The sequence below is a fragment of the Copadichromis virginalis genome, linkage group LG17, assembly GCF_057382275.1.
Source record: "Copadichromis virginalis isolate Kocher_CV1m ecotype Utaka linkage group LG17, C_Virginalis_male_GT1.1, whole genome shotgun sequence".
Taxonomy (NCBI): domain Eukaryota; kingdom Metazoa; phylum Chordata; class Actinopteri; order Cichliformes; family Cichlidae; genus Copadichromis; species Copadichromis virginalis.
In genome coordinates this window covers 40,570,458-40,696,442 of record NC_140634.1, presented here as the reverse complement: position 1 = coordinate 40,696,442, position 125,985 = coordinate 40,570,458, and the positions used below count along the sequence as shown (strand labels likewise).

Below are 125,985 nucleotides of genomic sequence, written 5' to 3'. Positions count from 1 at the left end.
AAAGCTGGACGGTCATGGCCAAGTAGGCTGTTTGTACTCGCTGGCCTTTTGATTAAGAACACCTTGCTAGAACCGGACTAGACCTTCCAGAAGTGCCTTAATTCTTCATGGAATTGCTTCAACATTACTGGAAACACTGGTCAGAGATTGTGGCCCATATTAACGTGGTAACATCACACAGATGCTGTAGATTTGTTAGCCGTACATCACTGATGCAAATGTGTTGGAACCCATTTATAAGGTGTTCTTTTGGGTCAAGACTTTGGAACCCATTTGAGTCCACTGAAATGGGATATTGCACAGTGGCAGGAATGAGCAGCAGCACAGACTGAACAGCACAAAGGTTTTATTGGCAGTTAGTACAGTATTGCACTTTAAAATAAATACCAATAAAGTGAAGTGAGCAGTGCAGATTATACAGAGTACTTGTGAAGCTGCAGGTAGCTTCTGAGTGCGTCCTGTGTGTGTGTGTAAGTGTTGTGGTTGAGGTGTCGTATGGCTCGATGGTAGAAACTGTTTTTAAGTCTTGTAGTCGGAGCAGACAGACTCCTGTAACGTCTGCCAGAGGAGAACAGCTGATGTGCTGGGTGGCTGTGGTCCTTGATGATGCTCTGTGCTTTACGGAGGCATCGCTGAAGATAAATGTGCTGAATGGCAGGAATTCAACCCTCCTCATCTTTTCCAAGTGTTTTCACACTATTTTTGCATTTGGCTGGGTCAGTGTCACTACTGGTAGCCTGACAGGGTGTGTAGATCACAGAGAGATTCCACAGGTAGTCCAGCTCTTTCAGGATGGCACATCAATACATGCCACTGCCAGACGTGTTGAAGCCAACAGAACCACACTGAGGCCGCCTAAGTGAAGGAATTAATTTTATTTTCCATTGAAATCTGATGTATTTTCAAAGTGTTCCTTTAACTTTTTCAAACAGTCTATTTAAAAATAAAATCAACCTCATTCTGAATCTTTACCTTTGAATTAGTGTTAAACTAGTTACATTCATTGCATTTAACTGACGCTGGGGTGGCTGCAGCAGGTCATCTAATTGAAAGGTCGGTGGTTTGGGGAACATACTGAACCTCACAGCTGATTCACTATATGGTACATCACATATAGTATGGGACATATATACACCTCCCACAGACTAGACACCGAGGTTGCCATTCTCACATCCTGAGGCAAAGCAAGACCTTTGGTGCTGTAGACGGATGAACTTCTGTAATCCAGCAGGAGAGTGAGTCTCTGTTTAGACAGAGCTGGCAGGTCACACATTGCACATTCTGAGTGTGGTCAATGTAGGTATATGTAGCACACGCAACGGACACACAATGGAAACTCCTCTGCTCCTCAGATGCAGAAGGAGAGAAGCAAAAGCTCAGAAGCTCAAATTCCATAAAGCTATAAGCTGCAGGAATAACCCTGGGTAAATATGCAGTGTTCAGGCGCAACAGAAAGTGAGAAGCAATGCAGTCTTATATGTAGGGATGGGTACTGATAAGATTTTCACGATTCCATTTTCGATTCTGTTTAACGATTCGATTCTTTATCGATTCTCTTTAAAAAAGGAGAACACTAAGGTCGATTAGCTTAGAACTTTGTTTTATATCTTCTCTTTGAACAAGATAGAAATTTAGGAGTAACATGGCCTTACAAACCCAACAGATCTTAAGAGATCCAGCCCACGGCTCTTTAATGGGGTGTCACAGGGTCCCCAGGAAAAAAAATTGTAAATGTAAAATAATAAAATAAATATTCTTCTGTAGCAATCAGAGATGGGCGTTACTGTAATCAGATTACTTTTTTCAAGTAACGAGTAAAGTAAGGGATTACTATTGCAAAAACGGTAATTAGATTACCGTTACTTACCGTTAATTACCGTTACTTTCAATAACAAATTTTTTAGGCACGCTGCGTTACTGCGTTACTAAAACCGTGATTTTTTTTTTTGCGAGAATGTCTCATGACAGTGACGTAAGCGAGTGCGACGTTCGTGACAACAGCTGTGTGCAGATCAACAATGGATCATATATCGAGTGTGGGAGAGAGTATGAGCGTGCAGCGTTTAAAGCGTGGAAGTACTGACCTTACTTTGAGTTTGATTCCATAAAAAGTGACAAAAACATTAGTGTCCGCTGTGCGTGGGAAGAAAACTTCTTTTTACAGCAAAAAACCCCTAAACTTCCAAGCAAGCACCGAGTAGCTACGACGTAATGGGAAACTCAGAGAGAAACTCGCGGATTCTTCCACTGACCGCGGCACACCTGCACCAGGGTAAACCTCCGCCTGCCCCACTCCTGCTTTACAGGTGAAAATAGAGCAACAGGACCGCTGAGTCTTTGACTTTATTTATTTTCTGCTGTGTTTTACTTGCATCTATTTGAAAGACTGAGTGTAAACACACAAAATATTTTATTTTATGTGCTGGAATGTGCAGAAAATAGGTTTAAATGTTAAACTAATTTATTCAAGTCAGAGAATGATGCAGATAATTACATTTTTGCTTGATGCATAAAGTTAAAAGATTAAAACTAATAAAACAAGTTTTAAAAAGAGACTTTTCCATTTGATTACATTTTGTATGATGGATTATGCAGAAAAAGTAGAATTGGGCTGAAAGATCTATCGCTTCATCACCTATTCAGGTTGTAAATCGTGTTTTTAAAAAGTAACTAAGTAATTAATTACTTTTGAAAATAAGTAATCAGTAAAGTAACGGGATTACTTTTTTGGGGAAGTAATCAGTAATTAGTTACTGATTACTTTTTTCAAGTAACTTGACCAACACTGGTAGCAATAACAAAGTATGACATAAATTATTCTGTAGCAATTACACAAGAATATCCAGTAATGTCCCTGCCTACAATTAAACACATTCACTTACTGAAAATCATCTGCTGTGGCAAACGGGTGCAAACCTTTGACCACAAACTGAGTCACTGCTCGGTGACATTCGTCTATCCTGCCTGAAAGGAGACGCTGCCGGCAGACTGCAGCGAGAGCTGCCAGCATCTGAGCCAGACTCTGTCTGTCTGTCTCATCATGGTCACTAAATGCACAGTAATGGCAGGTTTGTAATAAGGCAGATCGCGCTAACATAATATGCACTGTTAGTTGATTATTTACCTGCCGCATTAACGGGAGAGGACGTGCAAACGTTACCGCTGCTGCTGGTTGAGATTCACGAGTCCGGAGTGGAATTAAAAACATGACATTCATTTAAGGTCATCGCGTGTTTGTGAGCAAATGCTTTTGCATGTTCGTAGTGTTTCCTCCCTTAAATGAAATATCTACTTTTCAAGTATTGCAAGTTGCCCTGTTGTCATCCGTTCTCGTAAAGTATAACCAAACTTTTGAGCGTTTGAGCCGCTTAGGCGCCGTGTTTCCTGCCAGGTAAATGACGCTCCGCAATGTGGTGACGTCATTCGGGGAAACTGGAATCGATAAGGGAATCGTTTGTAAAAATGGCAAACGATTCCAAGGAATTGAGACAGTGGGAACCGGTTCTCAACAAGAACCGGGTTTCGATACCCATCCCTACTTATATGAAAGAAATGTCATATCCACAGAATCCATGAGTTCAAAGAGCGAGGGCCACAAAGGGCATCCAGCACAGAAGTCAAGGCCCATGAAGGGACGCTAGCCCCTTTCAAAAAATCTATGGCAAGGACATGTGCAGCTGGTGTCACCTCATCAAAGCCAATATGAGGAGGAGATGTAGCTGCTAAGAGAAGGTCTGGCCTCAGGGTCAGATGGCCTGGAACATGAGCAGCTCTTACAGGCAGAAAACAAACACTGCACCATAACAACAGAGAGTGAGACAGCTTTAAAACAGAGGAAAGGACCGCGTCCCTCCCTACCTGTTTATGTAAAAGACTGCTGTTGAAGACAACACCATGCAAAACAACACCCTCTCAGTCTAAGACCCTGGTGCAGGAGCCTGGACTCCCTCCAGGGAAGATCTAGTTACCCTCAGCCTCCCCCTGAGGTGACACGATGCACACAGGCTGTGAGAGAGTGTCCACCACCATCTTTAACAGTCTGAGTGGCACTAAGCAATCGTTGATGCCATTGTGCCCAGTAACCATAACATTGTTTGGAAATGCCATCTGTGTCCCAGCTGAAACTGAGCGAGGCAGTGATAAAACACGGCCCCTCTGTGGTCCGACTAATGTATCCAGTCGCAAATCGAAGAAAGAGATCTGCTGACTTGGAGTTCGTGAGCTCTTTTTAAAGTTCACTAAGAAACCCAGTGCCCGAATGTGGAACAGAACCAGCGAATGCAGGAATGCAAACCTGAGAAACTGCCTGTGGCTCAGGTGTCTAGCCATGTTAGATTGTCCTGTGGACCAAACGGGATTCAAAAGCTGTCTGACTGTTAGAACTGGAACGTTTGTAGATATTTGTTCAAGACTTGCAGGGCCCATATAACCTTCAGGATTGACTGTTTGTGGGCCAAAATCACACCTGCATGCCTCTAGAGTTTCCATACAAGAGGCAACTTGAAACTGTCATCACCAGCAAAAGCTTTTCTACGAAGTATTAAATCAATTTCAGTATATTTCTCATTATTACCCTTAATGTAGTTTGATTTCTTTGCATCCGTGGATTGGATGGGTTGTTACCAACCAACTCTGGTGAGAATTTAATATTAATAGCACCTTTAGAAATGTATTTACTTATAAAACTGGTGATGCATTCAAAACTTATTGGGGAACAACAATGAAATATAATGGGAACACTTGACATGGTCACCTGAACATTTAACACAGCCCAATTCCACCCATTCTCACAGCTAGGAGGACTGAGGCTTCTTCGTCCTGGGCGTTGGATCCTGCCAGGGGCCTGAAGGTGGGCCTTTGCTCTAAGCCGACTGGCATAGAACTCGACCAGGAGGCTGCGCTCTCACTGGTGGCGCACCCACAGCGGTGGCAGTGGGCGCCACTCTCTTATAAAATTAATTTGATACATAGAAAAAAAACTGAACAAGTGAAGCATTGTGAATACCTGAATGCACCGTACTATATAAATATTCAGACCCTAGGAATCATATTTCCAGCTGAATTCAGAATTTGCTTTGGGGGTTTTGAATTAATTTAGTGGTTTGATTGCAGTACATCAGTTTCATGTCTTGCACTTGAACTATGTTAAACTGCACTGTCCCTTTTAAATAAAATAAATTCAAGTTGATTTGAATATATGTGACAAAATTAGGATTTATTTTGTGTATCCATTCTGAAATTGAAACGTCATTAAAAGCCTGCGCTACACTGACATCTGGTGGAGGGTCAGGCAAACAGGAAAGGTAAATGAAAACTAGTTCATGCCAGTGCTGCTTTTATTTTGAAAGTGTGACTTTTATTTGTGTAGACGTGCAGGTGAATCCTCATGTCGGATGCAAAGAGAAAGATTAATAGCACATGCCGCTGCGCTCTGAAATATCTTCCGTTTCTTTTGTCACACACAAACTTCTACCCTCGTTAGCGTTTGACTTTCCTACGAAGAACACATCCGGGCATTTTGAGCGCACTTCATACGTATTTTGGCTGCGACTGATGACGAAGTTCACAAACGACAGCGTTCTCTGTGGCGAAACATGTCACCCAGAAATCCGGGTACGACGCTCGGTAAGTAAACGCATGTACGGGCAGAACGTCCGCAGTAATCGTGCTCCCACGTTACCGTGACCCAATAACACGATGATTTTGTTACCAAGGAATATTCACGTCGTCATTTTGCTTTGCGCAGGATTTCACGCTGAAACTTTGAGTGTACGATGCTAAGTTAGGACAGGTGAAGTCAGTGAAGCAGTTAGAGGTGACTGACCCTGAGAGCACGGATGTTACTGCACACTAACAAATAGAACCGGAACAAGCAAAGGAAGCGTTTTAATCCTGCTTTCCGACGTGTAGCTAGTTTTTACTGAGCAATCATGTGACAGCTGGCTCTACTGTGTGATTGAATACTCATGAGGTCTGATTAAGACCTAACACAGCACTGCGGTCTGCTGACAGTTTGTTTCGGACTAGAAAGAAGAGCACGTGGGTTTACCTCGTGACACTACAAAAGTTTAAAGAATGACAAAGTTGATTTATATTCTATATTTCCACAAATGTCCTGCTGTTATTATTCTTCCCACTCACTCCTTCTGTGATTTGACGATGGCCACCTCAACATCTACACAGTACACTTTAAGTAACCTGCGCTCAGAGTGGATGTTTGTCAGTCCAACCAGAGTCACCTGTGAGGCACCTGCACCTGTACTCTAGTGTATTTGTAAGGGATGAGCACAGAGGTCGTATCTGATGTATGAACATGAGATCAGGTCAGAATGAATCCAGACGTGTCACAGGTTAACCTGGCGGTCACATTAACAGTTTGTGTTTTCTGACATTTGTTGAGCTGATGGAAAAGTTGCATCTGAAATTATGTGACATAAAAAAACACGTTACTCTTTATGCTCGCTGCTCTTCTGCAGTGCTACATGCTAAAGTAACATGAGCACAGCTTATAGACACCTGACTATGGTGCTATACATTATGCATACATTTCATTGTCTTGTGTCTTTCATCTCTTTGTATTTGATAGGCCCTTGTGACTGACAGACCATTTACTCAAGTAAAGTACAGATACCTGAAAATTCTACTTAAGTATAGTAACTAAGTACTTCCCACCTCTACAAATATGTTTAAAACAACGACTGATGAAAAACTCAGCATTTTCATTCTTTCAGACTGTTGGTGTGCCACAGAAAACAATCCGACACTACCATAAGGGAAAACACTTAAGCCCTTTTCCCATTAGTACCTACTCAGATTGACTGGTTTCCATTACCTAATGTGTGTGGTTGTTGTTATAGCAACGTGACCATTGTCCCATGACGTAATTGGTACACAAACACTACAAGAAAGGAGGTCGTCGACGTGAGGATACACCTGCTGCTCGGTGTGTCTTTTTGTCACACTCGGGGACCGTGGCGTTGTTTTTGTAGCCTTTCCTTCGTTGCCTGGGTTCAACAATGGTGCTTTTGATTTTCATGAACAAGACGCTCTCATGACTCACCGAGTGATGCCACTGACTAGCCAATCAGTGGCATGCAGTCTGATGACATCACATTTTAGTACCTGCTTGCATCACTTTGTAACCCCAGGTGAGCAGGTAATATATTAGTACCTCATACCAGGTACTATGACCAACTGCAAAACCCTGAAAATCGCAGCGAATCATGGCGAGTCGATCTTAGTAGGTACTAATTAGGCCGCCACAAACGATTATTTTGATAGTCGACTAGTCACCGATTATTTTTGCGATTAGTCGACTAATCAGATCATCATCCATTGGACGTAAAACTACAGCTTATTGCACCAGCAGCATCTGCTCTTATATAACTATCATTAGCTTACAGCTTTAAGTGTGTAAGGTCTGTGCTAACTAAAAATAAAGACAAGATGATAGTTTATTCAATTTTAATGAAATTTGCAGATTGTTTCGGTGAAGTTTAATAAACTCCTTGCTATCTAAAATATAACAGGACACCAGAGTAAATTCTGGAGCATCTCACACTTCTGATAATCAGCTGTCTGCTTGAGGTTTATTCAGCTGTGTAAAAACTATAACTTTAATCTCAGCCAAACCGATTTACTCAGGAACAAATAAAACACTGAAAAAAGCCAAACAATAACATTTTAAGTTATCTAAGTGACTCATATATCATGTTTAACCTGAGTAGACAAAGACAGGCTTTCTAACACGTGTGGGGTCCGGTGTTATCCCCGGCTCTAGTGAGCCTAGCCCCCGGCTAGCTATCAAGCTGGTGGGTAACAGACGTCTCCGAAAACGTCGGAGCGCTTTTGAAAATATGCGGTGTCTTGATAAACTGAGCAGATATTTGAGGTTTACACAGCTACATTCTCGCCTGAAAATATCTTAAGTCCTGCCATCTTCTGTTTCAGTGCGTTATTACACTCTTAAATCCTACTACTTATTTCTTACAAAGCTTCAAACGACGCGTCGACTATTAAATTAGTCGTCGACGAATTTGATAGTCGACTAATCGTGGCAGCCCTAGTTCTAATGGAAGGGTACAGGCAGGGTGTTGGTGTTGATTGCCCGGATCTTGTTCTTTCCAAGAGCGAGCATTCCCAAGATCTTGGGTATTTGGTGGTTTCGGCTCCTCTTCATGGTTCCCATTCACCTGCAAGATTCTAAGGTACTTGTAGCCGTCCTCAGTCTGCAGTGTCACCTACTGGTAGTACAATCCCCTCATTTCTGACCATTTTTTTGTCTCTTTGTTGCTCCAACTGCACGTCTCCAATATGAAAGAAATTCTCATGTCGTTTCTGTAGAGCCTCATTCACTCCCAGCATACAGCTTGAAGCCATCCATGTTAGGGCTGCAGCTATTGATTATTTGAGTAAATAAGTTTGATTATTCCATCGATTATTTTGATAACAAATACTTTGGTCTTATTAATGAGCAATAATAAATATTCAAACGATGAAAAACGGAGGTCTTTCAGAATAAACTATTCATTGTATGGTTTACCTCAACTTACTCTAAGACTTACCGTATTTTTTGGACCATAAGGCACTTTAAGCAAAACAAAACAGTCAGATAAGTCAAATTTTACTCAGCTCATTCTTCTTGCTTCCTCCACTTCTGTACCATTGATTCATTAATGTTGAATTCTCTGCAGCTGCTCTATTCCCATGTTGTTGCAGTACATTAATGACTGACCTCATATTATGGATGGATTATCTCAGTTGTTCTCCTGACTGAAGTTTGGTCCGTTTACAGCATCCTGCCATGCGATTGCATTTGTCTCTAACTAGGGCTGCTCAATTATGGCAAAAATGATAATCACGATTATTTTCACTGACATTGAGATCTCGATTATTTGACGATATTTATTTAACAATAACAATGTGTTGAATAATGACTTTAAAGATTGTAAAAAAATAATATAAAATAGTGTGCAAATACTGATAACAGTGCAAATGTTTGCAATATAAAAAATAATTGAAAAATGTAAACATTAATGTTTAGTGAACTTTGCAGTGTTGCTCTGTGGTGCAGCTACATTGTAGCAAAGTTTACACACTGTGTCTAATTGATCCACGTCTGACTGAGCCCATAATGTTTCCACACCACTGGAGCTTTTTTTTTTACCTCTTTTCAACCAACTGCAGTCACTCTCCTCTCCAAATAACTTCTGCTTAGCTTTCCGAGCTTCCCTCTGGTCCTCTTAATCAGCGGTCCCCAACCCTCGGACCGGTACCGGTCCGTGAGTCGTTTGGTACCGGGCCGCGAGAGTTGAGGCTCAGGTGTGAAATGTTTGGTTTTCAGGGTTTTTATCGGTTTTCAGCGTTATTTTGTTATCGTCTTTATCGTTGACTCGGTTTTCCTCGGTCTTTTCACGTGTGTTATGAATAAATTTCATTTTTTTTGGTACCGGTACTAGTTTTATTTTGTTGTATTTATCCGCGACACCTTAAAGGCCGGTCCATGAAAATATTGTCGGGCATAAACCGGTCCGTGGCACAAAAAAGGTTGGAGACCGCTGCTCTTAATTGTTGTGACGCGTGTTCGAAATGCAGAGAGGTGCGTTCGATTTGCCACACGGAGCAGTGTGAGAGTAAAGCACGAGGGAGGGGCTAATAATCGGCTCAGTCACTTTTAATGATCGTTGAAAGCCCAGATTGTAATCGAGATTAAAATTCGATTAATTGAGCAGCCCTATCTCTAACCATCGGGAACCCTCACGTTAACTTTTATCGAGTGGAAAAAAAGTTAGCATTCAACCTCCAGCTTCACTGTGTTTATGCTATGCTAACATAGCTGTGTTGCTAGCCACACGTAGCACATCATTATATAGCAGCTAGCCAACTTCAGTAACCCTACAAACATCTCTGCTGTTTAGTTTTCTGTCTTCATTTATGTTGGAAGTGATAGCAGAGCTGTACGTTTGAATGCTTCAGAAATCTCTCAGTCAGAACATGCTATATCATGTTTAGGTGGAAGCTAGCGAGCTAACTTCCTGCTAACTTCTAACTCTGTTAAATGTCATAAATCCTGTTTTCATGGATGCCTGGATGTTAAACTTAATTGTTACACCTGGTAAAGCAGCAAAGCTGATCGTTTTATTAAAGATGAAAGACTTTAGACAGTTTTAACTCTCAGTGATGCTGCAGTGTTTGTTTGACTAATGGCGTCAGACTTAAACACCAGATTGTTCCAGTATTACTGAGTCTCCAGCCTTTGGCGGCTGTTCTCATGTTGTTCCCCTGATGCTGAGTTTCTACCTTGTATGGCTCAAAGCTGACTTACTCTCCTGGTTTCTCTCTGGTGTTCCTCTTTGGGGCAGATAGCTGTGAGTCTTTGTAAGATTCAAGCTTCTTTGTCACGTGCATAGTTATACAGATATAACACGCAGTGAAACGCTCCTCAACTGTGCAAAAAAGAGAGACAGAACTTTATATACAGTGAATGAGTATTTACAAAGAGGACATTATGTGCAGCAAGTGGGTGGCATTATATAAATAAAGATAAGAGGCCTCACATACAACAGTTTGTTGTGCTTAGACACCTCATGCTCACGTCCCTCTGTGCTGCTTTGATCTCTGCCTCTGGTATCGAGAGGACATCTGATTGAAATACTGTTGAAATCTCCCAATTCTTTGAATCTTTGGGCTGAAGGAAGGACAATACTCGGTGTATTTATGCTCAATCAACAATCATTTATTTCCATACAATTCAATACTTAAGAGCATAAGGACCATCATGATGGGGAGACATGCCTGAAGAGGGTCACCGCAAGTCTCAAAATGGTGACGGGTTGCTCAGCTTTTTATAGTCTCTAGTGGCCCCCATCTAGTCGTAAAAGCCAAAACATCACATTCTTTCTCTCTTACAGCGCCTAAGTTACGACCTCGGCAGTTGTTTCTCTGCTTTCTGTAAGGTGGGGGTGTGGAATGTGGTCTGTCTATCTCCCCTGTCTTAGACACAGAGTCTCCTTCTCTTCATGATTCAACAATAGAACATGTCAAGAAAACAGTGTAACACATTCCCAGCAGATCAAGGATACAGAGTGATGCACATTTATCTAATGAACTAATATGTAAATATGTTCTGTTAACTCAAAAGTATAATGAGAACTAAACTACATACAGCTCACACACTCTATATTAAAGGGTATAATATGATCTACAGCAGTATTCTAATTCAACTACTTTGATTACATATATAAGGTAACATATGATAACAGAATAATATCACAATACTCTCTGTGTGTTTCAGCCACTTTAATAAAGTGAGTTTGTTTCTGTTCTTCTGTGTTCATAACAGACCTGGAAAGGATATCCAAAGTGAGAGTGAACACACAGGCTGTGTTGAAGAGGGCTCAGTTTATCCAAAGACAGAAGATCCCCAAGAAACAGTGGCAGGTGAGCTGTGCTGTAAGCTGTGGTGCACGATGACAACAAGCCCACGCTGTCTTAACTTGTAACACCAAAATGCATTTATGTGTACGTACATGTAAGCACACCTCTGTGGTCATAGACAGTATTAACTATAAGGCGGGTTTCAGGGCTACATTTTTAACATGTCTCACGGTGTATCCTTCTCTGAGCGCTGTTTCCTTGTGTGTCCTTGCAGGCTGCGTGGCTGCTGAAGGCCGCGACCCTGATCGACCTGACCACTCTGGCCGGAGACGATACGGCCTCCAACGTGCACAGGCTCTGTTTGAAAGCTATCCACCCAGTTCGATATGACCTGCTCAAGAAGCTTGATATGCACGACAAAGGTCCGCCCTCACGTCTGTCAGGAAAACTGATAAAATGAAAACAAGCGTTAGTGTCATAAAATAATTATTAGTAAATAATGAGCTAGCGTATCCTGTCACGATAGCTTCAGTGGTGCTTAGTATTAATTCTCAACGTCTCTCTGCTGTTTTGAATATTGTTGTGTTGAGCATCATTAGTGTAAAAGGAATCACAACAAATTTGTATTCATTTGCAGTTTTCCCAAATCATGCCAGCAAAATCCCGTCGGCATCACGTGAGAAACAAGTAACGGCTGTTTCCATGTTACGATTTCACCTGTCAGGACATAATGTGTAAATCACAGGTCGCAACATCGGACAAATATAATCCTGCATCAACAAAAAGCCGTGAAATGTATTTATTTAACACAAACAAAAAGTCGTGTGTGGCAAAACTAACCTTACTTTAAAAGCAGATTTTCCTGTTTGCTGAGAAACAAAATAACCATTAACCGTTGTTGCTGCGTCCCAGTCAAAGTCCAGATCAGGGACGTGACGGGTCATTAATTCTAAAAGAACCTCTGAGAGCCTCTAACACCGGGCTCACTGGATGAAATAAAAAGATATTACACGTGCATTTTAAGTTTAATCACGTTCATCGTTAATCCCATAATGTTTGAAACGTGCGTTACTCTGCACACACAGTGTTGGTCTTTATTAGTGTCCACGTCTCTGTGCAGAACAGGGTTACACATCACTGTGGTTACGCGCTCATGTTCCAGTTTGCTCTGACAAAGACGCACAGCTGCTTTTTCCCTTTAAAGCCAGTGTGAACAGAGCGTTGGTGGTGAGGACGGCTGTCGCTCATTTATTCACAGACAAAGTCAAACACAGGAGGCTTTGAACCATTAACATCTCACAACCGCATGAATTCAAATGTTTTATTTACCTTTTTCTGCTACCATGATCTCATTGATCAGTTTTATCATCCTATTTGTCATCGTTACCTGATGAGTAAGCATGCCAGACTGCTCAGACACTAGTCCGCCTGCAGAGGGAGCCACAGGCCAGTTTATCACCACGTTTCTTCTTCTTTGCTCTGATCCCTGATGTCAGGCGTGACAACAGCAGCGGTGTGTGTGTATCCATCTCGTGTGACTGATGCTGTCGGAGCACTTAAAGCAGCCGACTCCAGCCTTCCTGTCGCCTCAGGTAAGTCGTAGCTATGGCAACCCTGTGTGTGTAATATAGAAAATGAAAGGCTTGTGCTGCCTGGGCTCCACTGTGTTATCTGTTTCTCCCAGTGGCCACTGGCTTCCCAGCTGGCCAGACTCCACTGGAGACCCGCCTGCAGGAAGTGCGCATAGCAGTGAGTGACGGCGCGACGGAGATCGACATCGTCATCAACAGGATGCTGGCCATTACAGGACAGTGGGAAGGTATGCTGCAGCCTCACTGTCGTTACTGTGGTTGTATGGAAGGATCTGTGTGTTTAATACTGATGTCTGAGCCTGTAGTAAGAGTTTCATACGTGATGAAATGCCAGTTACAAAACAAACCATCGGCTAATCCAGTAATCCGCCCGTTTCCTGTCACTTCTGTCTGCGTCATGAGGGCAGCAGAGAAGGTGAGGCCTCCCTCCCTCAGTGTCCCCCCCCCCCCCCCCCACACACACACACACACACATGGGCGTGCACTGAACACGTCAAGTGATTTCAGTTTCGTGTCTCCCTCTGCAGCCATGTACGACGAGATCCGTCAGTTTCGGGAGGCTTGTGGCCCCGCCCACATGAAGACCATCCTGGCTGTCGGAGAGCTCGGCTCGTTCACCAACGTCTACAGAGCCAGCATGGTCGCCATGATGGCTGGTCAGTCTCACAGCTGTGTGTGTGTGTGTGTGTGTGTGTGTGTGTGTGTGTGTGTGTGTGTGTGTTCATCTGATAGTTTAATTACACTTTCTAGTGAAGCTGATCATAAAATAAAAACTGCATGGTTCCAGCTTTATATTTGTTTTCTGTTAGTAATTTCAGTTTAAAGACGAGCAGGTTGGGCTGTGGATGTAATAACAAAGCACTGTGTTAATGAAACGCTGCATGTATGAAGCTTCTTTACTCCATGGAGGCCTTTTACAGATGCAACTCAGTCTGTGAAGCTCAATTTAAGGTTTTACGACATGTTTAGCGGCGTCTACAGAGTGTGAGGTCACTGGGCTGTAGTTTATATTTGCTAACTGCTGAGAGAACCAGTAACCCACTGTGTGTGGGGTCATTTACTGCCTCTGGCTGCAACAGCATCCCATCCACTTTCACTTCCTGTTGCTCGAGCTGTTCGTCGTTCTTTGTCTCGCTGCACTAAAATGTGAAAGTCTGTCTGTAGCTGTGATGTTCAGGTTTGTATAAATGAGTGAGGGGGGGGGAGTCTAACAGAGATTTCTGAGAGTTTGCTGATGTTGGGATTCCCAGTCGTGCTTTGGTAAGAAATGTTGTGTTTGTAGTGTGATGCACATGTAGCAGCTGCTTATGATGTTTGGGGGGAAAGACAGTTTTATTCCATTAAATGATTGCATGTTGCAGACGTCTGCTCTCTGCTCTGCCAACAGAGAGATGGAGGGAACTATTAGCAGCTACGAGCCGACCCGGTGATGTCGTGTCCTGCACAAGACTAAACTTTAAACACGTATCACACAGTTACGTCTATGACCGTTGTTGAGAACAGGGCTCCATGATGTAAATGAGCCTTTATACATGCAGGCTTCATGTCCACGTAACGCTGGGTTCATGGTTTTGATCAAAGGTGTGAAATCATAAAGATTTTTCGGCAGAGTCACAGATGCCCTTTGGGCTCGCAGCAGGAAAGGCCTCCAGTGTAAACTCGCTCTCCAGGCTCTTCACTCTGACAGCTGTTAAATGACTGAGACTAGCTTACAGAATAAGTTGATACACAGGATCTCAGACCCGTGTTTTCATTGGTCATCTATTCTGTCGTGTCAAATGAAGCACGTGGTTACACAGGCTGTATGACAGTAGCATGTTGATCTGCTCCTAACTCTGCTTTAATAACAGCTGATCTGCACTCACTGCCTGCATACCTGCAGCGTATGTAGAAACATTTACGCCATGTAACAAAAATTGCTGACACGCACGCACACGGGCGCATGTGCACGCACGCACGCACGCATCCACACAGGCACACGTGCACGCACGCGAGCGTGCTTAACCAGCCGTCACACAGGCGCACACACACACACACAGGCACATGTACACACACACACACACACACACACGTGCACACACACACACAGGCACACGTACACACACACACACACACACACACACACACACACGTGCACACACACACGCGAGCGTGCTTAACTAGCCGTCACACAGGCACACGTGCACGCACACAGGCACACACGTGCACACACACAGGCACACACGTGCACACACACAGTAAGCCGATTACGGACCTAAATTGTCAGGCGCTCTGATAGAGATCGTCATTAAAATACATTGCTTTTGTCACCACACTTGCTCCTTAATCTCCTCTTGTTCCTATGAATTGCATATGAGATTCCTGAAATTGAATGATAATTTTACCTATTAATCTCTGATATAGCCTTTTTTACCCCGCCGTTCCCCGCCAGTATCTCCCTGCCCACGCAAATGAATAGAGCTTCATTACCGCCACCCACATTTAATAACCGTTATCCATTATCTGGTAATTAAGACTCCGTATAACGAATCTTAAGGATTACGCCAGTTTGAGAAAGAGGGGAGAGAAACTGAAAAAATACATATAACATGTCTTTAATGAACTGTAAAATTTCCATCTTGTTCTGTTCGGTAATGAACGGTCATTATAACTCAGGGAGGCAGGAGGGCGGCGCCTCTTTTTTCTGCCCCTGCAGTTTGTGGGTAATCTGTTAAACTGCGTCATTTCATCTTCTATTTTTATCAGTCTAGCTGATAAAATATAATTGGCTGTGAAGGAAGGCGAGGAAAGAAATAATGATTTTTATTGATGAGCATTAAGCTGTCGTTTGTTGCAGCAGCTTACGCTTTTCTCCGGCCGCGCTGTCGGTGCAGTCGACCTGCATGGGAACGCCGGCCTCGAGCCGTTTGTCGTCCCATCGGACAAATTTGAAGTCGAAACCCGACAGCTGAGCGATGCAACATAACCTCAGTACGTGCTTTTGTTGAAGACATCTCATCTGTTCCAACACGGCAGGTTCAGACTTCATCAAGACGTCTACAGGGAAGGAGGCTGTCAATGCTACTTACCCTGTTGCCATAGTGATGGTGAGAGCCATCCGTGACTACTTCATGAGTACGGGCCACAAGGTACAGTGGGCGTGAACACTCACTGACTGTAGAACAGTTACTACATTTATTATGTTCATGAAACCAGCATCACGTTCACTGTGACTGATGGACGGAAAGTCTTTGACATGGAAAGAAGTACTTGCATGAATGTGGAGTCATGTGTTGTATGAGCAGCTCGAGTACTCGAGTAGATGAGAAGCATTTTATCAAACAGCAGGAACTTAATTCTGCTCAGTTTCATTAAGATGCAGCAAAAATCTTAATGTAAACATTTACATGGCAGCGCTGCAAGACAGGTTGAGTCACCATGACGTGCGTCTACATCAATAACCGATCGTAGGCCAGTCGAGGCTCGCCACAGTGTGCTCTCTGTATTTAGTGTCAAAACGGACGGTTTTGATTTTAGTGCTGTGGAACCAGGTTCAAGCAAAGTTCCTCAGATTAAAACACTCTTTATTAGTTACACCGTGTTAGTTCTGACCTGCTTTTGCCTTCAGAACTTTATTGTCAGTGTTGCGACAAACAACTACTACTGAAAAAGTACCAGGTACTGTGACCTAATGGAAAACCCCGCAAACCGTGGCGATCTGAGCTGAGTAGGTACTGATGGACCAGTAGAGCCCCTGGTCCATCAGTAACCCTGTCCCCCTGCCATGTGAAAGCCGGCAGGGGGACAGGGTTGTACTGATGGACCAGGGGCTCTACTGTGTGAAAGCTGGCAGGGTTGAAGTCCCCAAAGATGGAACCTCGGGTGCTGAGTCTGTAGCCGGGCTCTGGCAGAGTGGATAATGTCGCAGCAGAGGGAGGAACGTAAACAGCCACAGAGGTCACATGGGTCCAACTGCTGGTTGACGCATGTGCACGTAACATTTTTTAGGCGTGTGTATTTCCAAGTACCACCTTTGTAGATGTGTCATCGTGCTCCAAGTGTGTTGTGTGTTTTATTGACACACGTGTGCATGCCTTCTTTTAGGTGGGCTTTAAGCCAGCAGGGGGCATCCGAACAGCTGAAGAGTCTTTGGTTTGGCTGACTCTTATCAAAGAAGAGCTGGGTGATGATTGGCTCTGTCCCGGCCTGTTTCGCCTGGGAGCCAGCAGCCTATTGGCTGACATTGAGAGGCAGGTGGGTACGCAGTAAACACGCAGTAGATGTGACATGTCTTGTTTTACACAAGGTTTTTACAGATGTTTTTGCTTGGACAGATTTATCATCAGGTGACTGGACAGTATGCAGCGTATCATGAGCTTCCCATGGCTTGAATTCACCTGCTTCACGTTTTAAAGAGAAGCTCAGAAGATCCACACGAGCCTCATTCGTAAATCTGCTGCTCCTTCAAGGTGCTTTCAGTGTCCTGATGAATAACCCAGCTGGTAATTTAAAGCTTGAAGCGAAGAATGTGATGAAGATCAAAGTTTTTTACTTGTTATAATTTAACAATCGCACTTCATAAAATAAACACGGAGTGGAAAAACAGTTTGTTTCCTGTTTATTCTTATAAATGGGGGCGATCGTGGCTCAAGAGTTGGGTGTTCGTCTTGTAACCGGAAGGATGCTGGTTGGAGCCCCGGCTCGGACAGTCTCGGTCGTTGTGTCCTTGGGCAAGACACTTCACCTACCACCTACTGGTGTTGGCCAGAGGGGCCGATGGTGCGATATGGCAGCCTCGCTTCTGTCAGTCTGCCCCAGGGCAGCTGTGGCTACACCTGTAGCTGCCTCCACCAGTGTGTGAATGTGAGAGTGAATGAATAGTGGCATTGTAAAGCGCTTTGGGTGCCTAGAAAAGCGCTATATAAATCCACTCCGTTATTATTATTGTTATTATTATTATTATTATTATTATTATTATTATTATTATTATTATTATTATAATAAAAGTTGGTAAACTGTAAAAGATGCAGCAGAGTGTAAAGTTGAGTTTAGTTTAAAGTTATGTTGGCTGTAGGTGTGTCAGCTGTCACATCACAGCCTCATTAAACATTTATACTGAAGCTCCACAGTGTAAAATGCAGCACATTAGTGTTGGTGGAGAAAGACAGGAAGCAAAACGGTCTCAGTCCGTGTTTTTTAAAGTTTCTCCTGAAAGCATGAAGAATGTTTAAGGAAAAAAACATTACTGATCATTTTGGGAATAAAGTCAAAATTTCAATATTAAAGTCGAGATTTTGAACTCTAAACTCTGGTAAAGACGAGATGTGCTGAGCAAAAACACACAAAGGCCCAGCTGGACTTTTGCTGTCAGGTGACCGTGCAGCACCATGCTGTGTGCAAGAGATGCACCATCAGCTGAAACCAGAGTGTGGCTTTTGCAGCAGTTTTACGTCACTCGTGGCAGAACCACCAGTCGTGTCGGCAGTGATGGCAAATATAAATGAGCCATCAGAGCAACAGATCTGCGATAGGAAGCGTGCGGCTTATGCTGCCAACCATAAGTGATCCTGACCTGTCCACTGATCTGTGCTGAACGTCTTCCTGAGGATTAGACGCAGGGCTTGAACAGCATACAAATACATTTGAGGTTCATCTCAAGGCAGAAAACTTTTTCTTTTATACTTGAAGACGTTACAGACGCTGACCTTGGACGAATGAGTCGGTGCCTTGTGGAGTGATGGGCACGAGCTTTTTCATTCACCTTCCTCCGAGGGGTTGCCTCAGCTGATCCTCTGCTGTCACACGATCCCTGCACACTCACTGCATCGATGAATGTTCTCTGTTGTCTTCCTGTTTTCCTTCTGCCTGTCAGCTCCATCTTCAACATCACCTGCCCACTATAGCCACTATCCCTACCAAGTAAGTGGGCTAATCTAAAGACAAGGTTGGTGAGTAACTAAAATAATAAAAGAAAAACAAGTTGTTTTTTCTAGTTTGAGAAATGGCATCATGTCTTTGAGCCACAGGGAGTTTGGGGGGTTAGGTGACTTCCAGAGGAGTAAGGATACACCGTGTTGTCACCAGGATGTAAAAGCAAGAAACTTTGTTTTGCAGGGAAGATGCATTTTTTGATTCAGAGTGTTTGCCAGTTCAGTGACCCCATGCTGCCTGGCTGGAGGGCAGGAGTGTGGTTTGGAGTCGGACCCACGGCCCTTTACTGCTCGTCTTCCCCCACGTCTCTTTCTCCCTCCCTGCTTTCTCGTCTCTCTTTGCAGCTTGGATTTTGGGTTCTGTTCTGGTGAACTGAAAAAGAAATTATCTGCAGACATAGATAAGCTTTGAGAGATTCCCATAAACTGAATTGTTATTATTAATAGATAAAAATTCACCAGTTGCTGATGCAATGAAGTCATTAAATGTATCATCTGAAAGCAGAAGTGAATAGAAACCCCGTGGGAAGGAGAAATGGGATTGGTCTAGAGTCCACAGTAAGGGGGGCACAGCTGGATGACAGTCAGAGGGAATCACTTTAAACTGTCAGTGAAAAAAATCAATACAGGAATAAGATTAAAAAAATGAATATGTCCTTGTTTGTGGATTAAGAAGTCTCCAAGAGTCAACACAGCCATCATGTAGTTAAAATAAGATGTAGATCTAAGTGTGGGGGATTAGGCGCAGGTGTGACCACGAGCGGTCCGTTTGAATGAGTGGCAGATTTCCCAAGGACATTTCAGGGTAAAGTGGTCTCTATCTTGTAAATGTGTGTCTGTAGAAAAGTTCAGCTTTGAGGTGAGAGAATCACTTAGATCACTTAACAGGATGTTTCACATCTTTAAAATTCAGTTTAGTAATCTGAATAATCGACTACATCAAGATTCTGGAGGATATCAAACATACTGAGAGTCATTTAAATAAAAAGGAAAAAAACACTGAGTCACAGCGTCATAACTAAGAAACAACCCTTTCTTGGAAGCAACAGTTCCTCCCAGTGTTGGAACATTTGCTGTCAATGTGGATTTCAAAGTTTCCATCCTATGCTTGGTTAGAATGGGGGGGGCATCTATTTTGGAGTGTCCTGTATGTGTTAGACAGTAATTTTGGGGCTTTTGAGATCAGGTGTTTGTATTGGAGATTACGCGTCGGAATTTCAGGAGCGGGACCACGCCTCCAAACACGCTCCCTCCGGTTCCCTCAGTTCTGCAAGCTGATCATTCTCGTCTACGTGCCCCTCCCTCCTTGTTCTCAATTCTTTAACTTCTTCACTTCTATTTAGTGCATGAGGATCTGCCAGGGAGGCGTCACCAGTCGCCTTCGAGGTCTTCCCCAAACTGCAGCTCAACTGTGGGCCAGCGAGTGAAATTGGACTTGATTAGTGTGAGATAGCGATAAGACGACAGCATCAGCAGACTGCTCAAGTTTCTTCTTGGTGTATTTTATTTTCTGTCATCTTAAAAAACCCCGGTTGTCCAAACCTCACTGGTTTCATACAGATTTGTACACACCTGAACCTCATCAGTCTCTCATTAACAAACAGGTTAGCCAAAAAACAAAACACTTCATCTATCTTACAAACTCATTTACTCTCAAATGGTTTCAAAAGTAAAACACTTTATGCAGTACAACTCAAAAAGCTTAGTTTGTACCCAGTGATGCAGTCAGTGACATCATGAGCCTTCATAAACAGGAAGTGCTGGGCCGGCCCCGCCCACACACCTGCTCTGGATGTGAGATCTGAACAAAGGGACAAACAACGGTAAGTGTAACCAAAGCAACGTCAACAAGCATAATTCAACAAAAATGTTCCTTTAACAGAAAAAGGACCTGATGGTTCAATAGTGTTAACTTTAAAAACATATACATGGACGTAAACTAACATAATGCAACCACAAACTAACCCGGGATAGTAAGTAGAGCAAAGCTAGAACAGCACACTAAAGCATTGTGGGTTTAGTTTAGACGTAGACTGCTTTATCTTTGCTCCTTTGCAGTGTTTCGAAGCTGACACGCGGGGGTTTAGAAATACACAATCCAGAGATCTGAACCAGTCTGGAGCTCGGGATCATTGAAAATAAATGATTGATTCTTGCTAAGAGCATCATTTTTATTGAACGGACCCTTCACATGAGCGATGTGGGTAGAGATTTCCATCTAGACACATCGTCTTCTACGTTCTTTCTTTAAACAGTTATGGACATATAACACTGTGGAGTATGTCAAAGCTTGCAGCACCTCCATCCTCTTAAAATTTATGAATTATTATAAATTTTTATTGTTACCAATTATTGAAACATTTTTCTCTGTGTTATTTAATTGTTGAAGCAATGAGAAAATGTGTTTTAATACAGTCAGATATTTGAATTCTGACAGCTGTTTACAAATATCTGTCATTTCTACTCTTTACCAAACAGGCTTGTTACTTGAAAGTGAAATGCATTTGAGGTATTTTTTACATCATTGCATGGCTTCATGAATCAAAACCATTTCAGCCTAAACAGGAACAGATCCAGTCCAGTAGCTCCCACCCACCCCATGAGGTGCCGTCACGGGAGGCTGTTCAGCTGAAAGGACTCCTGCCTGCGGCTCTCTCTGTACAGCTTTTATAAGCACTCATACGTGCGACAATAGTATCTGCACCTCAATTTCAGCTTCATTTATATTTCAATTTTGTGTCATATATCAGAATATTTATATATTAGAGCTATTCTGTAATATACTCTAGTATTTTATATTGGTCCTTTAACGTGTTCTGCTGCTCTTTTACTGTCTCGGAGCAGCTGTGACTTCCTCTGGGAATAATAACGGATTCTGATTCTGATGGGCGTAATCTTCTGAGCTGCAGAGTCACCAAGAAAAATAGCGTCCTGTGATTTGCCCGAGAGAGCGGTAACGCAGAAAGCCACATTGATTCCTTGCCAGGTAATTAGGATGCTGGTTGTGATATGCAGCCATTGATTTCTTATGGTAGCCAGTTTATACTCTCGGTTTAAGACAACGGTGACTAAATTCCAGCGTAGCCAATAATCTTAATGCCACGAGCCAGGCACAGATATTGATTTAATTACAGAATGCCTCCCAGGTTCTGGACACGTACAGTTTTTTATTGATCAGCAGCAGCCTCCACATCAGCACCATCACACGACAATCAGTGACAACAGGATGGAGTTGCATAATAGGGTGAATAAACTGACACGTTTAATCAGAGTTTGGAGGGTGACCTCAGCTGATCAGTGAAAGCATTTTTACTGCAAACTGTGGCAGAATATTCAGATATAGTGTGGTGAACGTATCCAACCGGATTTCTTCTCTCTGGTTAGCGTACAACAAGAACACAGTGAATCACAGCCAGGTGGGACAAACTGTTCAGTAAGACTGGGGATGATTAGCAATAATTTATTTAGCCAAAATGAAACGTATGGACAGATAGTAAAAATACTGTTTAAGCAGTGAGACTGGTAATCAGTTCATGTTTATTACAGTGAACCTGAAACGTTTAAAACAGGAGCTAAAGGTCATACAGCAGGAATGGAAGTAAAACACAAATAGATTATTATAGGAAAAAATCCAAACACAAGATTCATAAGGGAAATTCACAATTTCATAACAAAGAACAACTAAAGCTGTTTGTGGCTGTGTCAGAGTGAGGACTTGGCTCCTCCCCCCACTGCGCTGTTATAGGAGCTGCCATGTTGCTACTCTGTGCAGCTCCAGCTCGCACACCTGCTGGACACGATCATGCTGTCCTGCACTTTCTAAGACGCCCGGCTGCTCCAGCTTTAACTGCTAATGGTTTTACTGCAACTGACAGATTTAGAATTAAGTTAAATATATTTATATTTATTTAAAAAGACACACATCTTAACATCTTATAATACTTACATTATTCTTCTCTACTTGTCAGCCTGTTAGCGGCTTGTTGTTGGCTCATTAGCCGTGCTACACCCATGTGTTGGTCTCACAGTCAATGTTTGAATGATTCGTCCACAGATCCAGCCTCTTCTCATTATAAATGAAGAAAGGGTGGAGTCTGGTTGCACTTCCTTTGTGCCTTGGGGAGGGCCAACCTGGCCCAGAAGCTGCTGCTGGTCTTCTAGTGCTCCTCAGTGGAGAACGTGTTCTCTTACCGCCTGTGAGTTTAGTACGCTGGCACCACCACTGAGAACAAAAGGCCACGCAGAAGGTAATTACAGTTTTCCTTGATTGCCTAAAGAAACTGGGATCCCCTCAGTTTTCATCGTCTCTGAGCAGAGCAGGAGACGCCTCTTCCAAATGTGTCAACCCTTTCCTAACACAGCTGTCATTCAAACAGCCCAAACCTCACTGTTTTAGCTAATGCAACCAAACAGCTCCTAAATATTAGAAACCATCTAGATCCGTATGAAATCACCAAAGCACCTGTTTGACACGCCTTCACTCAAATCTTCAATTAGCACTCAGTCTGCAGGCCTTCAGAGGGGGTCTGTGCTGTTTCTCATCAGCGTGGATGGAGGAGTTCTAAGAGGAAGAGGAGTCTGTGTGGGGTAGAGGTGTAGCTGGAAGGTCTCAGATGAAACCCGGGGAACTGTTATTGATCACGTTATCAATCACGGCCTGAACAACCTGTTCTCAATGTCTCAGTCTTCCAAGTCCCGTGTTTTCTATGAAGAGTTATAGTTTCTGAATTTTGCAACTGATCTGTTTCCAGTTTTACTTGGTGGATGAGTTCATGCATTCAAAGCTTTGTTTCAGTGACATCAAGTGGCAAAACAGGAGACAGCAAAACAAAAGGTGTGTCCTAAGTCTGCATCCTTCCCAGGACCAGGGCTTCACAGTCAGGCTGGGCCTTCAGAAGATCGTGAAGGTCAGAAGTGTCGTTTGATTGTCGGGTTTTTTCTGTGTCCAACAGTAATTTTAAGATTAGCTAGCAACACTTAGCTAATGTTGTTCATGAGTAGAGTCAGCTCACTTTGGTAATGTAAATATAATATGGCCAAAATGTAATTTATTGTATTAATAAATAAAATGATTGAATAAAAAATGTACAGCTGTAAAATTGAACCGTTTCAAACACTGAGATCATCTTCTCAAAGACGAGTATTTTTTGCAGTGTGTGCTGCAGTGTGTATAAAAGAGAAATATTGTTCTTTTAATATTGCATGCTATGATGAACTGTGTGTTTTTGATAAAATGAGGAACAGACTGATTAAATGTTAAAGAAATATTTTACAGTTATGGCATAAATCATGCAGGATAGAGATCAGAGCTGAAACAGGCTGAAACTGGGCAGAGATGATACAAACACATCCTTTAAATTATGATGTAACACTGTAGATGCAACAAAGTGAAAGAAATATTTATAAAATATTTGTTTCAAATATTATAAAAATGATTAATTATAAAATATTCATTTTCAGGCACATTCTGCTGTCTCGGTGTTCTCCGCTCCCCAAACAGTTTGCTGAAATCTCATTATTGAGTGAAATCTGTTGTTTCACAAACAGAGGGGTAATCTTTTGTTTGGGGTTTCCATGACAACCGGTGAGTTTTCAATTTCCGGTATCTGAGTTGGTCGTCCCAGAAACTGTGAGAATAACCGTCATCCTGCCATCGCCTCACTCACGACCCCCTCCCATCCTGTACACACACTATTCCCACAGAGCAAAGCTGCTATGGCCCACACCAGACACAGTGGTGGTCCTGTGTAGACCACTCAAAGTGCTCTATAAAACACAATCACCCACTCAGAGACTTTTTCTAACTACCAGGGATCGAACCACTAACCTTCTGATCAGCAGACAACCTGCGCTACCTCCTGAGCTACAGCCACCCAGTGGTAAACACGAGTAAACCCTCACTAGGTTTGAGATAAAGTGTACACTCACAAACCTGCAAACCTGCATTTGAAACGTTGGCTACCATAGCAGTATAGTATTGCAACATGGCATTTGGGTCTTCTAACTAAAATAGGAACATAAATGGTGCCTCATTGCCAGACCTGACCCACATCTGGATGACATACACCCTGCCAGTCAGTCAGAAGTGCCAGCTTGATGCCCCATCCAGGCCAGACCTGTTTTCTATGTGGGTTAAATCATGTACTAACAGAGACGTACAAGAGAGACGTAATATTTAATAATCCACATTTCCCTGTTTCCCTGGAGCGGATAGACTAGGAAACCTCTCATCCGAGGACCAATCATGTTAACATTCAGTTTTTACCAGATGCAATAAAAGTTTTTACTGCTCTGGTGCAGCAGCCAGAGAGATGGAGGTCCATGCAAAACTCATTTGAGATCAACCGTTCACTCACCTTTTGATAATAAATTTATAATCTGAGCATAAACCCAACAGTATGCTGGAGGGATGACTCAGAGGCTATACCTAGAGGGTAGTAACGGTCATCAATGATAATGTCCCATGGTTCATTAGTGCAAAGTGTTTTCTTTTTAACTCCGCCCCCTAGTTTGTGCCCCCTGTGCTGCTTTTATTTTGAAAGTGTGACTTTTATTTGTGTAGGGATGCACGTGCAGCTGAATCCTCATGTCAGACACGTCAGCTCATGTAATAAAAAAGAGATTAATACCAACTGCTGTGTTTCTAACAAGGTCTGGACTGTAAAATGTTTATTTACAGAAGTCAAAGAAAAAGCTGTGAGCTTATTCTGCAGTTCACAGGTCGCTGTGTTCAAGGACTACAAGCTAAATCACTCTGTGACCAAACATGCAGAAAAATACAAGAACTCGTCTGAAGGGTCAAAGAGTCGATGCTTTGTTAGCTACAAAACTACACATCCAGGCATGCAGTGATGTCATATCCCCCAAAATCATTCAAAGATGCAACAAGCTGCTTTCTGATGGTGGACTCTGCAGGGCTGTGTCCATATAAATCAGTGCACATGTCGAAGCCCAAAACAGACTTTTCAATTCAATTATTTATTTTTAACAAGACAGGACAAGAAAATCCCAAACAAGGCAAAGAAGAACAAATCCCGGTCGGCCTGTTTGTCCTGCAGAAAACATTCAGTTCACAGGACGACGTCATTGTCAGAGTGGGCTTCAAACAACAAAACCAAACTTCAGGGTGAAGTCAAATGAGACCCAATTCCACCTTAAAAGTAGAGCAGTCTCAGTAATAATCAATACTGTTTAACAGTAGAAATCAGGCTAATGCTAACGCTGGTATTTCATAACCAAGTTTCTCTCACAAAAACAAACAGTTGTGTTTCAGTGCAGAGCAGAAAGCCCACACCAAGTCCTCCAACGAGCCTCGCACAGTAGAAAGGCTGATTTTAACAAAGCACTTACTCTGCTGCACAGACCACGTCCTGACGTTCCTGCTTCTCCTCTAAGCTCCCACAAAGGGATATAAATCTCCCCTGGGCAGGATAATTACCGAGATAATTTTATCCATAATGATACTTGTCAGTCAGGAGTGCTGATGAAATTAAAGAACTTCTTCTTTGTGAAATTTCTCCTCCAGATTTATCCCGAGATTTATGTGTCAGAGGAAGAAGAAGAGAGGAAAAGAAAGTCGGAGAAACTTTTCCGTCTATAGTAGGCTCCATAAATCCCTGCCGTGTGAGCGGTGCGTACGTTTGTTACGTGGCCTCAAGCTAAAAATCAAAGTCACATCAAGCTAGAATAAAGGTTACAGGCACGCAGATCCCTGTTGTTATATTTTATGTAAATATTTCAGAGTGGCAGAACATAATGTTCTCCATGTATTTATTCTTCATCACTCAGCTCGACTCTTCATTGACTGTATCTCTATCTGAGGACGGATTTGTCCTGATTGATTTGACCTGCAGCAAAACTGTCAACTCTTTAATCCTCAATCTGAACTCTGAACTCTTCGGACTGGACCTGCATCCTGTCATTAAGGCTCGGTGACAAAGGTAAAGGCCTCCTGTGGATGAGAGCAGACAAAAAAGGAGGAAGAAAAGCGTCACTGCCTGAACGCAGCGAGAGACGCGGAAGCAGCACCAAACATTCCTACGAGGATCACCACGTCAGGGTTTTGTTTTTAAATTAACGTGGAAGAATTGGGGCCGCGTTGTATCGTTGAACAAAGGCAACTGAACGAGTGCTTATGTTAAAGTGTGACAATGACAGAATTAGAGCAGGTTTCCTCAGCTTCGTGCTCCCCACAGGGAGCTTTGCACACAAAAGAAGTACACTTTCATTGTCACTGGAAATTTCCTTCATTAGCATTTTCTAGAAAATGGGGCCACATGAAAAATAAAAATGCCACCAAGAGACGCCCGACGAGATCCAAACCCTGGAGACTTTCAATAGAATCGGCTGTTTGGTGATTATGCAGAGTTTCAAATATCTGAGAAACATCCTAAGGTGGATTGTAAAATTCAGTTTGCTTTCTTTAATGACACGAGGAAGACGTGTCAGTGTCGTTTCACCTGCAGCGTCTGTCTAAGCATTAAAATCGGGACAGGATCCCTCAGAGTCTCGATGCTGGTGGTGTTGAAGATGAGGCTCGGGTGGAGCTCTGTCTGAGGTGGAGACGGGGAGGAGGTGGGTCTGAGTCTGAAAGGGAGAATGATGAAGAGCACAGATTTAAACTGTGCAGAGAGGAGGCTGATTGTCTCAAACAAGGCAGACAAGAAGATGATTGGACAGAGAAATGATGTCAGTGTAGAGACTGACAGTGAGGGAAAGTAGGAGAGATGTAGAGACCAGACGAGCAGCAGGAACACCAAACGAAACTTCATCTCCATTATCACTGTGCTATCTGATATGTTAGCCTTCTTATAAATAGCAGGTTCCACCTCGCACTCCTTAAATCCTTGTTAATCGACAGTAAATTAGGTACCCTCTCCTAGATGATCTAATTGGAACCCATTTATTCTGTTTGCTTGACGAGCAGCAGCTGCACTGCCGAAATGAAGAAACTGAAACATGAAGCAGAGTCTCGGCTTTTGTTGCAGCATTTTCCTGCCTAAGCTCCTGCACTGATACACTTTGGTAATCACATTGTATGATATGTCATCAGGTGTCACTCAAACAGGTTTTTGACATATTGCAGGGATTTGGACTGCAGATAGGTAACAAATAAACACGTTATTGAAGGATTATAGATGATATACAGTTCTGAAACCCTATGTTCTATAATACAATAGTATGGAGCTAAACAGTGTGAATCAGAGAGTTTTACTTTGGTCATATTTAGTAAAATGATGCAAAAAATCAGCAAAGATTTTTACTTTGTTGATGACTTTAAGTCATTGACTGTGTGTGTGTGTGCACACACATACTTAATCCAAAAAAAGAAACTCACAATCGGAGTGAAAGTTCGACACCCTCCGTGTGAGTCGACCATCCTGGAGACACACTTGGATGTTCTCAGCACAGCCACTCTGTGCCTGATGAGAGGACGCATGCCTGAGGGTCCGAGCTGCCACCTGAACCATCAGTAAAGTGAATAAAAGGTGACCCTCAACCAATCAGAAAACGTGACGTAGGCTGTTGATGATCAAAGTCCTAAAGAAAACCCAGAAAGCTGGCAGTCACCTCTGAAACATGGGGGCAGTTCAAAGCTCTTGATGGGCTGCAGCACAGTGAAACACTGAGATGTTGGAATGTTTACGGGAAGGCAGACAACAGAGACCTAATGTTTGATAATCCACATTCCCTGTTTGACTCTTCGTGGCTGGACTGAGCATTTGCTCGGTGGGCCGATGGGTCAGTTGAAGGGCTTCTGCCTGTCGGCCCTACAAGCACTGACCCACTCATTCGTTATCATTACCAACACTGTATTGCTCCGGAGCAGCGGGCCCTCCCCTACCTTGGCTGTGTGCTCGCACACTTTGGAGAACTCAGTTTGGTGTGGAAGAAGTGGAAAAAGGTGGAGCTGTAAAAAGACAGTAAAAACAGAAAGTGTCAGTTTGCCTGACATGTAACAAGCAGTACCAAGTCCTCGCAGTCACAGGAGGCTGCTGCTAGCATTAGCTGTGCAGAAATGCAGGGGGAGAAACTGCAGCACCAACACAGACAGAGGAAGCGGAAATTGGTCTGTTTTACACCATAAAGACTCGAGTGGATCAGAAAACGTACAGACGAGGCGGAGTTGGTAAGAAAACAAGTGTGAGTGTGTGCAGGGAGAGTGCTTTCCACTCCCGGATTAAGGAGGGAGTTACAGCAATGATGGTAAAGCAACATTAACTCATCATCACCAGCAATAACAATAATGAGAATAATAACACTATTATAAGAAGAATATAGACAATAACTCTGGAATGTATTTGTTGTGTTTAAAGCTCGTTGTTTTATGCTGCATAGTTGGTTTGTCTCATATTTGTGTTTCGTCCTTGTAGCACACAGACGTGCACTGTAGCGTCGTTTCAGATTCACACTCGGACACTAACATTAACAGAGAGAAGGCCGTCTCTCAGGAGCGACGATCTTCCTGGACCGCTGATGGTCCACGAGGTCCAAAGACGCTTTTCTTTGCGCTCCTGTTTAAATGCAGGCTTGATTATCTTATAAGATGATTCTGAAAATTGTTCAGCCAATGAGACGACCTCACTCGCCGCATCCTGCCAACCATGCTGCATGATCACATGAGTAAAAGGTGAATTATAAGTTTGCAGCTCTCATATTCACGTAAATATCAATCACACGTTTTTCTGTTGCTGTAAAAACACAAAAACAGAAGTTTAAACTTTTTATTCTACAATCTGTCACATTTTGCAGCATATTTCCATTCATAAAAAACCAAAGCTATATAAACAGTGGAGAGCAGGAGCGATACACCAATAATTAGTGTGGGATATTAACGTGACACCTAATTGTTCTGTAAATAGTTAAATAACACCAAAGCCTGAAGCATTGCTTGTAACGATTTCCATATAACGCTGCAAAATTTGTGCACGAGTTTTTGAAATTTACAATTTCTATTTGATTTTAATGGTAGAAAAGAATTTGCTAAAGTTTTTAATACTCAGATGTTTTTTTGTCTGTAATTTTTGGTTAATTGTGTGAATACAGTTTGTAAATGTGAGGTTGAAAAGAATGATACCAAAAAAGCAAGAAAAGCATTTTTAAAGGTGAAATAAAAGGATAAAATCAAACGTAGTTTCCAGCAGACTCCAGTGTGGTAAAGCCCTAAAGCACATCTAAGAATTAAAGCTGAATGTCTGGACTTCACTGTTGTTAACTGATGAACACAAAGAATAAATCCATGTGTAGTGAGATTCAGATTTAGGAGATTTTAAAGCATTCATTATAAAAACATAAAATCCCCTCATTGTACTGGAGCTTGCATTAAATTAATATGAGCTGCTGGAGACGTTGAAAGTAAAATGTAAAGAGCAGAACCTGCTGTGGTTCCACTAGAGGGAGGCATTTTAAAGTCAGCCGAGCTGCTCCGTGTTAGAAGTCACGTGGAGCAGATGTAGCTCATGAATGTGCTTCAGCTCAAGCAGGTTTCTTCATTAGATTTCCTGAACTGCTCCTGCGTGCTGCATTGTGTCCTTCACTGTAAGTAAAAACTCGTTTGTTCCTCCAGGGTCTGTCCCTTTCCTCAGACCAGAACAGGTACGTTTATAACCAACAGCCTCAGACACGCCCACTACGCCTTACTCACAACGAATGCAGCATAACTGGGACTGTGTCGACATCATCAGTTCAATTCCAGTTTTCTGTAGCGTCATCAGCAGAAATCCTAAAAGGTTGAAAACTTACAATAAAAAAAAGAAACAAGCCCCCAAAACATTAACACTGAAACAACCACAGCCATGAGCAGCACTTATAGGTAATTCCCAGTGTTCAGATAATATTTACCCATTTTACCCAGTGTGTGCGTGTGCGTGTGTGCGTGTTGTATGTTTCTTTCTTTTTACTAACAAATGACTGATGAGTATTTTACTTAAAACAAGCACGCCTCAGCTGTCAGCCATTGTGTTCATTCTGTGTGGGAAACAGTTAAAGTAAAAATCTCTTGACTAAGTTAATATTTTTAATTGCTGCCATATTTTCAAACTATGTGAAGATCCCTGACAGAATCTGATGGATTATTAATTTAATATTTAAGACTAAAGTCAACAAGTAAATAAATAATAGATATTAATATTATAAAAATTGTACATATTTTTAAAAAAATAATTATTTAGTGAATTCTGATTAAATAAAAACACTAATGTGGATGTTTCCCATCCATCTGTACGTCAGCACAATATGAGGGTAACATTTGTGAACACAGACATACATGATCCACTTCATATGTTTTAGTCGACGGTAGCACAGAGCCAGTAGCTTGTGCTGATCCCAGTTATGGGACTAAAGGTAATTACCATCGGTAATTTAAATATTATTGATTTGCCCTCTTGCATGATGGAATTGAACACTTCAGCCAAGCAACCAGTTTTAATCATCCATCTGTGAGTTAAATAGAGTGGCGGGTGGGAGATTGTGTGGGTGGCAGGCTGCAGACAAAACTGATCTTTTTCTTTTTTTAAGAGTAATTTTCTGATAAGTCCACTCTTCAAGAGGCCGTCATTACTAATCAATCAGTGTTAACATAAAAGCCCCTTTTTTAACTTAATTACAATTTTGGTGTTTTTAGATAACGAGGACTTTGCGCATTGTGTGTTTCTGTGCACAAAGTGGGATTGACAAAAAAAACGATACTGGCAATTCATTCATTAAAATATTTGCAAATCTCTTTCATATCTTCTTAATTATACTGAACCATAATGGAAGCCCAATTAATAAAAGCAGAAAACTCCACCTGGGAGACACACTTGTGCATTCTTCACTTTTCATTAGGTCATTTCTCACAAAGGATCGCTATTTCTAGTTTTAATATTTTAGTGTTCTAACTTAAGTTTTAGAATTCTCTGCAGGTAGCGCACTACATCATTTTGACAGTTCAAAGTACTGAAACCTTTGGAGTAAAGTGTTTTTTATTAAATTCTATTAACATAATTTATGCTTGTCAGACACCCAGCCTTAGCAGAAGCTGTGTTGGAGCTGTGGTGAAATTCCAGCTCAATATTTCATCCGCTGGTTCCCTCAAATGAAAGAATGGGCTGCTAAGATACATGTGACACAGCGGTGATGATTAGTGCCAGAGACAAACTGCCCAGCGCTCTGTGTCATCTTTCACTTATGGCACAAACCACAGAAAGTGTCTAAGATGAATATGTAACTCTTAATGTACCCATCACTTCAAAGAATTCATCAAATACATTGTGTTCTCCGCGTTTGTCTTTTGTAGCAATATGATCGATATTTCAAAATTAAGTCACCAAAATCCATCCATCCATCTGTCCATCCATCCATCCGTCCGTCCATCTGTCCATCTGTCCATCCGTCCGTCCCTCCATCTGTCCATCCGTCCGTCCGTCCGTCCGTCCATCCATCCGTCCATCCATCCATCCATCCATCCATCCATCCATCCATCCAGCCATCCGTCCGTCCCTCCATCTGTCCGTCCGTCCGTCCGTCCGTCCATCCGTCCGTCCGTCCGTCCGTCCGTCCATCCAGCCATCCGTCCGTCCCTCCATCTGTCCATCCGTCCGTCCCTCCATCTGTCCATCCGTCCGTCCGTCCGTCCGTCCATCTATCCGTCTGTCCATCCATCCGTCCGTCCGTCTGTCCATCTGTCCATCCGTCCGTCCATCCATCCGTCTGTCCTTCCGTCCTTCCGTCCATCCATGTATAATACAATACAGATACATAAAAAACACTCCCAAAACAGAATAAATTATTACAAATAAAAATCTTTACTGCAGACACTAATTTTGTGTTGTAAGATTTGAGTTTCATGCTTTCATAGTGGTACTTGGGTACTTCTCAGGTGGTACACACAGTAAAAAGTTTGAGAAACACTGATAAGTGTGTGTGTGCTTTTGGAAAACATTTAAAGCTGCTGTACAGAATCTTTGAAACAAGCTTAAAACATTTTTAAAAACAGAGCTTCTACTTCTCTTTACAGCTCCTCACTCCACCAGGGCTGTTTGGCTCTTTCTGATAGTGTGCAAATGTGGCGCACATACTGCAGCAGTCATACAGACAACTGGACGGTCCAAACGTTGGCCTACCTATTACTGGCTGAGGTTTTAGTAGAGTTGTGGCTGAACCACATAAAAATATCTATACTTGTGTTGTTAAAATGTTATGTCTCAACCAACTACTGTATAATTGTTATATTTTTAGCAGTGTGTCATTAACAGCAAATATTGTCAAAAAAAGTAAGAAATCTTTGGGGGTGCTTTGATTCATTTTGGGGGTGCTGAAGCACAGAAAGGCCCTTTTCTGTCACCATGGGTACCTGCTCCTCCTCCATTGCCCCTGTTACCTCTGGTGTCCCCCTGGGGTCTGTGCTGGGTCCTTTGCTGTTCTCTTTATACTTGTTACCCTTGGGCCGAATCTTTGATAAATACAACTTTTCTTTCCACTTCTATGTGGATGACATTCAAATCTATTTTGAACTAGCTGAGGATGTCACGTCGTCGTTGCAACACTTCTCCGATTGTATGAATGAAGTTAAAATCTGGCTACTGAGCAATTCTCTCATTCTAAATGATAAGAAGACTGAAATTGTAGTCTTTGATACTCCCTCCTCTCGGGCTGAACTAACTGGTATTTTTGGGCCCTTTGCTGACTCCCTTTCTGACACTGTGAGGACCCTGGGTGTTGTCTTGGACAGTTCCTTCAAGTTGGACAAACGTGTCCTCTGTAGTTAAATCGAGTTTCAATCAACTACGTCTAATCTCTAAGGCCAAGCCCTACATACCATGTAAGGACCTGGAGAAACGTATCCATGCCTTTGTTACATCCAGATTAGATTACTGTAATTCCCTTTACACTGGTCTCCATTCTGCCCTCGTTCACAAACTGCAGCTCGTTCAAAATGCAGCTGCGCGTCTCTTAACTGGAACTGGCAGGTTTGAGTCTATTACTCCAGCTCTTTCCGACCTGCACTGGCTCCCTATTAAATTTCATATTGATTTTAAAATCTTATTGCTCACTTTTAAAATCATAAATAGCACCGCACCCAGCTATCTTAGGGATCTCCTTAGCTTTTATACCCCTGGGAGAGCGCTTAGATCAAATGCTCCTGGTGCGACCTAGATCTCGGCTCAAGACCAGAGGTGACCGCGCATTCGCCGCTGTCGCATCCTACCTCTGGAATAACCTCCCTCAAGCTATTCGGGCGTCTGATTCAATTCAGTCTTTTAAATCTCAATTAAAAACGTATTTGTTTAGCCTTGCTTTCCCCGCCTCCTAGAGCCCACATTTGTAAGTGTACTGTAACTTATCTTTTTTGCTTTATTAATGTTTATAATGTTTTAACCTTCAGCCTTTCGGGTTGTGCCTACTATGCCTGGTGTATTATTGGTTAGTTTTGTCTCCACCTGTTGGTATATTTTATTTGTATTTATTTTATTTGTATTATTTTATTTATTTGTATTTATTATTGCTCTTATCTCGTTCTGTGAAGCACTTTGACATACCTGTGGTTTTTAAATGTGCTATACAAATAAAATTGCACTTTAAACGTTTTTTCTTCCCACTGCCATCACGTGCTTGCACCACAGCATTTTCTCTCTGTTTAGTAGAATTTGAAGCAGCTGTTGTGACAGTTGACTCAGGAATTGACTCTTTTTCTGCAGTCAGATTTATTCAATGACTAACGACATTTTAATTGTGCAGTTTATATTAAAAATCAATCAGTGCAATTATTCCTGCCACATAATTGTTTGTACATGTTAGCTAGAATCATGAGTTTTTACTGATTTCTTTTTATTCTTTATGTAACATGCAGCTCAGGGGTGTCCAACTCCAGGCCTCGAGGGCCGGTGTCCTGCAGGTTTTAGATGTCCTTGATCCAGTACAGCTGATTTAAACGACCTCCTCAGCATTTCTTGAAGTTCTCCAGAGGCCTGATAATGACCTAATCATTTCATTCAGGTGTGTTGCAGGACAGATCATAGCTATAACTTGTTCCCTGTATTGCAGTAACACTAAGTTCCCCTTGGATAAATGATAAATTATAGAAGACAGTTTGGCATCTTGTCCCTGTAGGCTGTCCCAGGTAAGTCCGGGGCCTCATTTGTGCTGTTTCAGGTTGGGAGAACCTTTAGCGGAGCCTCAGTTAATCTCTTTGGCCAAGCTGCTCAGAGAGAGTCTTGCTCAAGTGGTCTGCTTCATCTTAAGACAAACACTTCAGCCTCCACCAGCAGCTCCGCTTTTCTCTGCTTTCTCTCAGATTCAGTCTCTTTCCTGTGCTACCCACAGATTTTAAAACCTGCAAATACTGCATGAGGTGCACGTGAGGTTAAAGGCTCAGTGTTGGAGGTCACCAAAAGATGCTTTCAGGACTTTAACAGCATAATCTCATGTCACCAAATAAATGTTAGAGTGGAGGCACAGTCAGGTGCAACATGTCGCACATTTAACAGCAACACAGTGATCTTTCTTTATTACACTGCTTTGTATCCATATGGTTGATGACACACGTTCTCTCCAGTGTACACTTTTGCCTCGTTGTGACACGGACAGGAATCACAAAAACGACATTATGCAACATACATGTTGTGTATTGAATAGTCTACAATACACAACAAGAAACAAGATGGTTAAATAATTAAGTAAGGGCCATATACTATGATATACTGCAAGAATTTGTATATTTACAACAGTGACAAAAAGAAAGAAAAGTAAAAGTGAAGATAGAGTGGAGTGAAGCGTTTGCTCAGTGACTTCCTGTCCCCGACTCGGACGCCTCCAGATTCTGCAAAAGCAAAATAGCACTTTGTACCACAGGCTGAAAACGTGTTGGTGCACACATTAAAGGATCTGAGCTTCCTTAGAAAGCATCACAGTAGGGGTGGGTTTTTATAATCGATTCATCGATTAAAATCGATTCTGGCTTGGATAATGTAAAAGCGATTCATTAAAATCCTGAATCGATTTTTTAATATAAATTTATTTTGCCCGAAATGCCAGAATCTCAGGTGAAATCTCACAAACTTTCAACAACCACCAAACAGCTAAGACAGTAAATGAGAGCAGGAACACGGATTCTGCACAAAGACTTAAACACACAGCGCGACCCGCGGATCAGAATCAGTGAGATGTCGCCTTTCTCACAGTCGGGGCTGAAAGCCGACAGCTTGGTGATTCTGATGTTTCGGTGGGTCCGCGCTTTGTGTTCACGCCCTTTATGCGCTGATTCTAAAGCTGTTAGTTTGATGTCTCTCCAAACAATATTGACCGAACCAGCAGCTAAAGAAGATCCAAACTACGCTTCACATAAACATCGTCATGAATTCACTCTGACTTTTACTGTTTTGCTTCCACCGCGATGCACAGCTCTCTCTCCCCCCCTCTCTCTCTCTCTCCCCCCTCTCTCTCTCCCCTCTCTCTCTCTCTCTCCCCTCTCTCTCTCTCTCCCCTCTCTCTCTCTCTCCCCCCCCTCTCTCCCCCCCCTCTCTCTCTCTCTCTCTCTCTCTCCCCCCTCTCTCTCCCCCCTCTCTCTCCCCCCCCTCTCTCTCTCTCTCTCTCCCCCCCCCTCTCTCTCTCTCTCTCTCTCTCCCCCCTCTCTCTCCCCCCTCTCTCTCTCTCTCTCTCTCTCTCCCCCCTCTCTCTCCCTCTCTCTCTCTCTCTCCCCCCCTCTCTCTCTCCCCCCCCCCTCTCTCTCTCTCTCTCTCTCTCCCCCCTCTCTCTCCCCCCTCTCTCTCCCCCCCTCTCTCTCCCCCCCCTCTCTCTCTCTCTCTCTCCCCCCCTCTCTCTCCCTCTCTCTCTCTCTCTCCCCCCCTCTCTCTCCCCCCCCCCTCTCTCTCTCTCTCTCTCACAGTTTCCCGTCTAAAAATCTGTTTTCTTCATTATTCGCTTGCTTGTTACGCACAGGTCTACTGCTGTTTACAGGCTGTCGGACGACGTTTCTTTTCTTCGTTTTATATTCTTCCGAAAAGAAAACCTAATTTCTGCCGTTCAATACTGAACAAATTTAAAGTTTTTAAAATTATGCAAAATGCAAAATGCTGTGTCTCTAATAAAACCGCTGTAACTTCAGAGGTAACGTTCATATGTTGATTAATGGTTTTCTTTCGTTTTTGATGTACTGCAGAATATTTTTATAAAATCCCAGAACAGGAAAACCTTCATGTTTTTCTGTGTTTTATCTTCAGCTACTTTGACACAAAGGCATCTGCTGTGACGCACACACCTGTGATAAAGTCTTGCGTGTGTCAGCTTCCTTTTTATAGATACAAAAATATGTAAATGTGCTGATCTGAATTATAATATTTCTGACTGTCAAAATTTCCCAGATTAAAATCGAATTGAATTAAATCGAATCGTGGATCAAAGCGATTCGGGACGTGGTGAATCGGAATTGAATCGATTCTAGAAATCAGTGACGATACCCAGCCCTAATCACAGCATCACTCTTAGTCCTCCAGTTAAGTCTATTATTCAGGTGCATGCCCAAGTACCTGCAGCTGTCCACTCTTTCTTCACCATCTCCTTTTGTCTTGCTGACATTTAGACAGAGTCGATTTCTTCCTGACCACTCCACAGCCGAGAGTCAGGACGCTGCAACAGCATCACCCACCCTCACAAGAGGCTGATAAGCAAACTGAGTAAGAACCAGTCTCATCAGCACCTTCATGACATGTGACGTTAAGGCAACTGGTCTGAAATCATTAAGGTCAAAAGGGGTGGCTTTCTTTGGTACTGACACAAAATGTGATGTCTTCCGTAGCGTTGGTACCTTCTCCTGCAGCAGGCTACGCCCACACTAATGCGTTTTCGTTTGAAAACACTTCGTTTTCTCTCCGTTTTGGCTCCCGTCCACACTGAGACGACGTTTTCCCGCCGCTCTCAAAAACAAATACATTTGAAGACGGTGCGTTTGCGTCGCAGTGTGGACAGCGAAAACGGAGACTTTCGAAAACGATGACATATTTTAGTCATGTGATGCAGTCATGTGACCAATTAACCAAAGATAGCAGAGGGCATTATACAGCAGTTGTTTTGTTTGCTCTCAGTTTTGACAGCCCTGTTAAAGATTAATATCAGTCTGTACATGCTTCTCACTCGCTTTTGCAACTTTGTACTTTTGTGTTACTCGCAGCAACAACTCCGCCTCATTGTTAGTCCATTTAAAATACTCGGTGTTTTCCTCTGTGTTTTGCTGCGATGTTTCAACGAACCAGAAAGTAAATAAACGGCAGAAATGAGGCAGGCCGAATCTTCATGCGTTTCATGCAGGACTGGAACGTGAGTGTTTTTGGCTGTTTCAACGTGGACGCACAACTCTGTGAAAACGACTGAAAACGATAGTGTGGATGTAGCCTCAGATTGAAGAGTTACTGCAGGATGTCAGAAAGCCGGGCAGCACAGGACTTCAGGATGCTGGAAACGACATGATTAAGGCCTGCAGCTTTACCTTGGTGTAGTGGCCCCAGTTCTCTCCTCACGTCACAGTCATTTATAAAAGGGAAATTTGTGAGGAGGGTGTGGATGTATGGGGGAGGGAGCATGTAGTGGTGCATTGTTTGGTGGCCGAGGCGGTGTTAAGGTTGGCAATGTGTGAGGAGGGCAACAGGAGGTCCAGTAATGAACCTGCTGATAAACAGATTCAGCTCATTGGCTCTGTCCAGGCTACCCCCCGACTGCTGATCTCTTCAGTTCAGCTCAATTTCAATTCAATTTTATTTACACAGCACCAAACCACAACAACAGTCGCCTCAAGGCGCTTTATATTGTACAGTAGGTCACACATTAATACACACAGAGAAAAACCCAACAATCATATGACCCCCTGTGAGCAAGCACTAGGGCGACAGTGGGGAGGAAAAACTCCCTTTTAACAGGAAGAAACCTCCGGCAGAACCAGGCTCAGGGAGGGGCGGAGCCATCTTCTATGATTGGTTGGGGTGAGAGAAGGAAGACAGGATAAAGACATGCTGTGGAAGAGAGACAGAGATTAATAACAGGTATGATTCAATGCAGAGAGGTCTGTTAACACACAAGAATGACAACCCACAGGTTTATTTCGGAGGCCTTGAAGGCCACGGCAGAGGCCGATGCTTCAGAGTATGAATGCGTATGAATGTATGTTAGTTAGAAAGCGCTGACAAAGCATAGACAACAGTGCTTGCATGAATGCGTGTTGTATAGAGCACTTTGAGCACTCCAGGAGAGTAGAAAAGCGCTTTATAAGAATCAGTCCATTTACCATTTACCAAAATTTAAACTACAAAACTTACAGTGTTCACAGGTACTCAATGTTTGCCCCTCTGGACGCATAGCAAATGTCCTCATGACAGTTGTCCCATAGTTTTTCAAGCATGTCTGAAGTCACAGCAGCCACTGATGTTGTTATGCTGCCTACTGGCAACCGTGGGAAACTCATGGAAACTCGTAAATCTCCTGTTTAACGATTGAAAACACAGTCGGTGTTTTCAATGTCATTATCAGTGAACAACTATAGAATCCAAACGCTTTGAAATCAGATTATTCTTTTGATACACACTGAACTGTATATTCTGCTGCCAGGACCTCAAGAGCTTTAAAAGTAAGAAATAAAATCTTAAAATCAACTCTAAAGCAGATGGAAAACCACTGTAGAGTCATTAAACTGGTGTAATATATGGAGAAGTCCTGCTCCTGCATTTTGAACAGTGTGAAGTCTATTGATGGGTATTATTTGATATTGTGTTCAAATAATTAAAATCTTACTCTCAGCTGATTCGTCCATTCTAACCATCATCATCTGGCCACTTTGAAGAATAGTGTGTGTGTGTGTGTGTGTGTGTGTGTGTGTGTGTGTGTGTGTGTGTGTGTGTGTGTGTGTGTGTGTGTGTGTGTGTGGAAGGTGGCTTGCTGTAATCTTCCGTTCATGGTTGAATTGGTAGGCTGGGGCCTAAATGGACATCTGGTAGAAGTTACTGCTACATCAAAAGAAAGACCCTGAGACCCAAGAGGCTGAAAGTCTGCACAGTCCTGCTTTCACTGACTGTTAGTTTGTTTCTATGTGTCCTCATTGCATCGAAGCTACTGACAGTGATAACTTGTGTAATGCTTTCCCTGGACGCACGCATGCATGCATGCACGCAGGCACGCACACACACAATGGTAGTAAACAGTGCAAAAGTTTGCTTATACAGACATAATAAGCACAGATGTAATGTCTCCACAGATAGTTTGAGATTAGGATCTGAGATACTTCTTTAAAGCAGAGGAAATCAGATAGATACTACTTTGATACAAAGAATCAGTTTTATGTTTGTCTTTTTAAGAAGCAAACATTGCGTTGTGTTTTGTGACCTACTGATTCTGCATTTTGTTGTCCTTTGGTACCGACAGCAGAGCTACGCTTTCACTAGAAAACTCAAATCCCACACAAACAAAAGTACATTATGCCTACAATAAAGCGCTAATGATCCAACAACTGGGATATACTTTCCAGGATGCCTATCACAATGTAGGGGCCAAAGGATAAGGAGCCATTAAAGCTGTGTTATCTGTTCCAGATAGCGTTGGTATGTCTGTAAAGATCATTATTTTTGCCCCTGCAGCCACTTGGCAAAGGGAGCAGGACTATCCACACACCCAGGATCAGCTGTAAACCATGGATGAAGATGCTAACAATATGCAGGCTTGGAGCGAATCCGTTTTTGAAGGTTCTTAATAGCTGTTAAAGCTCACGAGTGAAGGGTTCTGCATCGTAGTTTTTCTTTATGCTTTGTAAGGTCAGTGAAAATGTCAAGGACATGTTTCTACTGCTCTCAAGGTTACATGTGTTCAGGAGGAGGGAGGGCAGTGCAGATCCCACTGAGAGCGTCTTACACTGTGATTAGAAAAGACTCTGGAGTAAAACGAGGTGTTTAAACAGTCTCCAAAAAAGAATGGATGCTACCTAAAATGTAAATAACAGAATGCAGACAATGGTACAGAAAACACATCAGTCAGAAATTTTACTTAAAAAAATGCTGCTTTTGAATTTGATAACAGCATCATGTACAGTCTTATGGCACAATAATCAAGTAATAACTATTACTTATTTCTTTATCTTCAAACACTAATGCATTTGTCTTTAAACTGCAACAGCTCAATTCCTCACTTAGCGACACTGTTGTCAAAACAACAGTTTTAATTGTGCTCTAATATGTATACGTCGTCTTTAGGTTTAAAGCAATTTGCAAATTTTAATTTATTTTATTTGGTTTAATCCAAACTTTTACTGAGAAAAGGGTTTTCAAAAATATGCAAAAGACACAAGTGACTTTATCAAGGTTAACCAAGGGGTTAGATCCACTCACAAAGAAAAAGCGTGTTACACTGTGTTAGTGGTTACACTTTCCTTAGAGGGGCTGAAGCTAAGGAGAGAGAGCAGGTCACCTACTGATCGGTGCTTCGATCCCTGGCTCCTCCAGTCTGCATGTCAAGTATCCTTGGGCAAGATACTAACCCCAAGTTGCTCTGCGATGCGTCCATTGGAGTGTGAATGTGTGTGAATGTAGTTAGAAAGCACTACGTATAGAGAAAGTACTTGTGAGACTGAGTGTGACTGAGTGAATGTGGCATGTTGTATAGAGCGCTTTGGCTACGTTCACACTGCAGGCGAAAGCGCATCAAATCCGACAAATGCGACCATCTATCCGATCATGCTATGACAGTGTGAACGGCACAAATCTGATATTTTCAAATCCGACCTGGGTCACTTTCGTATGTGGTCCTGAATCCGCGTTTGCTGTCGCATTTTATTTGTCGTGTGAATGAGCACACACACACACACACACACACACACACACACACACACACACACACACAAAAATCGGATTTGAGCATTAAGACCTGCAGAGTGAACGTAGCCTTTGAGCACTCCTGGAGAGTAGAAAAGCGCTATATAAGAATCAGTCCATTTACCATTTAAGTTGTTGCTATTGGTAAGAGGTGATTGGTTGTTTAATTGTGATTTCAAATGTTTTTATTTATAATGATGATTATAGAACTCCACACCAAACCTTTCCCGAGTTAAGATATGACATCTTGGAAAATATACAAAATCACAAAACCAGCATTCATCAACATTTGAATGGTGCCGACCATCACTGAGTTCCTCTTCATCATCACCGACACAAACAACATAGACAGTCCAATAATAATCAGCATCGAGATTCAGGGCTGAACATCTGACTTCAGATAAGTTGATAAGAGCACTTAGCATCTGTGAGTAATTCTTATTGGTGCCACACTTAAAAATAAAAACACTATAACGTCTCCATGTAGAGCAGAGCAGCTTTAACATCATCAAAGATTTTCTCTCTTTGTCAGATTCAGTTAGCTTAACTGTAAAGTCATGGAAACATCTGTGAAGTCCAACTTCACATCAAATAATTTACCTTTCCAGATGATCCTAAACTGTCAGTGTTGTTGAGGGCTGCAAGAGTAACATGTAAAAGAAGCTTTGTTTTTTCTTTTGCTCCATGAAACATAATCAAAATAGAAAAATTTGACACAAAAAACAAAACAAAAACTCACCTAAGTGGAAAAATGTAACTGTCAACCAAAGCTCTCTGCTCTTAGGTTGTGTGACCCGAACATCAGAAGGAGCAAAGACAACAAACCGATAACTGCACTTCTGATGACTCGTATATCATAAGCTGTAACACGGCACAGAGAACAGCTTCATTCCTGAGGCTGCTTTACAACTAAAGCTGCATCTTTGGGTTTGATACTGAACCCTCACTGCTTCAGCAAACACTGTCAATCAACAGTCAAATCAATAGGAAACAGAAGAAAAACACCATAACCACTGGTTAGACAATAAAACTTTATTACATTTGTGTTTAAAATTATTACAATTATAGTATTTACAGGCATTGTCCTAAAAATAAGATTCTCATGCTGGATGACACAAAAAGAAATCATTGTACAAGCAAGCAGAAATGAATGTACATCCACAATTTACAGATTAGAGAAGCTTCTTCCTGTCGTCCTGCTAACGGTGCCATGAGCTCAGATGGGTTCATACAGAAAGATGAGATGTTTTCCTCTCAGCTGACGAGGACAACGTCCCACTGTGGGAGGAAGGCGTTGTGGCCATGTGTGAGTGAAATGACTGAAACTATCCATGTTCAAAATTCTACAAACCACTTAAACATCCTCGGTGTCCATGAGTATTTCACTTTGACTGGAGGTTTTTAATAAAAGAAAAGCCGTCCCCACCTAAAACAACATAACCCATCACAGAATCATAGTGGCAGCGTCCCAGTCCAAAATACTGCATTTTAGGAACGGCGATAACTCTTGTCAAACCATGGAAATATCTCACACTTATAATCCTGTAACACTTAGTTTTTCTTATAGAGGTTTTTACACACTTGTGGGCTGCAGAAGGAGCTGACATGCTGCACTATTCCCCAATAAATCTTTTGACTGAGGTGTTAGCAAACAATTGCTTATTTACACATCCAGACATGAGGCAACTTCAGCAGCTGGATGTTTGTCCACCTTATTCAAAATGTCCAATATCAAGTCCACAATTAACCTTCATTTTTACCCTGGTTAAGTCTGACATATCTCCCTTCCCTGTTTGCTCTGCTAATGCTGCATGGGCAGCATAAAGGTAAGTGTTTCTCACTTGACTGTTTGTCAGGTTTGGAGTTTCAGGTTTCTGAAAGGATCCATGCAAAGCCTTAAAGGACGTATGACAGAAGTCTGTAGCCTGAAAGGATGTCCATGGACCGACACACGCACTCCCAAAAGTATTATTTTGCCACACTTGAGACAAAATGGATGGATTTCATACTTTTATACTCAGTTCTTCAGCACACAGTTTTAGTGATTGACGATATCCGGGTCGAGTTCAGATTCAATCACAGACTGTTGAACTGTGCAGTGCAGTTGGGTGCGATGGTAGGTGGGACTAGTCTTTTTTAAAAGAGCAAACAATGCCAGCAGTTGGTTAAAAATTCCTTTTCAGGCCAGTATTTGTTGGTTGGTGGGAAAAGGCAGCATCCAAAAATGTTTTTCACACGATACATTTTGTTGTAGGCTTCCAGGGCTTTTCCCTGCCACGGCGTCTTTATGGCTATTCTGTACAACAGTGTGTTTGCCCTCTCAGGGAGTCTTTCTTACGTATGTACACGTGGGGAACATGGACAGGAAGGCATTAGCACTTTTTCTGGAGTTTCTCCCACTCTTCCTCTTCTTCCATGTTGGCCTGTGAAGGTCAGCGGACCTGGGGAGCATAGCCCTCCTTCATTAGCCCCTCTTCATAGTCTGTCTGGCACAGAATCATGTTGTTCTTCAGGAAGAACTTGTCTCCAACACAAAACCTGCACAAAGAGAAAAGAAGGAGAACGTTCACATCAGAGCATCAAAGTTTCATTAATGTGAGGCTTTAAACAGGCCAAGCTTCCTGACAACAAACGCTTCTCCCTAACTACTGTATCCCAACACTGTCCTTTCAACAGCAGTGTTGGGACTATGGTTGGAGATGATGCAGGGGCTGGTTTGAGTGTTTGTGTGTATGCATATGTTTATCTCCAAAGGTTGATTCTGTTCATCTGGACGTAGCGTTTTGTGGGAGAAACGTTTCGTCATCATCAGGCAACTCCTTCAGTCTCAGCTGACTGCAGGTTTCCCCAAATCTTAGAAACAGCACATTTGCATAATGACTGAAACCAGCCCACTGAGGGAACAAATCTCATGACCATTGACCAACAACCATGAGTCCCATTCACAGAGAGTTGGGGAATGGCTCCAATCACAGCATTGTAAGATGATGACAGATGTACCCTTAGGCCCCTCCTCCATTCAGAGATGGTCTTTCCCTCCTTGACTCCGCCCTCAAACCAGCGTTCCTCCCTGTCCAGGATGTGCACGTCCTCATCATTGAACGAGTGTCCACTGGCCTGTAGGTGTGAATAGACTGCAGAGTCCTGGCCTGACGAGGTGGCTCTTCTGTGTTGTGCCGTCCGCTTCACCAGAGGTTGTTTTGGTCATGAGAATTGTTCCTTCAGTGGCTGGTTTCAGTCATTATGCAAATGTACTGTTTGTAAGATTGGAAACCTGCAGTCAGCGGAGACTGAAGACGTCACCTGATGATGACGAAACGTTTCTAGGAGATTTTTAGGAGATTTACTTAATGACTGAGGATGCATCAAGATGCATATGTTTATATTTACTAATGGAGTGTTTAGTGTATCCTAACTAGATTATCTGTGTTTCTGGCCAGGGTTCCTTTACCCTTGCAGGAGAAACAAAACCCCACTGACCCAGGCAGCCCCACCTTCCTGTGCCTTGTTGTTATGGCGTTATTTTTGTGCCACTATTCTGAGCGCACGTAAAAACTATTTGCAGGTGCAAGTGTTGTATTTGGAGGAGAAATTTATTTTGAGTGAAGAAAAGCTGAATTTGAGTGAACAAAATTCATTGCTGCGTGCAAAAAATGTATTTCAGTGTTTGCTGTTATCCACACACACACACACACACACACACACACACACACACACACACACACACACACACACACACACACACACACACACACACACACACACAACAGCAGCCCCTCTCGCTCAGTTTTTGCATTTGCGCTCGCTCGCAATGTGTCGCTCGCACTCTCAACATTTCTGCCCGTGCACGCTCAACTCTTTCTCTACACCGTTATATTTGTGCCACAAAACCAGCCAATCACAGACTTGGATGCAAAAACATCTGATTGGCTGTTCTGGTCTCCAATCAGCTCGAAATGACGAAATGCAATATCCCAGAATCCATTTCGTCCAAAACTCAAACGAGGCAGTGGCGGAGGAACACAGAGGGGCGGAGTTTGAAATATTACTCTGTCTGGGTCACAAAATAAACTTTTAAGATATTTTCATGTGAGAATGTTGCTGTGTAAACAACACATGGCGAGCGAGCGCAAATGCAAAAACTGAGCGAGAGGGGCTGCTAGTGTGTGTGTATAACAGCAAACACTGAAATACATTTTCTGCACGCAGGAATGAATTTTGTTGACTCAAATTCAGCTTTTCTTCACTCAAAATAAATTTCTCCTCAGAATGCAACACTTGCACCTGCAAATAGTTTTTACGTGCGCTCAGAATAGTGGCACAAAAATAACTCCACATGTTGTGAGAGGGCAATGAAGGTTATGATGAACATGTAAGAGCAGTACGTTTTGTTGTATTGTCCTGAGGGCTGCTTATCTCCCTCAGTGTGCAGGCTCACCAAAGTCAGCAAGCTGCAGTGCCGTCTTTACCAGGGGGGAGTGGAGCTGGGATGTGGGGAGTGGGGGGGGGGGGGGGGGGGGCAGTGAGCCTCTGACTTCCTTTAGTGTTAAGACTGCTGAGTTCATTGCTGGGACCTCCACACAGTGAGTGGAGCTCGGGTACCTGACATGACCCACCTGTATGCAGGAGTTATTCAGGGCTACATTGCAGGTTCAGAGCATAATTTCTTACATCCACCTCAATGGTAACTTTAGTTACAGTGATTCAAACACACTGTACGAGCACAAACAACAACAACAACAACAACAACAACAACGACCCCCACTCCCCATCCAAAACTGCATTTTTAAATTCACCCTGATCACCCTTCAAGCCAAATGAACACACGATGGTAAAATGAATAATATTGATTTTGAGAACAAAATATTTTGGAATAATTCTGGAATTCAATTCAGTTTTATTCATACAGCACCAAATCACAACAACTGTAAGGTAGACCCTGCAATAATACATACAGAGAAACCCAACAGTCATATGACCCCCTATGAGCAGCACTTTGGCGACAGTGGGAAGGAAGAACTCCTCCTGAATGGTGCAGGGGGGCGGGGCCATCTGCTGCGGCCGTTTGGGGTGATTTCAGTTATAAATGGGAGGGCGGGTTTTCCAGGAAGCAGTCAAGTCACTAAGGCTGCAGCAGCTGGTGTGGATCAAAAGAAACAACTACAACTGGGCAACGACCAGTGAGAGGTAATAGCTACGATGCCAGATGTTGCTGTTGAGACCTCAGGGGCTTGAAGACAGAAGACTAAAGATGGAGAGATGGGCCTGATAGCCGCAGTGAAGTGGTTACCCATGTCTCGTTCAAGACACCAGGTAGGAGAGCAGTGCTGATTACTCAAGTGATTGTACCTTCAAATCCTACAAGCTCTAATTAAAAAACAAAATATTTTATGCCTGTCAAACTGTTACCTTTCGTTACCTGTTACACTTGCAACTATTTCATTTTTACGGTCGTTTCAGGCTTTTCCTCTTCTGCCAGCAACGACATATTAAACATTGAATTGTTTTACACACTGGCTGCACATGCCCAGTTACCAGCACAGGCACAAAGTGACAGAGACCTCTTATTGTCTGTTAGCCGGTGTCTCTGCTTAGCTATGCTGTCTGTTTTTTCCCTTCCACCACATCAGAGTGGAGCCTCCACCTTTATCAGCACTGGCCTTCTCCCAGACTGTCATCAGGCCTGCACTCCTTTGCGCCTTGCTAACTGTAACCTTCCCGAGCCTCTCTGAGCTGTGGCCTTGACTTATTGGAGAAACTGGGCCAGCACAGGAGAGATGATGAGACTTGACAACAGCCCCATTGATTAGCTGTCCCCCAGGGCTGATCTGTGGGTAACTGCTTGCTGGATGAAGCCTCATATCTCCTTCCCTATTCTTTACACCCAGTGTTGCCAACATCTTTTCTCTCCTCAGAACCAGCTACGTGTCTTGTTAGCTCTAGGACAGCACTATTGCTGAATGATCAGATCCACTGTGGGGATCCTTTGTTTTCACTGATAGACCTCGTACTGCATCTAGTCCCCTTTAGTCCCTCAGCTTGATGTCATTTTAAAGAAATTACTTTTCCTTGTGACAAACATGTTATGCCTGAAGTGGGTTCAGCTGCAGATCCTTTTTTCATGGAAAGTGCGGCTGTCAGTTTAATAATGGTGATGACTGTTACCACCCAGCAAGACCTCCTCCTGAAACTGCCCGTGTGGGTGTGTCCTGCTGGCTCTCCTGCCTTTTTGCACAGCTGACTCCCATCAGCAATTAGAAGTATTTAAGGCCAGAGAAAGGTGTGCTAAAGGGGCAGAGAGCCATATTGGTGGTTGCAGCTAGTGAGCTGTGCGTGTGGGTTTGGTGGGAATAAGGTTAATATTAAATAAGTTCTCTAATCCAGTCTCTACATCTTTGCTCTGCACTAACAGCCCCATCACATAAGCATGGCCCTTTAACAGTTAAACATGGCAGTGGCCATTAGAGTCCTGCAGTGAGATGTGTATGAAATCAGAGTAATGACTGACTTTGAGTTTTCTGTCTTTAATCTGTGGGATACAGTGGGCTGGGTGTACTCACAGACCTACTAATGGCATGAAGACATGCCTGAATGACTGTGCATGAGTAGCGGTACATCCAAACCTGGGTGTAGGAATTCAGCTTTAAAACTTCAGCATAGCCTCTAACTAACCAGTCTGCAGGACTGGGGAATAATTAGACTTCATAACCTCGAATGATCTCGGTGTCAGCTCGTTTATTTACCAGATTTCACATGTTCTGGTGCACCACTGAGACATTTCTGGGTCATTTATAAAATTGCTTTATTGAAGGGTCCATGGGTCAAGGGGACTTTCATGTTTGATGGAGGCGATAAAATTGATATAAGTGAACAGTGCATCAGATGAGCGTGCCAGACACAGAACAGTAACACATCTCCATGCTGACAATGCAAAGAAACTGTTCAGAGAAACTTCAGTAAGATGTCAGAACAGATCTCAAGCTGAAAAAACAAAAGGTCACCCAGTTAATCCAGGTTTATGCTTCAGAGACCAGCTAAGACCAGACTTTAAAACGTGTTACCAGTTAGTGCTGACCTCAGCATTGTTGACTTATAGACTTTTAGACGACAGAAATCACAACAACAGGCAGGCAGGAGCTTTATATGTAAGGTAGTCTCTACAGTAACACACTGTTGAAAATTGTTGATGCTAAAATAACAGCCTACCTGTAGACGGGTAGAATATTTTTTGCTTTGTCATTGTGGTTGGCACTGTCTTTTTCTTTGTTTTATTTTGGTAGTTTTTAGTTTTAATGACCTTTTTTCTCTTAATTATTTTAGCTGTGTTGCCCACCTGTTTCCTCTTCTCTTGATTAGCCTCGTTGTGTCTCGTTGTGTTTTCATGCATCAAACTGTTCCCCGTGTGTTTCTGTGCTTCTGTTACTTTTGTTATTTTTTCTGTTATGTTTCCATCAGCCAAATAAACGGGTCGACTCTTGTTTTATCAAGTCTGCCTCTGAAATTTGAATTTGGGTCCTTTATTCTACACACAACATGAGAAGAGGCATCTAAATGGTGCTTTCAGTCTACAACATACATGAGACACACTACTTTTATTTGACAGTTTATGAACTGCCCTAATATATAAAGAGGAGATATGTACGCTGGCTTAAATGTATTTTAATGTGGGAGAGAAGGGCTGACCTGCCCGGGTCTGCTGATGTCTGAATGATGTCCAGAAAGTAAATGATCAGGAAACTTTCTGCAGAAAACCTGGTCTCAGATCAATCCCACTTTAGGTGGAGCAGCTCTCATTTCTAAAGCATGTTAAGTATCCAGAGTTGGGACCAGGATGCAGACATTTGGTCCTCCCTGCTGTCATCCCCCTCCCCACAGACCCCAGACCATTAAAAGACAAACCTAAAAATCAGCAAAATTTAAATAAGTGTAAAAACAAAAATAACACTCAACTGCATTAAAAATGAAATGTAGTGTGCCGGGGTAGTGTCCTGTATTTATGGGAAGGCAGTCGATTTTGCCACTTTAGAAACGTGCTAGAGAGCGTCCCCACCATGAATGGTCCCACTCATACCACAATGAGTTTATTCATCTCCACTGATGTTAAAGTTGCTGAGGTGCTTTTTCTGATTTGGAAATATTTTACAGCGTTTGCCTGGGAAAATATTGTCAGTGCATGTGCTGATGTAGCTATTAACCACCGTTTCATATTCCTGTAAATCAGAACTGCTCTTTTTTTAAGGCAGCAATCTTAAACACACCCGAGTTTGTGGCATTGAAGCCGTCCTAAAGCACCAAATCAGTGTCTTCACTCCAAACTTTAATATTTTATTTACTGGAGGGGCTGTTAGAGGAACTGCCTGTATCAGAGGAACTATAGCTGGGTTTGGGGCACAGCCTTCTCATGTTGCTACAGAACGCTGACGGGACTTTGAAAGCACAGTCAAGAAGTTGTAGTTGTTAAAACAACAAACATGTGGGTGAGCAGTCTCATGTTTGGTGATAATGTCAGGCTACTGCAGGATGTAAACAGGAAGTACAGACACAGCACTGAAGTCCCTCAGTAAATAAAAAGGTCTGCACTTCACCATCAGCATTTTGATGTTTGCTCAACAATCTCCACCACCTGAATATCCACACACCATCTCTCCTTAACATAAACTGATACACCTTCACCTTTATTTGCGCTCAAGGCAAGTGTGTCGTCTCCACAGTGAGTGGAGTGGGTCTGTAGATAGATGGCTGAGTCTGGCACACTTGCAGCAGTCCAGGTTTTTGTAAAAATGACAGGACAACACTGGTTTCATGTTGGAATCTTTCCCTGGTTCTTCGCTCCATCTTGTTTTTGAGAGAGCGGACATTAGCTAACAAAAGGCTACAGGCAGCGGTGGTCATGTGGCTCTCGTGTTTGGTTCAGCCCACCTGTTTTGCCACACCTCTGTCTTGAGTGCTGTTATTGATGGCTGCTCTGTGTATTTGAGCTTGGAAGTGTTACGACCCGGAGACCACTCCCTGAAGAGTCACGTTGTGATCGATTGTACGAGCGGCTTGTACTTTTGCTTGAGGAAGATTAAGCTGTGTTCAGATTTCTCCAGTGTGGGGGGAGCAGGCCCACGAGATGTCTGGTCTGTGCTTTACGGGCTCCAGGCCCTTTGAGCCCCAAGACTGGGAGTCATCTGCACACTCCAGACTTACCCTTTGTTGTGGGGGAGGTTTTAGGCTGCATTGGGTAGGGCAATACACATGGCTTTGCTGGCTGTACTGCATGGTGACCTGCCTCTTCTTTTTAATTACACTGGTGGTTCTACGGCCATGGAGGGTGGGGTTGCCCCTCCCCATCATTCCCTATTGGATGCTGCTGCCCTCCCTGGGATGTTTGTTGGTTCCAGGGCACGTGGCTGGATGTTCTGATGTGGCTGTTGACGTTGGGGGTGGTGGCTTGGGCCTCTTCTGTGTTGGGGAGGGTTCTTGGGCACCTGGAGTCCTGGGGCCCTGTTCTCAACTCACACCAGGGTGACTGGACTCACCCTGGGGAGGCCAGGGTTGGCTGGCGGTTGCCTCTGGCTCTAAGGGACTCTCAGCCAACTGGATGGACGTGCAGTTGTTGCCGAGATGTGTGGCTTCAGGTCTTCAGTACTCTTGGGGGCTGCGCATGGCCTGGATCTTTCTCTTTCTGCCTCTGGCTCCTGGGGGGCATTACTGCGGCTTCCCACGCTGGTTATAAATTACTTTTCATGACAAAGACACATACACACACCACAGGGAGACAGTTGATTTGTCTATCTGAACATTTTCATATTTTTGTCTTCCAGATGCTGTATGTTCATTGCCATACAGCCTCTGGTTGGAGTCTCAGTTGCCTCATGTCTGCCACTAGACTTGTAGTCAAGACCGCCTAAACCGAGACCAAGTCGAGACAAAAAAGTCTTTAAACTGCAGCCAGGTGCTGCTTCGTTTCTGTGTTTCAGGCATATTTATGTGTTCTTGCTCTCGCACAGCCCTCCTCACCGCTGTCTCACTCACTGAGAGGACAGACGCTCGCTCCACTTGACTGTCGCGTCCATCACCCACATGATGATATTATCCTATATCCTCGCATGTGATTGGCCACAATATGGAGGGATTGGAGCATAGCTGAGCCACTGTGTGAGAGCTGAGCAGCCAAAGGAAATTAAGTGAGGAGCAGCTCTCGTTCAGTGGGAGTCGACTCTTCTGATTCACTACAAAGCACTCTGTAAGCACGTCTCCTACAACTGATGCTTTTGAAATGACACATCATCGAACGTTACGTCGTGTTCATGGACACTGTTGACTCCAGAGGCGGAGCCAGACATTTTATACACCCGGGGCGTAGTATGCATGGTGGGACTAAACCCCAATTCAACCAGACCAGACCCAGAACTGATCCAGAATTAAAACAGGACTACAACAGTTCAAAATCAGGACTGCTTATGACTTAACCGATACAGAACCAGAATCAAAACTCGATGATAGTAGCACTAAAAATCACCATAGACCTGCACTACACTTATTTTTTAATTCTACCAAAGTACACTATTTAGATTCAGAAAGGTTTATATAATTATTTAGTCTTGTTGTGCAAACAAGCCTGCATAACTTAATACAGCGGTTCCCAAACTTCTTTTGCTAGGCCCCCCTTTTGTTTAACAAGAAAAATGTTGTCAAGAATGTGGGATACTGTTTGTCCGTGATTTAAACAGCCCAGCGCTGCTCCCGATGAAGGGAAAAGCAATCCTGCAGGGAGACCCACCTCGGCACGTGCAGCTGAGGCCAAAGGGCAGATATGCTTCACCATATTTTCTAGTCTTTGGCTTAGAATGAAGTTGGTTTGGTCAGAGGGCCCGGTGGCGCCAGTGTCTGGCAGCCTCGCCTCTGTCAGTGCGCCCCAGGACGGCTGTGGCTACAATGTAGCTTCATCACCAGTGTGTGAATGTGTGTGCGAACTGGTCGCACTCTAGAGCCCTGAATAGGAGAGGCTGAAGACTGACGTGGCAGAACAATTACTCAGTGCAAACTGTGTATAACTAACTTCTTTTCCTTTAGGATGCTTAGTATGTCTGGTTTGTGTGTGCATGTGGCTACAACAAAGCTATTTGTGGAAAAGCAACAAGTGAATCATAAGGACCTTGGAAACAGATACGATACACTTCACATACTTATGGCAACATCCTGTTTTTGCCATTGCCTCCAGAAAGTGTCTTCAGAAACCCTCCACTGTTTCCATAATCGTAATGAAGTTCTGCGAAATGAAACCTCATGGGCTCCCCTGAACGTTCAATACTCATATGCATGTCTCATGAGTCTGTGTATGACTGTTCAACAAATTCCAAGGCTTTTTGGACCAACTGCATCACCACTCAGTCATCTTCTGATCTGAGTAGATAAAACTGTGAGCGTGTTTCCTGTGGCCTCTGCCATCCCACAAAAGAGAAAACGAGGCGAATTAGAAAATACTGAAAACTGTTCAGTTCTTGTTTTTTTAAATGAGTTTAAAAAAACTATAGCAATTCAATTAAACCAATCTCTGCTAACTATGGCCCTGTTTTTAACAAATCTTGAGCATCATGATGTGTTGCTATTGTTCCTTTTTGTGCATCTTGTACTGAACTGCAGTACATTGTAACAGTGTACAGTGCCTTGCTATCCTGACCAGCTATTTGTATGAGTACAGATATGAGAAAAGAGCAGAAGTTTGGTCCACTCACCTCTGATTGCAGAGCTGGCATGCGAAGCAGTCCAGGTGGTAGACATTTTCCTTGGCCCTCATAACCATCTCGAAGGCTGGGATTAGCTTGCTGCAGGCTGCACAATTCCCCGTTACACCAAACAACCTGAGGCACAAATGAACAGATGCAAACAAAAATATGTGTGTAAGTTATCAAATTAAGGAATCAGTGGAAAACTCCTTATATATCTAACTTAGCAATTGGCCTCAAAACTGTTTTCTAATTCGTGCCTGCTTTTATTTTTCATACTTTGTGCATTAATTCAAGGATAATTGTAGTGTGAGAGTGCTGTTGAGCCAAGCAAGTAGTAATGACTTTATGAACTTCTTCACAAATAAACTTGTCATCATTACAGAAAAAAATTAACCGTCTCACCGACACATTATTACTTTCAATAGCACTGACATTTATTTAGACTCTTTCTCAGATCGATCTTTCTGAGTTAACTTCAGTAATTATTTCCTCCAAACCATCAACGCGTCTTTTAGACCCCATTCCTACAAAACTGCCCAAAGAAGTCCTGCCATTAAATATGACAGTCTCTCTATTAATAGGCTACATATCAAATGCCTGGGAGCAATAATAAAACCTTTACTCAAAAAGCATCTCTAGACCCAGCAGTCTTAGCTAATTATAGGCCAATCTCCAACCTTCCTTTATATCAAACATCCTTGAAAGAGTAGTTGTCAAACAGCTAACAGATCATCTGCAGAGGTTTATTTGAAGAGTTTCAGTCAGGTTTCAGAGCTCATCACAGCACAGAAACAGCTTTAGTGAAGGTTACAAATGATCTTCTTATGGCCTCTGACAGTGGACTCATCTCTGTGCTTGTCCTGCTAGACCTCAGTGCAGCGTTCGATACTGTCGACCATAATATCCTATTAGAGCGATTAGAACATGCTGTAGGTATTACAGGTACTGCACTGCAGTGGTTTGTATCATATCTATCTAATAGACTCCAGTTTGTATAAAAATATTCTGTCTCAGAGCGATGCTGAAAAACTAGTTCATGCATTTATTACTTCTAGGCTAAAGTGTTATACCGACTCGCTTTGCTGAATAGTGATATATCAGGATGTCCTAAAAACTCCTTGAAAGTCTTCTGTTGATCCAAAATGCTGCAGCTGAAATACTGACAGGGACTAGAAAGAGAGCATGTTTCTCACAAACGGGGTTCTGTTCATTGGCTCTATGATTGTAGGGTCTTAGTCTTACAGTATCAGCGTAACTAACAGCTACAGTGATCCAACGACCTGCATCAGTTTGGAGAGGCCTACAGCTCATCACCCTCTACAGAAGTCAGTACCCCCTGATGAGAATTTCAGACTGGCTGATGACCTCAACACCTTCTACTGCAAACTTGAAAGACAACCACTCATACCTCCCATCTACTCACCCTAACCCCACACCCACAGAAAAGACTAATTGGAGTCCTCCTTCCCCTGCCCCTCTGACCCGCTTCCTGTGAGGAAGATGTGTGTCTGCTCTTCCAGAGACAAAGACCCGAAAGCGTCCAGGACCGGTTACGCTAATGCCTGTGAGCCTGTGTCAACCAACCCCCCTCATCTTCAACCGGATCTTTAACAGATCTCTGGAGCTGTGGGAAGTTCCTTCCTGCTTCAAATGCTCCACCTTCACAGGATTACAGTACTACAGGCCTGTCACCCTTAAGTCTGTGGTCACAAAGTTCATTGGAAGAATGGAAATTACATCACAGAGCACCTGCTGGGCCTCCTGCAGTTTGCCTACTGGGCAAACAGGTTGGCTGAGGATGCACTCAGTATGGGATTGCATTACATCCTGCATCACCTCAACCAGGATACTGTTTGTGAACTTCAGCTCAGCCTTCAACGAAGTAATCCCAGACATCTCCATCTGAAGCTCACCCAGCTTACAGTGCCCGCCTCCACCTGTGACTGTATCACGAGCTTCCTGACGGACAGGCAGCAGCAGGTGAGGCTGAGGAGCGTTACATCGCACACCCCAGAGGTCTGCTCTCTCCCCACTGCTCTTCTCCCTCTACACTAACGATTGCACCTCAGGAGAGCCATCTGCGAAACTTCTGTTCGTAGACGACAACAACGCCATCGGTCTGATCCAGAGCGATGAGGAGTCCACGTACAGAAAAAGGAGCAGCTGACCTGCAGTCCAATCCTTCATTAGTGTGCACAAACGTGGCCAAATAAAGAGGATTCTGATATAGAGCGCCTTCAGGTGACTAATGTTGAAATGTGGTACGATACAAATACAATTTAAGTGACTGAATCGAGATGCTTGTGAAGTGTGTTTGGAGGACACATGCATCACCTTATGTTTGTGTTTTGTAAAGTGTTACAGTGGGAAACACAACTTCTTATACCACCACTAATAGTAGGTAGTATTCAGATTTTACTGTGACCCGAGGCAGCTCTACATGTGTTCAGTGCTGAACCATCTGGAGAACAGGAGGAGCTGCACGAGGACGCTCTTCGTGGACTGCAGCTCATCATTCAACTCCATGATCCTCAACATCCTGACCACAAAACTGGACCACCTTCAGATCCCCCAGCTGGCCTCAGTCAGGCTCCCCCCCCGACGCAGGGCTGTGTCCTCATCCCCCCACTGTAGCCCCTGTTTACACATGACTGCACACCAATCCACTCAGCCAACGTCATCGTCAAGTAGGTTGCTGGAGCCATCGTGGTTGGGCTCATCTCTGACAGAGATGACACATCGTACAGGCAGCGGTAGAGAATTGACCCGCTGGTCCTCCGAAAATAACCTGATGTTGAACGTTCTTGAAACAAATGAACTCATCATGGACCTCCTCCGTGTCCTGACGAAGAATAACTAGAACAGGAGCTGCTGCTGGCCTCGTACCGCTCCTCGTGGAGAGCGTCCACTCTTACTGCTTGGGTGTTTGTTACGCAGGGACAACTGCTGAGAACAGGAAAGCTGTGCAGAAGGTAATTAACACCACCCAAAAAGTAATTGGCTGCCCTCTGCCAGCCCTGGAGGATATTGTAAGCCTCTTCTGCCTCAGGAAAACCAGCGGCATCACAGTTGACCCCTTGCATCGCACCCATCCCCTGTTTGACTCGCTGCCCTCCGAACGGCGCCTCAGGTGAATCGGCTCCACCTCCAGACTCACAGCTTCCTCCTCTGGGCCATTCGGATTAGTAACAAACATCCACCCATCTGAGCCACGGTCTGAGTAACCTCATCGCTCGGGCCGCTCACACACTCAGACCAAATCATCTGCACTACTTCCAAGATCTTTCCCACCTGCACTCCAACATGGGCCTTCCTGTTGTTTTGTTTATTTCTCCTGTTTGTTATTTATTCCTGCTGTCTTATTCTATTCGATTCAATGGCGACAAATCACAAACTTGTACATAAAATATTTGTATGTACAGTTCATGCTCAGATTTGTTCTTACACCCTGTTTATAAATGAGGCCTAATTATTTGTCTTCCCTTTATTTCCACATCGTTATACTTTTTAAAACGAGTTTTTAGTCGTCTCATAGATGTTAGAATATCTGTGAAGGTTCTCAGTCATCCAGCTCATCGTAGTCTAAGGAGCTTGGAAAGAAAAGCGTCTAGACTTCTTTAAGTTGCTTGAAGACGTTTCACCTCTGATCTGGATGAGATGACCATAGATGTTAAACCAGGTCTACAGGTGCAGCTGAAGCGGTCGGCTCGTTGGTGAACGTGTTCGGAAACAGTCAACTGAAATTTCTGCTTCGAGCTCAGGATTTACTTTCACCGTTGAACAAGTTTGACTCCATCTGTATCTCACGCATGTATTTTATTATTCTGGGAAATTCACTAAAGAGAATTATGGAGATGCAAATACTTCTGTTGCTTTTGGTGAACGAGAACGAGAGTGACAGGCGTCAGAGAGGATTTTTCCACTGAGACATACTTGGCCTCAGTCACAAAAATACGCCACAGTGAAAAATAGCAGGGCCACAGCTTGTGCCATCGAAATAGATGGGACGTGGCCAGCTCTGTTGCCCAGGGAGGACCTTATTATTGTGTTCCCTGCTCCAGGGACATTAATGTGAGTATTCGCTACTACACAGTGACCAAGACCAGGCTAGCAAGAGCAAACACATATCTGATAACAAAATCATATTACAAAATAACCTATTAGGCAGAGTTCTGGAGGCACTTTTAGCCTCCATTGTTAAAATGATAAAACAGCATGCCACTCAGTCTGTAAGAGATCACCATCTGATGAATGAACTCGTGGGATATGCAGGGTTGTTTATTAACCTTCAGAAAGGATGTTTCCCAGAGGCAAAGAAGCAGATAGATTGTGCTCATATGAATATCTACAGAACTAAGGGCCGTTGTCAACATACCTTCAGACAGTGAAGCATCTCTCTTGTTACACAGCAATTGGGTGAAAAACAAATAGGACCTATTTGATGGATTAGTGTTGCCTTAATTAAAGGAATTTTGCCTTTCCATCGGAGAAATGAAAATTTGGTGGCATCTCTTCTGATTTGCAGAAAACTGGATTCTGTGGAAGCTTTTGCTGATTTGTCCACTTGCAGAGACACTGAGTGTTTGTGGACAGCAGCTTTATACAACAACTGTTTGAACCTTAAGTTACACTGTAGCTTCCTCACACTGTACACGGGCACATGTGAGGTCTTTGTCATTCAGCAGCTGATCAGTATTTGGATAATAAATGATTGCCCTTCAAAATAAATCATTCAGGACTCTGTTTGAATCTAAATGGTATTCAGTTTTGCCATTTTCTGGGTCTGTCCATGCTCTCTTCTCACCTCCTGAAAATGTATGGCAGCCTGTGCAGTGGAACAGAACCACCACCTGAGGACTTTGCTTTAGAAAACTTTAGCTGAAAGTCCTCAGGTGGTTTGATATGAGGGATGGTTAAATCGGTAAATAAGCCGACGACTTTCCTCTGAGATTGATTGAATTAAAATGTAACACGAGAGCACAAAACCTTGACATTAGTATCATTTTATCTCACGTAATGCAGAAGTGATTGCAAACTGTGCAAGATCGTATGCTAAAACAAAGCCTTTAAATTCCCTCGTGATGTTTGCACAAACATTAACTGACTGCTGCACATACACACCCAAATATGATTGGTTCTTGTCCAAGATGTGTGTTTTGAACAAAACTTTAACTATAATCACTCAAATTTCAATAAAAAAAAAGGATTCATATAAAAAGTTGCACTCTTTGGGAATCTCTCCATGTGTTTTACCTGGTAAACCGCATATTATAAACGATGAATTAACTATACACTATAAATTAGCTTTTCATTGACTTTTCAATCAGCCGAGTGCAACAACTCATTAAAGTTTGTAGACGGTGTTATCACAACAAATGAAAATAATTAAATGTAAATTTAATAAATTTAACATTATTTTTTTCTAAATGGGGAAAAAATCAAATTAATCAGTTTCGAGGAGACCCCCCCACCCCCCACCAAAAAAACAAAACAGTAATATTCAGCTATTAAACTAAAATATTTTTGTCTTATCAAAGATTTGTTAAAATCTTTAACGTTTGCTGCACTTTAATCGGCAGCTCAGTGTTTTATAAGTGTTGCCTCTAGCTAACAGAGTATTAGTCTGAATGAAAATGGTTAATTTTGAAATGATGCATTAATTGATTTTCTACTCAAAAAAATTAATTTAAACTTAAATGTTTCAAAAATGATATGCAAACGTCATCGCCTACCTTTCTGTATGACTTCAACCATCTCCTTAAAAGACTAAACCTTCTACCAACCTATACTAATGGGAACATATTACCAGTTTGAACATTTCCTGGAGTCTCTTAAAAAGCCGAGTCTAAGCAGGGTTCAGTCTTTGTTGTACTGTTGGCTGCCAAAGGCTGTTCAAACAAGTAGTGCACAGTAGACCTCGGCTCACCCAGTGAGGAAGGAGGATGGATGAAGTTTACCTGCCATCAGTCTTTCACTGCTAGACCAGTTGTACAAGACCCCGGGCCTGATGGTACCAGACTGTCACTGGTAACAAATACAGCAGTAAAATAAGTACTGAGGTGCTATTCACATAAAATTCTCCTCACATGTCAATAACAACGAATACAAAGAACCCAAACCATTGATGTCCATAAATGATGTATAACAATGACGGGTAAAAGTGATTGAACACGTTTACTGGAATCTATTTAAGACTTCAGGCAGAAGCCGTGATGAGAGCTTCACGACGCCTCCTGTATGGTGAAACTGGTCGCACAGAGTGTTCGAGTGATTTTGGCCCATTCTTCCACACAAAGTCCCGAAGGTTCGATGACGTTTCAGCACCGGAGTCTTGCACGGTGAGGGTACATGCAGAACCTATTGTTTGTTTGAAACAACCATAGCTGCAGGTGCTCCTCGGCTCTTAGGCAACTCTTCTGACCATTTTTCTGACTCTGTCTGAAATCTTGTGCTCGCTGGAACGACAGTAGATTATTGTGCGACCAATGCCACAGTATATTTGGCAACCACAAGTTTGTGACAGTCTTACGAGAGCTCACCATGAGGTGTTTCTTGTGTGACACATTTTATAGGCCATCAGCTGATCTTAATTTGCACTAAGTGGCAGGACTGCTTTCTAATCACTGATACTGTCATGACTCTACATGCCTTTATGCATCTGCCTTTCTTCATGTGTTCAATACTTTTCCCTGTGTCATTATTACTTTTAACTTAATTATGGACATATATGGTTGGATTTCTTTGCATGTGTGGATCGGATGGGTTATTACTGACATCTGGTGAGAACTGAATAGAAAATTGGTGACGTGTTGCTTATTTTACACACAGATTTGTCATCTGCATCTTGTCCAGACTGTCGGTGGTACAGCGGTTGGACATGTCTAGAACAGTGTTGCTTGTGCTTTAAGAGAACACCAGGCATCACATATGCTTCATACCTGAGAATAATAATGTATCTTTAAAGAGGCCAAATGTTTCTTTTTCTTGATAAAACACGTTTTTGCTCATTTATTCAGCTTCCATGACTTCACCATACTGTCCCACACCACATAGCCCAAAACGGTCGAGTGACACAGCGGCTCTAGTGACGGCTTCTCTGTTGACCTGCAGGCACAGTTAAATAAATAAAGAGACATCAGTTGACCCGTCTATCATTCATTCGTCTGAGTTTTCCAGCACAGGAGAACAATTGGATTAATCCAGCTTGGACAGCAGCTGCTGATAGCAGCAGAGCTTCAAGCAGCCATCTGAAATCCTGATAGCAGTCTTGCTCTCCACTTCCTTCCCCAAACCCCAATCTCTTCTATCCCTCTTATCACATCAGTTGCTCCAGCCTCAGCAGGCATTCATCAGCTGCTGGATTAGAATTTGTTTCCTAACAAACCATTGATCATCAGCCTATTACTAGGCAAATGACAGTTAATTACCCACTACATTAACCACCGGGACCTGGGGACTGACTCCCTGTGCCATCAGTCAACATGATGAATGTGGCAAGTTCAGTAATGCACAACCATTCCCTCATCCGCCTGTCGTGCTGAGAACAACCCCTGGATCTCACTTCTAGGCACCCAGAAAGAAATCTATGGCAATCTGCATAATTACAGACCCCGGGTTAATAACAGCCAAAGGATTTCTAGCATCTCACCACAGGATTTTTAATGGGGTTGTTCTTTGTCCAGTTTTGTCTGATTTGGAATTTAGTCACAGCCAAAAAAAGCTTAAATGCTAAAATACAACAAAAACCAGCAAAACAAACGTTGAGAAAGGCACAAGACGGAGAAGGCAAACAGAAATATGGATCTGCTGCAGGTGCTGATGTTAATGTTAAGGTTGGAAGATCTAATCAGACTCACGCAGTTTACATACCCTGCATGTATGACTACTGATTGTTATTAACACATTTTTATTTCATTTACTGTGGGAATAATCTGAGACTCTCCTCCTGGAGTCCTGAGGAAATCCTGAACCTGAAGCTCTATTAGTGCTTATCTGCAACTGGACGCTCCTAACGATGAGTTATTGCTTGCTTTCAGAGACTGGAGCCACATGGAGGAACATTGCCCTGACCTGTATGTCCAGAAGAGAAGCCACATTGTTACTTATTTACCGTCTACAGAATTTGCTTAAAGAACCAATGAACTACTGGTGGCGTCAAGCTAAGTTACAATGAAACCCTTAAAAAAAAAACAACTAACTTGTGTTTATTTCTTGTTTTCTAACCAGAGCTATCCCAGCAACACCAGTGAACTAGGTCCAGTCTCTGGTGCAATGTGTGCAATGTCGCACACACATAAAGATTAACAGCAAACACACAAGTATGAATCTAGGAAGCATGAATGATTGTTTTTTACAACTGGAATGCTCTAAAGTCTTGACTGGTACCAGGAGCAAACTTGAAGTGATCAATAAGTGTGTCCATTTGGCACTAGCTCACATGTGACTGCTATCGTCCAACCTTTCTATGAACAGCACATGTCAGAGCAGGACATTAAGGCACACTGTGAGTGAATGGACAGACACAGACAACTTTTCCAAGAGTTTCTGGGTCTCTGTTGAGGTTAACTTTCATAGTTCTTGATGTTTGGGCTGCCTCAGAGTGCCTCTTACTGATAGGTACAAACAGACTATGATATTTACCCTGAAACGCCAAAGCTAATTGCCCATACCAATCACTCCAGCATCAGTTACTATAGTACTGCGAAGCTGCAGGGCAGAACGTCTCATGTTATCCCAGCAGGCAGTGGTCTTCAGAATGATCAGTTGTTGTTGAGCAGTCCTCCTCTGCCTCGTTAACTGCTGGTTTATTATTGCACACTTGTCTGGTCGAGCTGTCACAACTTTAAAACCCTTAAGGACCCACAGTGACACTGGTGTCACTGCCCCTTTACACTTAGAGAAAAACTATTTATAATGGTTTTAACTTTGACTTTTAACTAATAAAGTCCCTAAGTGACGTCTACTGCACAAACTAGTTCAGTCATGTGACAAGTGAGGCACTCTGGGTGTTCAAGACACCATTTTCAAAGTCTTGGTCCACCTGGTTAGCTAATGAGACCACTATGCTAATTTTAAAATCTTTCTTTTCTTTTTGCAAAGGTAAGCTTTTACTCATTCAGCAATTCTAAACTTTAGATAAGATGTCATAGGTCACTTGTAACCTAGTTTGGTAATATTTCTGAAACAATTTGATCTAGAATCAGTTTGTTAAATATCGCTGTGACAAATATGTCACATCGGGCATTAAACTCCAAATTTTCTTTAAAAAACTGATGTCACATATTTGTCACAAAAAGACAAAAACTGATCCTTTGCTTAGTCAGTTTAGCTCATTCAGTTATTTTAAGTAAACGTATTCTTTGTTGTTAATTCTCAGTCATATTTAACTAAATTCAAGCATAACTAATTTATTAAATTACCTAAATTTGTGATGGAACTTTACTTTAGCTTTGTCGAGGCGTTTTTCAGTTACCCCCCATTTTCTTTGTCATTTTCACTGTTTGGTAGAATGGATAAAAAGAAAAAATATAGTGTTCAAGATGCGCTAGAGTTTATCACTGCAGAGGAGAGTGAGTATGAGGGATGTGAAAGATTCTGGAGACCCTAATTACATCCCCTACAAAGACGTGGAGAGTGATGAATCAAGTGAATCCAGTGATTCAGACAGTTGTGATTCAAGTGATTTAGAGACAGAGCCACAGCCATTTGGACACTGGGCAGCCCAAAGCAGCTATCAAAGGACAAAAATTCTCCTGGAGAAAGAAAACGTTCAAAACCCCTGAGATCACATTCAAGGGACCCTGTGCCAAACCTCCAGATGAGATCCACACTCCACTGGAGAACTTCAAAAACTTCATCACAGATGATATGCTGCTGTTGTTAATGGAACAAACAAATTTATACAGTGTACAAAACTCCAACCATCTGAGAAATGTAAATACCGCTGTTAAAGAACTAGAAATACTCATTGGTCTCTGAGGATGGGTCTATGCCAAATGCCTGGAAATCGAGCATACTGGGAAAATGACACCAGGTGTCCTATGGTAGCAGATAACATGTCCCGCAACCGATTTCAAACCCTGTTGGGATCTCTACATTTCACTGACAATACAGATTTATTACACAGAGATGCAGAAGACAAGTGCTGGAAGATCCGTCCATGGTTTGAAATGTTTCGTCCCAGAGGAGTACAACTCTGTTGATGAGCAAATGGTACCCTTCAAGGGACACACGGCCCAATCAGGCAGTATGTGAAGGGAAAGCCCCACCCCTGGGGATTGAAAACCTGGGCCCAGTGCTCATCCTGTGGTATGCTCCATGATTTTGTTGTTTATCAAGGTGGTACTGGGAAGAAGCCTTTAGTTGGGATTGGAGGAGATGTTGTGGTGAAGTTGTGTGAAACTCTGCCAGCTGAGCAAAACTACAAAGATTTGCTGATAACGTCTTCTCCTCAGCCCCACTTGTGCTCACACTTCTTCAGCGACAGATCTACCTTGTAGGAACACTTTGTGGAAATCGCTTAGCAGGTCGTCAGCTTGAAGATGAAAAAAGTCTTGCCCAGAGAGGCAGAGGATCTGTTGATGCCAGGGTGACTAAGGAGGAGAGCATGGTTATTGTGAAGTGGTATGACAACAAATCTGTTACCCTCATCTCATCCTATTGTGCAACTGAGCCTCAAGATACAGTCCGTCACTTGAGCAAATCGGGCAAGGCATTTGTTGAGGTCAAAAGGCCACACATTGTGGAGTACAACACATTCATGGGGGGTATCGACCTGCTTGACGCCTGCATTGCAAGGTACAAGTACCACATGAAGTCACGGAGGTGGTATCTCCACCTGTTCTGGCAAACCACCATGCTCGGTGTTGTCAACGCATGGTTGATTTACCGCTGTGACTGCAAGCTACTTGGTGTCCAAAAGCCACTGAAAGAAAGAAGCTTCCAGGCAGAAGTTGCCACAAGCCTGATCCTTTGGAAATCACACAGGGGGGCCCATCACAGAACAGAATTCTGTTTTTAAAAGCAAGAAAGTGTTTACAGAATTACTTTCTAAATATGGAACAAATTGTATGCCCAATGTGACGCATATGTGACATTTCAGATCTTGGGCAGTGGGTGGAGCTATTACAAAAAAAACTTCAGAAATGTGTTATATATGATTCATTTGATATAACTTACAACCCCCGTAATTTTCATGAAAGTAGAAATAGGTCTGGGTTTTTAAGGGTTAAGCTCCCAGTTGTGATGATGATCTGAATCTGGTGTGGGTCCTCGTGTGTGAGCACACACCTGAAGACCCGGAAATTCAAGGAAACTGTTTTGTGAGCTTTTAGCTGAGATTCTGATGTTTCTACCAGACCTGGAGGCACAGCTCGTAAAACCAGATGTTCTCCTGCTGCCCCGGTACCGGGGGCGTTGGGGCTCAACAGGTTAACAACACCGTGCTTGTCCGATACAGCCTCAGGACATCGAAGCTCTCTGCAGGCACGTTCAAGAGTTTCTTGATATTCAAGTAATCAGAGAGTCAGTCTCCTTTCTCTTCACCTATTGTGGTAATCCGGTTGTGCATACGCTATAGGAAACTCAACTTTCAGACGATAAAGGATGCGTTCACACTTCCCAATCTGGAAGCCACTTTGGTTGGGTTTTTGGGCCAGCTTGGGGTTTTCTTGACCTAAAGTCTGTTTATTATCAGATTGAGGAAGCAGATAAACCCAAGGCTGCTTTCATCTGCCCCCTGGGCTTCTGTGAATTTAACTGCATGCCTCAAGGTCTGACAAATGCACAAAGCAAACTTCAAAGACTAACAGACCATGCATGGTGGATAGGCAGTTGAAAGAGGTACTAGTTTCCTCAATGACTTGTTGACTGTGTTCTCCAAAACCCTGAAAGAACATGAAGCAAGGTTGTTGGAGGTTGTACTGGTACCGGGCTGTGACATTTATGGTTTTCAGAGTTTTTATCGTTTTTTTTTTTTAAAAATCGTTTTTATTGTTAACTCAGTTTTCCTGGGTCTTTTCCCAGGTGTTATGAATGAATCTTCTTTTTTTTTGGTACTGGTTTTATTTTGTTGTATTTATCCGCGACACCTTAAGGGCCGGTCCATGAAAAGACTGTCGGACATAAACCGGTTCATGGCGCAAAAAAGGCTGGGGACCGCTGGATTAAAACGATCACCTGTAAAATGTGTATTTTTCCAGATCTCAGTGTGGTACCTGGGGCATGTGGAGCCCCACAGTACAGTTGGGATGGTTTCAGAGAAGATCTCTGCCCCGTGCACCTGCCCAGGTCATCAGAAACTCAGAGAAACCCGTCCGACACAAGCCTGGATTGAAGGGTATCGATTCCACAGTTCCAGTTCACTGGATGCTGAGTCAACCCACAACTTTGATGTGACTGTCCACACATCTCTGAATCCAGGCCTATTATAAAATTGTTGGTGTCCCTGTGACAGATTTATTTGGGTTTCCTAAGGAGCCTACATTACATTTTACAGTGAAAAACTATAAATAAAAATTCACCACGTCATATACCATGTCTGCGTCAGGACGGATCCGGCCATAAAACTCTAAAATTTTAACCTCTAAAAATGGGGAACAGGGTATAAACTGGCTTCCAATCTTGGTAAAATGAATTAAAGCTTCAGTTTAGTCACATACTGACTGTTTGCACAGAGGAAAAACTACAAATAGTGTGTCTTTGTCCCAAACATCACTGACGACACTATACACAATGATCAAAAATCCAGTGGAAGGAAAAATGTGTCTCTCTTCCTAACTTTCACGTGGGTCTCTCATGAAGACTCTTTAAAATATGATTGGTTAATAGTTTGAATACAGGCTAAATAATAACTGTCGTTGAAGGCGTGCCATTTTCCCCATCAAATTATACAAAACAGAAAAGCGTCCCGCTCTCGACCTCTTCTTCAGTTAATGTGGCCCATCTCATCAGGATGTGAGACAGACATCCAGCACACGTGACCCTCCTTCAAAGTTATTCGCTTGTGATTAAGATCACCCAATTTGATCCTTTAGCATTTTAGCTTACATGTGAAAAGCCCAATTTAATTACAGGAACTCCAGAACACTCAGACTGAAGCATTATTGGGAAGGTAATCGCTAAATGTGTGAAGTGAATTGTGGTATTGGGAGGTTAATGGCAGCCAAGCTTCCCTTGACACAACAGAACAATTATAGGGTGTTTTGGGTGCTTTTAACATCTCTGTGCCACCTCACTGAGCTGCAAGGTGGAAATTGCACAGATAGACAAATTTGCTTGTGTTATGCTAAATGCCATGTGACCCTCTAGCATATGACATAACATGACATAGTCACACAGTATTTACAAACAAGTTATGAGACTACTTTTATGCTTAAAATATTAAATGTATATAATTTAACTTAAAAGCAAATTTGATGCAAAATGAAGCTGAAGCTTGTTGTGACCTGAAAAATGATAAATATGATTGATTGACACACCAATTGTTGCTCTCACTGTAACAAGCCATCAGAAACAATGTCTTTTTATATTTATTCCTAAGTACGAACAGCCTTTATATCAGAATCAGAATACTTTATGGAAGGAAATTATGTTTATCTATATATCACAGTGAGGCATTATGCACAGGAACACCTACATTTGCTGGAGTGTCTTGGCTCCTTATTGGTTGAAAATGCGGTGATGAAGCACAATGTGTGACAAAGAAAAGGCAGACAAATGAATTCTTGATAATGAATCTGAGCAAAGCCCGGGCCTGGTCAAACCCAACGATGACAATCCTCTAAGAAGCTTTCTGTAGCACAAATGTAGATCAAGTTTTTGTCACAAGATGAACAAAAAAGGCTGATACTAGCGTTAGCATTGCTTTACTCAGAACACTTTCCCCAGCTGAGTATGGTTCTGAACTTAACAGTGGCTCATGAATCGCTGCACAGAATATGCACATTTTTGGTAGGAATGTACATTATTGCATGATGTGAAAACATTGATTGTTGTAATATTTCATTATTGGCAGAGAGTTAAGAGCCTAACCTGATACAAGCCAGGAGGACCCCAAGCTTTACTTCAGTTCTTGCTGACTGTTGTTTGACTGTTTTAACAGCCAAACAGATGTTTTTGCCACCATGAGGATTATTTGACGCACCGTTTGTAAAGTGAAACATGTTGAAGTTAACGGCAACATTTTTCCACATTTAGCTCAAAACCTTACAAAAACATGTCTTTTTTGAGTCATTTTTTACAACATTTAGTAAAATAATTCTAAGTTTTTATATTTAAAAAACAGTTTTAATGTTAAATCTAAAATAATTAAAATAAATAAAAGCTTTATGAAAACCTCCGGTGCAAAAGTGTGCTGGTAGGGGTCAGATTTTGGTATTACCAGTATTTTGCTAAATGTTGTAAAGAATGACTTGAAAAAAACATTTTCTGTACGGTTTTGAGCTACATGTGAAAAAATGTTGCAGTTAATTTCAGCATGTTTCACTCTACAAACGGTGCCCATGAGGATTAACAATGAGGTCTGATATCAATGTTGTGTTTAGTGAACACTGAGAAATGCGCATAGAAAATAGTGAGAATAAGATAAGACTTTATTGATCCCACAACGGGGACATTTTTGCGTCACCTCAGCTCAGGTACAGATATATGAAGGAAATACAAAAATACAATTAAGTACAATCAATGAAAAAAAGTAAGATACACTATATACAATGGTAGCACACACAGTATGTGATTATGGATATAGTTGGAAATATGGAAGACATAAACTATATAGCTTGGAAGGTCATGGAGGGTCCATTATGCATGAAGTGGTGACCGTGGATGTTCACAGTGTCCAGTGACTCATGACATCGTGATTGAGGAGTTATAGTCTAACTGCTGTTGGGATGAATGATCTGTGAAAGCGCTCCTTCCTGCAGCTTCCTGTGTTTCAGTCTCTGACTAAAGGAGCTGCTCAGCCCACTCACAGACTCATGCAGTGGGTGATGTGGGTTGTTCATGATGGATGTCAGCTTTACTAACATCCTCCCCTCACCAACCACCTCCACAGACTCCAGGGGGCATCCCAGCACGGAGCCAGACCTCCGCACCAGTTTGTCAATGCTGCTCCTGTCCCTGTCCGTGCATCCACTCCCCCAGCAGGCCACTGCATAGAAAAGGGCAGATGCTACCACAGTGTCGTCCTTAACAGAGTCCTGCAGACTCCGAAGGACCTCAGTCTCCTCAGCAGGTGGAGTCGACTCTGGCCCTTCTTATACAGGACGTCTGTATTTGTTGTCCAGTCCAGTTTCTTGTTGAGGTGAACACCCAGGTACTTATAAGAGTCCACTATCTCAATGTCTTTCCCTTGGATGTTCACCGGTGTTGCAGGGGGTGACTTCCTCCTGAAGTCTATGATCATCTCCTTTGTCTTGCTGGTGTTGATTTGGAGTACGTTGGTCTCACACCAACCAACAAAGTCACTGATGATCCCCCTGTATTCCTGATCATTCCCGTCTGATACGCATCCAATGATGGCTGTATCATCTGGGAACTTCTGTAGATGGCAATCGTCCGAATTATAACAGAAGTCTGAACAGGAAAGGTGAGAGAACCGTGCCCTGTGGCGCCCCCGTGCTGCAGATTACCGCCTCGGACACACAGTCATGGAGCCTCACATACTGTGGTCTGTTGGTAAGGTAGTCGATGGTCCATGCAGTCGGCTGTTTGCCTACTCCGGCTCCCTCCAGCTTCCCTCTCAGTAGTGTGGGTTGGATGGTGTTGAACCAAGATGGCGCCGCGTATGGTCGCCCTGGTGCTTCAGTGCGTTACAGAACCTGAATGCTCGGAAAGCTCCCGGCCCAGACGGTGTGTCTCCTGCCACCCTCAGACACTGTGCAAACGAGCTGGCCCCAGTGTTTTCTGGCATCTTCAACTCCTCACTGCAGGCATGTCATGTGCCTGCCTGCTTCAAGTCCTCTACCATAATCCCTGTCCCCAAGAAACCTAGGATCACTGGACTAAATGACTACAGACCCGTGGCTCTGACATCTGTGGTCATGAAGTCTTTTGAGCGCCTAGTTCTCTCCCATCTCAGGACCCTCACGGCCCCCCTCCTGGACCCCCTGCAGTTTGCATATAGAGCCAACAGGTCTGTAGACGACGCCATCAACATGGCCCTACACTTCATCCTGCAGCATCTGGACTCCCCAGGAACCTACGCCAGGATCCTGTTTGTGGACTTCAGCTCTGCCTTCAACACCATCCTTCCAGACCATCTCCGAGACAAGCTTTCCCAGATGAATGTGCCTGATCCCATCTGCCGGTGGATCACTGACTTCCTGACGGACAGGAAGCAGCATGTGAGGCTGGGAAAGAATGTCTCGGACTCCCGGACCATCAGCACCGGCTCCCCTCAGGGCTGTGTTCTTTCTCCTCTGCTCTTCTCCCTGTACACCAACTGCTGCACCTCCACCCACCAGTCTGTCAAGCTAATCAAGTTTGCAGATGACACCACCGTCATTGGACTCATCTCGGACGGGGACGAGTCTGCCTACAGGAGGGAGGTTGAACGTCTGGTGTCCTGGTGCAGCCACAACAACCTGGTGCTGAATGCTGTCGAGGAGGGAAATTATTTTACTGCTATTGTTAAATAATTGTCATTGCATTAATAATATAATCTGCAGCATGGATATTGCATTCCAAGGTTTAAACAGTGTCTCTTTCAGAAAGACTGAGTTGCAGGCTGACAGGAAGTTGTATGCAGAAGTGAAAGCAGGAAGTTATTTTGAGCCGCAGGCTAAGACGAGGCTTTAACAATGTAACAGATAGCTTTAAGAAGGCCTTAAGCAGCTATGACTATTTTATACACAATGCATATCTGTGCTTATTAAAGAGTTGGAGCTCGGTCAATTAATTGGGGGTCGGAAGCTTTGTTCGGCGCGATGTTCGGACAATCTATTGTGCAAGTGACTTGGAGCCATAGAAGGAATTGCAATACATGCTTACAAAACACTTATATATCAGATCATTTTATATTAAGGTTTTAGTAGAGGTTCTTGATTAAAACATTTATTTAGTAGAAGACATACACATAGTCTCAGTGAGCTTCTGGTCTGGTAAAAGGTCAGAAGTGCAACAGGTGAATTGAGAAAGAGCATTTGAGGACGAGACACAGACAGTAGGTGAAGAGGTGACACAAAGAGCATGTGAGGTCAACACACACACACACACACACACTTTAAATTAGATTTATTTAGAGGAGAGGTTAGTTATGTTTGGCTGTAACTGCAAAATTGTCTTGGTAAAAGAGGAACCGTTTCTTGGTGTCTCGGCAAGAAAGAGGAACAAGACAAGAACTGAAAGGTAGACAGGAAGGGCTAGCCATGAAAATAGAAGATGATTTTCTAGGTGAAAAGTCATGATGATGTTGATCTGATCTATGTATAAAATGTATCTGTGACGCATGAAGGGGCGTCAGTAAACAAACCCTGATGCTATAAAATATCTGTTCATGCTTTGATTAAGTCGAAGACTACTTCCTGTCTGCGTACAGAGTTGTCTTCCCACGCGTGTATTCATTAAAATCATCGTTTGACTTCACCCGGCCGGATCGGTGTGGTTATTCTTCGATCACCTCTTGTACCCTTCCTCAATATTGAATCTTAACATTTGGGGGCTTCGTCCGGTTATTGAGGAGGGAGAGTTGGAGGTTTGGACGGAGAAATCCGGGGTCTTGGGTGGTCTGACGGGCAGACATGAATTCCAGTGGTCTAAGTGAGTGGGCATAAGCCGGCTTATCCAAAAGGTAAGGCACTACCTGTTGAATTATTTCCAAAGTGTGCCAAATTGGACATGATAAAATTTAAGTCTACTCACTGAAGTTACTGGTGGATGTCTGTTTTGATTTTGATGAAAATCTCATGAGTTGAAGCAGTTAGAGTTCTGCTAAGAAGAAATGAAAGTAGTTAAGAGTCTGATAAGAAAAGTTTAAATACTGGGTTGAAGTCCCAAAGAAATTGAGTTAGAGTCTCAAGTAGTTTGGTAGGGAATTGGTTATTGTGTTGGTTAGAGTCCAAATTTGGTCATAAGAGTGGACCTGAGCGGTCATTTTGTGAGTTGGAGTCTCCATTTGACCACTAGGTTGCACCTGCTTCAGTTATACACTTGTTTCGGGTGTTGATTGTTGTTTCAAAGTATTATAAATTATTCTAGAACGGCAGTTCGAGTCTGCTAGGAAGCGCAGAGCCCGGAGGTTACGCTCCCTCCTTGTCGTGGACGCGCGACATTGACCTCTCGGCGAAGAGGGTTAGTTCAGTGTGGTTTAGCTGTGGGGTACAGGGCATCCCGGAATTAAGCTAGGAGTTAGAGTCTCCTTACCGTTTGAAACGGTATCTGCGCTTTTTTGGCCAGCAGAAGTGGACTTCGGGCGTGTAACTTTAACCTAAAACTTCAAAAAGTTTGGGTTGGTTGACGCTTTTAAATTGAGTTAGGGATTTTAGAAATGAGGCCAGAAACAGTTAAAGTCTTGATACTGGTTAATTGATCGCAAAAAACGGTTATGTTAAATTTGTCGAAATTCGATAGGTGTTAAAAGGTTTAAAATCTGTGCAGTTGTAAATATAAGACGTCTCTGTAATAAAAAAGATCTCTGTGGGTCGAGTCAGCAATGCACTGACTGCCTGCTGCTATTCTTAGATGAAGAGTGTGTGTGTGCATGCAAATGAGGCAGCAGATGCAGAGCGCATGAGAGGACTATGCTTTCGGTTTTGTGTGTCATTCAGCTCTATAACTATTGTTTGCAAATGTGGATAAATGTCTGCAATTAAAATGCTGGCTTAGTAAATAATAACATTGTAAATATATGAATGGTGACAGCGTTTCAAAATAGAATATAAGAATTGTTTGTGTTTAAAACCAACGTTTAGGTAAAGAAGATTTAAGGTGGATTTGAAGGCATAAACAAAAAATAAAAGGGTTACAGTCTGCAAGGGTTGTTAATTCATGAGCTGACTGGATGCAGAGTAAGTGGAGTGGTCATCCTGAGAGGATTGAATGATGCTCTAACTCTGTGGTCAAGTCAGACATAGGCTTTAAGCAACCATGAGCCACTAATAAGCGTGACAAATTAATGAGTATGTGTAAATTGAACTTGTTAAATAGCTTTGATAGGAGTAACTCAATGAGCACGCAATAAAGTGGACTTTTTAGGGGCAGTTTATCACTGACACCATAAAAAGCAACTTAATTAGTAGTTCAATAACAAATTGTAAAGATAACCTTTGTTATTTGATAAGAGAGAGAAAATTCAGGTTACATATAGTGAATAAATAAGGAAATGTTAATCTCTGCGTCATTCCACACTGAAATTTCAATTGTAGGGGATCATTTGGAGGTGAATTGTGTAGGACACGGGGAGACAGAAGAATCTCCCCATGAGTTTTCGGTGTGCATAGAAATTGAGGAGGCTGAACTGGAAGCCTGCCTGGGTCGTTGTTTTTGTTTATTTGAGGGTCTGCTGGAAGTTTGTGAAAACGACCACCTTGATATGTGGGAGCCTTCTCGGGCAGCGATTTTTTGTTAAACCTGTGGCAGGCTGTGCAACATGGAGAAAGCTTTGACATAATGTCATAAAGGTGATTTCTTGGTTTTAGACTTATTAGTACGGGACAAGTTGAGGGACCCTTGAGGGTGTGTTGCTGTAAAGTATATAAGGGACGCGCAGCGCCGTTAATGGGTTTACAATAAATGAAAAAACACTAATCCGAGGAACTATTGGAGAGGTAAGTATACGGAGGTGAGCGCGTTGCGCATAAGGGTTGCTGGTGTCATATATTAACACTTTGAGGGCGAATAATTTTGATTGAGTGTCAACGCTTGAGAACGCGAGGACAGCGTCTAAAGTGCTGGGTTAAACTTTGTGTATCACCGAGCAGGGGAAGAGGAGCCAGTGGTTGCGAGAACAGCGAGACGAAGACTGAAACCGAAAGTTAAGCGTGTCTGGGTGACCTAGACCAAGAAGGTGGAGTCGACCAACGCCATTGGAAGAGGTAAGTCTGTGTTTCAGAGAATGGCTGACAGCTCGGGTGCGACACCTAGTAGGAAAAGGGGATGCAAACCTCTGAAGGATCAGCTCGAACAGCTTAAGAAAGCTGTTCGCTTGGCTTCCCCTGGAGTATTAAAATCAGCAGAGAAAGAGTGCCAAGCGATGGAGGTTGAGGTAAGTAAACTTATTACATCCCAACAGAAAGGGCTGGGTGATAAAATACCTCTGAGCTTGGTGTTAAAAACTGAAGGAGAAGTGTATGGACAAATGCATGAGGCCCTACGTGCGTCCATAGAGGCATTAACGGCATTGGAGGTTATAAAGCAGAGAGTAATGCAGGGAGGGCCAGAAGAGGAGAATGAAGACCGTGCGACGTCATCAGAAGAAGAGGACGAGGAGGAGGACGAAGATGGAGGACCTGAGCCCCAACCAAGTACAAGCCTAATTTTGAGGAAAAGAAGTGTGAAGAGAGACCAAGCACAGAGACAGCCCATATTTAAGAGCTCAAAGGGGAAAGGAAAGTTGAGGAAGAGTAGAAGAGTGAGTTTTGAACAAGGAGCTCCTGACCCTGGTTTAAGTCTGCCTCTAATAGCAGGTCCAAAGAACGAACCAGTTTATCGCGCCTATAAGGTGAGAGATTTGGAAGCATTGGTTAAACAACTTCCACCAATAACCAAGGGAGAACATTGGGAAGGAGAAGAATTAGCGCTGGGCGACTTTCGCGCTTTGGCCGGACGTTGTATGCTGGGTGGTGGGTTAGCAGATGTAGAGCAGATAGCTCAAACAACCAGATATGCAAATGACCTGAAATATCATGAGGTGCAGAGTGACTTAGCAGATGCAGTTCGGGAGAAGGACCCAACTCCTAACTCTGGAGCCATTCCAAAAATTATTTGGGATCCCAAAAACACACCCAGAGAGTGTTTAGCTAAAGCAAAGGAACAATGGTTGTTAGGAACAGGAATACATCCGGGGAAGGAGGGTGAAAGTAGAGCGTGGTTTCGTTCGGCAGTGCTGGCAGGGCTGCCCAACCAGGTTGCAGTTGACTTGGAAAAGAACCCAGATTTTGCCGTTGCAGACTCGGTGCAGTGGGAGAGACATGTGACCCACAGACTTCAGCAGGAACAGGATTTGACGAACAAACAAAAGAAAGAGTTAGATGAAGCACAGGCGCAGCTGCTTAGGCTGCAGCTGGGTGAGGCTCGCGAAAAATATAATGCGAAGAAAAAAGAACCGAAAGAACTAAATAAGACTATAATGGTGGCAAGGCCTCAGCCCGATCCTGTGCCTGACTGGCCAGATCAGGATCCGGGTCTCTACCCTGATGACCGTTGGCCCGCCAATGCACCAAGGCAGCGTCAACCCGTAGGGAATTGGGGGACCGGTGGACCGCAGAGAGGGCGTGGTGGATCCGTGAGGGGAGGACAAAGGGCTCGGAATCCAGGGAATCCTAATAATGTGTCTTGGACTGGCTGTTACAGCTGTGGAGCAGAAGGACACTGGTCCCGAGAATGCCCTGAATCGCAGCGAAATTATCAGAGGCGAGGCTATCAGCCCCAGGCACGAGGAGCCCCAAGACAAAGAGTTGCTTACAGGGGAGCACATCAAGCTCCAAACCCGAATGCAGCACCAGCCCCCCAGTACCCAGTAGCCGACTGGGGCTGGGAGGGGGAGCAATACTGACGGAGCCCGGAGAAACTGAACAGCGTGGGGGGCGGCAGAACCCATGCTGTCAATGACCGTGGAAGGCACTGAATTGCCCTTCCTGGTGGATACTGGAGCAACATACTCAACATTGAAAGACACACCAGACAGTGCAACACTCTCCTGTCACACAGTTAATGTGGTAGGCTTTTCCGGGATTCCAATGACACTGCCATTGACAGATCCAGCATTGACACAGCTGGGAAAACAGACTTTGAAGCACCAATATGTGGTGTCCTCACAGGTGCCTGGAAAATCTCATGGGCAGGGACCTGCTTGTGAAACTGGGATCACCTTCAAAGACTCAATATCTAGTCCAGAACTCTGAACAACCCACTGCCGAAATCTACTGGGGGAGGCTAGTGGAAGAAGGCATTTTGAGACATTATCAGCTATGGAAACCCTGGATAATGAGCCTGGCCGTCTATTCCCCTCCGCGAGATCCTTTCCACGTTACACTCTTTTATGATAGGGAAGATAATGATATCTATCGGGAACAGTTCCAGTCTGATCTTGAGGGACAGACGTGGAATGTGCAAACACATAACATTTATGTTGGACCAGAAGGTGTGGCCGCGGCTGTGAAATTTACTGATGAACAACTGCCTTGGTACAATGTGGGAGAGGATTCAGCCCCTCACATTACATTGGCGGTCCACGAGGGTCATGGGCCAAGAGATCTGGGACCAATGGTCAAGCGGGCGCTGGACAACGCATGCTGGCAAAGCACCCAAATTCCAAACGTTTGGTATGCACCAAAATGTAAAATATATCGCATAACTTGTTTGTCCAACGATGCAGTGATCTTAGAACATAAAGAAATCTCCAGAATACATGGCAGGGAAAGAATGGATCATCCTGATGCAGTAGCTGAGCTCTCAAAATTGCCTGGTACTTTGTGGTCCGCAGGGCCCACAGATGTAGGTCTAGCTAACTGTTCGCCTGTCCTGTTCCAGCTGAAGTCTGACATACCATTTAACAGACCATAATAGAAGCACAAAACTGAAGACCAAGAGTGGTTCACATGTATTGACTTAGCGAATGCATTCTTTTGTCTCCCACTGCACGAGTCACTCAGAGACATTTTCTCATTCACATACAGAGGCCGCAAATTTAGGTACACACGCCTACCACAAGGCTTTGCACTCTCACCAGGAATTTTTAATCAGGTGTTGAAAGAGGCATTGTCCCCATGTCAACTGCCAGGGGGCTGTACATTAATAGAGTATGTTGATGATCTTCTTATTGCAGCCCCGTCAGCAGCGGCCTGTACGGTAGCATTGCTCGTGGTGTTGAACAGATTGGCGGAGTGTGGCTTCAAAGTGAGCAAAGAAAAACTGCAGTTGGTCCGGCCAGAGGTAACATTCCTGGGCCGGGTGATCGCACACAGATCAGTGGGGTTAATGAACACACACAGAGACCAAATTCTGACACATCCAAAACCAAGAACTGTGAAGGAGTTGCTTTCCTTTCTTGGCTTGACAGGTTAGAGCAGGCAGTTCATTCCGAACTATGCGGGTAAAACGGCCCCTTTAAGGGACCTGATCAAGAAAGTTGGTGTTCGAAATCTGAAGGCTGAATTGCCTTGGACGCCGGACACAGAGACAGCGTTCATTTCACTAAAACAGGATTTGTCAAGAGCCACAGATCTGGCCACACCTAACTATGATGAGGCATTTTATCTTGATGTTTCAGAAACAAAGGGAGTTGTGAATGGTGTGTTGTTTCAGAAAAAAGGGGGAGGTAGGGATGTACTTATGTATGTTAGCATAAGATTAAATTCAACAGAAGCAAGGCATCCCACATGCACACAACACGCAGCAGGAGTAGCAAAGATAATTCAGAAAACAGCACATATAGTGAGGGAACACCCACTGAAAGTGCTTACTACACACAGTGTAGTGGCCTATGTGAACTCACAGGCATTCACAATGACTCCACTGACGCAACAAAGGTTCAGCAAAATTTTAGAGGCGCCAAATCTGATATTCACACATGAAGGAATAAATATGGCAGACCTAATGGGGTCAGGAGAACCACATGACTGTATTAAGAAAGCCCAAGTTGAAGGAAAAATCAGGGAAGACCTAAAGGCAGAGCCCATACTTGGAGCTGAGGATTGGTTCACAGATGGATGCTGCCACAGAGATGAAGAAGGATTGAAAGCGGGCTATGCAGTAGTCTGTAGAGTAGGAACTGAGTTTCAGGTGAAAGAAGCAGGAAAAATTGAGGGACAACAGTCGGCCCAGAGAGCTGAAGTGATAGCCCTAACTCGAGCCCTGAGGTTGGCTAAAAACATGAGAGTGAACATCTACACTGACTCAGCATATGCGTTTGGAGCAGCTCATGTGGAACTGGCTCAGTGGAAGAGAGCCGGGTTCAGAACGGCCACTAATGCACCCATCTGTCACAAAAAGGCCCTGGAGGACCCAGACGAGGTAAGTATTATAAAATGCAAAGGCCACTCACAAGCAGACAGTATGGTGGCAAGAGGAAATCAGAAAGCTGACGAAGCCGCAAAGGAAGCAGCGGGCTACAAAGGACAGAGACAACTGGTGCAGGTAACCCCAGAAGAGGAGGTTAGCACTAACAGCATGGAAGAAGTTAGACAGGCTCAGGAGGAGACATCCCCAGAGGAAAAGGGGGTGTGGGAAAACAAAGGAGCCTGGCAAGATGGCGGTTTGTGGAGGGGGCCAGATGGGCGTCCCGCTTTAACGGCCAAAATGGCGGAACAAAAGGTGAATGAGGCTCACGGGCTTGGTCACGTGGGAGTGAAACAGATGGAGAGAAATTTGTGCCGATGGTGGCATCCTGATTTGAGAAGGATGATACTGGAAAAGGCCAGAACGTGCCTAATTTGTGGGGCACACAACCCAAAGCCAGCAGTAAAACCTGAAGCTGGTAAGTTTCTCATGCCAGAAAGGCCAGGAGAAGAGGTCGTGATTGATTATACCGACATGATTGATACAGGCCCAGGTGGGGTGAGGTATTTGTTGGTGTGTGTGGATGTTCTGACTGGATGGCCCGAAGCATGGGCGACCAAATGTGAAGACGCGAAAAGCGTGATTAAGTGCTTAATCAATCATTACATTCCAAGGCATGGGTTTCCCAAGAGAATTAGATCAGACAATGGTACTCACTTCAAGAATAAAGATTTGCAAGAGGTAGAGAGGATGTTGGGAGTGCAACATAAGTTCGGGACGGTCTTTCATCCTCAATCTCAAGGAAAGGTAGAGAGGATGAACCTAAATTTGAAAAACAAGTTGGCTAAAATTTGTGCGCAGACAGGGCTAAATTGGGTCGCAGCCCTGCCCATTGCTTTGATGACCATAAGATGTTTATGATGATGTTAACTTTGTATTTCAGGTGCAGTTATAACTATTTTATACATATTGCATTTTGTGCTTTTAAAGGAGTTGTGGCTCAAATTTGTCTCTGGAGGGTCACGAGCCTTTGGCTAGCGCTATGATTAGCCAATCTACTGTGAGGATAATATGAGTTCATGAAGGATTGCACACGCTTACAGACACAGAGTTAAGAAACACACATGACAGTATTGATTCCAGGCAAAAGGCCCTAAATTCATTTAGCTTTTAACTGAACTTAAAGAAGGACCAAAGAGGAAGGAAAGCATATATTTTGGTTAAGTCTGATACATTAGAATTAGAAGGTATTGTTACATTAAAGGGAGCAAAATGAAATAAAAAGGTTATACCAAAACAGGTGATAACATAGGAAATGTGAGGTTTTAAAATGAAGTTAGTGTTAACACATAGGAGTTGTTTCAAGGCAGCATTTAGCTATGATGAAATGTATACAGGAGTAATTGCTTATATGCTTAAACTTAATTGATTAAAGTGGTTGTTTTCTTTTGGAGTAGATTAACTTGCAGCAGCGACAACTTGTGCACAGGATGTTGATGATCAGATAAGGGAAAGTAGAGCGAGCAACTGGACGTGAAACCAGCGCTTAAAGAATTTTAAAGTGATGAGTAACGTTGAAGAGTATACATAAATACAAGTCAATAAGTTAAGAAGATAATTAGGATCAGGCTTTTGATTAAAGAGTCCCAGATAGGATAAGTTAGGGAGATGCAAGAAAAGGTGTTTTGTTTCCTTTGCAGAAGATCGATCTCGGCGACCACAGGAGGGGCGAGGATCCTGGAGATCTCGAGGTTCGAGACCACCAGAGAAGGGTCTGCGTGAGGACACAATGTATTGTGACCTCTGGTGTTCCAGAGGTCAAAAGAGGGAGTGTCGAGGAGGGAAATTATTTTACTGCTATTGTTAAATAATTGTCATTGCATTAATAATATAATCTGCAGCATGGATATTGCATTCCAAGGTTTAAACAGTGTCTCTTTCAGAAAGACTGAGTTGCAGGCTGACAGGAAGTTGTATGCAGAAGTGAAAGCAGGAAGTTATTTTGAGCCGCAGGCTAAGACGAGGCTTTAACAATGTAACAGATAGCTTTAAGAAGGCCTTAAGCAGCTATGACTATTTTATACACAATGCATATCTGTGCTTATTAAAGAGTTGGAGCTCGGTCAATTAATTGGGGGTCGGAAGCTTTGTTCGGCGCGATGTTCGGACAATCTATTGTGCAAGTGACTTGGAGCCATAGAAGGAATTGCAATACATGCTTACAAAACACTTATATATCAGATCATTTTATATTAAGGTTTTAGTAGAGGTTCTTGATTAAAACATTTATTTAGTAGAAGACATACACATAGTCTCAGTGAGCTTCTGGTCTGGTAAAAGGTCAGAAGTGCAACAGGTGAATTGAGAAAGAGCATTTGAGGACGAGACACAGACAGTAGGTGAAGAGGTGACACAAAGAGCATGTGAGGTCAACACACACACACACACACACACTTTAAATTAGATTTATTTAGAGGAGAGGTTAGTTATGTTTGGCTGTAACTGCAAAATTGTCTTGGTAAAAGAGGAACCGTTTCTTGGTGTCTCGGCAAGAAAGAGGAACAAGACAAGAACTGAAAGGTAGACAGGAAGGGCTAGCCATGAAAATAGAAGATGATTTTCTAGGTGAAAAGTCATGATGATGTTGATCTGATCTATGTATAAAATGTATCTGTGACGCATGAAGGGGCGTCAGTAAACAAACCCTGATGCTATAAAATATCTGTTCATGCTTTGATTAAGTCGAAGACTACTTCCTGTCTGCGTACAGAGTTGTCTTCCCACGCGTGTATTCATTAAAATCATCGTTTGACTTCACCCGGCCGGATCGGTGTGGTTATTCTTCGATCACCTCTTGTACCCTTCCTCAATATTGAATCTTAACAATGCCCAGAAGACAGTGGAGATTATTGTGGACTTCAGGAAGCACACAGCCCCACTCCCCCCCATCATCCTGACTGACACCCCCATCACCTCTGTGGACTCATTCCGCTTCCTGGGTACCACCATCACCCAGGACCTGAAGTGGGAGCCCACCATCACCTCCGTCATTAAGAAAGCCCAGCAGAGGATGTACTTCCTGAGGCAGCTGAAGAAATTCAACCTGCCAACACGGACGATGATGCAGTTCTACACTGCAATCATCGAGTCCATCCTCACCTCCTCCATCACCGTGTGGTACGCTGGAGCCACTATCAGGGACAAACAGAGACTGCAGCGTGTTGTGCGCTCTGCTGAGAAGGTGATTGGCTGCAGACTCCCATCTCTGCAGGACCTGTACACCTCCAGGACTCTGCGGCGTGCAGCCCGGATCTCAGCTGACCCTTCTCACCCTGGACACAGTCTGTTTGACCTGCTCCCCTCAGGCAGGAGGCTCCGGTCCATTCGCACCAGAACCTCTCGCCATAAGAACAGTTTCTTCCCCTCTGCTGTTGGACACATGAACAATAACCATATGACTGTTCCCACCACTAACACATGACCCTACGCTGTGTCACTGCATCATTCCATGTTTGGCACTGATCACCACCTGCACTCATGTATATATCTTTCAACGTAGCACTCATAATTCTTATTCTCATGTATATATCTCATGTATAGCTCATGCACATATCTTTCTACGTAGCACTTTTAATTCTTATCCCTACTTTTATTTTTTCATGTCTATTTAAGTGCTATTTATGACACTATGTTTGCACTGAAGCACCGCAGCAATTTCCTAATGTTGTAAACCTGCTCAACATTTGGCAATAAACCCCTTTCTGATTCTGATTCTGATTCTGAAAGCACTGGAGAAGTCAAAAAACATGATCCTCACAGTGCTCCCCGCCTGCTCTAAGTGAGAGAGGGATCGGTGTACCAGGTAGATGACAGCGTCATCCACCCCAATTCCAGAACGGTAGGCGAACTGCAGGGGGTCCAACACTGAGCCCACCAGTGGCTGAAGGTGGTGCAGGATGAGCCTTTCCATGGTCTTCATCAGATGAGAAGTCAAGGCAACAGGCCTGAAGTGGTTGGGCTCCCTGGGGTGTGCGATTTGTGGCACCGGAACCACACAAGAAGTCTTCCACAGTTCAGGAACCCTCTCCAGGCTCAGGCTCAGGTTGAAGATGTACAGGCCCACCTGACAGAGCTGGTCTGCACAGTCCCTGAGCAGTCTGGAGCAGATTCCATCCGGACCTGCTGCCTTCCTTGCCTTCGTCCTCTTGAGCTGATTTCTCACCTGATCAGCTGTGAAGCAGATGTGAGGCTGGGCTGGAGTGGGGGGTGGGGCTCGCTTTGTTGTGGATAGATGTGTGGATAGGGGTGAAGCAGGGTTGTGTTGAGAGGAGAGCTCAGGTGACAATGGCATTGCACCCGGAGGGGGGCGGCAAATGGAGGGGGGGTTAATGGAACCTGGGGGGTGGGAGAGGTGATCAGTGGGCCATTGTCAAATTTGTTAAAAAACAGATTCAAGTCGTTAGCCCACCCCCGGCCAGCAGACTCTGTGGCTCCTCCATTGTCCTGGAAATGTCCAGAGATTTGTTTCATGTTCCTCACATTTACTGTCTTTGTCCTGTGAACTGACCTTAGTCAAATAAGCACTGTGATGATCACATAATCTACACAAAGAAAATGTATGTTATCATAAATAATCTTATTTTAGCGAACAGGAAATAGAGCTGTGTGTGTGTGTGTGTGTGTGTGTGTGTGTGTGTGTGTGTGTGTGTGTGTGTGTGTGTGTGTGTGTGTGTGTGTGTGTGTGTGTGTGTGTGATGTTTGCCAGCAGATCTGCCACCTTTGTCTGTGTGAAACAGAAAGCTCAGCTCTCATTGATCAAGCACTCTAAGTCATGGCAGCTGAGAAATCGTCAGACTGACAGCATGGCTGCAGATTGCTTTGACTGCCTCTTTAGCATTTCACAGATTTAAGTCCAATGGAAAACTGATACCTACTATCAGCAATCAATACAGCAGGACCCCCTCAGCACTACTGTGTCTCGCAGCTGCTTTGGGTTTTGATGTCGATGCAGAAACACACTAATCATTTCATACCACCAAACCAATCACACACTGGATTTCCTCTCAGTGGTGAAACTTTGGCTTGACTTACATTTTCAGGCTCTTAGCTTGAACAACCATTCTCAGATCTTTCCTTAAAACCATTCAAGCTCCGCCTTTACAGGTTCTTTAAAGTCAGAAAACGCATCTTCGGTACCTTATGTAGCAACAGATAAGGCTTGCAGCAGCCAGCACACACAAAGGGATGCAGAACTGGATGTGCTGTCAGGTAACTTAATGAAGTTGTTAATTCTTTCACTGAGTCACTTGTTTGTCAATGTGCCCTGGCCAAGGGCAAAGCAGTTTTGCAGTATTAGCATTCATCTCTTTGGCCTTTTCATGAATAAATCAGGCTGTTAAAATTGCCACATTTACATCTCATTTTACAGGAGCACAGAAAGACGCTATAACTGCCGATAGTTAGCTTTGCAAGGCTCTTTTCTCTTTGGAGTATCTGTTATCACAGATCCAGGTTTTAGATTTATTTCTTCGTTTATCATGATGCAGAGTACAACATCAAAAACACTGTAACACCTTACAACAGAACTTCATGTTCTTCCCAAGTCAGCACAGAATACATTTGAGCAGTGCTGATTATCTGAAACACCTCACTGGCATGTGCACTGGGAACAGCCTGGAGCTGGAGGAGGGTTACAGTGGTGTCTGACCAGCTAGTAACTGAGAACTCAGAGGTTCAGTACAGATCTCATAGCAATGCCTATGCTACCCACATACTGTCTGTAGGTGGGACTGCCACCAACCAAACCGACCTCCTCTAACACCTGTAGCCAGATCTGCTTCCACGTCTGTATCTTATGTTCATTTGTAACACATGCAGATTCTAGGTTTGATCAATTCTATTACCATGAGGTGATCGCTTTCATCAGACACAAACAGGCTATGGGATGCATCAGTAACACACAGCAGCAGTGCTCATCACACTGAACCGAACCAGCTCCAGCTAATCTCAAACCACAGCTCGACAACTACATCTGCACAGATCCTCACTGAGCTGTTAGTCAAAATACTCTTGATACAGAATGGCTAGCTAACAGGGGTCAATCTTTCTTTGTCCTGGAACTCTCTACATCCCCAATCTGTTCCATAGTTCTTCAATCCTCCTGTTGCTGGACATTCATGCAAGCCACATGAATCATGCAGATGCATTGATGTCACAATAACCTCCTGTCACCTGCAGCTATTAAACACTAAAAGCTAAAGAGTGTGAGAAGTACAGGTCCACGTGGAAGTTTCTCTCTATGTGACGCTTCACTTTCCAGAAGTGAGGGAAAAACATTTGTGATGTGTGTGTGTAACGTGCATACAGGATGAAAACTGTGGATGATTCTCCACCACAGTACAAAAACCACCTGTGCCAGAACGTGAGGGGCTTGCAGTAGGGTCCATGCTGCATGTCATCATGTGTTAAACAGCAGTGTGTTATCGTACTCTCACATGCCTGTAGAGGAGAAATGGCAGCCAAATGTGCTGCAGCCAGCATTGACTGTAGCCAGGCAAGACATGGAGCCCAGGCTTACACAGTGTCCATACAGGGCACTTTATTCATACACAACATTAAACATGACAAAAAACCCAACAAACAAAACCAACTAACAAAAATTGCTCTAAGCTACAGCTACAAGGCCTCCTGCAACGTAAAGGCACACAGCCCTTTGTGTCGTTCTTCAATCAGTGTCAAACCAACGGGTGTTAAGACCAAGTGATCCTTGAATTTAATAAAAGATGTCAAGAAACAGTTTTGGAAAATGCGAGTCCATCACATCACAGGTTACCAAGTCTAATCCTGTAACCGCGAATTGGATGGATGATGACTTTTGAGTTTAGTTTTGGTTTCTTTACTTCTCTGCAGTGGACGGATGCATCAGTGAGGGTGATGAGCTAGAGTACCGGGCTGTGGTTGGCTGCTGTGTCATGTGGTACAAGCAGAATCATCTATAGTTCAACGTGACAAATACCAAAGATTTGATTGTGGACATTAGGAGGACGCCTGTTTCAGTCGAGGGGGGCGATGTGGAGGAGTATTAATACCTTAGAGTACACAAATTTGTACATCGTGCACAGATAAATGTGTGTCAGCATCCCTGGTGTCGGTTTACACAGTTACTCTCATACTAAACTGACCTGTATGTGTGTTTTTCTGTATTAATGCATAACATCAATTTTTCTTTTTGTTTCTATGAAAAGTTTTCCAGTGAATAACTGAACAAATCTTATTTTTGATTTTCTTATTTTGCTGTAATAACGTACCTTACAACATAAAGCGACTGTTGTTGTGATTTGCTTCTCTATAAATAAAGTTGCATTGAATTGAATTAGTAACTTTGACTTCGTTTTGCAAAGAAAAATTTTTTACTCAGCATTTTTTGGAAGCCAGTCAAGTCCTTCAGGGAATGCAGTGATTGACTTGATGTGGTGATTTGGATTGAGGCCTGCGCCACCAGAAAAAGGCAGAGATCTGAAATATTTAATAATAATTTAAAAACTCTTTAAAAAACTATTGGCTCTGGTGGCTGCTGATGTTGATATTTTTTAAGCACTGCATTTTTATGTTACTATCATGACATTAAAAAAAACCCAACTCTCCCTAATTGTCTTAACTAAAGCCTTAAATATTAGAGCTCTCCTGCCTTAAAATACTCCCCACATAGCAGATTAAAAATAGGCTATACTTAAGACCCAAACCTGTCCTTAATCTGTAAAGCCTCAAGGATCATCAAGAGGAAAAGGGAGGCAGGTAATCCAGTAATATATGCATAGAAATGACCTGTGGCATTCCCCATAAAGATAGGGCAGTAAAGGTCAAATAGCCTCCAAACTGCACTAGAGTTTAATTAAAAAGACAGAAGTGCATTTTGAATTAGAATTTTGTAGTGGACGGGCACATTCACTGTTCAGTGAAAAGGTGAGCTGAGCCTGTACCTGCCCATAAGCCATAGCACCATCTTTCTATTCCTTTAATGTCAATATAGACCATTTTATTAAGACCATAAAGGTCAGTCTGGAAGGACAGAGGATATCAAATAAATGGGATGAGAGTAAAAACCACATAAGCTACCACTGGCAACTTAGTTCAACTGAGCTTGAGTCGTGTCAGAAGGTAGAGCAGCTGACAGTCTGGTGTCGATGACAAGAGTGGAACCCAGTTTCAGACACATGAATGGCTTCCCGGTTCTCATCTACATATGTTCCCCCAGTTCTACAAGCTGTTCGTTCTCGTGCCCACCCTCCCTGCCTGCCAGGCCCGGGAACCGCTGCCAGCCCCCTTCGATGCCTTCCCCAGACCGCAGCTCGGTTCATGTTGAAGCCTTTCACCTTCATCTACTAAAACGCCTTCAAACCTAAAATGAGGACGTGGAAGCTTCTTCAGCTCTAAGAGCAACTGGTGGACAGTCCCAGATTTGAAGCCCTATGGGAGTGTCCCTAAGTGGGTCTTGGACCCCCTATTGACCCTCTACCTAATCACGTGAGCCAAGGTGTGAAACTGGGTGAGGGTCACAATCAGCCAGGGTTTCAGGTGAGCTCATTGTGAAACCTGGCCCCACCCTATCATGTGATTTCCTGAGGTCAGATGGCCCAGGATGCGAGTGGGCGTTAAGGCGTCTGGGAAGACAGTTGGTGTTGTAAGCCCCGCCTCTGTTCAAAGATGGTCGCTCACAGTGGACATAGATGCTTCTTTCACTCCTCTCTCAAACCATCTGTCTTCTCTGTCCAACATGTGAACATTGGCATCCTCAAAGAGTGACCTTTGACCTTTAGATACAGATGGACTGCTGAGTCTTGTCCTGTGGAGGTGGCTCTTCTGTGTTGTGCGTTTGTGAAGTGGCTGTTTGGTCTCTCCGATGTAGAGGTCTGGGATACACCACATTGTTAAGTTTGTGTTTTGGAGTTTTGTCTTTGGGATGAACCAGTTTCTGAGCGTGTTGCTGGGTCTGAAGTAAACTGGGATGTCGTGCTTGGAGAAAACTCTCCTGAGTTTCTCTGGGGTAAGCCCAACTAGGATGACTGCATGTTTCAGAGGGAACCTGATTACTCCAAGTTTGTGTTCCAGAGGGTGGTGGGAGTGAAGGAGGAGGTACTGGTCCCTGTGTGTGTGGGCTTCAGGTAAACTTCAATGTTGAGGTTTGACATCCATGTTTGTGTCTGTAGATATAGAATATTTAGGACGTAGGACAAACCATACAATACTGTATAAGGCTCAGCCACCTATTTATTCCATACTTATTCTATACTTGGAAACAAGTGCAGCAATGTATTGAAACATACAGTGTACAAGAAAAACACAGTATTTCCAATTCACTGCCAGTTCCACCATTACCACTTTATTCTCCAATCCAGACTTGACCCTTTCTCAAGGTTTCTTGTAATTAATTAAGGTACTACTCAGGATTATTTCTCCAGGCTTCTTGAAGGACTTTCCAAAGCCTGGTCCAGGGCTTTCCATTAAACTGGTACTTGGTGCCACATGACCGCAGCAGTCATGTGTTGCACAGCTGTGCGCTACAAAGACTCAAAGTCCAAACATCTTTGCCTCCACTTCCTCTTTATTGTTCAGTGGACATGAATTGCAATTCCTCTCCCGGTTGAACATCACTTACACAACACTTCATTTTATCACTAGTGGCATTCCTGCGACAGAGAATGTGGTCAAAGGCCATTCCCCTGTTTCCTCAGTGGGCACCTGAATATACTAACCTTTCCAATATAAACGCAGTAGTTCATAAATGGCTCTCATAAGTTGATCCTACACTGCTTCAGTAATGTGGGGTCTGGGCTCAGGGGTGCCCATGTCTAACCCATTTCCTGTTTTTCTACCCAGGTATGCTTTGACCTCACTGGCAGTTGTAACGCTGGACCCGTTAAGCATAGACAGGACGCGGACGTGATGACAGCACTACTTTATTTTCGAATGTGATCACACTGTGGTTTTTGTTGTCACTGGGACACAGACACTCCTGTTCCGCTCTCACGTCTCTGCCCCTCTGACTGTCACTGTGAACATATAAAGAGACATAATCACACTCATGTCCCAGCACACCTGTTCACCCCGCCCCTGCGCTGCCCCGAGCTCACTGCGTCACCCCTCTGCAGCCGGCCAGAGACCACACCCACGCCACAGCAGTATGTTTGGGATCACTGTCATCCTGAAAAACGAAGCCGCTGTCAATCAATCCCCCACACTACTGTCTGCAGTGCCGAACCACGACGTGGCCTCCACCGTGTTTTACAGATGGCTTTGCACGGGTGGGGTGGCTGTAGCAGGTCATTTCCTCATTGGAAGGTTGGTAGTTTGATCCCTGGCTGCAGCCCAAATATCCTCGGGCAAGACACAAACTCAAAGCTGCACTCTGATACGTCCATCAGAGTGGGACTGTAGACAATAGAGCTTGTGTGAATGTGTGACTAAGGCAAGTTGTGCGCTTTGAATGCTCAGAGTAGCAAAGTGCTGTATAGGAACCAGTCGCATTTTAAATTTATTTTATCAACTTTCCTTCTGACGATGCTGTCTGTGTTGAGCGCTCAGTGGATCTGCGTTCGACTACTCCGCCTAGGCTGCACTGTCCAGCGCAGATCCAGTGAGCGCAGCGCAAGCTAGCAAGACAGAAGCTAAGCTCTTTGTAACATGGCAAATTGAACCTCCCCCACCCTCATTCAGATCTGACCTTTGGAACTATTTTGGTCTTCATGTGACGTATGACCCCGAAGGTAAGCGAGTCATGGACTAAAGTAAAACAGTATGTTGGATGTGCCACGCAATGCTCAATTACATGGGTGGGAACTAGTGTAGCTCGTTAACGTGTTGGCCGTCCAGCCCCACGCACGGGGCGATCCGCGGTAGCTCGTTAACGGAGATTGGCCGTGTTGTGGTGTTAAGGTCATTTCAGATTAACGCTGACAGCACTAGTGGGAACACAACGAATATAACTGCACATTTACTCCGACAGCATCCTAGTGCAAAGACAAGTGGAAGCAGACAAAAACAACAAGCAGCATGCTACAAACTTTACCCGAGTCATTTACAGCCGTTAGCACAGGATTCTCCTTATGGGGACCTGATATGTTTAATATGCTGCTGAGAATATAGCCCAGAAGAAGCGTATAGTAGAGCTTTTATTTTGAAAGAGCCATTTCTCTGTAATAAACTCTCTTTTCCAAAGATGAGGGATTCCTCAATCAGATAGATTTAGTTTTTTATCCCTTTGTTGTTTCAGCAACATTAAATATTAAAAACTGTACTTTTGAGTTAAAATATATATTTATAATTTGAATAAATGACAAATTAAAAAGGCATGAAAATTTTTTTGTATCGAAAAAACATCGAACCGTGACACCAAAGTATCGAACCGAACCGTGAATTTTGCGTATCGTAGCACCCCTAATATTTACTACACATTTGTCATATTTGGTTCCTAATTACTTTTTTGCATTTGGGCCACTTAAGGCTTACATCCAGCTTGTCCAGGGCAGAAGGCCATCAGTGCCGACTCACTGCAACATGTGGCCTACATCCACATGCTCACATTAAGAAGGGAGCCAGAATGGATGTTGATGGAGCCATGAATCAGTGGAGTTGGTCTAAAAAGACTGAATATTTCAGAATGTCGATTACGACCTTCAATTATTCACTTGAATATCCTGTTCTTTAAAAAACAAGTAATCACACACTAAACTGCTTGTTACATTATTATTATAAATGTAATGATGGAAACAATTTGATCCGAATGAGATTTAAAATACATGAATGTTAGAGGCGAGAGGCTTTTCTATTCGCTGTCTGCCCGCCCCTGCAGATAAAGCTTGACTTGATGTCACAGTCAGGCCTGACACTGATATGGAAACTGACAATGCGTCATGAGCCAGATAAAAGCATGATGCATTTTTCATTTGTATTTACACACAGGGTTACACAGTGACTGTGGAGTAGAAAGTTGATCTCAGTGAGGAGAAAATGTGAATGATTAAACTGACCCATCATGTACATGGAGGCTTATCCCTCACTGATAGCCAGCTTTTCCAAACATTAATAAATCCAGCAGTGTTGATGGTGCTGTGCATTTGCTGGCAGTTACAATCTTACTAAAACCACTGTAGAGGAAAATTGAAGTTGGATTAAAAAATGAATGAACAGATAGATAAATGAGTGTTTTCCTGGCGCTGCCTTTAAAACGGATGCCTACAATTTACAGTTTTCCATTAACAGATGCCCAATCGCCTTTCCACTCCTGCATCCAACCTTGGACTCCTCACATTAGCACCGACACGCACGCCAGTCTTCCTTTTCTGCACATTTTTAAACTCACATGTGTCAGTCTGTCTGCTCTCCATCCTCCGAGCTTTCATCCCTCTGTACTGTGGAAATCAAATATCAGCATAAACAGTGTTGTCATGCTATTACCAGTATCACCAGTGTAAGCTCTGGTTTCACAGGGGTCATAAAATAATCTTGTTGTATTTTCCCACATTCAGAGAGAGAGTGAAGCACAAAGATCATAGCTTTGACTGTGTTTGCATTTGTGCTGATTCTTCAGGTTTCCCCTGGTGTGTTTATTATTGTTGTTTTTAGTTTTTATTGCAGGTGTTGTGCTGGAGGATTACTATTTCTCTGCTGGTGGGACTACATCGTTCTGGGTTCCAGACGCCTGAAGAATTCTATTAACCTTGATTATGTCAGGCCTAATAACGTGTCACCCTGCTAAATAGAGTGGGGTTCACGTGGAGAAGGATGTGGGTGCATCATGCACTCGACAAAGCCAGCGGATTATAGAAATCTTCTTGTGATGTTGCTAACCTGAGTGGACAGATTGAGATAAACTAAATAAGTAGAAATAAAATAGTTAAGGTTGGTGTGTGTGTGTGATAGTGCAGTCACTGATTGCCCTGGGTGTGGCGGGCCCTGGGTCTCTTTGTTGGATGGTGGATGCTGCAGTTTGCTATATTTGCCATTCATTAATCCAAAGGCAGGGACCTCACATGACACTAGACATCCAATCAATTCAGTCACCTTGAACTTTGAAGATGAAAGAGTAACTAATCTCATTCTTCGCCGTCATTCCTGCTCCAAAATACTCCCCCCGTGTTACAGTCTGGATTGCTGTTGATCACAAACCGTTCACATCAAGTCAGTCAAGGACTTTTGTTCTCTGACAGATGACAGAAGCCGGCACTTGTCAGCAGGACTGGTCCTCAGCTTGAACAGTATTGTGTTTGAGCATCTTTCAATGCCAGTCTTGATCCGCAGTGAGCTCTTGTGCTCCCAGTAATCCCCGTAACCTGTCTTTGCTTTTCTTAGAAAATATAAAGGAATCTTTAAGTAAACTAAGTAAGGAATTAAAAAAAATTCCCATGTTGTTGCAGTATATTATATCTTACTTGAATATTGTATATTGTATATTGCATAGCTTTTTTTTGTTATACGTAAAATTGTATTGTATTTATTTAAATTTATTTAAATTTTTACTTTTTAATTATTTTATTTGCATTTTTCTAATCACTAGGGTTTGAGAGTAACGCAATTTCTATTCTGTGTATGTCCTGTACATGTGGCAGAATTGACAAATAAAGTTGACTTGACTTGACTTGACTATATTAATGACTAACCTCGTAATGTGGATGGATTATCTCAGTTGTTCTCCTGACTGAAGTTTGGTCCGTTTACAGCATCCTGCCATCATTCTAACCCTCAAACAGAAGACTTGCATAACATACATGTCCTACCTGCCACGGAGAACTTGTAGTAATGAGAATCGATCTGATCTTCATGTTACTCAGGGCTACCCTCCCGACACTGTTCGTGACTTGGGTATTATTCCAGTCTTGATGTACTCGTTTATAAAAACTGTCTCTTGACATTCTTAACAAACTACTTCTGACCTTTTATATAAATGCAGAGACAGAACGAATAAACCTCACTCTGTACCACCTACAGCTCTGTAAGGACCATCGGAGGTAATGTCCATGAAAATGGGAATTTATTAAGGTTGCTCCAGCTATTAATTGGAGATCTGATACTAGAGGCAGAGCCTGCTTGGCTTGTGCTGCTAAACTCGCTGTTGCTCCTCGACTTGACCAACAATCTTCTTTGTTCCTCACTTTTTGTGCTTTGCTGGAATTCAGCTTGAAAGAGCAAAGTTTATATTTCAATGATATTATATATAATATTTAAATAAACAGGAGGTTTGTCCTGTTTGCTCATTGAACTCAGTTACTGCACTGTTCACATAGTCGCCCGCCCGAGTGTCGAGTTTAACCCTCAAAGGTTGATCGTCATCACAAGGCAGGCGGCGTTTCGAAAGTGATAACTCAGGAACGAGGCAGATGTTTGAAACTGATACCACAGCTGTATCTACTGAAACTCTGACAAGTTTCAATCTCAATGACCTCAAGGTCAGAGGTCAAGTTCACACTTTGTCATGTTATTATTCCAGAATGAATTAAATTGATCTTCAAACACAGTACAGTGGTGCTGTGATTAGCACTGTTGTCTCACAGGAGGTCACAGATCCACCAGGCCGGGGCTTCCTGTGTGGGTTCTCCCCGGGTGCTATGGCTTCCTCCCACAGCAGGGCTACGTTAGTGTAAGTGTCAATGTGAGTGTGAATGTCTGTGCTTGTTAGCCCTGTGACAGACTGGCGACCTGTCCATACCCTCTCCTCCTGTGACAGCTGGGCTTCCCTGTAACCTCAACCCTTCACACAAAAACTCATCATGACAAAGTTTAAAAAGAAAAAAGTTTGCTTGAAATTCTTGTGAATTCTGTTAAATTCAGAACGATGAGTCTGACGGAGCTGCAGCACGGCTCTGTGGACAGAGGAGAACCTTCTGGAAGGGCAAACAGCACAACACCAATCAGGCCTGTGTGGGGGAACCCACTCCTAAGTAAAAGCCACGTGACACCTGGAGTTTTCCAAAAGGCCCCCAAAGGACCAGAAACCAAATCAACTGATTCTGGAATAAGACCATAAACTGACAAGAATACCGTCCGGATGGAAATGACGCCTCTGCATGATCACAAGCATCAATAACTCCACACACTGGTACGAAGAATGTCCCGAACAGTAACAGCACAGTAACACTAACAATCAGTACATGAGTATTGTTACTAACATGATGGTTGATTCATTTGTGCTGGCTAAGGGTGAAACTCACCGAAAGGACACGAGAAAGATTTGAAAAAAACGTTAGTGTGTCCTCGTTTTTATGATCGACGGTCGAATGCATTTAAGTAACGTACATGTTTTGTACTTGAGTATATCTCACTACTTCATACACCACTCCACTGCATGTCACATGGAAATGTACTTTAGTCTACTGCAGCTTTTAGCTTAAGCTTTAATGTTTTTAAAAGATGAAACCAGTGGCTCCACCTAACCTGAAGCTGTGGTTTGGGTAATATTTCACTTATCAAAGTGGACACGAAACACTCCACATATTCAGGGTCATTCACATCACGGAGCCCTGCTCTAAAAACTGTCATAGATTTAACTCCATCCATCTGCTTCTGCTTCTCCTTTTCAGGGTCGCGAGGGCGCTGGAGCCTATCCCAGCTGTCGCAGGGCGAGAGGCGGGGTCCACCCTGGACAGGTCGCCAGTCTGTCGCAGGACCAACACACAGAGACAGACAACCATTCACACCTATGGGCAATTTAGTATCTGCATGCGCTTATATAAATGTAACTTAAAGTTATTTAAAGTAATCAAAAAACAACATTTACATTGTACTGTGTTAACAAGTGTTTTAGGCATAAATACTCTGAGTACAGTCGAGGCAGCTCCTGTGTTTTTTCCTTCATCACATTCTGAGTTACTTTTAATAAGTAAGAAATGTATTACACACACTTTTCATGTGGTTGTTTTTCTGTGAGCTGCATTGTTTACACTGAACAGCTGATGGCACTGAATATACCTCTGTGACTGGACTGAACCAAACCTGCTGTCCTGAATGATCTACAGAGGAAACAGCTGAGAGCTGGAGCTAAAGAGCAAAAGGGAGGAAATATGAACAGTCTCATCCTGGGCAATCAGACGTCTTTCAGCAATAAGGTGGGAATGCTACTCAAGACCACGAGGGAATTCCAGGAGTGCAGTCTGTCAGTTGTCCCAGTAGAAACCACAGAGCACTGAACCTGCTGTAGAGTCATTGTGTATCACAGCAGGCTGAGCAAAGGCTGTAACTAAGGAGTTTTCAGGGTCATGTGATCCACAAGTTTTAAGTGTAATGTTAAAAGTAGAAACTCTAGAAGCACGGGACTCGATGTGGACACAAAGGTAGAGTGGGAAAAATAATACAGTGAGTTTAAACTAGTTTGACGGTGAGAACGCTGTCGAGAACATGTTTCCTGTTGGAGCTGCTGGTCGAATCTGAAGAGGGGGACGAGTCCAACGTTTTGGAGCCCAAACAGAAACAAAGGATCCTACAGGAGGAAGAAAAGTCGAGCTGAACAGCAGGTTTATTAGAAATGATCGATGGAAGATGGAAGACAACTACAATGTCTGTGTCTATCGTGGGACAGGATGTTGCCCACTGCTATCAGGGAAGACGATTTGAATTTAAAGAAACTAAAATACTTTTTAAACTTTTGTTTCAATTACGAATAATAATTGAGTCCGATTTGACTAATCAATAGTGCTTTTCATAACACACTGTATAGCACACACACATGTGCATCTGCATATATCTGTGTGTGTCTATACACGCACCAGGCACTTATTATTATTATTAGTAGTAGTAGTAGTAGTAGTAGTGGTCGTATTAACTGCAATAACAAAATAATTCCCAATTCGGGTTTAATAAAGTACATCTCATCTTACTCTCTCCTCTGGTCTGTTACTTTGCAACATCTAGCAGGGCAACACAGCAGACACACACACACTCGTTACTGTGTGCTGAATGCAACAAACATGACGCAGTGCAAAAATGCATGTTGTATGTATCACTTTTCAGAGTTTGATTTTGTAAAATTGTAGCAGAGCAGGAAAAGCAGAGTTTTACAGAACATTGGCCAACGACAGCATCCAAACATGAACTCTTACAGCAGGCATAGATCCTACAGTCCCATCCAGCTGTCACCCACTCTCACTGCAAAGATGAAAACAATCTCTCCATTCATAATTCATCTGACCAAACAGGTTTTATCAGTGGTCGACACTCAGCCAATAATACACACAGACTAATTAATGTAACAGATTACTGCTTCATCAGCAAATTAGGAGCCATGGCTGTGTCTTTAGATGCAGAGAAAGCTTTTGAACAGGTAAACTGGGAGTTTTCATTAGAATCTGCACAAATTTGGATGGTTCAGTCTTCATACATTGAATCTAAATGCAGTGTTAAGATAAATGATCTTACTTCCCAAACCTTCAATGTCAGGAGGGCCACCAGACGGGGCTGCACACTTCCCTCCTCACTTTTGGGTGTTTGTATGGAAAAACGTAGATGTTAAAGAAATTCAAAATGAAACTACAGACCATAAGATAAGCCTGCATGCTGACAATGTGCTGCTTTTCCTTTGGAACAAATAAACTTGTCTTCTTAAAACGATCACACTGATAAGTTCTCATCAGTATCAGAATACTCTGTTAGCTGGAGTAAATCAACCGGTGTGATCACCTCCACCACCCCACTGCAGCTGGGTAACATTACAAATTTATGTATACATTTTTCCACCAGCTATTGTTATGATCCAATGTTGTCAGTGTTTGTTTATGTGACTCCTCCCACCAGAGGATGGCTGTGGGTTTTTCCCCTTCTTCTCTTAGGAGGTGGACACCTGGGCGGAGTCTCTTCCTGTCCTGGGATTGGATAATTGGTTGATCACCTCCAGTATTTAACTACCGGATGACAGCCACCTGGCCCCCCCTCTCTACTAGCCTCCACATCCAACAAAGAGCCTGTGTTTTGAGTCATTGTGTCTTTGCCCATTGATGTGCAAGTATAACTGTGTGTGTGTGTGTGTGTGTGTGTGTGTGTGTGTGTGTGTGTGTGTGTGTGTGTGTGTGTGTGTGTGTGTGTGTTGTTAGTATCTTAATTTTGTAAATAGCTGTAATAGATTTGTAAAGCAGCAATTGTGTATTTTGTTCCCCTTGTATATATCCTTCACTGCAGCAGCCTGGTAGGCGTGAGGAGCCATTTTTGTTGATTGAGTTTTCTCCTGTTTGTCATTTAGAAACTTTGGTAAGTGAATTGTCTTGTTTTTCATTTGTGTAGGAAAGCATAGGGACCATCAGGGAGTTCTGTTTGTTATTTTTAACACTGCTCACTGCTGAAGCAAATAAATGGCTGCTTAGCACTTTAAAAGATACTGTTTGTTTTCTTGCTTTGGTGGAGTGGGAGTGGGAGTGGGCCAATTTCTTGTTGCGTTCAATACACGCCCAGACAAAGAACGTAACACTATTGAACTATATTCCTCTACTAAATATGGCAGAAGATGATATCACAGGTTAAATCAACTAAATGTTCTGTCATGGCATGAGAAGTGAATACAACATTTTCAAAATCTGGAATGAACAACAGCAGGTTTGTTGAATAGCAGCTGTCCACACGTGTATCCCAGCCTCAGCCAAGCTGTGCATCGTAGCCAAAGCTAACATGGAAACAAATACATCCCACATACAGTCCTCACTGCCCTATGCCCAGTTTGTATATTACTCAGTGGTTGGACGAGTGTATTTCTCTCTGGTCCGCACTGATCACTTCCATCACGTGGCTGGTGGTGCTCAGCTGCAGCCCCAGCTCCCCGTGTCTCTTGCTGGGGGTCTGCGTAAGTCTAGCAGCCTCCTGGGGGCCTGGGATCTGTTCTGGGGGATTCTCCTTTTTCTATTTCTTTGCTTATTGTTCAGTCTGGTGTTCGCCCCCCGACTGATGCAGCATAACATCCACAAGACAATATGAATAATAAAGTAAATAAATAAAACAAAAACGTTAACAAGAGGAGCCTACAGCGAGGCTACGGTGCTCCTCCCGGGAGAGCAAATATTTTTGACACAACAAAGGATTCAGACCATAATTCTGCTTGGACAGGACAAAAACCCCAAACCAAAACGCTGCATAAGGAACAATCCGTTTACTATTATTAATAAATTTGTCCATAGCAGTCAAACTGGCCGAGGATGTGAGAACATGATCACAGTGCAGCATACTGCAGCCACTTCTCTGCAAACAAAACCCGCTAACATCAGGTTTTGTGGGACGTGATGCTGATTCGGTCCGGGCATGCTCTCTCAGGTGTTAAACTCTAACACTACTGAGGACAACACCCACAACATGCTCATTTTACCCCTGTGATGCTATGACAGCATGAACTCTGCTACAGCTTCCATGAACGGTTTATTGTCAGTCCCAAAAGTTGAATCTGTTCATCTGAAACCAGCACCGCTGATTAACAATGACCATTGATCAGTGTGGCTGTTGATCAATGGTCATGATAATTTCCGTATTAATGACCATGAAACTGACGTTGCGGCTCACCGTTAGTCAGAGGTGCTGCTTTCAGTCATTATGCAAATGTGCCGTTTATAAACCTGCATCAGCTGAGACTGAAGTCTCATTCAGTCGACTTTGATGGAAGAGCTGCAAAGAAGAAACGTAACGCTGTCAGAAACCTTCATGTCTTCATATCCTACTCGAACTCCATTAAAACATTTAGCTAAAACAGAAGAGTGACCTCATCACAGCGCTAAGCATCGATGTGAAATTACAAAACTTTCATTCTCACAAATCCAAAAATTTAACAATTTCACAAACCGCATGCAGATTAAACTTCAAGGTTGTAATGGCGGCTCGCCATAAACTACAAGCTGATTTAACATGAACGTAACTTCAAAAACAACAGCAGCTGTTTCCTGACATCAGCCCACAGGAGGCCACGACAACACAGAAAGGATCGAACTTAAAGTGTTTCAGTATCTTCAGAATCGTCTTTGTGATGACGTAAAGTCAGAAATAGATATATTTGAAATTTTAATAATAATAATAGTTACATTCTTTAAAAAGATTTTAATTGGAAATAATTCATTTTTATTGGCTCCAGCCACCCACGACCCTGATGGATAATTAATGTTTGATTTATTCAAAAGCTTCTAACAAAGATGATTGTTAGAAGGGAAACACTTACTGTTGCTAATGTTTACTGCATTACAGTGGATGAAAAAACAATTCATTGCAGTGTTAAAATAAATAAATAATTAAAACCTTGTCTGTAAAATTAAAAAATGATTAGTTCCAGATTTTATTCCCATTTAAAGAAGTTAAATGATCCAGTGTTTTATTATCAGTTATACTTACAAATATACCAACGATTGTGTTCCTATACAGGAGCACAGAAACACTCGATTTCTGCCAAATAAAATCTTCTATTTCTATTTGTACGTATCGAAACTACAGTCTGTTCCAGTGAATATGCAGACTACTGAAACGCACACACTGATAAATAGATAAAATATTACACAAAAAGAGAGCATGAATCGTTTGGTCATAATGAAATGTTGCTGTGCACCAATTAGGTTCGAGAGATAATGAATTACTGTGACGAGGTTTATTGTTTCCGGTGCTTTGACTCTTTGTGACTGTTGTTACAGAATCACTAACTTATTTATTTTCTGCTGTTTTTGTACTTATCACACACGTGCCCACAGAGACAGAGTCTGAAAATGAAAATAAAATATTCACATTTTTAGATACAAACGAATAAGTTTCCTTTTTAAAATTTAGTAACAACAGTTCTTATGTTGCAGTTGCCGTCACAGTAGTAAAATACTCCACCATGTCCCAGTTTGTAGGCGAGAGAAGCTATAAAGGACGTGTCACTGCTAATGTGAAATAACGTTTCTATTTATGGGTCGGACTGTGCGGAAAATCAAGTAAAAGTTCTTCAGGCACTTTATTACCTTTTAACTTTATTAATCATGATAATGTTTCAATATCAGAGTTGCTGCCATTTCCAATAAAATCATCACATTTCAGCGAGTAGATACATTAATATTGTAACATCATGCTGTCAGTCTTTTTTTAAAGAATTATGTACATAACTGACCCTTGTTATTCCGATACACCGATGCAGTTACTACCTGGAACCAATTTAGGAAGATTGGCTCACACTCCTGTGATGGTTACTAGTGCCTGTTTAAAAAGATTATATATGAAACAAAATACTAAGAAGATAAAAATAAAATACACATTGAAAATACAATCGAACATTTAACACTTGGTGTGCTGCGTTCGCTTACTGCCAAAACGTCAGCGGTCTCTCTTACCGTAGGTAGTCTCTTCGACACAGGATGAGATTGGCTTTGGTGTACAGAGTGGATCCCACCTCGCCCAGTCTGCAATCACAGCAGGCACACTTGAGGCAGTCCTCGTGCCAGTACTTATCGAGAGCCTTCAGCAGGTAGCGGTCCTTGATCTTCCGGTTACAGCCGGCACAGCCTTTAGGCTTGGTGTCCGGCTGGACGGAAAGCATTTGTATACCTGGGAGAAGCACAAACAAAGCTTTAAAATCATCGAGCAGGTAAACACATGAAGGATCACAGAACGATTAAATGAAAAAAAATCAAAACCTGGATAAACAGAGAACTAGACCTCAAGTTACATACATGTAATGCACTGTTTAAAATCATGGCAATTAAGAACATTGACAAGAAAAGTGAAATAAGACATAAAATCAGGGATAATGTGCTTTGATTTTAATGCAGCCCTCAGTCTTACACTGTCGTGTTTGTACAGTCAGTGTTATCACAAAATGCTCAGAGTTACAGATTTGTTTTTTAATTGGGAACTGTGATGACATTTACTACATGTATGTATGTTGTAGGTATGTGTGTGTGGTGTTTTCCTTTATTTGGGAATATTTACAATAAGAGCTCCGTAGTGTAGTGGTTTACAGATCGGCCCCGTCCAGAGAAGACATAAATACCTTTGGGCTTTTGCACCTGTTGTAAGAAAAATCTGGCAAATCAAACATGCAAAGCTGCTGTGAATCAGGGAGCAGTTCAAAGTAGATCCAGAATGAGGTTTAGTGCAAAGACTGCAGCAGCTTCCATAAAGGTGTTACAGTAAAGACGAGCTGTGCAACATTTATAATTCAGACTGAAACAACAGTTTCCCTGATTAGCACATCAGTCAGAGCAGGATGTGGTGCATTGTCTGATTAAAGAAACACTTCTTACAGGAACCCGACACTTTTCTGACCTTAGCACACATGTTTGCCTTACATTTGATTATGTCCAGGCAGAGCAGCTTTTACACAACCATGAATGAAAACACTGAGTTTCAGTGCATGCCCACACAGACCCCACGCCACAGTTTCCCAGCTCTTTTGCACCTTAGTCTTTGGGGGTGTGGTTAGAGCCGAGGAGGTTTGCAGTGGCCTGTATTGTTTGGCCTGAGCTAACTATGGGAAGCCTTTGTTGGGCCGTTGAGGCGGTGAGAAGGTGGGGGTCACTGAGTTTTTGCATGAGGCTGGAATTAGTATTCTCCTGCCATTCTCCGAGGAGTGGCACGGTCCCACTCCCCTTTGTCCCCCACCCCCGCCCACACACACAGACCACAGTGTTTAAGCTGCATGTTTAGCTCGGGTCATCTTTAAATATTAAAACCTGTCAGAGTTTGAGGGCTGCACCGTGTCGCTGTAGTCGTTTGTCCTTTGAGGTTACTAACATAGTTTTATTATGTTAGTTGGCTTAGTTGTAAGTGCAGACTGATCAGTATTTATTACCAGATAACTTGAACCTGCTGTTCACTGGAATAAACACAGCGTCCTCTATCGTGTTTAAATGTCACATGAAAACTGCGTTGAATGTGTTCAGCAGCAGGAAACGATGCAGTTTGAATGACATGTGTTTACAAACTATTAATAATCTGTAAAAACAGATGTGCGTCCTTTTAATCTCCCACAAATTCTGTAAAAAGTTAGTTTTTCTCGCCGCGGTGCGGGAGGCGGCTCAGCTCGTTTGTGTTGTGTTGGGGCTGCCGATTTGTTAATTGGCTGGATTTAGAGAACGGAGCGCATGGCTGCTCCCCCGCGCCCGCTCAGCGGCACTGATCCGTCCGGCCTCGTTAACACTACAAAGTCCCCGCGACTCATTACCAAACCAAAAGAAGCAAGAGTTTCCACAGCCCTTTTACTGTGCCATAAACTCGGCAGAGAGGAGGGGAAGCACGGCAGGAATGTGGCCGCTTCGCTTTTTCGATTGCCGGGGAAGTGCTGAACAAAAGCTCCCAAAGAAAGCTCGGAGTACTAATCATATCTGTTCACTTGCTGCTGGCTCGTAGCCTCCCTTTCCCCCGTTCATTGTGGGCTTCTAAGCTGCTGCTGCTGCGCGTCCGCAGCATCATCGTGTGAATCCCGAACGAATGGAGGACGGCGAACAGAGACAACAACGGTGTTCCAGTGCGAGCTGATGCTCGCGTTTTCACCCCGAGTTTAATCACTGTTGTCGTGGGAGCGCATTATCGTTAGAGGCCAATGACGGATTTCACAGACTCGCATTTCCACGCACCTCGCACAAACACATGGAACAGCACCGTGTGGACCTGTCTGCCGTTTAATTACCGACAAACGCACACCGCTCTCACGCATTCGTGAGGTGCTCTCGATAAAATGAGGCAAGTTAGATAATGGATCGTTTCTAGCAAAAGCAGGTCAGATGTGAACGCGTCGCCTTCGACGCAGAGATGCTGTAACTTGTCGTCGCAGAACACTCCAAACACACAGAAAACGTTCCGTTCATACAAGCCGAAGCCAAAGAAAGCGTCTTACCGAAACTTTTCTCCCTTTTCTGCATTTGTTGAGCCGCTGGAGCAGCCGAAGCACCACCATGCAACCCGGAACCGCCTGGACCGGAGATCAGCTGTCTGCAGGCAGACTGAGATCAGGCTTTGTTAGAGAGGGAACAATCCAGCACGGCGGCCAAAGTGGAATGAAGAGAAGGAGAAACGCCGGCTAATAAAACGCAGGCGGATGCGTTTGCTCCCGTCGGGCGTCGCACAGTGTGTGAGAGCACGTTTATCGGTGCGCAGAGAGAGGCAGGCAGCGAATGACAGAACGACAAAGAGATGCTTCCCCTCCACGACACTGGCAACCTCATCACAGCGGCTCCTGCTGCATGCTGCTTGGCTCATCAGCAGGCAGAGCAGAGGTTACGCACAGCGGCTCCCTCACCGAGCAGTAAGCGCGCTCTTCCCAAACTCTTACACGTATGAAGCCTTGTTTTCGACGCTATTTCTGTCACCTTTGTTTTCAGTGAGGCTCATTCTTCTGATCACTCACCTCTCTCAGCAAGTTTCAACCGAAGCCTAAACTAAAGCAGCGAATTGAAGCAGCTACAGATTGCCAGAGTTGGAGCAACTGGCAGCGCAGGTCGCCACATTGACCTGGAGCTTGGAAACAAAGACTTCCAGGAGCGACTGCTTGGTGTGTCAGCAGCTAGCTACAGGTGGAAGCTGCAGGGAGCTCGGGTCTGTCAGAGACTGAAGTTTCTCTTAGTATTCTCCCACCTCCAGTCTTCTCAGCAGTGACACGATATGATCAGTTATTAGCAGCTGTTTTTAAAGGATGCCTCCCGTACACGCCCACTTTCTTTGATTTTGGAGGGTCTACATTATAGATACAGAAGCAAATGCAATAGTCCACGTGTAGGTAGAGCAGTTTACTCCTAACACTGACACTAATATTGAGATGAGCAGCTCTCAGAGAGTCACAGAGGTAACTCCTTGCATTGTTTATTTCAGCCTACAGTACATCTGCACAGGGTTCTAATTATTAACATTTAAAAAGATCAGTCCGAGTTTAAGCCCCCAAAAGAGAAAGAAAGCACTGTCTACTGCTTGCACTTTTGTTTGGTAAAAGACTAGTGTGAGAAAATGCAAACATCACAGTGCATATAATGGCTCTGTGATTACACCAGCCTGTGGCAAAGGGAGGTCTCCAGCTGGGTTAACATCAACAACTCTGATTATCATCTCGCCATAGTTGCTTTTAATCATTCTTGTATTAAAGGACAAATGCATTCGCCAGGTTTCCGTGTCAAGTCGTGCATCAATTAGCGACCTAGTTTAGATGAGACGAGGCAGCGAGGAGGCCCGAGTGTCACGGTATGGTTACCCCATACCTTCCTCCCCACCGCACCACTGCTCCCTATCACACACACAGATGTGTCATATAAATATGATGATAGACAAATGAAAGTGTGGAAGGCACTGAAGGAGGAGACACAAGTCAATAGTTGGCATGCAACTCCAGCCAAAAATGCAGCAATAATGAGTTGGGTCATAAAATGCTCTCCGCGCCATTATGAGTGATGAGATGCATTAAAGCTGACAGGGTATTACCTGCCAGTAATTAGGTTTTGTCATGGATTGAATTATTTCAAGGAGGCCTATCTCGGTAATCATGCAATCTGCTGCAGTGTGTGTGAGGCTTCCACCCCTCTCCTGGTGCCCTTCCACCCTCCTTTCACTTGCTGTGTTCAGCCAATTATTCATTCTCCGTATGAATATAAGATGAAGACAGAAAGCAGGAGTGTATGTGGAGAGCGGGGGGAGCGGTGAGCATCGCGCGGCTAGCCGGGTCTTGTCATGCACCATACAGTACTCTGCCAAACGCAAAACCGGAGAAAGGGGACTTCTGCTACACACTATGACCCCAACCATCAGCCTGTAATGAAGACACAAACGAACGTGCACCAACACCAGACACGCTCTGAACAGCCTTGCATACATGACATTTCAGCAGGAAGCAAATCTGCTACATTTCCATCCGATCTCTTCCCTGGGAGCTCAACCAGCTCTTTACACGCAGCCCTCGCTGGGGCTAAGCTTTGAACCAAGAGAAGCAGAGCACTGATAACACATACCTTGAAGGAGCTACAGCCAGGGATGCCCAAAACAAATACTGCCGTGGTTTCGTCTTCTGTGTTCTCTTGACTTTGAATGAAAATCTCCAGAAGGTAACTTTGTGAGAGCTCGGCCAGCTCCCGCTTTTCTAAAGAAAACTTTGCCGCCAAAGTTTTATGGTTTGATAACTGTTAATAGCTGAGCTTTGACCCTAAACTCTGCTCCCCTCGCTGCTCTGTGGCTCCTGCAGCTCTCTCACAGAGCATCCCTTTCCCCCTTCTCCTTCCCTGCTTGTATCTCTGTGTGTCTCTCTGTTTCTCTGACAGGGAAAAGCAGCGCACAGTCGAGCCTCCTCTCCTATTTAAGCCCCTCCACCAGGTCCCCAGTCAGCAGCACACTCCAGCTCATCCAAGAAGCTGACAAGCACCGTTAGGGAAGGCAGCGCATGTTGCTCTAATGGACCTCATTAAGCTCTACTTACAGATGTTCTCTTAACATAATTGATCTGCAGCGAGTTGAGAGGACGGCAACCTATTCCCCAGCCCCCAATTATGGCCCGGTAATTAGATCCCCAACCTCCAGTTCTCCACATTCACCCTTCTAACATTCCGAAATATCAAAGTATCTCTTTCTCTCAAAGCGACCACCCCTCCCTACACCACCTCACCTCCGTGTCTCCTCCCTCCTCCCCACAAGACACTATTGACAGTCAGATCTGCTAACCTTTGTAGTGTAGCCAGATTAGCAGTGAACTCACTGCTATTGACAGTGCTCACTCAGTTTTCTATTCCTCCTTTCTCTCTCCTTGCCTTTTCATCCCCGTTGGGAGACAGAGAGAAAGTGAGTGGCACAGATGGAGGAAAGGGAGAGCGAGCGAGGGGGGAAACTGAGTCGGCATACGCCATAAAACATCCTAATGGTAATATTTGTCTTCATCTTTTACCTCAAATAATTCCTCTGATGCCAACTTGGAATAGAAAAGGTGTTGGGTGGAGATGCCAGGAGCTACAGAGTCGTGATAATGTAGCTTAATAGTGCCAGTCAGTGTCACTCCTGTAGCCCCAATGTTGAAACAGAAAGCGGTCGAGTAGAATGTCCTACTTTTGCATCACGTAAAAAACAGTTTATGATGAAAAGTAATAAAATATTGTTCCCAGATCTTTAAGTTTTCACAAATGTAACAAAATAGTTTTTCAGGATGTCAGGAAACGGGACACATACTCATTTTACATCGAGTCCACTTTGGTCCTAACTGATCAAACTCAATCCCTGATCTCAACGTAAGCTAAAGAAGTGCAGTTTCAAACACATGCATTCATTTTTCTACATGATAAATGTGTCTAAGTAAAAACTTTGATGTTTATTGTTTTATATATATTCAAAAAAATTTGATGAAATTTAAAAACTAACATTTCTATTTCCAGCCACCAGGCTGAAGAAAGAGTCCCACTGGGCTTGGTTAGCCTGTGGGACTCCGGAGGCAGCTGACAGGTATCGACAGGCCAAGCAGAACGCGACGCGGGCGGTGGCGGAAGCAAAAATTCGGGTGTGGGAGGAGTTTGGAGAGGCCATGGAAAAAGACTTTCGGACTGCCTCGAAGAGATTCTGGCAAACCGACAGGCGTCTCAGGAGGGGAAAGCGGTGCTCTACCTGCACTGTGTGTAGTGCTGGCGGAGCGCTGCTGACGTCGGCTGAGAAAATCGTCAGGCGGTGGAAGGAATACTTCGAGGACCTCCTTAATCCCACTGACACGTCTTCTTCATCTGGGGAGGAGGGGAGAGACCCGCCAATCTCTGGGGGCGAGGTCACTGAGGCAGTTAAACAACTCCCTGGTGGCAGAGCCCCTGGGGTCGACGAGGTCCGCCCCGAGTTCCTGAAGGCTCTGGACGTTGTAGGGCTGTCCTGGTTGACACGCCTCTGTAACGTTCAGAATCAGAATACTTTATTGATCCCTGGGGGAAATTATTTTTTGTTACAGTGCTCCATTATAAACCAACATTAAGACAAGACAGACAATACACTAAGTAAGAATAGTACAATATATACATATATATACATACATAAGTCACTCATTAATAAATAGCTGGAAAAGAAACATGTGTAGCTGTAGCAGCAAACAGTGTGTTAAGTGGATGCGTTGTACAGGGAGATGGCCACAGGCAGGAAAGATTTCCTGTGTCGTTCAGTGGTGCTTTTCGGTAATCTCAGTCTCTCACTGAACGAGCTCCTGTGACTGACCAGCATGTCATGGAGTGGGTGGGAGGTGTTATCCAACATTGTCTTTATCTTGGACAGCATCCGCTGTTGCGTGGAGATCAGGGGCAGTACCCCTGGACTGGCAGACCGGGGTGGTGGTCCCCATCTTTAAGAAGGGGACCGGAGGGTGTGTTCCAACTACAGGGGGATCACACTATGGCAGGGTGCTGGAGAGGAGAGTCCGCCCGTTAGTCGAACCTCAGATACTGGCTCTGTCAGGGCTGCCCTTTGTCACCGATTCTGTTCATATTTGTTTGGACAGGATTTCTAGGCGTAGCCAAGCGGCGGAAGGCTTCCACTTGGGTGGTCTCAGGATCTCATCTCTGCTTTTTGCAGATGATGTGGTCCTGTTGGCTTCATCAGGTGATGGCCTCCAGCTCGCACTGGAACGGTTCGCAGCCGAGTGTGAAGTGGTGGGAATGACAATCAGCACCTCCAAATCTGAGGCCACGGTCCTCAGCTGGAAAAGGGTGGAGTGCCCACTCCGGGTCAGGGACGAGAGCCTGCCCCAAGTGGAGGAGTTTAAGTATCTTGGAGTGATGGGAGAAGAGAGCCGGAGATTGACAGACGGATTGGTGCAGCGGCTGCATTGATGCGGACGCTGCACCGGTCTGTTGTGGTGAAGAGAGAGCTGAACGTAAAAGCGAAGCTCTCAATTTACTGGTCGATGGTGGTTCGGGCATCTGACAAGGATGCCCCCTGGACACCTCCTGGGTGAGGTGTTCCGGTCATGTCCCACCAGGAGGAGGCCCCGGGGCAGACCCAGGACACGCTGGAGAGATTATATCTCTCGGCTGGCCTGGGAACGCCTTGGTATTCCCCCGGATAAGCTGGAGGAGGTGGCTGGGGAGAGGGAGGTCTGGGCCTCTTTGCTTAGGCTGCTGCCCCCGCGACCCGGCCCCGGATAAAACTGAAGAAAATGGATGGATGGACATTTCTATAGTAGACAGTGAAAAACAGAACCTTTCCTTTAATTCTTTATCTATTAATTGTAATGAATTAATGTAACGACTGTGGAGGAGCTCGGTATCAGCAGGAAAAGCTGTTAAAATTTATAAAGAAAACCAATTAAAAGCATGGCTGCCTTCATATTTTTCAAAGCCATGCAGGGGCCATATCCCAATCCTTGCTGGCCGATTCTGGCCCCGGGGCCTTATGTTTGACACCCCTGGTCAAGTTCAAGTCGAGAAAATTTGGTAACCTGACACTCAGCACATGTTATTAGTCTGTGTCAGTGACCTTCAGTGTTCATGTTAGAGACATGTGCCATTATAGACACACACACACACCAGAGGTGTGGACTCGAGTCATTAATTTTATGACTTTAGACTTGACTTGAAAAAATGTTCTAAGACTGTGACTTGACTTGGACTTTTACACCAATGACTTGGGACTTGAATTGGACTTGAACCGGTTTACTTGAAAAGACTTGATATTTCACCCCAAATATAAAATTTAACATGCATATTATATAGAGATTGAAAATGTGACGTCATTCACGGGTAGAACCGCAAAGGATTCTGGGAACTCGTGGCAAGCGGTACTAGCGCACGCAGGCTTTCAATTGAAATCAGTCACACAGCGATAAAAAGAAACACAAAAATGTCAAGAAGCTGTTGTATTATTAACTGCAATAGCCGGTCGCATGACAGCCACGGGAAGCCGACGGGTAAAGAGATCGGTTGTTATCGGATTACGTCGTTGAAGAGAAATTGTTCGAGCCATGTTTCCGAAGTAACAAAGAGGCGACTGGATTGCAGCCATTCAAAGATCAAATATAACGTCCTAGAACCCTCCAGCTCACAGGTTAGTCTGCTCCAAGCATTTACACAAAGGTCAGTCTGCTGTTGTAGTTAATGCGTCATTTTCTTAACATAATTGGTGATATAGGTTACAAGCAAGTCTGGCGCTGAACAGAAATTGTGGCGCTATGCTCCTTTATTTATTGTGTTTATTGTGCATAAATAGTGAATTGTCCTGACACAATATTGCGTTTCGCTTCTGTTATTATGGTACACTGACAAAAACATATACTTTTATTCACAGGATAAAACAGGTTTTTTGTATCACTAATTGCCCAGTACGATTACAGCATACAGTATTATTGTCACTGCTACATTTCTGTGATGAACCAGAAATTATTTCCACTGCTAATTAATTACCGTTGAGCTCAAAGGTCCTATTAATAAACGGTTAACGAATGTGTATTTATGACGACGATTTGTGAGACTGGTAAACTTATGATACGTACGATGGTCTTTCGTTCTACACGGTGCATTTCAAGGTCCTGTACCCATCCGTCGGTAAACTGTACCTGGGCTTGTTGCAGTGACCTGAAGTTACTAAACTTCATGAGTGTATGCACTCACTCCAAGAACCGTATGATTATAAATATGCATATAAATATGCTACGATGAGATAGCTGACTTCATCTAACTAGCAAATGTTGTCCAGGCTACGTTGGTGATACAGTTTTTTTTAATGTGTATGATATTTTTGTCATGCGATTTTAAAGCTGGTCCTACAAGCGCATCCAAGAATAACATGCAGCTTATCTCAGAACTGTCGGTGAAAATTATTCTTGGAGCTAGGTTTAATTGAGCTGCATTTTAAAGAGGTGCAATTTCACAATTTGTGTATATTTTCTAAGTTCACTATTTTGTCATGTGTTGAGAAAAACACAGATTTTAAAATTACATGGTCTAATATTTACATTTAGCATAACTGCAACATTATTTTTTCGTTTTTTTTTTAAAGACTCGAAAGGACTTGAAATTCAAAGTTTCAGACTTGAGACTCGACTCTGACTTGCCTGACATTACTTGAGACTTGCAAAACAATGACTTGGTCCCACCTCTGACGCACACACACACACACACGCACACACACACACGCACACACACACACACGCACACACGCACACGCACACACACGCACACACACACACGCACACACACACACACTGTAGGCGTTTGTTTCTAACTGTCCTGTAAGTAGAAATACTCTGAACATGCTGCATATGGACGGATTTGCAAATATAAAATTTAAATTTTACAATAAAAACAAACATCAGGTTAAAAAAACTTCTCATCCCAATATTTTTGTACATTAATTTTTCTTCTGATATTCAAATATTAAACCAAAAATATTTGTTTATTGTTGTGTAAACCTGTTTAAGCAAGTCGTTAAAAAACATTAATATAAGAAATTTTGCTTGCTGATATAAATTAAGACTAAACACTAAAGGAGGCAGCGGTTAAAATCAGGCAAAAGCCAAAGTTAATACACTTAAAAACACTGAGTTGTGTTGGAGTCATTTGTCCAAAGGACCATGTAAAGTAGATTCAGACCAGCTGATTATTCAGACCCAGAATCAGCTGACTGATTTATTTTTGATCTTATTATGAGACTGAAGGACGATTTATAATTCTTTTTATGTTTGAATGTTTTTTTCTTATGCAAAAATAAAGATTATGTGAATTATAGAAATGTGGATGCTATGGTAATGCAATTGTGCATAACCGTCCAAAAACCCAACACTCCCAGAGGCTGGCATCCAAAGTGGGACTGAATCAGGTGGTGAGTAGAGCAGGTCAGTTCACTGGAAACCAGAACAACAAACACTGAGTCGCTGGGCAAAACTGGCAGAGATTCTCAGGCATAGCTGGAGGTAAATACACAGCTGATGATCACAATGTATGCAAAGAGCCAGCTGGAGGTCTGGCTCCACCCAGGGCGTGGTTACCTGCTTCACCTGCAGCAGAAGAGAGAAAAACAAGCATGCCTGACAATATTTCAGTAATCTGTGCTCATTTATTTATTTATTTAAGATTCTGATGTTTAATTATTACAGATATGTTTCCAGTAGCCCGTGTCTTGTATCTCAAATGGCTAGTTTTGTTTGTTGTAGTCATAATTTTTAGTATTTTATATAAATACTATGTACTCTTTAATTTTCAGTATGTACCCTTGTTGCCCTTGAAAATGAAACTTTTAGCATTACTAGTTAGAAAACTCAAACAGGAACTAAAAATGTGTTTATCACAGTGCAAGATGAGCTGTTACAAGCCAACAGAGACACGCGTCCTGTAAACTGGAAACTCTTCTTTCAAAGGCTAATTGTTGCTAAAGGTTATAAGACTCGAATTCATTTTTTAAAGCAGTCTTCGAGACATTACTCAAAAACATCATGTATTACACATTATTTATTATTTTTCTTAAAAGTAAAGGAGTATGTTTGGTAAATACCAGTTAACAATAAAACTTTAGGCTACAGTCTCACACACCAACACAAATCTGCACGCTATCAAAGACACACAAACAATCTTTCTTTAGTGTTTACATATGAACACAAAGCAAAAGTTAAAAATCAGCTGCGCAGTGATTGGACTTTAGAACGGAGTCTGCTAGTTTGAATGCTCATCAGCTCGTTACCTGTTGAGGATCAGGTAGTCATACTTCAGTCAGTCAATCTGGGGATTATGTTGCTTAACCAGGGGTGACCGAGAGTGTTTGGAGTTTTAAAAAGGTATAGCACTGTTTGATCTGAGTGATTACCTGAGAGAGAGATACTGGTTTGGTGCAGTGAGTGATTTTCTGGTGTCACGTTCCACCCAGTGCCTAAACCGTAACGTTTCAGGAACTTTCTCCAGCCACTTCCAGCAGAATCAAATGAACTCGAGTCTCGAGGTTATCCGTGTTCCCAAATGTTATTGTCCATCCAGAGACACATGGCTACCGACAAGTCTAGTGAGTCAGGTAATTTATTTGCCAAAGCAGATAAAAAAGCGGATAAACTAGAGCCAATTCCACTAACTTTTTCCAGTTTCATGATTAGGCATTGAATGGATGTCTTCGTCCAGCTTAACTAGGAAGCAGTTATAATTATTCATAGGTGGGTTAATCATATCAGGTGCATAAACTGACAGGCAGGAGCAGGTGAAAGAGCTGCCTCTAAAAGCGTGTGGTTAATTCACCCACACACACCCATTGTTTCCAGCAGGGATGATTCACAATTCTCCATTTGGCAATCTGATGGATGCATCTGGGTCTGGAGATTTCCAGGACAATAGTACTTGTCGGACTGCATTGTGCCAAGTGTAAAGTTTGGTGGAGGGAGGATTATGGTGTGCAGTTGTTTTTCAGACTCTTAGTTCCAGTGAAAGGAACTCTTAATATTTCAGCTTACCGACACATTTTGGACACTTTCATGCTCCTAACATTGTGGGAGCAGTTTGGAACAGGAGGTGCCTTCCACAATGTGTGCATCAGTGTATAAGTGCACAAAGCAAAGTCCATAGAGACATGGATGAGCGAGTTTGGAGTGGAAGAACTTAACTGATGTGCACAGACCCCTGACTGCAGCTCCACACAACACTTTTAGGGTTTATTAGAGTGGAGATGGCCTGCCAGGCCTTCTCGTCCAACATCAGTATGTAACCTCACAAATCTGGTTCTAGAGGAGTAGTCAGAAATTATTGGCTAGCATCGTATTAAACCCTATAGATTATCAATAAAAGCTCAATGAGTAGCTTGGAAGAGCTTCACAAGCAGGGGAAGACCTCGAGCTCATTGAGGTTGTGCTTGAGGATGACCCAGGTGTCGGATCCATAGCAAAGAATGGGCAATACCAGTGTGCAGTACAGGTGGATTTTGGTGATGAGGGTGACGTTTGTCGTCTTCCAGACGCACCATCAGAGGGAGGCGAAAGCCGCTGACGCTTGACTGATTCTTGAGTGTATTTCCGCCGTTGATGCCACTTTCCTTGAGTTCCCGCACTTGTTCGATTTGCACGCCTTCGAGATGCACGGAGGCTGCCGACCCATCAGTAGTAAGGACTTTGGGCTTCTGAGCACTGATCTTGAAGCCATATGGTTGAGTAAACTGGGCGACGTCGTATAGGATGTCTGTAGCCTCGGCGTCATCTTCGGCAACGATGGCACTGTCATCTGTGAACATCAAGTCGGTTGCAGATTGGTCATCAGCGAACTGGACTCCGTGGCAGCCGTTGAAGGTCCTGCGCATAACTGCAAAGTTAAAGAGCCGGGGGGATACCACGTCAACGTGCCTGACGCCAGGACTTGAAGTCGAAGGCAATCACTGTCCGCTGTCCACATCGAACCCTTCGCTCGATCAGGTGGTGAAGAACAAAGACCTGATCGCACATGCTGCGAGACTGCTCGCAATGCTTTTGTAGGCTTGACTGAATGATTTTCATGAAGACCTTACCAGTGATGGAAAGGAAATTCCACGATAGTCCTTGCACTTGCAGGTGTTGTCTTTCTTGTGAAGTGGGATACTGTCTGTATCGGTACCCTTTTGGCTAAGATTAGCCAAGGGGCTGATCAGCTCTGCAAAGACAAGCTTTGAGACAAACAACGTCTGTGTCGCACTCTTTGCAGAAATGGTGCACAGCAGCACTGTTTCGGGATACCGCGTTGCATAATCTACCAGAAACTATACAGAGCAATATCCATGTGTGCTTGGAAACAATGTGTTTCATACAACAGTGCATTTAGATCAAAATTCTGATTGCAAAAGCTGCCAGACAGGTTTAAAATGAATATAAATACATAAGCATGTTTTATTTAAATTATGTGACATCCCTCAATGTCATCTTCTCATGCATCTCACCAACATTAATGCTGAGCTTCATCACTGGGCTTGAGCGCTAGGACTCCAACTATAATCAGGAGACCAATCAACATTTTTCAGTTTCAAAGTCCACATTTTCCAAGCCTCAAAGCAGTGTCCTTTAAGACTTTCACAAGGTTGTGAATTCATCCCCAGAGTCAGACTGGTAATGAAGAGCTCTACTTCACAGTCCTGAGGTGTCTGAGGAAGCACGCTCAGAGGGAATGACCTGAGCTTTGGTGGACAACATCCAGCTCACATTGCAAAGGCACAAAAGAGCAAAAAGTGTTAGAATTCTGACAAACAGACTGTTTTAAATAGAATATCAATCAAATTTGTTCCTATATTTATGGGTGAAGCCCTGATACAGCTCACCGTTAAAATCCTTTCTGACACCAAGACTAAAACAATCTGTTGCCAACGTGTCATAAAAACAGGAATAGACGATGACTAATATGTCCATTCGCTTCCGCTTATCCTGGAGCCTATCCCAGCTGTCATAGGGCGAGAGGCGGGGTACACCCTGGACCGGTCGCCAGTCTGTCACAGTGACAGACAACCATTCACTCCCGCATTCACACCTATGGGCAATTTGAATTAAACAATTAACCTATCCCCACAAGGTGCATGTCTTTGGATGGTGGGAGGAAGCCGGAGTACCCAGAGGGAACCCACGCAAACATGGGGAGAACATGCAAACTCCACACAGAAAGACCCCGGCCTGATGGTGGAATTGAACTCAGGACCTTCTTGCTGTGTGGTAACAGTGCTAACCACCGTGCCACCGTGCAGCCCAGTGCATCAGTAAAAGCAGCATATATTTTTACATAGCTTGTGTTTAAGGTTAGATTTATCGCCCTCTATCATGGTTTGGTGAAGCAGTCCTGAGTTTGTCTGACTTCAGGTAGCAGCGAAAGGACAGTTGGTAGAACCTTCACTGAAGTTTTAAACTGCAAGTTTTTTTATGTAATATTCTGAAAACAGATTCTATAAATCTGGAAAGTTCAAAAGTTGTATTTGCTGATATAAGATATATCGCTGAAATCAGATTCAGATTCTCTAGTTTCTGCAGAGAAATGATTTAAAGTCTTTGATGATGCTGATATTAATTTAACATTATCCTGAGCTTGGGACTGTTAGCAATGAAAACACAACTAATGTCCTGCACAACAGTGGCAGAAGAACTTATTGTCACGTTTCAGGAGTAAAATATTAAATAAACTGTCATGTTTAGTATTGTGTGAAATTCTGGATGTAAAATACAGAGTTGAAAATGAATTTGATGATGATCTTAAAGTGGATGATAAATAGAACTTTATTGGGATTTAAAAATTCTAAAAACAACAAAACAGGCTTTAAACAGAAATACAGGAACACCAGGTTAATGAGACACAGCTCCAATCAAATCCAAGAAGACAAGACAGCGAAAGCAAAACTGGAAACAAGGCAAATGAGTTCATGCTACCAAAATAAAACAGGATATAACAAAATAAGAGCACATTTAACACAGAAACAGACACAGAGAACACGGGGGAGGCAGGATAATGAAATCAGGACGGGAACCAAAACAAAGGAGCGAGAAAGTCGAAAGAACAGTGACGGCAGCCAGGAGGCAAAACAGAGGAGCGGCCAGAGGCCAGTGTAGGTGGAGGGGACAGGATACCCCAGGAGGCTCAGGCTTAAAGCTGCCGAACGTCGTAGAAAGCCTCAGCTACTCTGTGATGTGATGAATATTTAGAGCAGTGTAGTTAGATAAAAAGATGAAGTCAATTTAATTTTATCTATTTATCACAAGAACCCTCAGCGCAAGGTGCTTTGTTTTTAAGGTAAAGACCATAAAATAATACAGTGAAAACATTCTGATGACCTTCTATGAGCACTTGGTGACAGCAGGAAGCAAAAGCAGCCTCTGCATTAAGCTTAGGAGAACCTTCACTGAAATGAGAATAGTCCAGAGTGTGGAGGCTTCAGGCTGTAGGTGAATGCATGCAGACTGGGCCCGGTGAAGAGGAGACGAAGGTAGACGGTGTGATAAGCCTTCACCGCTCTACCTTTACAGTAAACACTTTATTACAGTTTTTGCCCGTTGCTTGAACACATTTGGCAAAACGTCGCTCATTGTGCCAAAACTCTAAACACAAGTAAACACGACACAACACTGGGAAATATACCATACACATCTGTGCCAAAATGAAACTCCACTCCCAAAACCTAAACTCTGCTGTCAAAACCTAACATTCCTCTGTCAAAATGTAACTCTGTTGACAAAATGACACATACTTGCATCATATGCAAACACTTACAGATCAGGGGGAACACACTAGTCTTCTTTACATAAAACACTGCAGTCCTTGATTTCCATTGTGTATTCAGAAGGCACATTTACAGGAGACACATTTCCAAACAACCAAAAACGCAAATAGACCTACTCAATAGTGTACATTGCAGTACCATGAATTCAGATAAAGCAAAAAAAAAAAACAACAACAACAACACAATAATACTGCAATAGAAAAAACACTATACTGTAAACAAAAAACCATGACAATTGTGCATAAGTGGGCTCATGGATCCCGCCGTCTGTTGGGGTCTGGCCACAGGACCTCATCGACATCGCAAGCAGTGTCCTCTCCCGCTGGGCACCGGGGAAAATATCCTCTTGCATGTCGAAACCATCCATGGATTGCTGTCACCTGAATGTCGCCGCAGGCCTGTTCCATTGCCTGCAGAAGAGGCATGCGGGCATGTGGTTGGCGGTCATATACACGTCATCTCCAAGCCTAAAAAAATCCTCAATAGGGTTTAAAAATGGTGAGTAAGGGGGCAAGCATACCACTTCAAATTGATTGTGGTTGGAGAACCAGGCCTGGACCAGAGCAGCCCGATGGAAACTGACATGATCCCATATCACCACAAACCTGGGCTGATCTGGTCTGTTCTGTACAAATATATCATGGAGAGCATCTAGAAATGTGAGTATGTGTTGGCTATTGTATGGACCTAGTTTTGCATGATGGTGCAGAAGCCCTCGAAGGCATATGGCGGCACATAATGTGATGTTTCCCCCGCGCTGCCCTGGGACGTGCACAATTGCCCTTTGGCCAGTTACATTACGACCCCGTCGTCTTGTTTTGCTCAGGTCGAATCCAGCTTCATCAATGAAAATGAATTCATGAGGCTGTGCAGCTCCATCCATGGCCATGATCCTCTGAAAAAAAGGGGAACATATCACTGCACTACAGTGCTACACATACAGCACCCTCACCCCATCACACAGGTACCTGTGTAGCTCTCAGAATAGATCCATGTGGTACTGATATGGTACATATTCAGCTGCTACTGGACTTCACCAATACTCTATTGTAAATGTAAGGGACAGTTACACGTACCCGTACATATTCAGCTCGAAGTCCTTTGACCCTGTCACTGTTCCTCTCGAATGGGACTCTGTAGAGCTGCTTCATGGTGATGCTGTGTTTACCCAAGATGCGTCTGATGGTGGTGATGCTCACATGGTCTATGTTGCTGAACACTCGCCTGTCTGCAAGTATTTTCCGTCGTAGCTGGTGGAGACGGATGGCATTGTCTGCCCTCACTAGGTCCACAACGGCAAGTTCCTGCTGTTGTGTGAACAGGCGTTGCCGTCCTCCCCCAGAAGGTCTTCGAGTCATTCTAGAGAAATACAACCACATATTGTCATCGGTTTGCTTATTTTTCTTACAGTACTTTACTGTACGTACTGTGTCATCCACTGTACAACACTGTACTTCAATATGAGGAATCAGCCACTTTGGCTGCAAAAGGAGCATTAGCACCCCGTACACTTGATATGGTGATGTGATATACTGTAGAACAGTGCTATGAAACCATCTGAGTAGAGCAGAAGGTATGGAGGTGAAGACATACCTGTTTTCTAGTCTGAATGTTCGTATTACAGATGCCACTGTGAAGCGGCTTAGATGTGGGTGGACTCTCTGCCCAGCTTCCCTCATAGTCAGGCCATGGTTGATGACATGGTCCACCAAAGTTGCTCTTATTTCATCAGAAATATGGGTCCGTGCATGGCCTCTTCGGCCTTCTCCTCCTCTTCCTCCTCCTCCTCCTCCTCTACCTCTTCCTCTTCCTCTTGCTCTCCCTCCATCCATGCTTGCAAAGTTCTTGAAATGGCTACGCTGAGGGCTTTTTGTGGTTGGCTAATTGGTGTTCGGTTTTGCAAGTACGTGCCTTCAGGTGTGTATTTGAGTGGTTGCAATTATCCGATGTGTTTTGTATTTTGGATACATGTGTTTTCCGAATGGCACCCTGAGATTTCATTTTGTGAGCGAAGTGTCTTATGTATGAAATAGAGTGTAGCATGCAGGACCATGTGTGTTGCATAAAGGAGTAGGAGTGTTGCATAATTGGTACTGGGGTGCAAAGCAGCGCTTTTGTTTAAGGTATGGGTACATGTGTTTGAGGTATGGTAACAAAAGCTTCACGTTGTGTTACTTTAGTCTGAGCATGGGTTTATAGTGTTCAAGCAACGGGCAAAAACTGTAGTGGGCAGCTGTGTGAGGAATTTGAAAAGCCAATGATTGATTCAGTGTGTTACACAATCAGTACTGATTTTTATCGCTTCTTTAGTCGCATCTATTCCCCTGCTTTAGTATTACTAATACAATGCATTATTAACATTTTCAGACTCTTCTTATTCTACAATAATTTAATAACTTAAATGTGCTGAGTATTGTGCTGTCTGTAATAAGAATCTCAGAATATGTGAGATCTTACTTATTATAGGAGAAATAGATGAAAATAAACAAGAAATTATCAAGAAAGTAGGGCAGCTTTCTATTAAAGCTGAAGTGGTAATAGCAGGGTAACAAGGCAGAAACAAGAGCATAATAATGGGGGTCATTTCTAAATTATTACCACTCAGTTACCAAACTGATAACTACTTAATATCCAAGTAATATGATGGGAGCAACAGTGGCTAACATGTCTCAGGCTTTGGTGTTAGACACCAACAAATAACTGCATTTCAGAAATGAAAGATCTGACATTTTAGAAAGCACCAGCAGTTAACTAATTACAGTTGATTTATCTTTGTATTGTGCGAGTGTGTGAGGATGATTAGTTTTTCAGTCATTACAGACACCATTCACCCACATAAAGGTGATTAATAAAGTTACCTCTTCTTGGATGTAAAGGTATTTGGAGAGCATGTCGTCTTCTAATGGAACAAATGCAAATTTGCAGACAAATCACAGCCACATAAGCAAAGCACACTAACAATCAAATAATATAAAAGAGACGTTTTAAAAAGCCTGTGTGCCTCTGTGCTGTCTACATGGATCATTATTGAAGGAACCTCCACAATGTCAGCTGAGTCAATCAGAGTTTATTCCATTGGTAGGGATAAGACACAGAGGCTTGCTATAATGGCTCATGTTAGATAATAGCCAAATGGCACTCATTTTCCAAGAAAAATATCAGCAGTCAATCAATAATGCATTCAAGGTTCACTTTGAAAGTGATCTTCTGCTTGCAGCTAATATGTGGCTGCTCAGCTCCAGCCCTCTGTCTCTAAATGAATTACCTGGCTAAATAATCAGCTGCTATGGTGTCACTGGCTGCTGCACAGCAGATATTTATCTCCAGGGAGGACAGCTTAATATTGCCGGAAACATTCATATGAGAGGAAGATAAGCAACTATGTGTGAAGATAAGATGACTGCTATCAAGCAGCCTAATGATTTTCAACTACCACATGTCAATAATAGGAAAGCTTATGCATTTGTAGAAGTTCTGCTTTATTGCCGATTTGCATAGAAATTGCCTTATTTTAGACTAAATAAGGACTTTTCATTCACTTAATATGGTTCTTTATCCAAGGTCTATTATAAGATATGGTATGGTTTGTGTGTCTGTGCTAGTGTGGAGCCCACTGACCGATACACAACACTTAGGAATCACCTATTCGTTCAGTTGTTGCTTACTCAATACAGTTATACTTTATGCTCATTGTGACTTTTTTCATGCCTTTCCATTCACTGTACACTACTGGAACCTGAATATACTAAAATAATGTATTCAAATATTTATTCAGTATAAGCTTTAACTTTAGGCTGGTGTAATGTTGATTCAAACAAAAATAATATTTTAAATGTTTTTGACCAAATATAAAATGAAGGGTATAACTAGTCCTTGCTGCAGTACTGAACAGGGACAGTTCACTTAATGCTCTAAAAGCCCCTCAGATATATTTAGGTATAGATATTGCAATTAAAGAATCTGTATTGTATCACATCCTGATAAAACTGTGTAGAGGAAATATGTTATCCACGGCACGGCTGCTGACATGCATGAATTACAGCTGCCTCCATAGACCCTACAAATGGTTACTGATGAAAATATAATGGTGGACTGCGCTCTCCCTCTGTGGTGCAGCGTTGGCACATGAAGACCAGAGGAATAATTATTATTTCAGGAGAACAAATATTACCCCTTGGGCTCCAATTATTTTCATGCATTGGCTTGTTTGGTGTCTGACTAGGTTCTTTTTTAATGGTAAAAAAATACTTTTGAATCCACCCCGTGTGTGAACATTGAGCTACTACTGATGCATATGATATTGACTTGATATTCTCACTGTATCTGACCTCTGCACAGCTAATACCACCATGCAGTGTCAGTTTATCTTTCAGTATTTTCTAAAACTTTATGTTGGACATGTCTAAGGTAATCTGTACATCTACGTAGTTCTCAGCGTTGTGGAGCCTCCCCGTCTGTGGTAATAGTGTAGATGTAGTACCTCGTAGTGTGATCAAGATTCGTTTATGTAATAGATATAATTCGTAAATGACACACATCAAACTGCTCCCTGATGCTAACGCAGATGCAGAGCTATTAGTGATTAAAACATGCTTTGGGACGTCACTCTGTTATTAGTACGGTGCGCGTACGAGTAGGTGTTAGCTATGGAAAACGATTTGTTTAACACCACCAATGAGAAATGCAATCGAAGAGTACAAGGCCTTAAAGCCTTCAGCTGCTTCTTCTGTACAATCTCTACTTTTAAGATGTGGTTTAACATTTTCCTATTTAATAAAGCTTTTAATAAATGCTGCATCAGGGGACCCTGATGCAGCTCAAGTAACCATCCCTTACTTGAGCAGTTGGGCATCTATCTATCGATCGATCGATCGATAGATCGATAGATAGATCTGTATCCAGTAAGGGTCCTAAGGCTAGACCCCCTATGCCATAGGTGTCAAACTCTGGCCCGCGGGCCAAATTTGGCCCGCAGCCTAATTACATTTGGCCCGCGAAGCCATACCAAATTATTATTAGAGCTGGCCTACTGGTATTATACAGCTAATATATATATTGTTTAGTATTAAGCTTTGCTTGTTCCACATTCAGTTTTTCAGCAAAACTTGTTTGAGTCCATAAGAAGAGATTCATTCTTAAATCTGGAGGAAGATATTTTTCAATAAATATTAACGTTAGCCCGCGACCTTGTTCCAGTTTTGAATTTTGGCCCACTGTGTGTTTGAGTTTGACACCCCTGTGCTAAGCGAGCCTACCACAGACATGAGCGAGACAGATAAATATGAAGGCGTGCCGGCTCGGACGTCGCCCGGATCAACAAGGTCCGCGTCAGGTGTTGAGGAACCAGGGCACCCTGACGAGAAGTGGGCTACTTCGATCATCACCAAGGTCCAGTAAACTCCGGAGTTGAGCGTACAGTTGTCTCTACAGTTCTGCCTAGAGCTGATTGTTGGTGTGAACCAGCCATCAGATTATCCAATCCAACTGTATTTATAGAGCACTTTAAAAACAACACGGCTGACCAAAGTGCTTTCCAGTAAAAAAACAGAGATTAGTTAAAAACCATACAGTAAACAGACAAAGAAATAAATATAAAGAACAATAAAAGATTATAATCATCTTTGAGTTCATCACAATCACTGTAAACTATCACAGAAAATAGAGTAGAACCACTTAAAAAACAATATTATGTGTAATCTGTTATGTATCAAATGAAATGTATTAATATATAACATAGAAAAGGTTACACAATAATCTTTTATGTGTTATGTTATCACCATTACTCACAAAGCTGTTGTTTATTGTTTTATACTGAAATATTAAAGGATGACAAACAATTAGATATGCACAAAGCTATTCTTTACCATGTTGTGTCCACTTTGTTTCGTGTATGACTTAAACAGAACAGAACAAGCAGCAGAGTTTAAGAGGTCATTTAAACAAATCAGCCGACCCGTGAACATTAATGTCTAATGGATCAGATATAAAATGATATCTATAATTACCTGTTACACACAGTTTATTCCAGTTATTTGGGAACAACAAAAACAAGACTGAACACTGGAAGAATAAAAAGCCGAATATTTTTCTTGCTCCTTTTTTGTTTATTTGTTTTTAAATGTGTGTGTTTTCTTTGCTCATTAATGATAAAAGAGCTCCATAAGTCCCATGTTGATTGACGATCACTGAGATGTATGACACCTCTCAACTTGTCATAGAGGAGTTATTTGTACTCTGCTGCAATCCATTCTGTGCGGAAAGACCAGATGTCTCGTCTTAATTAGGCCGGCAGTGATGTTTTTAATGACATCTAGCCCATTACAGACAACAGAAGAGTTTTCAGATCTTCCTCCTGTCACTCCTGTGGGCCTGCTGCTCTTTGTCTCAGACTCAAATGTGAGTTTTGACACATTTAAATCCTCCTAAGACATTCATAGAGAGAGAGAGCATGTGTGTACGAGCACACAGACACATGAATGACAGCAGAAAACAAAGCTTTGTTGAAGAACAACTAATGTGTCCACTGTTCATTTATCATGTATACTTCATTATGGGAATTTGAGCACACATTGTAAAATATGTTGAGTTCCTATTCTATAAAGTAGAAAAACTAGGTCATCATAGTTGATGGAGGATTTGCTGTGCGCTCCTGAAATAGTGGAACAGAAGTTAAAAAAGAAGAAGAAAAAGCAACCTCTTAGGAATCCGTGCGGTGCTCTCTCTAAGGTTTTGAGTCAGACAGCACCTTCTTTCCCTTTCTTCCCTCCCCCTTTGCTTCGCTTTCTTTTGTTTGGTTATTCTGTTGTTCCTCTTCCTGATGTTTTTCTAGTTTTGTTTCTTTCTTTGCTTTTTTGGCACCAAAATATTGACAGTAAAAGTCTTTCCTCTGATTAATTTTGTCTGGATTGCTCATGATGAAAACCATCTGAAGATGCAGGAGATGAAATATGAATGTAACCTATTTGCGGTCGTGTCCTGTGATGAGGCGTGGCAGCGTGTAACATCTGCAGACTCATGTTAGCGTTAGCGCCCACACCACCTTTCTATTGTATCTGCAGCACACGAACCACCTAAAGGTAAAAGATAGAAGTTTCTGAACAAATGTTATTGCTTGCTGTAACGAGGGTATAAAATGTTATTAATATTTTAGAACAAGCCCTATTTTTCATTTCTGAAACCCACTGTGGGGCCTCTTTTCAAAGGGTTCAGTCAAAACCCAATGGGAGATTCAATTGACTTTAATCTTGCATTCGTTTGAAAATTTGAGCCCATTAGTTAACTTTGCCTTCTCTGTGCAGTTTTCATTGCATTTCAATGAATCCGCTTTCCTGTGGTGTTAAAACACTAATAGTTGCTTCAAATAAAGGAGAGAGAGAGGATGTGAGTCTAAGAGTGAATAAAAGAGGAGGCAAAGACGAAATGGTTCAAACTGCAAAAAAAAAAAAAAAACAGATCCAAAAATAAATCATGAAATAAAAAAATAACTGCACAAATACTCTCTCTCTCTCTGCTGGTTATACATATATGTATGCATATACAGGTGGTCAGAATAAAAACATGACGGGTAAATAAGGATGCGACCTGAACTGCTCCCTCTGATGTGAGATGCTCTCCAGTTTCCATGGATCGGTCTTTTTCACACGTTGTGGACGATGTTGAACACGTCTGTCTTCCCTCTGCTGTCACATTGTTTGAATGACACTTGAATCTTGCACATTTCTACTGAGTATGAACGATGAGCACTTATCTCCCTTTCAGACACTAAGTAATAAGGGTCTCAGAAAAGCACCTTAATGGGACTGATGCTGTCATTTGGTGCTACATAAATACAGCTGAGCTGAATTTGCAGAGCAACTCTCCCAGCAATGTTTTCACCAAAGAAAATTCATCTTGCTTTTTAGTGAGCCGCCCGTTCAAACCTGCGGCATCGCTCAAACACGATAGAAAAGACACCAAAGGGCAGCGGCAACTGTCTGGCCATCGCCTTTAACCAAATGTCATTATGCTTTTCATCACAGGCTAACCAGCTCTCTTTTCCACTCTGAATCCCCATTAATGAAAAGTAGGTCAAGAGCAGCGCTCCAAAAGAAATGCCAAAATCTCCCACCCCTGCACTACTCCTTCTCCTCACCAGACCCCATGGAAAAAACGTACACAGAAGCAACTCCCCAGCGATTTGTCATGCTTCTCAGCCTGCTTTGGCTCACATAAATGTCCGTACACATCAAAGGAGTGAGAATGGCTATTTCACCACCACTCTTTGCATTGTTACTCTACCTAAATGCCTGTTGTGCTGCGAGCAAGGCTGTGTCAAAGTGAAGCGAGTCAACAGATCTCATAGAAATGGATTTTATAGCATCGGCCTCAGCGCGTTGTTGGATTCCTCCCATCTCATTGTATGCGCTCCTCAAATGAAAGCGCATGTTGCTGTGTCTGCTGCTGTGATCGAGCAGCCCCCCTCCCCAACATCATCACCAGCTTCTGACACAGTGCCTAACTAAGCCTGTACCCAGCTTTGGGATATGGAACCCACACAGTCAAATGAGCAAACAAAGAAGCTTAGAAGTCGTCCATGATGGATTAAGAAGGTGTAGGAGTAATGGTGGGCCGCAGACACCCAGTCAGTGAGCACGAGAGTAACCCCAGCCCCCTGTTACAAACAGCCAAGTGTCTCAGACTGTCTGAGCCTGGTCTGGCTGTGTCCATCTGTCAAGTCTCGGTCATGTTGTGATCGTCATCAACCTCGGCCGTGTTCGTCGTCTTTTCAAGCACCGTTACCATAGCTGTTAAATGACTGTCAGCGATGTGCTCCTGGACAAACATGGAAGCTTTAATAAAAACTAATTCACACATTCTGATCAAATCTGCAATAATATTTTATAATGTTATCATTTATTTAGAATATTATTGTCTCAAAAATAGACCCAACAGCTGGCTGCTGGCCGCGTTGTTGCAGCTGTGTCTTGTACCCTGGTGTTTCCATTATTATGTCATGTGTCTGTTTAAAGCCTGTGTTCCTGTAGCGCGCCCTTGTGTGTTAACCCTGTAAATGTATTCAGATTACCTGCTTTGGCTGTGACATTGCCTTTGCCTTGCTAAAGCTGTGACTCTGGGATTTTGGAATAATCAGTAACAATAATAATATGTGCTGTGTGATGGTTTCCATGGGAGGAGAGTCAAAATCTACAGGGTGGGCCATTTATATGGATACAGCGTAATAACATGGGAATGGATGGTGACATTAAAGTCCTGTTTGTGGCACATTAGTATATGTGAGGGGGCAAACTCCTCAAGATGGGTGGTGACCATGGTGGCCATTTAGAAGTCGGCCATCTTGGATACAACTTTTGTTTTTTCAATAGGAAGAGGGTCATGTGACACATCACACTTATTGGTAATGTCACAAGAAAAACAATGGTGTGCTTGGTTTCAACGTAACTTTATCCTTTCATGAGTTATTTACAAGTTTCTCTTTGTTCACAGCCATTGACATGTCGAAGAGGTTAACACGTGAGGATCGAAATCGTGTTGATATCTGGTGAACGCAGTAACCGGGTCATTGCAGCAGATTTCAATGCAAGACACCCTACGAGACCACCCATCTCCCATGCTACAGTCAGCAAACTTCTGTGAAACTGGTTCAGTGTTGGATTTGCCAAAATGTGGATGCAAGAAAACATATACTAATGTGCCACAAACAGGACTTTAATATCACCAACCATTCCCATGTTGTTACGCTGTATCCATATAAATGGCCCACCCTGGACTGTCACTATTTTCTTCAGCTGCTTCTTTCAGTTAGCACTGTGTAATGTCAGAGCGATAGTTCCTCCTCAGCACAGGGCAGGTGTGCTCCTGTTGCTTCAGCGTTCACTCTTCTTGCCAACAGTTGATGAGATGCTTGAACTTCCCGAGGAGCAGGACACACAGGAGCCTTTAATGAAAACAGCCGCATGTGACTGTTGTTCCTGTGTTTTGCCAGCTTGCAGTACGTTATCTTTCGTCTCGGAAACATGCAGTTTTACTGTAACTCGACAGTCGGATAAAGAATTCCCAACACAACAGCTGACTACTGGCCCACTGGTTTATTGGCCGAACAGAAAGGCTAAAATAAAAGAACGGCTTCAGTTTGTTGTTTGAACCAAATATGTTCTCAGCTTTACCGAACGTAAAAAATAAAGTTCAGAAGTAACAAATAACAAAACAACAATCTTTACATACATGGAAGGGTATTGAAAAGATGTTTGTAGAGAGAGTCCACATTTGCTTTAGATTATGAAGCGAGTGCGATTTAATGCTCAGCAGGACTGTGATCTGGAACGACGCCTATATTCCTAGCTGTGTGTGTGTGTGTGTGTGTGTTTAGAGGCTGTATTTTTGGAGATGTATATGTGTGCCACGTACAACCATTTAAAGACTCGGTCACTGGACCCAAAGGGAAAGGAAATGAATGGAAAGGCACAGGGCAAAGTTGCAGTGTGGGGGTCTATATCGAACCGGGGCCATCTACCCACGATCCCTGCTGCATCCAATTTCAGCACCGACGCTTCCTGTTAAACCCCATCAAACAGTCACACTGTGGCACAAAGGAAAACCTCATCTCCACGGGAAACTAATCCACCGGTGTGCGCTGTAAGCCTGTCAGAGGTTGTTTTTTTTTTTATTGAAAGAAGTCATCACTCATTTTGCCAAAGATTAAAAGTATGGCTAAATTGAGAAAATCCGCTTAGGAATTCTGAATTTAAATAGTGACTTGCGGTGGCAGCTAGGAGAGATGCCAAGGCTTGTGGGGAGCAGGCAGGTATGGGAGGTGAGATAAATTGAAAATATACATATTTGTTTTTGTAGTTGGATTTTCATAACAGTCAGACTGTTTTTCATTTTTTTAGAGAAAGCAGAGGGTGGAGGGGAGCTGGAAGCTGGAGGCCCAACCAACAGCACATAAAAGCTGTAGGAAATAAGTGAACCTCACTGCTCCTGATTGGATATTTCAGCCGTAGATACACACACATGCAAAATGACTTCCTGTAACTTTAATTGCCTTGTGTTGGCAAGAAGTTTTTTCCACAGGGACATGCCAATTTCTCACCAGCTTGCCATCAATCAGATATCTCTGTAACATGCAGCTCATGAGGTTTCACCAGTTTAGCAGCGATAAAGAGAAGCATCGTTCTTCTATATCCAGTTTTCACCTTATAGGAACGTTTACATTTCTGCATGTAGATTTTAATGAGGCGACAGAATCGATTCTTTAATGTCTGGAGCCTTAGGTCTTACTAATGAAGGCTACTTTTTCAATCCCACACTCATCGGGCTGAACTGTGATTTTTCA

General features: G+C 43.1%; 3 protein-coding genes across 4 annotated transcripts; 2 read left to right on the top strand and 1 right to left on the bottom strand.

Moving 5' to 3' along the window:
- The first annotated feature begins 5,406 nt into the window (after positions 1-5,406).
- On the top strand, positions 5,407-17,552 carry dera (deoxyribose-phosphate aldolase (putative)). Its single transcript, XM_085436655.1, has 9 exons — positions 5,407-5,625; positions 11,342-11,439; positions 11,651-11,798; positions 12,873-12,968; positions 13,061-13,195; positions 13,496-13,624; positions 15,984-16,096; positions 17,052-17,201; positions 17,282-17,552. Exons 1-9 carry the CDS (start codon positions 5,595-5,597, stop codon positions 17,336-17,338), a joined length of 957 nt encoding a protein of 318 aa, XP_085292781.1. The 5' UTR covers positions 5,407-5,594; the 3' UTR covers positions 17,339-17,552.
- Positions 17,553-42,708: 25,156 nt separating this feature from the next.
- On the bottom strand, positions 42,709-104,057 carry lmo3 (LIM domain only 3). Of its 2 annotated transcripts, none has more exons than XM_085435794.1 (4): positions 103,472-104,057; positions 98,873-99,086; positions 53,421-53,546; positions 42,709-44,235 (listed from the first exon to the last, which is right to left on the bottom strand). In XM_085435794.1, exons 2-4 carry the CDS (start codon positions 99,076-99,078, stop codon positions 44,130-44,132), a joined length of 438 nt encoding a protein of 145 aa, XP_085291920.1. In that variant the 5' UTR covers positions 99,079-99,086; positions 103,472-104,057; the 3' UTR covers positions 42,709-44,129. The 2 variants fall into 2 exon arrangements, with proteins under 2 accessions (XP_085291920.1, XP_085291919.1); XM_085435793.1 differs by lacking the exon at positions 103,472-104,057 and adding an exon at positions 101,377-102,112.
- LOC146689983 (uncharacterized) lies at positions 76,650-80,384 on the top strand. The gene is made up of 2 exons (XM_085435792.1): positions 76,650-78,308; positions 78,375-80,384. The coding sequence occupies exons 1-2, from the start codon at positions 76,902-76,904 to the stop codon at positions 78,486-78,488; spliced, it is 1,521 nt and encodes a 506-aa protein (XP_085291918.1). The 5' UTR covers positions 76,650-76,901; the 3' UTR covers positions 78,489-80,384.
- Positions 104,058-125,985: the final 21,928 nt, after the last annotated feature.

Bases quoted from the DNA above. Each gene is read 5' to 3' on its own strand.
- dera (XM_085436655.1), top strand. From the start codon at position 5,595: ATGTCACCCAGAAATCCGGGTACGACGCTCG. The intron at 11,440-11,650 runs GTGAGCTGTGCT...GTGTCCTTGCAG, and splicing joins TCCCCAAGAAACAGTGGCAG to GCTGCGTGGCTGCTGAAGGC. The intron at 17,202-17,281 runs GTGGGTACGCAG...TTGCTTGGACAG, and splicing joins TGGCTGACATTGAGAGGCAG to ATTTATCATCAGGTGACTGG.
- LOC146689983 (XM_085435792.1), top strand. From the start codon at position 76,902: ATGTATGTTAGCATAAGATTAAATTCAACAGAAGCAAGGCATCCCACA. The intron at 78,309-78,374 runs GTAGAGAGGATG...TCTCAAGGAAAG, and splicing joins AGAATAAAGATTTGCAAGAG to GTAGAGAGGATGAACCTAAA.
- lmo3 (XM_085435793.1), bottom strand. From the start codon at position 101,401: ATGCAGAAAAGGGAGAAAAGTTTCG. The intron at 99,087-101,376 runs GTAAGACGCTTT...TGCTTCTCCCAG, and splicing joins GAAAAGGGAGAAAAGTTTCG to GTATACAAATGCTTTCCGTC. The intron at 53,547-98,872 runs GTAAGAGAGACC...TTTGTGCCTCAG, and splicing joins TGTCGAAGAGACTACCTACG to GTTGTTTGGTGTAACGGGGA.